The following is a 114,160-nucleotide window of genomic DNA, read 5'->3' as shown; positions in this document are numbered from 1 at the left end:
TCTCATATCACAAAATCAATATATTGATATATTGCCCATGCAGACCTATTTTGTGGGATATATACAAATAACAGTGCAATGCTTTTCGTAGGCATAGCTCTGAATGGTGTATGAGAAACAGCCTGAGCAAACAGCACTATTTGAAATGTAGTAGAATAGAAGTAAAAAGTAGCATAACATGAACATACTCTCGACAAGAGCCTCAAAACTTTCCTTAAGTACAGTAATTACTTTCCCTGTGTGGTTGTGAGGATGAAATCGTAGCTCTCTGTAAGCCTTTTTTTGTGAGTTGGAGAGTTTACTAGAGCAAAGGGCCGACACATTTGTTTAGGGGGATTTTGAGGCTGCGTATATGACAAGGCGTCCTCATATGAAAAAATCTGAATCAACTGTTCCATAAATATGAGAGGGAAAGATATTAGAAACACAATATCTCTCTTATCTGCTGTCAGACGGTTCACCAAAATCCCCCTTGTTTTTCTGCGAAAACCCCCCATTGTGTTGATTCCCTAAAACAACCCCCACTTCCCCCCCTTAATTTGCTGAAACCAAATGTTTCGCTCTCTGGGACTCATGTGATGTGAGCTATTTGTAACCTTGTACACGATCATCATTACCTGCGTGTCTAAATGAGATGTTTGTGCATAATGAAGAGCTCCGCCACACATCCTTACATAATCTTCTCCCTGTATCAGTGCCAGAAAATGGAGTGTTAATCCATTCTGTGATTTTGTGTAATTAAAGAGCAGCGAGAGCAGCTCAGTTAAAGGAGTTATTGCACAGCGGAAATCTTTTCTTTTTTGTGACTTTTTTTAGAGTTCATAGAAACCACAGTTCAAACATCTGTGCTTATTTTAGAATGCAACTGACAACAGTCTGAAAGATTTCCTCCCCACCCTATCTCTGCATCAATTAATCAACGGCTCATGCTTGCACACACACACGCACACACACACACAAACACGCACATACACGGTCATGTGGTCATATGAATAGCAGCCATTGATGCGTTTCCCTTTGAGGCCTGCTCCCAGCGTGAGTGCTGTGCTGAGCAGGTAAGTGGTGGGTAAACCGATCTACCCCTGGGCTCTGCTACACCCCACCTCCTAACCCAACCACACACACACGCACACACACACAGACAAACACACACCCACGCTGCTATTGTTCCCCCCTCCATGTTTTCCCATGTCTCCCTTCTTCCTGGGCCCCTGCACTACCTGCCGGCACATTCCTGCCCTGTCAAATCTCTTTGTGTTCGTACTCTTTGTTGCTCTGTTTCCACTGTCACTCTTTCTTTATGGCCCTCTTTTCCTGTTCCTCTCTTCCCCTTTTGCAAGTGTTATCTCTGTTTTTCGCCGTCCACCGCTGAACCCGCCACACTCAGACCAAACAAAAACACGGCACACGGTCGGGACAATGGGACGGTAGCTGTATGCGGGCTCTGATCAAATAAGGTCATTGTGGTTCATAAGACCTACATTTTAGGGCTAGAGAGGGCTTCTACAGCTTAAATCTTATTCATCTCATCTGCATTTTCCATGTGTAGCTTTAATAAATGCTCAACTTTAAATATTAGTAAAACCCTGCAATATAAATTTAAATGGCTATATATGTATAATATGGCACACCATTTCACTGTGTGCCATATTATACATATATAGCCATTTAAATTGATTGTGAATCAATCCAATCATCCTGCCGCTCAACATACTCATTAAGCACTAATCTGCAGCTGAGAAATAGTCCGAAGCTAATGCACTTTTTACATCTGTTTGAGTGAGAAAGGGTTTTAGGAAACTACTGATTTATGTCTGTAGTAACTAATAGGCAACTGACAGGGTGAGGAAGTCAGAAAGTATTGAGCGACAGATTAACACATTCCTGATTTTGGTCGTTTCATGAGATATGTTGACAATAAAATGTATAATACAACAAGCCTCATGCTTTAAATGCCAAAATCTGTTGGTGGATGTGTTTGAATGCTTTAGGCCATTGACTATATATGTTGTTACTTTACATTCATGTCACTACATTTCCAAAGCAAACATGCCTGAAAACAAATGGTAAACAACTTTTTCCAGATGATAAAGTCAGAAAACACAGATGTCGAGAAAAAGATTCGGTAGTTATTGTCTCTCAAATCTCAGATGCCCCATAACACGCTCACAACATTAATATCGGTTAAATGTGAATTACTATTGCTACAGTAATGATGTGTCGGCACAATCTGGCAGCTTTATTGGGGCGCCTTCCTGCCTGAGTGAATGCCCTGGAACTATTATTTGGTTGGTGATAAAGGAGAGATTTACAACCCAGGGACAGAATCAGTCTATCTTCACTCCATCAGTCCTACTCACTCCTGCACTAATGGTATCACTTCACCCTCTAGCACCAACCTTAATTGACTTCAATCATTAAGGTTCTTCAGCGCTCAGATTATACAGAGTGGCAAAACCACACAAAGCATGTATGACCCCACCCTCAGGTGTGGTAAAAGAGATACAAACGTCAGGACAAGCATTTTTCCCAAATATGAGTGTTTGCTGTTTTCTCTGTCTGTCCTCTGGTCATTTAGTGAAGCATTTAGTGACCCCCGACACCCATTCACAAAGTTTAAAGCCCCTTTAACCCCTCCTTCACAGTTTTTTCCCCCCATCCTCAGCTCAACCCATCCAACACCACCAAATGCATGTCTCTGATCTTCTTCTCCTTTCCTAACCCACTATAACGCTGTCCCCTGAAGTCTAAGCCCCACCCCCCTCAGCCGTCCCATCCCCAGGGGGCCCCCTTAGAGCCTGACTGGGTGGTCCCCCCCTACCACCCCCAATCCAACCCCCACTCTGGAGGGTCAGAAGTCAGAGGTGAACCCCAACAGTGTGTGGGAAACGTGCTGTGCCGTGTGCTGTGCTGGGCCAGGCAGGGAAGAGAGGAAGGAGTTCAGGCCGCCCCGTTTCCTCCCTGGACCCTACTATAGCCCCTTAATGGGGCTCCTGGGGTCAGCAGGACAGAGAAACTCAGGCGTGGTGCTGGTGTTGGTTACAGTTTTGATTTATTGAACCAATTTCTTCCCCAAACGTGAGCTTGTTTGGGTTGAGAGGGAGGCAGAGCAGACTGGCTTAGGCAGAGGGGATCAAGAGAGACGCCGTACAGGATGATGTGGCGAGATTGTGTGTGTACTTGTCTCTGTTCATGCGCTCATGTGTATAAATGTGTCTGCTGTCTGTATATGTGTGTGGCAACCGAGATCCCTTGCTGAGTGTGCGTTAGCTTGAAGCATTTATTAGTGACTGTCTAGCCAGTGCTAGTCAGAGGAGTCAAAGGAGCTTAAAGTGATTTATTTGAATGGCTAGAAGGAGCCGGTTATTTTACTGGCAAATTGCTGTGTATTTTAGAAATGGTGGCCTTGATTTTGTTCAGTGGAGGATAACAAGCCTGGCAGGCAATACCTTGGTTGCACTGGAAAATCTGTGATAATAACAGCTCCAGACAGCTAATGAAGATGATATGATCCCACCTTTCAAATATTTCTAAAAAACACAAATAGACGGACTCCAGCTGGAGGCACCCGTGTAAGGTTTAAATATCCAACCTAAACTCTATCACACACCTACCAACACTCAAATAGATAGTGTCTTATTAGGCACTTTGAGTATTGACCATGATTTTGATGAAGTTAAATTAAACATATCATTTAAATATATGATTTACATACCTGTAATGTTGAAGAGTTTATTGTTGGACAGATCCCAGTGCAGCTCTGTGTTGCTTTCAGCCACTTTTAGATCATTGCTCTGGTTCTCTGGTCCATACGGTTGACTCACTTCAGCACAGGCATGGTAAAACATTTAGTGGACCAAATGCAGCTACAACCAGTGTGAAAATCAGGCTTGTTTTTTGACATATAGTAAGAATTGGAAAGCTAACAGCATACTGATGTTACGCTAACGAACAAGCAACATTGGGCGAGTTTTTGCCAACAGATAACATAATAACTTAGTAAGTTGTTATTGTGTTAGTATGGGAGTCTACTTTCCGCCCTCCAGCAGGTAATGACACTTCAGAATACTGTCTCTCTATGTAGGTGTGTGTGCACACACTCCCTCAACAACACACACATATAAGTATACCTATGAACATATTGCACAACACATGCCATCATTGAAAATCCACATGTGCTGATAGATTTGTGTTTTGTTTCACACACACACAAACAAAAGGAGCATTTATGGCAGTGAAGCTCGACAAGTAAAAAAAAAGGAGTTGATAAGCCGGTTTGTAACCTTGTAAGGCTCTTAAGGTTTGTAACCTTGTAAGGCTCTTAAGGCCTTCAATATTCCTTTATTTCGTAGGACCAATTGTCCAGTGGAGATGAGTCAAGATAAAACCACACAGACAAACACAATCTGTGGAAGTCCGGTGTAAACTTCCTGAGTTTCTCTTCTTTGTTGAGACCCACAACAACAAAAATAGCATAATGTTATTTGTGACTCTTGGCAGCTCTCCTCAGTCTCGTGTGCAGTGTTGTTTTTGTGAGCTTGAACTATAGTAACCGCCGGAAAATGTATATTTCAAATCGCAGCTCTCTCCTTTACTCTTTCTCGCTGCGTCTTATAACATCATTACTCGCTATAAAATATAGTAAATGTTATAAATTAAGTGAATTAAATCTTTACAGCACACAATACAGACAGACAGATTTGTAGTTTTAGCTGTTTATGTGGGAAGTATGAGATGTGTGTGTGCGTGTGTGCGTGAGAATGAGAGAGAGGAAGTGACATCATGGAAAGTGAACGCTGTGCAAATAGAGGCTGCAGCCCCCAGGTGGGCTCTATGATTAAGAGATTATAGAGGAAATGAAAGAGCTCCACGCACACACACACACACACGCATACCCATGTGCACATTCAATAACTAGCCCTAGCCTTTAGTTTGTATGGATCAGTGTGTGTCTAGAAGGTAGAGGAAGTTAGGTCACAGGGGTTGGCTGTCCTGGCCGGCAGCCACTCGCAGCTCTGAGTCAAGATTGCAGGGAGCTGATTCAGCATGGTTACAGGCAAACAAACCCCAAATAAGCCTCCTCCCACCTCCATTCATCCACAAATCAACAGAGACACCGTCTCCACCGCACTTTCTCAATACTTTGATTTCATTTTTCATCCTTGACAGCTAAATTTCACCTGAGAGCTCCACCCAGATCTGCCGTTTTCCACTTGAGCGACTTTGTTCCGTCGTATGAAGATGAATTAGCTTCATGTGCTCAGTTGCTATTAGTTACACGTGTGGTGATCAAAGAGAAGAGCTTACACAGTTTCCACTGCAATCACAACATCAGAGCGATATTTGAGAAGGTAATTGTGCTTTCTTTGAAAACTTTTACAGGCAGAGAAGCAGGCATCTTGTGGGGCACGCTCCACATGTTGTCCATATGTTCTCAAATCGTGTAACGTAACCTAAAGTCACACTTTTAAGCAGAGAAACACCAAAAGGTTTTCATGCAGCTGCTGGACGCGGGAACGTAATCAGCAGCTCTGCACCGCTGAAGCCTCCTGCTGAGAGACCCCAGTGGAGGCTATTTGTTTCTGCCGTGAGGGGGGGAGGAGTGGGGAACAGGGAGTGGGGGACAGGGAGTGGGGGACAGGGAGTGGGGAACAGGGAGTGGGGAACAGGGAGTGGGGGACAGGGAGTGGGTGAGTGGGTGGTTGATCTTTGCCTAAAGGTCTGCTTTTGTCTCAAGTAATGAGCAGGTTAATCAGAAATGAGGTGTGTGAAACTCTGATTAAACAACTCTGCTCAACTTTCATCCACTTTTTTCCCATAGTGGGATTAAGTGGATTATAACAAGATGCATATTTACATGTGTGCATGTGTGTGAGAGAGCGAGAGACACAGAAGCATTGTTGCCATTGCAACTAAAGAAGGGATCGGCTAAATTGTCACTTATCCTAAGTGAGATCACCAGGACTCCTGACCCCCTTACTCATCTACAAAACTTTGGCACTTCTAGAAAAGATCAAATCTGTGCTCTTTGAATGGTTCAGCCACCATTCAGGGCCCTGGAGGCGAGCCACTCAGAGCAGCGTAGCCAGCTAATTTAACTCCAGGCCTCTAAAGGCCTACCAGGGTTTAACTCCATTAACTGAGAGTCCTAAGACAGTCAAGTCAGCCCTGACCCTTCGGGGAAACGAGTCTTTACGAAATTATTCATGAAAGAAGTGACCGAGAGGCTAAATACAGAGAGGGGGGACAGCAGGGGGGGGGTGGAAAAGTTTGGCCTTTTAATTAAGCCCAAATGACAAGTGTGTGGCTAACGTTTGCGGTGGGGACATAAGGCAGAGAGAGATACAATTAAAAGGTGGTAAAGAGAGGAGGTTCAGCAAACACACAGAGGCACAGTCTAAGAGGACATAAAGACAGAGCAGCTGGACTCCTTCAAACGAAGAGGACAAACGTATCATCACCTCCTCACAACGATAAGGTGTTTTTATCCTTAGCTGACCTCGGAGAAGTGATCAATGCTATTATATCATTTAATTTAGACGGTTTTAAATCCATACACGTATTTCTGTCCTAGTCTGAAGTCTCATTCCCTGTTAAAGAAACACTAAACAAAAACGTTTGCCTAAATGCATATTTGAGTTGATTTACATAAATAATAATTTTCAAGTCCAAGCTTTTCAAGCTGTATTATGACTTTCTGCTCATTGTTTTGGTTTTTCCGGGCCACAACTTTGCTGTGTTGGTTCACTTCTCTTCTTTTCGGCAGTCAGACGCAGTTAGCAACTAGATGGTGAACATAGTGGAGTATTTAGTGGCTAAAGAGCCAGATATTTCCTTCAGGAGTTGGCACAAAAGGAGAGTGAATATTGGGCTTACATCCATCAGGTGGCCAATAACAATGATTGTGGCTCAGTATCTGCTATTTATTTTTTACAGTATATAGACTCATACTTTTTTGCACTTTGACATCTATTCATCTGATATGTCTGCTGGGAAGAATATCATACTGTTGTCATATAACAGCTCCACAGTGCACATTCTTCTGCGTGAGAAGACAGAATAAGCGTAACATAAAGAGACCGGCAGCATGAGGCGGGGCTGAGTTTGTGTTTGGAGCTTTTTGAGGGGATGTGGGATGAGAACACAATTAGAGGAGCTTAAGGGAGGGCAGCGGGGGAAGCAGAGCTGCGGGGAGGGGATGAGGGTGAGCCACACTCACCTGCACGAGCGGTCGGACCAAAGCGCAGGTGTTGCACACCTGGGCCTTTGGATGTCCCCATTAGCCATAAAGATTAACCCGCCCAACTGAGGTCAATGACCCTCTCTCCTGTTACAACTAGAGAGGGGATTTTGAGAGGTGGAATTAGGACACATTAGCAAGTTCAGGCTGTTGACAGCACCTCTTTTAAGTTTACAGATGCATATAATACACGTAGCGCAAAATAATGTCAATCATCCCGGTTCATTTTTTGTTTTTATCCGTTTATCATGAAATCTGAAAAATAAAAATGTGAAAAATGCCCATCAAAATGGCCCAGTGTAAAGAGAGTAATGGCAGTAAACTTTTTCAAACTTTATGAGACACAGAGAGGATGTGCACAGACATCTCTTTGATTTGTAGATATAAGGGAGTTTGGTCGGTGATGTCATCCATCATGGCCTCTGACATCATCCTTAGGGAGCGACTGTTTTCTCTCACTGACACTCTGCTGCAGGGCCAGCCGAGGGCGTGCATGAACTTGCAGCAGCACACTATTGATCGCCACAACTTGGCGAAGGGCTCCTGTACGCATAAACACTTTTACAATTTGGACAGACAAGTTCCACTGACCTATTTTGGGCCTCTTGTCCTGGGCTTCATTATATTTCTACCAACTTCAGTTTGGGATCTGTTTGAGCAACATGCGTTCACTCACATTTGCAGGGATTTGTGTTTCATTTGTATCTCATACAAATGATAGTGTAGACCATTCTGATGATATCACACCTGGTACACACTTTTGATACATTTTCTAACCTTTAGTAAAAACAGTTAGCTAGCCATACACTAAAATGGGCAACGCAAGTTGTCCCTTGTAAAGAAAGTGAGAGAATAAAATAATAATTATGGGATTATATCTGTATGGAGAGGAAACGTTCTCAGGCTTTCTGACAGGTGTGAGAGGAGAGAGGAAGGGGGTAATAGGGAAGAGTTTGGCATATGTTTGTGCCTGAGGGAAGGTGGGAGATAACCTCTGAGATATAGGAGAGTTAAAGAAAACAATTCAGGGAAGGAAAAGACAACATCAGAGACACAGATTGAATAAATAATAATTAAGCTGTTTATTTTTGTATGTAAGACACTATATATCTATTCAGGAGTGAGAGATGGTTAATGAGGCTTTGTTGGCAGCAGGGATGTCCTCCTCCCTCTGCACACACCATAGACTTATAAGTGGACGTAGCCATCGTGACGTGTCCCATTGCTTTGCGGACTGCCATTTAGAAGCTTCGAGATTACAGCCGTCGCCATGTTGTTTTTTTTGCAACCGGTGAACGGAAGTTACCATATTTTGAATGAGTGACGTAGAGACACCGTATACCGCTCTGGTAGCGGCAGCAACCAATCACAGTAATGTATCCCGCCCGAAAGCATACACTGTAACAAATTTCTCTGTTAAATAACAGTAAAGTGCTGGCAGCAGAGACGCCAGCTCTTTACTGTTATTCTACAGTACTCATACCGTGAAATGGCATAACAGCATAGTACTGTAAAAGTAGAATACAGTATATTTCTGTATTTTTTCAATCTACAGTATAATACTGGCAGCAGAGATGCCAGCAATGTACTGTAATTCTACAGTATTCATACCGTGAAATACTTAACAGCCTATTACTGTAAAATTATAATACAGTGTACTCTGCTTTATGGTCTATTTTACTTAAAAAGGCACCATAATTTACTAAAAAAAACATGATGTTGTATTGAAGAAGATTTAAAACTAGCGATTGAGATCATAAACTCATGTTAACAATGTTTACTGAGGTAATAAATCAAGAGAGAAGTTTTTCTCATAGACTTCAATACAATCGCACTTCTTTTTGCAACCGGAGGACTCGCCCCCTGCTGGTCAGTAGAGAGAATTCGAGTTTCAAGACACTCAACAGAACCGGAGGTTGCCGCCTGGCACACACACACACACACACACACACATACAATGTAAAGAAAAGAGCCTTTTCTTCCCAGCAAGCATCAGCCTTTGTGTAGGTGCAGTCTGGCATGTCTCTTGATGTTTTCTGGAGGGGTCTTTTTTCACTTAAGCGTGTGTTGAAAGATGAACTGACAATCACTTTTGCAAAATACCCCTAAATTAAGAAATATGAGTTTCTTCTTATTTGCAGTGCTGGAGTTGAAAAGAGAACAGGCACTTACAGTCAGCTCCAGAGAAGCTGAGATGAGGCGCCTCTGGCTACTCATTCCCTTTTTACCTGCAAGATGATCTTCACAGCAGATCTGTATGAATTCCACACATTTTGAATGACATCATGCAAAGATTCCTTAACAAGTTACATCAAGTGAGAGCAGATAAGACCTTCCATATGTCAATGTGTGTCATAGCATGAGGCAAACGATTGATTATTGGAATGGGGCCAAAAATTTGAAAGAAACACATCAGGGCATGTTTTTTTTTCCCCCGTTATGATTTCAGTAATAACCTTTTGCTGAAGAGAGTTCAAGCTTTTACACAACTAACTGTGAACATGTGAACTTCTAAGGAGAATGCATGTTTTGAACAACAGGAACCTAGCAGTAACTGAGTAAGACATTGTTGCATTGTCTTCTTTGTGGTTGCAATTACTTCATTGTTCCCTTTCCCTCCCCCAGCAAAGAATTATCTCACCCCAACTAGAGTCTTCTACATTGCTCTTTTGAACTTTCATTATTGTGATGTGAAAACAATAGCTTTCTCCAGATATAGAATGAAAATAACAAATATATTACTACAGAAGCTTAAGGGAATGTAGCTATCATTTTTTTTATATTACACGGACTTGTGAAAATGTAATTTGTGAAAAAGGCCTATTGTTTTAGTCCAGTCTAGTTTACCCCAAAAAAAATACTTCAAGGGAAAAAAACAATTGTTGCAGTGCATAAACAAACAACGTGAAACCTTCTTTCCGGCTCCAGACAGCTGACCACAAATAACATTTGGCTGCCCTCCTTTTCTCCTTCAGGCTGTGGTGTGTGGAAAGCGGAAGAATAACTAAATTGGTGGCAAGAGGTGAAGAGAGGTGAGGTTGAACACCGGCAGTAGAAGATGTATGGAGGAGGCTGCTGGGCTTTAGATAGCAATCTGCCACTGGGGAGGTCAGCAGGATTCTTTCCGCTAACACAGCCGGTCCTCTTATCTCCCCTGACCAGTAACTCTAACTTAAATGAGCCCTTTCTCAATGAAAACTATATTTGTTGAAGAACCTGTTAAGCATACATTTTGTTTTCATATAGTCTCAAAATGACCATACAGTTAAATTAGCACCGCTTTAAAGCTGTTTCAACAATAACCAAACATATAACCTTCATGAGTGTAGGATTTATTGCAGGGCGGATGTATTGGACTGCATTAGTTTTAGTTCGGTGAACCTAATAAACTGGCAGCGTGTTGTGTGTATTTCAGAAATGTAATTATGCTCACATTTGGATGAACTGTATGTGACTGACTAAAAGGGGTCGTAAATCCTTAGTTCAGGCAGCCAACTCATACAGAACAGATTTACTATGTGAATATCAAATATGCACAGAGTTGATATTTGGCGTCTGGGCTCCGACCTCGTCACTTCCGTGAAGAATGTACAACAAGCTCAGAGGACATTTGGAGTGACAATAATTTGTGATATTGCCGCAGGCACAGAAACACCAACTGAACAGAGCCAAGAGATCTCCTCATGATACCGCTGTTAGCCCGCGTGACAAGAGCTTGTTGAAATGAATCAGTGATCCTTAACATTTCTGCAAGTGAGCAGTCACCCCAGAAACAAGCTTCCAAAAACACAGACAGAAAAACTGCTTTCAGCTACAGTTCATTGGCGATACCAAAGAGTGGGCCGAGCTTTGACAACTTAAAAAGTTTGCTTCATTGCAACAGCTGTGTTGAATATATGTCGCAGTGTGCCATGTGTGAATGTAGCAGTACAACTGGCCTGCCTGATCTAGCTTGCAGCCTTTGCTCCATTAAGTTTGAACCCTTTAGCATCACCTTGGCTCCTAGAGGTGCGGTTGAGATGGGATGCCTGGGTTGTTGCTGTTTTGGCTTTGCTTGGACCCTTGAACTCGTCGACATTCTTCTGCTCCGTTGGAACTTGGTCTCTCTTCAGTACCTCATGGCCACCTACGGAGTGAGTGTGTAGTGGTGTTCAGTATTAAATCTGAAAGATATGAATTGATGTTTTCTTGTGTGCAACTGACTAATAGTATAAGTTACATTAATCACACAACAAAAATAGCAACACTTGTTGGTGAATGTCGTTGTCTGCCAATCAGTCAGTTGAAAACCAATCAGTCTGTGGGCCTCTGGGTAGCTTGTGATGCCTTCGTTCTATTTTAGATCATCTCCTTAGAGCACCCTGTCTGCTGCGGCCTTAAAGAAAGTCCCCTTCTAGCATGTAACCTTCACGTCAGAATGACTTATTATGGGGGAAATGGTTGACTTCTGTGAACTAGGCTTCCACACTAAACCAAATTTAACTTTTGTGAACACGTCTCAGAGATGTTTTCTGTATAGAAAAATATAGAGAAGTTAGGAGAAGAAAATGTATAAAAGAAATAATAAAAACGTCAATTGGGGTTGGCTCCAACTCTCCCACGACCCTCACATATGCAGAAATGGCTGATGAATGGATGGAAACCATGCTGCCAGTATGATGTGGGACTGATAAGACAACCATGCCATTATTTTCATAGATAAAATGGCCGTAATCTATTTACAGCTGCCAGCTTTACAACTGTCTTGATAATGGAAAGATGAAAGAGACGTGAACTATAAATGAATAGCTAAAAGGAACTTGATAAGCCAGACCTTTCTCTATGTGTAACCCTCAGTATGACTTTAAGAGATGCTCTCTTATTCCTCCTACTCATTTCAAAGACTGCAGTCCCTCTTGTGTTATCATGAGGCTCCCATTCCCTTTAATTCAAATATGCTCTAGTGTGTGGCGACCTACAAGGGTATTTACTCACTGAGGCAGTACAGAGTGGACTACAGTGAGGTGGGATAGAAATCGAAGCAAACAAACAGTTGCACAAGCACTACTGTGCACTGTAGGTATGCACATAAATACACCCCCTCAGTTTGAATCAGAGCTGAACTGTTCGTTGTCCACTCCAACACATAACCGTCTGTCTGAGAGCCTCATTCAGTTTTTGTCCGTTGGGTTTTAAATCTGAGACTTTTCAAACCTCAGTTGCTGCAGTCACAGCGCCTCTATAGGTGAAATCTGTCGGCTCGAGCTGATGCAAAATTCTCGTATTTGTTTCAACTCATTAATGCATTCGTGCCTTTTGGCTATGTTTACACCACAATGTGTCTTAATAGCCCTTACTTCATAGTTTCCCTTTGTGTCTGTATATAAAACAGTGTGTCGTCAGGCATCCCTTTTACTGTATGGCCTATGACTCATGATGTGACGAACACCTTTATATTTACAGCGATGCCAGTCAACCGCAGAGCCCACCTGTCTCACTCAAATGATCCTCTGGAAAATGACTCATTGTTGGTTGTAAACATTGTGAACGTTGTAGGGTTAATGTGGGGCTTCCCCAATGTGCTCATCATAAACACATTTGTTTTGATCTTGGATTGAAACTGTCTGCAGGCGACATGAAAGATCCCCCCCTCCCTTCAAAGCCATTTTGTGCTTTACATGTTTTTTTCTAAAAGCACTTGCATCCAGCAGGCCTTTCTGCTGTTAGTCTGAACTGTTAGTGACAGAACAGAATAGTACAAAATCCCCAAACAACCCACACACAGACACACTCACAAGCACTTTGTTTGCCCTGCAGTCCAATCAAATATCTGATGATGTCACTTTCAATAGACGAGGAAGAAAGATGACAAGACAGACACAATGGACACTGAGACACCCACAAAGGTAAATAGAGCACCTAATGGAAGCAAAAGCCTCCCTCTTTTCTTCCTGCCTGCTGCACACCTTTGAGACGAGCCTTTCTTGTAGCCCACCTTAGGAAAACATCCGTGCCCCCACACGACGCTGAGCCTGGTGTTTCCTTCTGTCTTTAATCTTGGTGAAAAGAGCTTTTAACAAGGCTGGGGAGGATGAGGGGAACTGCCAAAGCAGAACAAAGGCAGGGAGGAACTGGGAGAAATAGTAGCAGAGTGGAAGGCTCTGTAATTTATCACCTGTTGCCCTTGGACGGCCCTGTACTCCATGCCCTGGGCTCTGTGTGAGTGTGTGTGTGTGTGGGTGTGTGTGTATATGTATGCAGGTATGGAGAGGTGATGAATAAATAAGTAAAGAACAGGGAAACAGACATTCCTCATTTCTCTCAAACCTCAAGAGACATTACTTTGAGCAATTATTACTTTGGAAAAGTAGTCATGTGCTTGCCAAAGACACCACATGTATGCATAGCTCCAATTACCACCGATTTTGAAACTACATGTTTGTGTAAGGATTGCTTTTTGGGTGGAATTAGTTTGTTTTTTGTTTTAAAATCATGTTGTGTCATGTCATTTTGAGGCTTCAGTATTTGACCAACTAGTCCCTTTATCTTTGCCTGCCACCTTGTGGCTTGATGTTGCATCTACAGACATATAACTAAATACAAAATCAATCACGCTTATATTTAGACTATAACAGAAATACACGAATTAAATAATTCTGAATACAGACTGCTTGGATTGACATTGAGAAATGTTGGTAATTTGGTAAAGGTAGGGAAACTTGCGTTACAATATAATGCTGCCTTCCAGTTCTCTAAGTAAGTATTTTCTTATCAGCACTGAAAAATAAAAATCATTGATCACACTTTTCACACACTCAAGGACTCAAGTGCGAATTTAATGATACATAATTAGCCAATTTGATCAGATTTTCTATTCTATCTGATCTACTGAGGCATTACCGGGATTTCCGACACATAGTCAAAACGAGAGACATGTGCGAAACACAATTATTGTTATTCAAAAGCAAACAAAACTTATTTTCCAACACTTTTTTTTTGCGTCTTGTCATGTTAGTTGTATTCAAGATTCCTACACGGACCAACAACACGTGAAGGCAACACAAGCTGTGACGACGACGAATGACGTAGCACGCTGCTGCCGTGTTTGGTTGCGGTCGAAGCGAAGACGCTCGGAAAGGATCAAGGAAACCTCTAAGCATCGTAGATAAACAGCCCCGAACAGGTGTGGAGCCAGCGGGTACAGCTGTCACAATACCAAGAGGGCATTAACAAAGACCCGAGGGAAGCCTTCGTACAGCGAGGGTCAACATGTCTGAGACATACGGTACGTTTGTCTTTAACGTTATGTACACACTGGTGTGATGAGACGGACCGCTTCTTAGCAGTGTTTGCTAGTTAGCTAGCTACATGGTTAGCTAGTGTTAGCTGCAGGCTGCCACCTCACTATACGGTGATAGTGATGGTGAACGTGTGCTGCTTGTATTTTATTCAAAGAAACTATTGTACTGTAGTTAGGGGTTACGTGTGTATTAACTGACACATCTGTCCTTCGATGGCGGAGTGCACTTGCTTCCTTAAACGACACGGGCAAACAGATTGTGACACATTTCACAGGTAAAAGTTGGGACAAACTCCAGACACGACGCTTCAGTAGCATGTCGATACATGAAGGACGTGTTGGGGGGAACCGGAGTTTATTTAAATTCAATCTGATTGGTTAAACCTCGCAAGCTGCAAGCATGTTGCATTCGGTCTGTGCATTTGTATTTGAGATGTAGCCGTTAGCTACAAGGCCTATGAGGAAGTTAGGTAGCTGTGGCAGTCATCCGGTTACCTGTAGAGCAGCAGCTGCTCTGTGTCATTGTTCTCCACCACATCCTGAAACCAGGCACTCCAGACAATCTCCATTACAAGCTAATGCGAGAAACGACAGACCACCAGTACTACAGACACAAAGTTATTTATATAATAGTTACTATTCTGCATGAATTCATTCAACATGACTGCCTGATAGTGTCAGTAGCACAGCAGACCTGACACTGACCCAGTGATTTTGAAATGGCACACTATCATCCTCTAATGTTGCACTTTCTCACACACACACACACACACACACACTCTCTCTCTCTCTCTCTCTCTCTCTCTCTCTCTCTCTCTCTCTCTCTCTCTCTCTCTCTCTCTCTACATATGTTTCTGCTTGTACCCTGTCTCCTTCATTCCTTGTATGAAACTGTATCCCGGTGGGCAGTATTTAGGTAAAAGTGCCAGCGCTAATGGTAGCTGTGATAGCTTATTGATTTCTGTCTGAGTCTTCTGTGCTGTCTCCTCTCCTGGAGGGTCGGTATTATTGGAACTGGCAAAAAGCAATAGGAACACAGAAAGTACATGGGCAGGTTGGATGGGCCCATGGGGGGGGATTCATTATGTTTTACTTCATTTGGTCTGTATGGCACTCTTCCATTAGTTTATCTTGTATTACAGAATGGGATTTGTATAAGAAAATAGTGTGATCTGTCAGTTATAAAATATCAATGCAGTATTTTTAGAGTAATTCTGAATTAGACTACTTTTTAAAAAGCAATATATACCAACATTTTGGTGTTGTTGGACAATTTTAATATTTCTATAGTCCATGTAGGCAAAATGTAAGTAGGTACTTGAGCTGCAACTATTGATCATTCCTTTTCATTAATGACTTAATCTATAAAATATCAAAATCGTGGAAAATGTCCATCCTGTATTTGGACGGAACAAACGACACTTGTGTTGCTTAGCATTGATTTTGTCCGTTACATCTGACATTTTGAGTCATATTATGTTCCTTATGAAATTAAATCTAATCTCTCCCGTTTCCATATTTTCCTTCTGTCGTGTGCACTAAGGCAAACAATTTTTATATAACCTTAAGTGCAAATTCCCTGTGCACTTTGTGCACACCAGACCCTCGGTAGACCTGGGCCTCTGTGTGTTAAGTGTTGTCACAGCGTAAGTGAATGCAGATAACAGTGTTGGTGTGTTCCCTCGAGGGCTCTTTAATATTGATGTGTAAAGAATACAACAGCCTGAGAGGCTGCTGTTGAGAGGGCAGTGCTGCATTCCTCTCTGCCCATTGCTCTGACATATTGACAGCTTGATTGTTGTATGCAGATCTCGCATGGGGATATGCGATGTCTGGGAAGACGCTGAGGCAAGCTTTTAAAACCGAGCTTTTTCGCTTTTGATTCCATCAGTTCTGTTGTCAGGACCGTTGACAGTGTGTGCTTATAAACGCTGACTGCTGGTCCAGAAGAAACCCGTAAGAGCTTGTAGGCTCCTTGTTTTGCTTTCGCCGTTCTCTTACTGTGAATATTTACCTTCTAGCTTGTGCTGCTTGAGAAAACACCCGCTTCAACAAACAAAGGTGCACCATAAACTGAGCCGGCTGAGAGCACGAGCATAAAGAGTTTAAATGCCACGCAGGAACTAAAGATCAATCTCATCGGCTCCTCCTGTTTTCTTCTGATACTCTTTCTGTTGAATACTCTCAGGATGTTCACCTTGCTGGTGATCTCAACAGTAGTCACTAATCCTTTGCCAGGCCAGCACTCCTGCCTGCAGAGCTGAAATTGCACACTGTTGTTGAATTGCAGGCTCTCAGGAGGGAAGGTGTAGAGTGCAATGGTTATTCTCTCTCACAGTCTGAGAAACGCACCACCACTCTCGGATTTCCCGTCATACTCTTACTACCCCCCCCCCCCCCCCCCCCCTATGCGTTGCGCGCAAACACAGATTCGGTTGTGGTTCTCTCGCATACACACACCTTTTAATTTCCTCTTATGACCACACTGTTATCCAGTTGGAACTGAAGCACAGCCTACGTATGTAAATGCCCGCTGGCCCGCGCTATCTTTGGTCACAGCACACAAAGGCTGTCTGTGCTGCATGGATGGGCCTTGCATGTCAGGGGGCGGAGTCAATTTGGGCTCTGGATCATATGCGTGGGTTGGGTTGTAGGGCCCACTCTCCACAACAACATCATCTGTACAGCCAGCTGGTTGTGAGCTAACCTAAGCCACGTTTACGATCTTTGCTCTATTGACATGTGTTATTAAGTGCCTTAGAGTCATTTTCCACCTCAGACAAACAAGCATATTCAATCAGAATCATAAGTAGCAGGTTATACCGACTGCTTGCGAGGCTTTGTGATTAGCAGGCTAATTGGGGGGTTGTTGGATACGCTGCTAGTTGAAGCTCAATGGGATTAGGAGTAAATCTAAGGCTCGTCTCTGGGGATGGAAGTGTCGAGAGCAGCAGGTTGAGATTCTCCCCTCACATTGATGTTGCATTGATCTCGACCTCCTTTCCTCTGCTTGCAGACTTCCTGTTTAAGTTCCTGGTGATTGGCAGCGCCGGGGCGGGAAAATCCTGCCTCCTCCACCAATTCATTGAGAACAAGTGTAAGTTTGACCTCCATTAAAGCCTATAAATCCCATCAGTTTGCATAAGAGTAAAAACATCAGTATGCTCTTACACACACACACACACACACACAGGAAGTGACACAGTCACAATTAGTGTTGCTGATTTAAATACGTTGTTTCATGCCACACACACTAAATAAACCCTTTCACTCTGCTGTGAGGTTTCACTTACCTTTCAACAAGTTCCTCCTGAAAGAGTTATATTGACACCCCCCCCCCCCCCCCCCACCCCCAATGAAGCTGTAATTCAGTGATCCAGTTACAAACAACTGGATTGAACTATCCATTGAACTTCAGAACTGTGACAACGTTGATAAGTAAGCTAGTAAGTAAGTGGACCAGTTTCCTCTCACACACATGCTCGTATTCATTTGAATGAAGACATGTTGGGACCCTGTGCTGTCCCTGGGGAGGGAAATGGAGGGCAGGTCGACGCTGTTAATCCCATCTAGACTGCTTCCAGCCTCTAATGAGGATGTGAGACGTTTGAAGATTACAGCTTAGGTCTTTTTAAACGAGCACAACACACCAACATATTCTAGATCAGAGGTAAGAGTTGCACGTGAATTTGCCAGGAACACGTACATAATTACATCACTACAAGAACTGTGCAGAAGTTGGTTGTTCTGCTGTGCTTATTGCCTCATGTCTCTTCTTTTTCACTCTCTTTTCTCTGCGTTCCTGTTGCAGTTAAGCAGGACTCCAACCACACCATCGGCGTGGAGTTTGGATCCCGAGTCGTCAATGTTGGTGGAAAGACGGTCAAACTGCAGATCTGGGACACTGCTGGGCAGGAGCGATTCCGGTAACGGCCTACAATATTTTCCCGCTACGGGTTTGGCAAACTTGTTAACATGAATTACTGAGCACACATCCAGCATCAAACAGTTCCCACTGTCTCTGAGCAGCTCCATTAAACTGATGATGCGGGTTAAAAGCGAGGGATTGTTTCTCATTCACCAGCTGATACTGATGTTGTGAATCTCTTCTTTTTAACCCAGATGTTTGCTTTCTCTCCACAGCTCTGTTACACGCAGCTACTACAGAGGAGCAGCAGGAGCGCTCCTCGTCTATGATATCACCAGGTAAAACACTTTTCTTTATTAAATGACAAAATAATCATTAAAAACTACAAAAGAAAGCTGAAAACACAACATGGCAGTGAGACTTTCACAGCAATGATATTTTGAAATGTTGAAATTGGACCTGAAATGTGAATTTCAATTTACTCGCTTTATTTTTACGAGCACCTATATTGTGGTTTTTCAGCCTGTCATGGTGTCACAACGCTATAGTGTGTCCACACCACCTCTAGAAATTGTGCAATTTTAATGACAGGAGTATCAGAACCCACACACAGGCCTGCTTTTCATACACTTTGTGCAGCGATGGAGGGGTTGTGAAATGAAGATGGAGCGAGTAACGCAGAGAGACAGGAATGTAACACAGTTGGTGTTTGTGTGAATGTATGGGCTGCTGAGGAGGGAGAGATGGAGTGCAGAGTGACAGGAGCTGTAATATAGAGGCGTCCCAGCAAGCGGGAGAGAAAAAGTCCATCACAGAAAGTGTCACCTCAGGAAAAAACAGTCCTCAGAGTGTGGGTGGTGGTGGGGGGGTGGAGGAAGGAGCATGAGGAGATAGAAAACAAGAGTCTTTGGAGTTGGAGACATGTATCACTTCTCACAGGTGAAAAGGGTAAGCAGGATAAATCTAAGACACTGATACTTAAGAGTACTTTAAAGGCCCACATGTACAACATCTGTATGTGACCTGGACCCTTGAGGTTATGCAGATGTTACAGGATGATCCTCTACACAAAACGATGAACTAGCCATTGTGCTGCACCGCGTGTCCCTCTGTCCTGTCTTACAGTCGGGAGACGTACAACGCCCTAACCAACTGGCTGACGGATGCGCGGACTCTGGCGAGCCCCAACATTGTTATTATTCTGTGTGGCAACAAGAAGGACCTGGATGCCGACAGAGAGGTGACCTTCCTGGAAGCGTCGCGCTTTGCTCAGGAGAACGGTAGCTGACGTTAAATCCACATTATCTAGATTATTTTCTGTGCTTGCTTTTCATAATTTGTTCCACCTCACCCAAGTCTTTTGTTTCTCATTCTGTCTTCCTTGTATTTTTTAACTCCGTAGAGCTGATGTTCCTGGAGACCAGTGCTCTGACAGGAGAGAATGTCGAGGAGGGTTTCCTGAAGTGCGCTCGCACCATCCTCGGCAAGATAGATTCAGGTACTCTGCTCATTTATCACTACTTGAATGCATGTCGCCCGTATATATCTGCCTTTTTAGTCTAACTGTGTAACCGGTCTTGACTTCACTCGTTACGGTTCATTCCAAAGGAGAGTTGGACCCGGAGAGGATGGGTTCAGGTATCCAGTACGGAGACGCTTCGTTGAGGCAGCTGCGACAGCCAAGAGGCACCGCCGCACAGAATAAGCAGCAGTGTAATTGCTAGGGAATCGGGGCCCCGCCCTCACCTCAGCCCACAGGCCCACACAGACAGGGCGCCCCCTACAGGTGAGCGGCAGGTCATCCATTTTTAAATAAGACATTGTACCCCTCTCTCATTTTTTACTTGATCACTTTCTCGTCTCCTCCCTCTTCCACAGCCCCAGGTGTTGTTTGGTGTGTGGGACCCTTCTCTCTGCAGCCTCACACACCTTGGATCACCTGGACGAGTGGTCACGGAGATCACTGCAACCCCTGACCTCTGACACTTTGCCCCTGTGTCTGGGCAGGGAGACCCCCTCAGTGTGAACACGCTGGGATCATAACGTAAAGTCTCCATGACGTACCAGACCAGGCAGAGTCACGGGTTGTGTGTGTATGGGCTCCCCTACTGTTGTTTTATCTCTGTGCTTCTCACTCTGGTTTTAGTGTCACCTCCACGCTTTCTACGTTTGCACATCATTGTTTGTAAATTATTATCGGTAAGCTATTTTTCTGCATATTCCCTTGTTCAAGCTATTTCAATATGATTCAAGATGAGTTTGGTCAGCGTTTTTTGAGTTGTAATATTCATAAAGGCACTCGTTGATGTTTTGCTTTTTATTATCCATTATTTGAGTTCACTGTACTTTTGCGTAATTTCAGACCTCGATGGTGACGAAGCGATGAACGGTTTTTAGAAGTCAACCTGTCCACATTTTGGTTAAGTATTCATCCAGAATATATTGAAAACCAGACACAATGTTAACGTTTGTCACAGTTTCTTCAGTAATTTGTCCGGATCCGAATGGAAGCAGCTGATCGGTGAGTTTATCCGAAGTGAAGATTCTTTTTAAAGTCACACAGGCCCAAGTGTAGAGCCCAGTTCTTCTACCCACTCTAAAATGTGTGTTATGTTGAGGCATTTGACTATTTTCTTTTCATTAAAATGCACCATTATGACATAAAGTGCTGGCCTTAGTCATATACTTGATTGTGGATCTACAGTATGTTATTCCTCATCAGCGTGTCTCTGAACTGTCGGAGGGAATAGTCCAATCACGTCACTGTACATCCACACAGGTTTGAAGCACAAAACAGAGATTTTTCTCTTTGTTTTTACTCCAAAATATCCCAAAGTCTGTAGATTTGCATAATCGGATTTAGTCCCAGTGTCTCTGGTCCCATCACAGTGTACGGTTAAGATGGTTGTCAATATTTGCAACAGTAAAAGTGTCTTCTGCTGGGCTGTTCCTCCATTTTTGTTTGACCTCCCATTTAATTTACACCGCACATTCTGTGTCGGGGGCGTCACAGGAAACCACAGTTGGTTTTGCCTCAGTGCCGTGTTTGGGGAAACTTTCTGCCCACTCGGTTCTCTCATAGAGGCTTGACACAGTTATCATGCTCAAGGTTGTAAGTGCGCCTTGATGAAAGCGGGAATGCTGTTTTTAGCCTTCCAAGTACTTCTCTTTTGTCGAGCAAAGAAGCAGCTCTGCTGCAAACCGTCATCGAGTTTGCCGAAGTCAACCCCACATGTTTTCTCCTTTAGAACAGAGCCCGTGTTGCCCCGGAGAGAAACAGGGAGTTTCCACTGTAACATGGTTTCCTTTTTCGATGCAGCACTGACGACACGGTTTCGCGGCGCTGCCAAGAGGAGAAATGAGGTTGCGAGTTGATAACAAAACATCCTGCCCTGCTGTTGAGTCAAAGGCCCTGCTGCTGTCTGAACCACTGAGAGCAGGTCGTACTGACCCAGCCGAGAGATCTTATTTCCCAGGTCTTCTCCCCGAGTGCTAGCACATGTCCTCCCAGACGAACCGTATGCGTTTTAAGCTCAAGTGAGCCAACACACTGAAGGGAAAAAGACCGAGTTGTGCAAACATCAGATCCTATCGAATATCATCAGACAGATGGTCAAAGATTATTTTTTTTTAGTTTTCATAAAATACTGGCGTTGTGTGATCATTGTCTCCTTCTGCAAGTGCACTTTTACTTTTTGAATTTTCATTTATATCCTGCAACTATAGAATTGTACATTTTATTTTACTTGAACAGTATACTGTAATAAAGATTTTAATTGTATACGTTATCATTTCTTACTCAATAACAACTGAGATCCTTAAGTTTCTGCCGTAGCGAGGAGAACTGCGTCTGTCTTAGGTCGTCTTTATCGCCCGCTGCTGATGTGGAGGTAGTGACGAGAGGACCTTCACTTCAGCAGCCATTCTGATCACAAGTTGTCTTTTATAATCAGTAAGACGTGTAAATGGTTGACTGCTGTTGAACCAGTCCGCTTGCATTCATCTGTGTGTTTATCGTACAGTTAAATCAAAATAGCCATATAAGCATCATTTTCTCACTTCCTGTCTAGATTCAATCACGTGATGAACGCAATCCGACTCAGTTATTACTTAGTAACTGTTATATAATCAACCCCAAATACTATTGTACATTTCAGGTAACCTATGCTGTAAATAAGATGTTTATTGAGCGCGAGTGTTGCTCATTGATTGTAATGAATATGCAATTCCCAGTAAACTGCTTTGTTTTTTGAGTTAATCCCTTTTACCCGTCTCCTGGATGTTCATGTCCACGTGTCTTGTCTCTGAGTGACTGCAGGTTCCTGTTAAAGTACATCAGATCATGATTATAGGTAAATCTAACTTCCTTTTTTAACTCTGCTGTGAGCAATAACTTATTACACATCAGCTGACTTAGCAGGCCCTGAAATTTAACAATAGCGTCCATGAACGTGATTCATTTTCCTGCTTTCATTGTTCAGTCATTTCTGTGAAAGGCAGTGAGGGCGAGGTTAGGATGTCAGAGGACTCGAGATGGAGAGTAAATGTCCTCTGTGTCCCGGGGTCGATGGAGAAACGGCTAGAGTGGTTTAATGTAGCTGAAGTGGATATATCGGCTGATTTATTGATCCTACACAGGCTGTCAAGATGACCTCATAACCAAATTGCTGATGTGTGACCACTAGATGGTGCTGAAATATCAGATAGAAAAATCTACAGTTCATGTACCGACAGACTGCACGTTTTAGTCAGAGTCCTGTTAAAAGCTGCAATAGTCAAATGAACATGTTTAAGGATATTTATTACCATATTTTTTTAGGACATTCTCTACATATTTAATGACAAATCAGGCAATAGAGTCTTGATGGGAAAATATCAATCTAATAAAATTTCCTTTCCATAGAGATTAATCATCAATTAGAAGCAATTGACAGTTGATATTCATGTATCACTTCATATGTTTATTAGATTATTTACATATAATGGGACGTATTGATGTGGGTAGTTAAATTGGAGACAGCAACACAAACAAACATCTTCCATCGACAAACTCACACAGGTGGACAAAAAGGGAAGCAGTACATATTTCACAATTGCCTAATCATTTAAAAAAAGAAAAATACAAAAGTTCAACAACTAACATTTGAAACCACCTTTGTGACAGGATATGGTTAACCTAGAGTATGTCATGTGGTTTTATAAACATTAAAGTCCAGCAAAGTTCATGAGGCTTGTCGGAGAAATTTAAAAGCCAATTTATTTTATGCAATGGCAAAAAAAAAGTGTTTATGGATCTTACACAAGTAAATGCTCCTCACACACAGTGAGCAAGAACCACTCCTTCTGGAATGCATGTGTCACTTTCACAATATTCAACATACGCAAGATACACTGTATGTACACACACACACACACACACACACACACACACACACGACGCAGACTGTAAAATATACTTTCTGTTGTGTGGCCAACAAGCACCATTTAATGTAATGTGTTCAAATCATCTGGATCATTAGAAATGCAATGAAAACAATTACAACACCCAGAGCGCAGCCGTCTGAGCCTCCGTAACCTCCACTGTGTATCATCATCAGCCATGAGGATGTTGCCACAGGTTGCCATAACACACCGTCAGAATGGCACTCATCCTAAGTACACTCGATTCAATTATGAACCTGCCGGGATCGGTCAATTGCTCTAAAGGGCTTTCTAGTTATAGTTTACGTGTTCTGTGATCCAGACACAAAATGAGCAAACGGTCTTTCTTTACATGGATTTATAGAAGTGGCTGTTGCAGGCGGTCACTCTTCATACGTGGTGCTTGTTATTGACAGTAGTGCCATTAAATGTAAGTTGACGGGAGGGCAGGAGGTGGGGAGGAGAGAGAGAGAGAGCAGTGTCACACTGCTGGATTTACATCAGTGTTTCCACACAGAGAGAAATGCAGACTAATTGATTACTTTATGAAATAACTCATTTCTGAAGCCTCTGGCTTTGGAAAAGTAAACTGAATATCATGTTGATTGTAACTTAGGCAGTATATGAAATGTCAACACTTTGAAATGTAGAGCCTTTCAATACTGGGAGAATTCAGAAGTATAACAAATACAGAACATTGCAACATATAGACTGCTTTGACAAACAGGTTAACTGAAGCTCCCCGTCATATATCCATATGTACACAATATTGTGCATTTCTATTTCTAAAATCACCTCCTCCTGAAGTTTCGGCAAGAGTGAAGTCTGCTCCGTAGAGGCGGGGAAAATGATTTCCAGAGTGACGGGAACGAGGAGTAGGTGAGGTTGGGTATCGGGGCAGCAGGTTCATGGGCAGGTGGTCTGTTTTCTACTCCAGCGACTGGAGCATGAGGAGCTGCTTCAGGACCTTGGTCTGACTGGTCTCCCTGATCTCTCCAGCCAGGAACATCTCGTCCACCACCGTGTACACCTTAAAGTGCAGACAAAGGCAGTGCATTAGAGGGGAAGACGTGGCCCAACAGTGTGGTGGCAGGAAATGAGAGGATTCAGGCTGGATTAACAAGGAGGACAAATCCCACGAACCACATGTGGTGTTGTTGGACCTGAAACCCAACAAACCACATGTGGTGTTGTTGGACCTGAAACCCAACAAGTGCCATTATCTCTGTCCCTACGAAAGGTGCATCATCATCATTACTCAACTCCACCTCTGTGTCATCAACATGTAGAAGTAACTGCTGGGTGACAGAGAGGAATCAGTCCTTCAATGCGTGAATGGATGAGCTTGTGAAATAGTTTTGTCCTCGGAGCAGCTGGGCAGCAGTGGATGAAATTGGAACTGCACTGTCCAAAAACATTGATTTCTCTTCTATCTGGGTGTAACATGTCAAACATAGGCGGTGCTTGGTTTAAGTACTGCATTGTGGGTGGATGTTCAGACACCTTAAGTGATTAGTAAGAGCACTAGCAGCTGTTTAGAGGCGTTTGTTGCTTAGCATTTCTCTCCATGAGAAATATACATCCATCACTAGAATGATTGAGATGAATCTCACTGAAGTTGTGGATATTATATCAATTTGACATTGACTGTAATGAAAGAAACATTCCCTCATCTGCCGTTTGTACTAAGCTGCTCCTTCTCTCTGATCAAGGCGATTATAAAATAGTCTCACAAAAGCTAAAATGATCTTGCGATGTGCTTACCTTGTAGAAGTTGAACACAAGGTCCAATTCACACACATTGTGGAAATACTCGTTCAGCACCTTACAGGAAAGAGAGGAACAGTAAAAAAAAAAAATGTTATTAATCTGATAGCAGCCAGGAGATAACCAGATAGTCTACTGTGGGAAGACGTAAGAATGTTTGGTGATTGGAGGGTGCAAGTGTTGTAAGATGGCTAACATGGCGAAGTCGAGCCGGTGGCTCACAGCTAATGGTGCTAACAGCGGTGCATAAGTGCTGACAGAGCTAATAGTGTAACCTGAGTTACAAATCGCATACTTTTTCTTTTTACCGTCAGTGTAAACTGCTGCTGTCCTTACAAAGTACAGGCTTTCCTGGCATAGTAAATAGTTTGGTAGAATAAGTTCTACAATTCTGGTTCTACTTCATTATCTGCTCAGGTAGACATTACTCCACCATATCTTTACATAGCTCATAGTTGTTTGCTGCTATATTAATGTTCAGAATATTGAATACAGCTCATTGAATGTTACGCATTACTGCAGATTATGTTGATGCTGTAGCAGCAGCAGAATCCACTTTACAACCAGGCAAGAAGGCAAATTCCACTACACCTATGTAAAATATGCCAAATCGAAATGTAAGTGGTGCTCTTCCCATCTTGTTTCCACAAGAACTCATTTTCAAGCAGTGATACAGCGTAAATCACAATGGCAGAACTACTGACCCCTTGTTAACAATTTGCTAAAGTAAATGTTGAAACGAGCACCATGAAGTCCTGCTGTGAGCTCGTCTCCTAAATAAAAAAAACATGCACTGTATTTATTTTAAATGGGTTATTTCTCCTTGGGCATGGGGTCGTGTGCAACAACACGCTTAGAAAGTGCAACTTAAGACTCGCAGGCATTTCTTCATAGTCAAACATTACATGAAATGACCTTCACTCCCGAGGGCTCCGACTACAGCTACTATTTGTCTTCTTAGCCAAAAACAAACAGTAGATCCGACCATAAACTCACAATTTCAGTTGATTTTTATTCGATTTATAAAATGTTATATTATTTGGAAAGGAAAAAAGCTGTTCACCGGTAATCAAGCAAAGTAAACAGTGACACTCGAGCAGCCCAATTCCTCCTACTACTTGTAAACTAGAAATAAAAAAAACATGATTCTGATTTGAATATTTGTAGATCTGCTGTCAAGCAACATCTGAAATGATCATCAGACGATACTGAAATGCATTTAACTTGCTGTTTTTACTGCAGTAGCACTTCATGGGCCAACCTGAGCAATGAAACTGTGCTGAAGCAGGTCATACAGTAGCTGGCACGGACATTATGCGGAAACTTCCAACGATTCTTTTTTAAATCTGACCAAAATACTTGCACATTACAAAAATAATCGGCTCCAAAATCTGAAATGACTGCATCATTGCCACTTTAGTGTGAGTCGCTATCAGACTCGGTTTGTAATCAGTGATCAATTTGTTATTTTATTGCTGGAGGCATATTTCCAGCATCACTTGACTTATTATCTAACACTGATGAAGTCAATAATGATACACCCTGAACATAAGAATGCAAGATGAACTTTATCCTCCTAATTTGTACTGAAATAGACTGTCACGGTTAAACTGTGACTCACTTGTTGTGCTAGCAACACTCTGATAATCCATATTCTGTTGAAGATTAAACCGTATGTGCTTTATATCACAGCGATTTAGATATTACATTGCACGAAATTCCCACAGAATGCAGGTTTGATATTAAGGAGCCGCAAGACAGTAGAAGGACATTTTTTTGAAGGAAATCATTAACGGACATTGTTTGATTGTTTCGACATTCCTCGAAACAATCAGGCCGTGAGAAGTAAATCATCATAGTTCACTTACTAAGTATATATATATATATATATATATATATATATATATATATATATATATATATATGAGATATTTAACATATCTCATGTGTTGTGTATGTCTGTTACCTCTACAAAGTTGTGGATCCCCTCGAGGTATGCCAAGTTGTTATCAGTCACGTCCACACAAATACAGAAGTATAGACCAGCATAACGCCGGTAAATGATCTTGAAGTTCCTGAACTGTGGGAACAAAAAAGATAAAGCCTCTTAACAACTATGTCTGTCGTATTGTGACAACAGCAGCAGCTTTGCTTGGAGGTAAGCTTCCCAGCTTTACGGTAAAACACACACAGTATGTGTCCGATTACCTTGGAACAAAATGCATAATACAACTGGTCCATAGACCAGGATTTGGTTTTTTTTTGACAGTGTATTTCTCCAGAATGCCATCCATTGGCTGAAATGGTTATTTTTCTAATTGTCATATAACTGTACATGCATGCGTGTGATACTGACTAATCCCATACCTCCACAAAGTTGGTGTGCTTGGCATCTCTGACAGTTACCACAGCATGCACTTCCTCGATCAACTTCTGTTTCTCATCATCATCAAACTGCATGTACCATTTGGCCAGTCGTGTCTTCCCTGCTCGGTTCTGGATGAGGATGAAGCGGATCTATGCGATAAAATAAAAAGAATAGAGTTTACAACAGAAATAGTCCAACGTTACTTGTCCTAGATATCTAACGTTAAGAGATATTAAACAGATAATTTATAGATAAGACAAGACTATCGAACGGTAGTGTTACTTTGTATTATCTAAAGAGTTAGCAGTATTTCTCTAGTTATTTATTCAACTGTAGCTAGTTTAAAAACTGGTAGCAATAGCTTTAGCTAACGGGTAAGCTCGCGGTAGCTAAACCACACCCATTCTGTTGACAACTAGATTGTGCAAGACCTTAGACAAAGTCAAAACGATTGCCAGGCGATCTATTTGAGCGACGTGGTAGTCGGTGTCTGTGATAAAAAAACGTCGTGACTTCAGATCTGTGGCTTTAGCCTGCTAAGGTAAGTTAGCTAACCGACTAGCTTTGCTAACGTTTTCTACTGACTGAGTGAAGCGGTTGTCCAGCTAGCGGTAAAACGCTACCACTATGAGAGGAAAACACTGTTCATATGCGATATATTTACCATTGTCTCCTAAATGTGGACCTGATAGGCTCCAGAATATCACGTTCCTGAAGAATTTTGCGAGGATATTTTCATATATACATCAGTAATTTCTTCGACCGCTCGTCCGCTACCTTCCTCGAGCTAACAGGAAGTGAGAAACCACACGAAGTTGCGTTGCATGGTGGGAAAAGTAGTTTAAGTTGCGACATTTAGCGCCAGTGGGACGTCTTATGGCACTTCAAGAACCAGCGTCCCTCCGTAGCGTCTTCAGCTGAGTCGCGCCGTGGATCACATGAGAAGATCTATTATTTTCTATTGCAGAAAAATCTTCAGATGTAGTTTCTAATGCGAATTTAAACAAACTGTTATTATAGGTAAGCATGGCAGATATTATAAAACATGTATTGTGACACTGAACATGACTTAATCAGTCGTATCTCTAATGTTTTTAAAGAAACTAAAGGTTACTTTAAAATTGTACTCATTACTATTGTCCAGCTTGACATTTTTACCACATCAAATGTAAAAAATATATATGCCATCTACGTTTTTGAAATTGTATAAATAGTATTTCAGCCATTTCTTCATAATAGTGTTTGAGTGTGTAAGTGTGTTTGAGTGTGTGTGTGTGTGTGTGTGTGTGTGTGTGTGTGTGTGTGTGTGTGTGAGAGACAGAGAGAGAGAGAGAGAGAGAGAGAGAGAGAGTGAGAGAGTGAGTATGTGTGGTTATGTGTACTACATTTGTGACACACTGCACCTCTGAATAACTTTCATACACTATATAGAAAGAAAAAGTTGCAATACCGGTATATATTTCCACCTCCGGAGGTTACACCATTTGCGGTTGTTTTCTGCAGTGTCAGGGCCCGGTGTTTGTTTACTTGTCTGGGTGTGCAGCCATTCACTGCAGAACATTGCACAGACAGCTTGGACAGCTTGCCTCTCTGGGCATTCAGGGTGTTTAGGGGGTCAGAGGGGGATGGGGGAACTGTGATTGTCAGGGATTGCAACACTGTGAGTGAAGGAATGTGCTTGCTCTTGGGACCCATAACTATTTCAGCTACAAATACAAAGAGGGTTGATAGAGAAACAATATAAAATGAAAGGGAAAACCAATGATTTAACGATAAACATAGTTTTTCCTCCATATGTGTTTGCAGCTGTGTTTTGATTCTGGTGCGTCTATGGTAAAGAAAGCACAACATGTCGTAACCTTCACATGAAAACTGAATAGCACAAATAACCTTTTGTGTCATAATTTAATAGCTAAATGAACAAGTTGTATAATAGGGTCCGGTGCATGTTGAAAAAACGGTGGTAGGAGAGAGGGATGCAGATTAATCAACAGAAACTTTGACCCCATGCTAATCTTGCTCTGTGTGATTGGGGTCATGCAAATATGACTGAGAACACAGTGACTAATGTGATTGGACAGAAGTGTGGACTCATTAAAACGGTGGGCAGTGCACCTTGAACCCTGGCTGACTGTGTATTTAATGGTGGGTCACATTTCAAACTGTCAAAGCACACATAGCGCATTGTAATTTGACAACTCATGTAGGAAAAATACAACATCTATACTTACAAATAATAATTTCTTATGTTTTGGTTGTGCCATTCAGCAGCCCAGGAGGTGGGATATTGTAACAGCTTGTACCTTGACTTTAACTTTGATGACATGCCTCTGACATGATGTCTGTATTGCTTCAATGATGCAGTGTTTCAGTCTCAACTATCTTCTAACATGTGAAATTCAATTTCAAATCAATAAATTGGGTTTTAAATCCCAATAAAGTATTTGTTTTCATATCAGACAGAGTTTAGATCATCAGATAGGAATGACTATCGGAGAGATATGAGGTTAAATTCCAGGAGAAAGTCCCAATGCAAGACACTAGACATCTGTTTGAGCTGTTACAGGCAGTTGTCTTGTACAACATTGCAGACCAAGTATGTGAAAGTAGTTGCATTGTCTTTCTGAGAAAACTACTTAAGGATCTTAAAATGTTTTATTGTGTAGTGAAATCAAAGCACAGACTTCACAGCTATAGCCTTGTGCCAAATGTATGACTCTGGTCACAACATATATAATTATGACTAACCTTTGAGATGATGTTTTTTCCCCCCCCAGAAAAAGTATTAAATATTTTCCCTCTGTGCTGTTCGATACGGTTTTAGGTAGGAGTCCTCGGGTGAACGCTCAACAAATCTATTACCCACGGAACATTAAAACCTTGGAGATGACAAATGTTTGAGTTTGTACAGGAAAACGGGGATCAGCTGTGAAAGGAAATGATATGTGAGACATGGGGCCAAGAGGGCAAATGGGCCGAAATAAAGTCAATTAATTGCAATCATGATGACATGATGTTCTTTTTTCCTGTAGCTCGGAAATAGTGTTGCAGTAGAACACAGTGCAACACAGAATAATAGTCTGATATCAGTGATGCTACACATCCAATTTGAAATGTTTTTATTCATTTGAAATTTCCTCCCCCATCTTTACCATTTTTAAAAGTCTTACGTGCCACATAAATAAAGTTATTGTGATGTATATGCGATGGCCGTCAACAATGTACTTGTTTGTTTCGACATATATATGCGAAATAATACAAATTGAAGTATTTGAAATAACAATGCATTATTTCTTAAAATAAAATGTAGTGAAAGTACAAGTACAAAGTAACAGAACAGAAATACTCATTTAGATGTGTTAACATTGTAGTTGTAGCACAGCAGCCTCCATACAGTTTAGATCATTATTATTTTTTATTACGTTTTTTGCATGTTAGTATATAGTTGTTTAGTCATTATTACAGATATTTCTGTATGTTTTTAGTTGATTCATTCGTCCACTGATAATTACATAAACAATACATGTTTACATGAAACTACAAAAAAATAAATACTAATAGGAAGAAAAAAACTGATCTGGGATCGAGAGAGAAATGTTCCGGCTTTTTGGCGAATTGTGATTATTTTTTAATGAATATGACGTGTTTAAAAATATGTATATGTGAAAAAGATCTAATAGTCACGTTTAAATCTCTTCATAAACAGAGTTGTAATTGTGTCCATGAACCGCTGGGCGAGTCTCTCTCTCTCTCTCTCTCTCTCTCTCTCTCTCTCTCTCTCTCTCTCTCTCTCTCTCTCTCTCTCTCTCTCTCTCTCTCTCTCTCTCTCTCTCTCTCCCTCATGTGAATAGGAGGCAGATGCTGGATTCGGGAGAAGGTCCGCCATTATTGTGAAGCTGGAAAAAAAAAAAAAAATAGACTTATACACACCGTCACACATTTCGGCTGTAAAGGGCTTACGATCAGAAAGGAGAATACATCGGGTTCGGACGATCTGTTGTACACTAAAAGTGGCGCTTTTGGTAAATGAAGGCAGGGCTTTTAATCGCGTTTCATACGGACTCTTTATTTTTGACACAACAAAGGAAATAATAATTGGTGAAAACAACGTGGTGGTTGAATCAAGAAGGGGAAAAAAAACACACCGAAACAGCGCTTTTTACAACGCCTCCCCCTTTTCTCCTCATTTCCAGACTGGAGTTTGAACAGCATTTCTCTTTTTTTCTTTTTTTCTTCCCCTAACGAGAATTTAGTTGTGTTTTTTTTCTCTCCTCTCTTCTCCAAAGACGGGGAGAGATACGCATCTCGTTTCTGAAAACTTCAGTCTGATGAAAACGAGCACTTAATGGGGGAAAGCAGCGGACAGATAGCCTGTTAATTAAAAAAAAAAAGAAAAAAAAAAGGCGGATCGGTGATCGGTGTCCGTGCTGGTAGGAAGTGTTTTAATCTGTTTTTTAAAGTCTTTCGCCCCGGCTGTGAGCAGAGAGGAGCAGCGACAGAAAGAAAGGAGTGGACGAGGAGCCGGAGAGAGGAATGCTATGGTATGTAGACCGCACGAGATCACTCTTCTTTTGCACCCAAATAACGCACGTGAATGGACAATTTGAAAGAAATGGTGAAAGGATATTTTTTTTTTTAGGCGTTTACCTCCTCCCTACATATGAAGTGCTGCGAATAACAAGAAACTGGGAGTCAACCCCAGTCCCCCTGAGGGCTGGGGAGATGTTGAAGCCCTCGATAGTAATACTAATGATTATTCTAATGACGATGCGTGCGTGGATGCAAATAAAACCTGTTCTAATGTCGGCTACATTCGCCCTGTGCGTTTTTAAATGGGAAGTTCACAGAGGAGAAAAGGGGGGGGGGGGGTCATGAAAATGGGTCTTGTCCAAACATTAAAATTGTTTGTACAACAACACCTGGTATGCATTGGTCTGGTCAGGCCTAGAGAAACTCGCCATGTAAGCCTTGAATATAAGGAGCAGCAAGGATTTTTAATTGGTGGAGGGGGGGGGGAATGGGGTTTAATTGCGTTGGCTGTCAAACAACTGTTAGATGCTGCGTGTTTTGTGTATTTATCAATGTTCAGATCAAATGCTGATTTTTCTTTTTTTCTTCTTTTTTTTTTAATGAGGTTTTGTGAAGTTGTAAGTTGTTTAATGTCGCTGTCTGGGCTTTTATTTGTCATGTTTAGCAATTTAGTAGCCACAAACCACGGCCCTCATCAGTTTTAGATTGTGATACACGCTCTTTACACATTGTAAATCGTTTGAGTGATTATTTTCTCTTTTGTTAAATGCCACACTAACTTTGCAAACATCAGAGCTGCATGTGCAGGGCTTCCTGGTGACACGGTTAGATAATGTGCGTACGCCCTGCCGGGAGGTAACAGTGCTCTGCTCCTGTTTAACTCTACCTGTCACACAAGTGGCTTAAATCCTCTAAGACAGGATATACATTATATGTGTGGGCCATTATATGTGTGGGCTATTTTAACCTGAATGTCTGGATGCGGCTTGTCGACCACTTCACGTTCTAAGACAAGGTACAGACTGATTAAGGTGACCGTATGATAACGATTTACACTACCTTTAATCTATTATTGTGCCAGAACTTGTCACCGGTGTGTTACAAGCTCAGTCTCACTGCCACTGCAAAGTGGTCATTGCCCTGCCAGCCACTCCCTTTTTCTCCCGAGTCCCTCCACTGGACTTCAGTACTTTTAATTTCGAAGTGGTCTTTTCTACCTGCCTCTCGAATATTGATTTAAGATCGACTGTGAAAGACTTGAGAGAAGGAGATAAGTGGGGGGAATGTTTGTGATATGGCCTTTAACACAGCGAGGGCTGTGGCCTGTACTGCTGTGTCATTGCCAGATACAGGGGACATGTTCAAAACAGGAACTTTGTCATTTAATCATGGCTTCATGATGAGGATTTGACATCCTTACCAAGCAAATAAGTTGACTCATGTCCCTGGCTGTTCTTTGACTGAGTGCTTTTTGATCTTTGATCTTAATCAGCCTTATTGGGACGACCATGCCGCGGAGGAAGTAAACACAAGCACACACACTTTCCTTGGCAAGAGAGCCTCTTTGCTCTCAGGTAAATGCATTAGCAGCTGTCGGCACTTCTGTTCTCTGCTTGATTGGGCCCTATGCAGTGCAGTCACACCTCTCCAGGAAGCCTCTTCTTCCCCTAATGGCCGTGCCATTTGCCCAGGCAGCAGGCTAGCTACCAGCGTACCCACTCACCCCTGTCTGTCTGTCTGTCTGCCTGCCTCTGGGCTGCGGATCGTGTCGTTAGTCTCTGGGCTAGAACATGTTCCTGGGATTAGAGGAGGGCAGGCTTTGTTCGTCAGGATGTAGGCAGAGATGTGGATATATCCTTTGATGTGAGATTCTGTCCTATTATGTGGACAGATAAACATAGAAAAACAAGGGAAACAGTGGAGGGACATCGAATCCTTTTATATCAAGTTTATTCTACTAGTCTTCAATATGACTTCTCAACACAGATAAAGGCAATCAGAGAGTACGTGGGCCTTAAGTGTGGAACATGTTCCGAATCAGTAAACCCAGCTGTGAGTTAATTTGACTGTAATGTCACTCAATTTGAAAACTTGAACCATGCAATGTTATTTCCATGTCAACCCGGGCTTTTTTTTTCCCAATGAAACGGTGGCCTTTCCCTCTTTTGCCGATTTCCCAGCTAGCATACTTGTCAACGCAGAGTGAGTCCGTATGCCGGGGATGGAAAAACGTCCCCGCTCATCTGAAAATGTGCCGTTCGCTAAATCTCGTCTCTCTCTTGTATGACAGGAGAGGTTTGCTTGTGAGTCAGTGTAAGCCTGTGTTTGATGGAGAAAAGAGCTAATTATAGCAGGCAGCTTTGGAGTTTGGTGGACCAGATTACAGTCACTCTCCTCTCAATGGCTGCCTTGTTCAAGTGGCCGATTATTAGGCAGAGAGAAGTGCATTCTGGGATGATTATATCTGAATTTCCATTAGAAAGTGTGCCTGCCTCAGTTGAACTGAGGTTCCCTTCTCTCCCCACTGGTTCAGCTCCCATGCTCATTACAGATTTGCAGATGGGCACAGCTTGATATAAAGGCCTCTGTAGTGAGCCCCTGTCCTGTTTTAGAGCCACTTTAACTCCATATCCTGAATGTCCGAATTATGTATGAGGGAACCCACCCCCGCTCAGCCATGGTGGTTGCGCCTTGTTTTGATTTCCTGGAATTATAAGAACATATCACTAGTATTCATATGCAGAGGCCCCTTTATAACAAATGGTTTGTAAGTCATTTTTATTTAAATCAATCGGTAATAAAGATTGCATTTGCTCTCTATCCCAAGCCCACTGTATTATGGTATTGCTTTTCCAATACAAATTCATTATTAATGGTTAATGCTAGTGGAAAGTAAGGGCTTTAGATATGATCAATGGTTTGAATGGTGGCCCTAGTGCCATGTTGGGGTAGTTTTAACTAGCCTTCATGTTTCTTCCCGAGGAAAGGAAAAAAAACAAAAAAAACAGACACTGTTTGGATTCACGGTGACCATGGAGATGAAGGACCAGGATGTAAGCCACAGAGGAATGGTGACCTCTGGACGTGAGCGGCCCCGCTTTGCTATTCCAGCTACAAATTACACAACAGAGGGGCAAGGCTAATGGGCTATGGTAATTTGGAAGAGCTGAAGAGGGGGGGAACATGGGGGGGGGGGGGGGATAAACTAGGAACAGGAAGAGAGTGACACAACAAAGCAGGTAGTCAGTTGGAGGAGAAAACAAAGCTACAAGCATGAGAGAGTAAAATAAAACGCGAGCTGCCAGTTTCTGCTTCAGGCTGTGTTCCTGGTATGTGCCCTTTCAGCCTTCTGCTTCAGGATCAACCAATCAATGACAGCCATAAGTAACCCCGCTGCTTGGCAATTGGCCACGGTTAAATTCCATGACTCAGCGTGTCTGTAGATAAAATGTTATGATTGAGTCACTGCCAATGAAATTAGTTCATTCGGTTGGACTGCTGCTGCTGATATGGCATGCAAAACGTGTGTACCACCTTAAGTTCTCCACGTTTTATGGGTTGTGAGGGGGACTGGTCTGAAAAGAGGGGCTTGTCTTACGTGAATACATATTCCATTATTTTATCACGTTAAGGGTATAATAGCCTCTCATTGTTTTCGAGTGAGTCAGTGTTTACGCTGACTGTACTGGAGACGCTGGAAGCCTCTCAGAAACAAAGAGATGTGGCCCTGAAATCCACCTACACGAGTATTAAAGGATCACTTTGAGCATGTTTTAGTCTGTGGACACTAATATACACACTCGCACGTTTCCCACCCTAACCCAACACTCGGTATTCATTTCTGTCTTAACATGTCGTGCTGACCTTCCCTCGTGTCACTGGCAAGGCTCCAGGCTTCATTGCCTAAATTGGGCCGGAGTCAGGAGGAGAAGTCCCTGTGTGTCATTGTTTGACTTTCTCTGTGGAGATTCTCCCTTGTGGCGCCCCTGGGGTTTCCTCTGGGGGGGGGGCGGAGGAGGACGAGACGAGGAGAGAGTAATTTCAAAGGTGAGGGGAAGATTCGGAGTAATAAGCCAAATGAGAAAAATATCTAAATGCCACTACCATGCTGAATGATGGCGGGTGCTGCAGGTGGCACACCTTCCGTTCACGCATTCTCATACAACTTGTTGGTTCAGTAGGAAGCTCAGCAGTCTAGTGCTCAATGCATGTCTATCCTTTCCCGTCCTTTTTACATGTAGAGAGAGGTGGAGTGCTGGATTTATTATATATTACGTATGATGCTACATCGCTCTCTTGATTACCTACTGTGGGACTTTCCATTCGGACGCCTTATGCATTCATTTTATTTAGTGCTGCAGTACATCCTTACATCCTCGTGTATCATCAGTTCATTTCATTTCGGAAAGGCTCCTGTAATGGCAACTTCGGTGCGACTGAGACGCTCTGAGGTGGGGTGTTATCTACAGAAGACTGGCTGCACTCGTAAGCTGCACCTTTGGTGTAATATCACAAGCGAGCGAGAGAGAGAGAGAAAAAAAACATGCAACCCCACCTCTGCTCCGCTCCTCTAACTGTTCTGTAAACGTTGTAATTGAAACCAATGGGTTGTGTGACAAACTACTTTTTCATTTCACTTTTACACAATCGCCATAATAAGATTAGGTGTCTTGTGAAAGATTGCGTAGGAATGCTATTAGTATTTGGCAGTTTACAACTGTGTGCAGAGGCATGGAGTGAGTCTGTGGTGATACGAATGTAAAGTCCCTCTGCTGTGAGTTGTAACTCCTTCTTTGGGTTTAGATCTGTGCCATGTCGATCTATAACTGCTGTAGGAATGTTGATGGTCATGGGTAAAGCATAATGACGAGTCAGGAACATGATGTTCTAGTTTGTGTGGTATCCCGCCATGTTGTCCAGTTATCATGATGTCTCTTACTGTACATGCTCTTTCGGCCCAGCGTTCTGACCTCACTCAACCCCAAGTTTTTCCTACTTTTCTCAAACTCCTCCTAAGCTCTATCGATTGCTCTTGTTGCCTCCCTGCTTCTTTTAATTCACCGAATATCTCCGTTGCTGTTTATTTCTGTTCCCATGGCTCCCGCCGTCGCTCAAATGTTCTGTCCTTGAGCACAGTGCCATGTTCTAGTCCGCTGTGATCGAGGACGCAGGAAGGGCACTACCTTTGTCACTAGATGTTAGTCTCAGATGCCACTTCAGGGGGATCTGGCCACCACTGTGCTGGCCTGTGGCATCTCCCCAGTGAACATGTGCTGACACTGTCTCTCTCACACACAAAAGGACACACAAACCCCTTGTATTTGGACAAGGGGCTTTTTTTTTTTTTTTATTTACAATGTTGTGATTAGGTATTCTTAACTTGGAGCTCGCCCCAGGCATTTCAACATTTCCAAATCATTATGTGGCTGTTATTGTTTAGTATTCATGGTTGGCAACTCAACTTCAAAAATTTGGAAATTTGCATTGGAAGGGGCTAACTTGTTTAGCACCGCGGTCTGAATTAATGTATGTATACTACTCTGTAACTAACACTGGCTGACCCCTCATAACACAACTGTCAGAGTGGTTCTGGCTGTGTGACAGTGGACATCATATTCTCTTTAAGGTGAGAAGATAAGGTGGCTGCATATCCATTTGTTATCATAAGCAGCGAGCCCCCCCGACACCTCCACATCCCTTATCTGGCCGTGTCCCGGTTTCATGGCCCGAGCTGGGGCTGATGAGTAAGCACTGCTCAGCCTGCGGATGGCTTGGCCTGCCGCTATCGATTGCAGCGCCATTGCCTGTCATCCAGCCACCACTTAGCTAATGATGTCCATACTATTGTCTCACGGCTGGGAAAACGGCCATAAAACAGAGAGCGGCGTCGGAGGGAAAGATGAATTTTACCGACCGAGGAGGCACACCCGGAGCAGCCTGAGCCAAATGGTACTGCCTTATGCTATCTTAAGATGGTAACACTGTCATTCTCCGTCCCAACTCCCTCTCCCGTTCCTTTCTCTTGTTGGCTGTCTTTGTTATAGTGCTGGTTGGTCCATCTGCATGAAAGAAAGACGGACCACGATTTCCGCCAGTGTGCCAGTCTCTGTGTTGGCCTGGTTTTGACCTCGTTGCTCTGATTGTTACTGTTGTTGGGCAAACAGCACATTTGCGCTAAATAAATAATCTTAGCGATGACTCACCTTGCATGCTTGAATCTAGAGGCAATTAGAAAAGGCTGCCATGAATGCCAGAAAGACGTATGTCCAGTGTGCCATTTTGGAGGTTTGTAAATGGATTTAGCTGTGAGTTGGGTTTTCTTGGGGGTGACATGGGTCATTTCTCTTCTCAGTGCCGTGATTTCCCAGGATGCAGTCGGGGGGGCCCCAAGGTCCATAGCTCTTATGTCAGAGTTCATTTCCTGTTGCAGTGCTCCAGCAGCTCCTGAGGATCCACCATTTTGTAACATTCCCGATGAGGTCTGGAGAAATGTGTCTCAATTCACTGCCCATTACTCACAAGTGTGGCTGCTTTTTAACTCTAAAAATCTCTCGTCTCAGTTAAAGAGTTGAACACTCATCATGTTGCATTCAGCCTAACGCGGAGTAAACAGTTAGCACAGCCGAGGACACGCTATGCCATAAGTAGCAGAGGTGTGATTGTGTGTCCTTATTTAAGATACTGTTCGTGAGTCACAAACATGAGGCAGTTAAATGCCTAAAAGAAGGAAGACGGCCTCACAATAGTTTTTGCTGAAGTTTCTAATCGTACTTTAAATGCATCATCTCTGGTCGCAAATCCCCATAAACCACAAACCTGAGTCTGCACAAGTCCTGCATCGTCCTTTTGTTGCTGTGCTGACTTACATGAATGTCCGAAGTCGTGACGATAAAAGTAAGGGAAACATGGGGGAAGAATGTAAACATTTCTCCGAGTTGTTTTTGGTTTGAGGGTTGTTCAGGGAGAGAGAGGACAGCCTCACCACACCACGGCTCGTATTAGTCACAGTCATCGGAGAGAAGAGAATGCAGACCTTTTTGCCCAATGAGGGAAAAGGTCGTTGCGAATGCAGTTTGTCAGGTCCAGACGAGCTGCGAGCTGGTGCCTGTTGTAGCTTTAGTCTATGTGACTGCCAGAAAGAAAACGAGAGAGGGGTGAACCTCACGTGGACTAATCTTTGGTGAAACATGAGTATGAATATGTCATCATTCTAGATGACTTAGGATGTTCATTTTTGTATCGGTTACATTGTCAATGCGGTCTTAGATTTCCACAGAGACCATCTCTCCACTGAAATGTTAGAGTTTGGATCACTTTGTGGGCGTAGTGAGGATAAAAGGGGGGGGGGGGCGCAGCCTTTTCCTCTTTACATTTGAATTAACATTTGAATTCTGCTATTTGTACAAGTCGATGTGATCTTTAAAAGTGAAATGTCTAATCTACCTTCTTAAGTAATGTCAACATGATGGGTACTCCAGCTATTTAAGTTATTAATTACCATAAATTTAGGGGACATCGAGAGACTGATTTAATAAAGAATGCTCAGAATTTGTGCAACAGCGGCACTGACTATTTGTCCTGTAGTATAGGTCAAGCTCCAAACACACTGGATCCTACATCTCCCATAATGCAACTCGGCAGTGTCCAAGCTGAGCCAGCAACTGTTTTTACAGCCTGTGTGATACTCCTCATGGCAATAAACTGACTTTTACAAGTACAAGTGCCATGAATCATGATTACACGTTATGGATTTATTAAAACTTTAATATTTCACAAACAATTATTGCATGCTAATATTGGAACGTAAAATGTATTTATGAATTGAACTGTTTTCATTTTCATGTAAAACCTGAGAAGAACACATTTAGAGCATGCCAGACATTAGTATTGTTATATCAGTGTAGTATAGTCGTATAGTGTTATTATATTGTTCAATGGCATTGAACTTGACCGTTTGATCTAAGTGGGTCCCAACCAAGAGGGAAGCTGTTCAAACAGTGTCTGTTCATGCAGACTGTTGTGTTTTCGGTCATGCAGTTACTCCTATCAGGCAAAGTAGTTCATGACTAATGGCTCTGGATGACTAATGGCGTATTTCTCCTGCAGTGATTGTGGTAAATGCTGAATAAGAATTTATTTTGTTCTCAATTGTTGATCATATCTGACCCGGTCAATGAGAAGAAATATCTTTGAACAATCAAAGAGAGAAGTTAAATAAGCTCAGAGACATCATGGTATTGTGGTTGGAACTTGTCCCTCGCGTGCATCATAGATTATGAAAAATGTTTGGCTCCATTCCTGACATCAAATTTAAGATGCATTATGCAAAAGGGATTTATTAGAGAACGGATGTGCTTTTACACTAGTAATACTTGAATCCCCAGCCCGGATCACTTACCACAGTGGCGGATAGATTGAACAAAAAGGGTTTTATCAAAAATGAAGCTTTGCCCATGTTGGAACATGTGAACTCAGGCTAGCATTCCTTGACCCGTAGACTACCTACAAGACAACACATCTTTAGTCCAATCAAGGTGGTTATTATGTCTCCGCCTCCTCCAAGAATACCCAAGTGAAGCTTTAAAACTACTACCACTAATTGTTTATTAGTGGTAGTGATTTAAAGTCACTTGAGAAGAATGAGTTGTTTGAGTTCATTGGTGGAAATCTATTCTACTTCTCGGCTCAAGTATTGTCTGAGAGTACTAAGGTAATGCTTTATCTCAACCATAAAGTATGTGTTGAATATGTTGGTGAAATACACAAGCTAAAACAAGGCATGATTGTGGTCATGTCTGGGACATGTGATTGTGTTTCCACTGTCATGGTAATCTTGGAAACACTCAGACTCCCTGTGATAGCAGTAATTGGCAATTACTGTGCCTTTTTATGAGTTTCCTGTCAAAAGTCTGCCAGAAATAACACCAAAGCTATCATTATAGGGATGTTGATCCTTCCGTTATTTCAACCACCTGCTGTGTTTAGTATATTGTGCAAGTATGTATGCACGTGTCAGAGAGATGAAGCGACTCTGAACAGCAAGAATTGTAAGATGGAAATGTCCAAAAGTATGTCTCAGCCATCAGCTTTGTTCTTGCCATAAAGATGTCGGATCATTTGAGTCATGTTGTTTTGATTGCAGGGCCCTCATGGAACCAACCGAACAAGTGTCTGAGACTAGTTTAGCCTGTCCTTGAACCACAACAAGTGTTACACACGAGCACACTGATTGTCAGACCTTGAGCAAACTCTATTTCAACACACATATTTTACAAATACCACAATATTTCAGTTTTTTGCTTCACAACTATATAAACACGTCCTATCTCTGTCCCTGTTCCCTCGGTGTTTGGCCAGAGTGGATCAGATTCTCGGAAATTGTGCAACTCTGCGGATATTGTGCTGTTGGACCACAGAGCAGGGCTTACATCGAGGGCCTTGCCTTTTCCTGTCTTTTTCCCTCTCCCTCCCTCCAGAGGTCATAGTTGACAGGAGACATGGGTGGGTGATGTCAGGCCTCTCCTCAGGGCCTCCGGGGATCCTCTGGTGTCTTGTGAGGTTGGGCAGCAGCAGCTCCAAACAGGAAGCAGTGATGGCAGAGAGAGGGGGAAAGAACAGCTCGCTGCTGTTCTACTTTGTTTTGTTTTTTTCACACGTCGGCGCCGAAGATGGAGACGCAGGACAAAGGTGGTTAGGACTGTGCGGCCAGGAAGAGCTCAGTCATGGGTGTATGTGCACATGTTTATCTATGAGCTACTGGAACCATTTGATGAGCCACACGGCCGACAGAGTTGAGTTTGAATTGTGATTCAGCTGTATTTTATTTATATATATATATATATATTTTTTTTTTTTTCACCTCCAGAATTCCCTTGTTTTTGCTACACAGTCGTCAAGAATAAGATAAATTGAGATTTGCTCTCCTGCTGTGGGCGTCCGCCACGAAAGGTTGTTTTAGTGCACGCTGGGTCGTTGACTTGTTCAGAGGGTCTATAATGTTCAACATCATGTGCGAAACACGGTCGTGAGTGCTCTTTGAGCGTGTTGGGGCGGTGCTCCCGGGGCTCCCTGATGATGTAGCATGGTAAACAGCTCCTACTGCTTGCGCAGCTGGGGCACACTAGACCGGCCTCTGCAGTGCATGGAGGGAGGGAGATTGAGAGAGGGATTGGGAGGAGGCAGACAGACAGACAAACAGAGAGGGAGGGAGGGGAAGGGGAAGGGGAGAGTGGCTGGACCCAACACAACAGAGGAATGCTGTGTGGGCCTTCAGGGCAGGATACAAACTGCAAAAAGCACAAGCGAACGCAGAGGAAACGAGCAGAAAACTGATTATAAATGACAAATCCCCAGCTCTTGCAACCAAGTAGTGTTAGCTGTATCCTAAGGGTGGGGGAAATGCAACAGTAATGGCTCCGACTCCAATCCAATCTCCTGTATGTATTCTGCGTGCGTGTGTGCGCGTGTGTGTGTGTGTGTGTGTGTGCGCGACCGTGTTTGTGTATGCGGCCTCCCTAAATTCAAGAGACGGACCGGAAATTTTGCCCCTCCCCTCCCGCGTCCTCCCTTCATCCTCTGCCCTGTGCTCGCTGCCCAGCGCTGATTGGCTGGGGGGGAAAGCGAGGGATGAGGTTTTGTCGTCTAATCTGCCAGCAGATCACCACTGATGGGCCTCTGTAGAATGGCTTTAGTAAATTACTGTTCCAGGGAAGGGCAAATCCCTTCTATCAGATAGCAGCTCTCTCTTCATCTCTCCCTCTTTTCCAAGTCCCGCACTCTCTTTCTCTTCACTACATCAGTCAGGCTTTGACTTTATCTCTTCATCACTACCTTGCTCTGCTCCTCTCCTCTCTGTAGCCGCTGGCCTCTACTTCTCCCTCTTTCTTTTCATTTGTTCTTTCTTTCAGGCTTTCCTTTTTTTTGGGGGGGGGGGGGGGGGTGGTATGTAAATACCTCATGTTGTGCACCTATTTGTGTGTCTGCAGTAGACTGGGGCCTCGCACCCGGAGTGAATGAGATGAGTTAGTGTCAGAAAGAGACGCTCTGTGGGCTGTGCTCTAAGGCCGATCGTACAACCAGCACGTTACAGTCTGCGTCTGAACAGTTTCCTCAATCCTCTGGTGTGATGGACCAGCTTTGAGGGGCGGCCATCTTGACTGTCTAAAAATCTCACAGGAGATAATACTGTACATTCTGTCTATAGCTGGAAGATAGTGTTTGTGGATTCACAAAATATAATAACTTAACCGATGCAGGAATAAAGATGATTGCGGCGTGAGATACCTGTAGATACTGAAAAAGAAGGGAGTGTCTTCCTGTTAGCCGGAGGTGAGGAATGTTGCCTGGTAGGGAAAAGCCGAGTGGAGCCAAACTCCCAGTGACCTCCTGTGTTCTGTTACAGCTACCTCCAACTTCTCCTCAGCCACGTCGCTCACCGATGACATATGGCAGCCAGGCACGTCTGATGTCACACAATTCCGTTCGATAATTAACAGGCGGTGTTTAGGACGAGGTGGAGAGGCCACACGCGCACTCTTCATGTGATGTTGGGATGAGGTGTCTCACCAAACAGGATTTCCAGTAACCCAACCCTGAAGAAATATCTGGTTTGGTGAATGTTGTTGCCGCTGCAACCGTTTCTGTAATGAGTATTTCAGCATGCAGGGCAGTATTCCAGTTTAGAGTCGTATGCCGGTTTTGATCATGTTCGAGATAAGACGTTTACAAGGAACTTGGAAAAACCTCGTTAATCATGTCCTTTGATACAGCTTATAACACGATCCAGGTTTGTGAACGCATGAGGCATGAGGAAATGGCAGTTTAGCATTAACTGGCTGTCTTGATGCTGGATCACCAGTTAAATGGAAGATGAGGGCAACGACACAATTTCATTTCAGTGTGTAAATCATTAGTAGGGCTGTAACCAACAGTTACTTTCATCATCAGTTCATGTGCTGCTTATCGTTTGGTCGAGAAAATATCCAGAACGACTGAAAATGCAGATCGTAATTTTCAAAACCCAAGTTGACATATTTAAATTTGTTCTTTTGTCCATCATTTACCTTCAGATTTTTGCTTTACCGACTAATGGTACTGCAGTTAGGACATCTGGGTTTCCCAAAGCCACGATGAGGGCTTCATCCAGGTTTATGAATGTGTAACGGATTACCAGAATCCTCCCAAAACCTGATCATAAATTGAATGCTAGTCTGCTAATGTTAACCCTCTCAATACTTTGGAGGGAACATCACTCCTCTTTTGGATTTGCACATCTGTAATTTAAGATCACCTGGTGTTAATGCTGCTGTCTGGTTGGTGATGCATTGTTACACTCCCAAATAATGAGCAGACTGTTGGGCCTTACTCCAGCTGGTGTACCAAAACCGATTAGAATGACCGGAGCTCTCGTGTTTGGTGAGCCCCACCCTTCTTTATCGACTCTCTCCCCCCCTGCAGTCTGAAGCATCTGCCTGTCCCTCTGCCTCCCCACTGCCCGCCACACATACTCTCTCCTTCTCTCTCTCTCTCTCTCTCTCTCTCTCTCTCTCTCTCTCTTCCGCCACAGCCCACACTGCTATTGCCGCGGCTGCTAGCTATCCAGCTCACGCCGATGTCGGAGCCTCTAATCTCTCTCGCATAAAGGCCATGCAAAGGGTATTTATGTTCGCCTGCCACGGGAAGAAAAGGAGAAGCGGAGAATCGTTTGAGCAGGTTGATAGATAAGGCTCTTGTGCTTTCTGTGCGGTGCTTTTTAAGCCATGTTAAGCTGCTTAATTAGACATAATCTACAGACCCCAGACTGAGGCGGAACTAATGAAGTTAAAAGACTCAAATCCCATCCCACCATCACACTCTCCTCTCCTCCACACCATCACTTGCGCCTCCTGGTCTCCTCTCTGCTGCCTACCATCACACTCTCTCCTCCTCGCGGCACACTCTGCCCTCTCTTCCTCCTTGCAATCCCACTCTTTCCTTTTAACACCATTAATGTCTTGCATCACACCCAGACGTTCTGTCCTGCCCACATTACAAGCTTCAAACATGTTGCGTATCATTAGAACAAGTGAAACCCCCCAGAAACCCACGTTATTATACGGAGAGATATTCGGTGCATGAGCACAGAAACGTTTTACAAATCGTGATCAACTGTACCCGTAGTTTACTCTGTCTGCCTATAGTGCTGGTGCTAATGAGCATTCAGGGGCACATTGTTTGAGCAGAGGAAAGCCTTCAGAAAGCCATGAATTCAGATTTATACCCGTCACTGGTAAACAAATACTAAATGCTTAAGACGGTTAAGGAAACACCTCTTGTCTCTTCAATGATTGGTACCCAGTGTGAGCTTGTGACAGAGAAGTAAAGCTACAGTTCCATGACAAAGTTCCTCAAAAATACAACAAAAAAATAACGAGGTCTTTCTGAGGCGAGGCACGAATGGCTGCTGTGATCTGAATTCAAAAGGTTGAAGCCGGACTGAGAACTGGGGGAGGAAGCGGTAAGTGTTACAACAAGTTACTTGGCAGGGTCTGCTGTACTTAAGCACGTTTTCTTCTCTGCAGCAGTTCTGCTTCCACAGTCTTCCCTGACCCTGTTCTTAAGCCTTCCTCTTCCAGCAAGAAGAGAATGTCAGAAACACACTTCCCCTGCCTAATCCCTACATGGAGCAAATCTGTGCCCTGGCCATGTGTATGAATATTTGTGGATGAGTTATTCCAACTTGTTAGCTAGCTTACAATACGCTTTATTCGTACACCGGCTCTCGATGTGGCCCCCCCCTTGTTACTTATCTCTCCTATCTCTGCATCTTGCAGGACCGGGTTCTTTTGTTGTGTTTTGAGTTTCCCCCTGAAGCTGAACAGCTTCGCGGAGGAGCTGGCTGGCATGCTAGCTTGTAAACGCTCATCCTCTGTCCAGGAGGAGATTGCAGCTGACCATTGTTGGGTTTCATCATCATCATCGTGAATGCGCTGCTTCACCGGGCATAGCCTGTCGGAGAATTTTCTTCACCCCATTATCTTTCTGCCTCTCCATCATGCCCTCCTTCAGCCCTCCTTCTTACCTCGTCTTTACCTGAAGTGGTTGTGGCCTTTTGTACTGTCAAACTCATTCTCTTCACTATTTCCATAAGCGCAAATGTAAACACAGACTGAACCGTGGGAATTTAAAATGACCTTTTAGCGCCTATCGGCTGCAGAAAACGAGGTAATATTTATTCTCTTTAAACTTTCTCAAACTCTACCTTTTTCTGTCTCGCTGCTGCCTCTCCTCCTCACGTGACAAAGCTCTCCCCTCCAGTGCGGCCCAGTATCATGGTGGTGTTGAGTGGATGTGAGGGCTGCTGCATTCTGGCCTTGCTTGATTAGCCAGTGTGTGATGCTGTGGGCAGCTTTGTTTTGTTGCTGAATGGACTGTTCCACTGAGGGCGCGGGAGACGACGAGGGGATGGAGAGGAGAAGGGTGGAGTGGAAAAGGAAAAGCAGCAGCAGCAGGAGGAGGAGGCTGGAAAAAAGGAAGATAAAAGCTAACGGGGAAAGGATATAAAAGGAGAGGTTGAGAGTAGATGAATGAGACGGGAGGAAAGGCTGGAGCAGAAGCGGGAAAGCAGAAATGTGGAGAGGATGGTGGTGCATAGGCAAAAATAAACGACCTCTCCTCCTTTTCAGAGGGAAGATAACTGTGAGTGTTAAGAAACGCTGAGGTGGACAGAAGCCATATCGTCCACCAACACAGCACCTGCTAGTCTGCCTGCCCCCTCCCATTCATTGACCGACTTTCTTGTGTGTGTGTGTGTGTGCGTGTGTGTGTGTGTGTGTGTATCTGTGCGTACACATTACCGCTAGTATACCATCTTTGTTTCAGCCCATAAGATAGCAGCCCAGATTCTGTGCTTGAAACATGTTAATACTCAGACACGACAAATCCCCGAATCACTGCACCACCTTAATACATGCATGCATTAATGGCTTTTCGTGTAAAATATGGAAGGATGTCTGTGCAGCGGTTTCTCTCTGTGTCTGCACGTACATGCATGTATCAGACTTGCTCACTGGTTCCGGCCTTTCTAGACATCTCTGGGACCAGCAGCACAGTTCTTTTAGAAGTCGAATTGTATTCTCTGAAAGTCACAATGCAGGTCCTCTCGGTAGTGGGCGTGGTTGCGGAAGAAGCAGAATAATGCTACTGTCAATAGCGCTGCACAGTAGCTGCTTTTGCTAACGTTAGCTTCATAGACGGGACAAGCGGCGTCCTTTTTAAGGTGAATGGTTAAAAATCATGATAATTATTAATATCGGATGTGTAATGTTCCAAAAAGGTTTAAAATGCAGATCTCGACAACTCACTGTACTAACTGTCCGTCATTTACACGCTACAGCTATTGTCCAAGTAACCTGCTACCTATCTAAATTGACGGGACATATTTACTCTTCATTTCTGTCAAAACAGTCTTGCTACTCTGTTGGTCTTCTGTGTATAGCAATCCAAAGATCGCCCCCCATTTTTTTTAAACAACAATTATACATAGTGGTGTTTCTTCTTCTATAAAACTGGCGGCTAGGCGTAAATAGTACGGTGCTTTTTGTTGTTTTGCTAATTCGCACAATTAACAATAATTGGCCACAGCTGAGGAAATGTGCCGGTGACAGTTGTCTTTGTAGTTGGTGAAATAGCTGGCTTAAACATTTACTTGCTTGTTGTTATAAGACAGTGTTAATCATGTCGGTGCTAATTAAAGTGCTGGCTCTTGCTACAGGAAAATCACACTCTTTCAGTTTGTGATTTCAATACAAAATCAATTAATCATTTGGCCCTTCCATATCGTCTCTATAGGTCGCTGTATTTTAGTACGAAAAATACTATTTTTTGTGCGGTTCATGCCTTTCCTCCAGAGATGTTTTTGTAAATGTGTAATTCTGTATGCCTGCGCCAGCGTGTGTGTTATGTTTTCTGGAAGCAGGCTGCGTTGTAGATGGAATAAAGTGAAGCCCACTGCGAGTGTTGACAGCGTTGGCTTGTTGGCGCTGATGGGGTGGATGAATGCTGAGTACTGTGGGCTAGAATGGGAAGGCAAATCTGCCGTGTTTCCTTGTACCGGATGTGTCTGAATTCTGCAAATCTCTCTTGATAAATTCAAGGTTGTGCACTAAAATGAAAATATGACAATGATAAGCCCCCTTGAGCTCCTTCTTTGCCATCTCCGAACCTCACTTCCTCTTTCATTGCCTTTCATTTTCTATTTCTGTTCCTATAAGTGATTCCTCATTTTCTGGCTCCTTGTATTTTTCCTCATCCTTGAAACCCTCTTGCTTTCTCTATTGGTATCTCTGTACGTTTCCACTCCCCTTTTTTAACAAATTGTCTGTTTTTAAAAGACGATTGGAAGAACACACCCAAGCACACATTCATTCACATACAAGACTGAAATAAAGAAGCCCCTTATCTCTCCTACCAGAGACACTTGGTTCATGTGCTCACATGCAGATGAATAATATATGTGGATACAAGCGCGTACTCGCACACAACACAAGTAATTGGTGGTGGTGATGCTGACACGGGGCCGTTGTATGCTGTGCTTTTTGTAACAGTGTGTGTGTGTGTGTGTGTGTGTGAGCGCTCTGCTGACTGCTGTCACTGTGGAGGGATGTAGAGTCTCCAAGGGCATGGTGATGAATGGGAGTGTTGTCACCAGTCAGGTCCAGCTGCCTTTATTCTGTCTTTATGCTGCATGTTCTCCTATTATACCACAAGCGCTGTGTGTGTGTGTGTGTGTGTGGTGAATCTGCACGCAGAGTGAGCGTGGGTGGGTTTTGTGTTAATGCAGCTTGAATGAAACAATTCTTGTGTGTGTGTGTGTGTGTGTGTGTGTGTGTGTGTGTGTGTGTGTGTGTGTGTGTGTGTGTGTGTGTGTGTGTGTGTGTGTGTGTGTGTGTGTGTGTGTGTGTGTGTGTGTGTGTGTGTGTGTGTGTGTGTGTGTGTGTGTGTGTGTGTGTGTGTGTGTGTGTGTGTGTGTGTGTGTGTGTGTGTGTGTGTGAGTGAGTGAGACCGAGGTGTTAACGCAAAGGACTTTTGACTGACGTTTGTAAGCCACGTGTCCTCATCTTTGTCTGCAACATGACATGCACCTGTGTGGCCGTCACACCAGACACACATCCCCTGCATCAGATAAACCAGCTTAATTTGCAAGTATGCGTTTGTAATCGTGTGTATTTGGCTTGCAGTCGTTGAGAGAGGGCGAGTCCTGTGCCAGCACGTAGATATGTCCGTGTGTGAGCAGTGGGCTCCGAGAAAATGCTGTCAAAGCAGAAGCTGAATAATTTGCCTACAGACACATTCATGATACGGTGACGTGTGCGCATAAATTTGCCTTCCAGTAGACTTGGCTGTATGGTTTACAGATCGTGTGTAATATCAGAAAACCCATACCTGAGTGGGAAGGTCTTTGTTCATGAATATTTGGTCCCTCTGGGATCTCTTGTAGCAGTCGAGGAGAGTATGCACACTACACACCGCATGACACACGCTTGTATGTGGAGAGTTGTAGAGAATGTATGCCTGCCTCTTTGCTTTATGAAGATGAATCGGCTTGTGATTTATGTTCAGTGGGTGTGGAAGCAGGTAGTTCTGGGATGCAAAAAGATGAATGCAGAGCCTGAGGAGTAATGTGGCTCTATTTTGACCAAACGCTTATGGTGGCAGGTGTGACTGAGGTTTAACTCGAAGCATATATTGTACCCATTTTTACACATTCACTCTAGCTTTCAAGTCAGTTTTACTGATGGTATACTCTCAAAAAGGAGCTCCAGGAATACTCTCTGCTCTAATACAATATGTCGAGGCTAGATTCAATGTATGAGCTTAAAATATACTCTACTCGTGCTTCATTGTGGAATCCAAAAACTGCAAAAAAAAATAACTACGTCAACTGTCGGACACAAAAACCATGGCTAACCACGAGGGACAATCAAAGAATGATTTAGTTGTTGGTTAAGTTTGACTGATTAAGCAATCTTTGCTTTATTGGCCACAGTTTGGACAGTCTAATCCGGGATGGCATTATAAATACAGTTGTCTGTAAAACCACTGACAACATTTTATATGGAAGCTCAAAAAGGGAACTGTGTCCTGGCAATGTGCTCTGTTTAGAGCCAATGAGAGTATAGCATGACGGTGCATTAATGGTTGGGTTTTATGAGTGTGTTTTTAATGATGCTGTGTAGAGTTTAAACTCTGTATCGAAGTAGATTCATGCCCCATGGAGGTATTCTCACGGAGTTTGCCAGCCATTTTCTGCAAAGCATTCACTTTCTGGCCTTCTTGATGGAGATGTAAGTGAGCGGTGTAGAGCTTGGAAAATGTAGGAGTTCTTTAAAAACAAGAATGCAGAGCCTCCTAACTGTGGCGGAGTTGACGTCTCTTTTCTGGTGCATGATGTATAGAAAATCTGTGCCTCCGCCTACAGTACAAACTGCCTCTGGAAATCAGGTGGGCCTTAACTGTGTTAGATACTGAAGGGGCAAACAGAGTGGACTTGCAGCCATTGCAACACCAAATCCCAAGATTGTGTGCGCTGCTCACTGTGCTCCTGGTGGTTCTTCACCGTGCTGTTAATGTCCTTGGATTTGAATATACTAGTGTCCTCGCTGCAGGCGAAGGAAAGCGCGATACATAATTAGCGTGTTTTACATGGTAGCCGGCGTTAAGGCCCCACACCTACCCGACACATTTTTTGTAAATTTCCAAGGATGATACTCTGGTGAGGAGAAAGACGTCACACTAAACCAACTCATTTAGCAACGCGGGTGAAATAACAGCAAGGCTTTCTGTTATTGTTGCACACATAGACAAACGCACGCTCTCACCTCCCTGCGCTTCTTCAGGGATCTAAATGGGAATCTGACTGGCGGTAAACATGTCATTGTGTTCAGCGGGCCAGCAAACAGACAGCCTGGCAGGCCAGTTAATAGGGAGATGAAGGGATAGAGTTTAATAGGCATTGGAGGAAGAAAAGTAGATTTATTTAAACGGGGCAATATTTACCCGTCTGGACCATGTCAGATTGTGTTTAAATTGGCCTCCCAGTTTCCCGGTGTGTCATTTATCTTTAAATTGTTCTTATTTAATCCCGGCTCATTCATTATCATACTCCTCGGTTGTGCCAATTGTTTGATTTAGCGTCTATCATGGGTTGTTTCTACTGAGGCAAGAGCCTCACTTAAAAACCCTAAACATCAGAGTGGATTGTGGGATGGGAGCCAGGAGCAGTCGGTTGCTATACTGCCACTGAAGGATTTTTAAAGACGATTGGATATTGAGAGCTAATATGTAGGTACATTGTTTTTAAATCAATTAGTTTATAAATGGAAAAGTTTCTGGCTATACCGTAACAAAGTTGCGAATAGGTGTAGCAGCAGGTTTCAGTGTGTGACTCAGCTTGCCTCTTTCTTTCACTTCCAAGAGCTTTCTAAAGCTCTCTCTCTCTCTTCCCCTCTCCCCTTTTCACCGCCATGACAGCAAGTCTCCAGAGTGCAACAGGAACAAGGCTTTATCTGGCTTAATTCGTTTATTCCCCCCTTCTCACCCAGTAGATTTTATCCCGGTTTCTTGTTTGGTTGTTGCTACGTAGGTTGGCTTTATGAATGAGCCCACTCAGGGTCGTACGGTCACCGTGTGCCTGTCAAGGCTTTGCACAAGACGCTCACACTTTATCTCTTGATAATGAAAAAAATGACAGGAGAGAAAGAAAAGGCAGCAAAGTGAGCTGGAGAGTTTATAAGAGCAAGATAACAAGAGAGAAAGAGAGAGAACCTTAGGTCCCCTGATGTGTGTTGGGCGGACGCCGGCAAAAATAATCCCTTTTTTACCTTCACACGACAATCACAGTAATGACCTTAGCCGGCGCTCACCAATAGACAGACTTGCATCTTCATAGAGACAGGTGGGGTGTGTGTGTGTGTGTGTGTGTGTGTGTGTGTGAGAGAGTGTGTGAGAAGCCCCCTCCTTCGTCTGAGATCAAGGATTAGAAAGGCTTAAAGATGGTACGCCTAGCTTGGGTGTGTGTCTTTGTGGGGTTGGCATTATCTGAGATGACGTCAGCACTTCAAGAGGCTGGGGTTGCATTCGAAACATTCTCCAGTGCCGAGGCTGCAGTAACATTGGTCCCGTGATGTGGATTCAGAGACAGAAACATAATGTTTGGCGTCTGCAAGTCACAATAGTCTCATGGGTTCATCATCAAAGCTCTTAAAACAGTTTTTTTTTTATTCATAAATAAGCAACACTTAACTTTAACAGCCCTATTTAGCATTTGCGAGCGATAAATAATCACTTTATAATTTCATATCACACTATAATGTGGTTTTTCAGCAGATATCAGTTATTTTTCTCTTACGAAGCATCTGTTACTAGTGTATAAACAATTAATGAATGATTGACAGTGTAACATAATCGTCATCTTAGTCAATGATTATTATGCTCTTAAACCAATCCTCACACTGCATTATATAACAGATTTGTTTTATTGTTCACACACTTGTACAAATCATTCACGACTGAGTTAAAACTGTCAAAACTCACGAAGACGTGTTGAGCTTGACCTTAAAGAGAGTCATTTGATATGGTGTCATGTTGTCCTTCATTGTCTAGTTATGTGTTGTCAAATACATTAATAGACACTTAGAAATGTCCCCATCTGCTTACAGCTGCATTGCAGTTTGTCATAAACCATTTACTAACAGTCAATAGGCAAGTTTAGTTTAAAACACGTATCCATGTATTTTAGAAAAGAGACAAAAAGCGGCATGCAGGGGTACACAACGTTTAGTTTTACTAAGGCAAGGATCCTTGTTTTGCCCTTCTCTGGCCAGTGAAGGAAGGGAATAGAGTAAATACGATTCGGCATCATGGCTAAGTAGAGAGATTAATTTGATAGTGTGTGTGTGTGTGTGCGCGTGTGTTCAAGGGGTGGGAGGGTTCACACATGGATCAGGGCCAGGAAAACTGCTTTAACATCCAACGTGGTTCCTTTCCTGTTTCGGCAGAGAGAATGGTCTAATTCTCACCCACTGCTTTTTCCTGACACATTTTCTTCCTCTGGGCCTTGAGAGGGAACATGGCCAGCACGGCAGAGAAACTAGTTTCAGGAAGAAAACATACTATAGTGCATGTGTAACTTTTAGAAATGAGGAGGAGGAGGAGGTCAACTGGTCAAGATCGATTATTTTCTCCCCTGTGTGGCAGCATCTGTGTTTGTGGTCTGCCATTATATATTTTCACATTCTAAGCTTCAGACTTCTCATCTAGTCTGCAGCTTCTCGGGCTTCAATGTGCTCCACAGCCTCTTAACGGATCCATAGTACGAGTCCAGACTGTTTGTGGCCGCGGCTGGCCTCCTGCTGCCACTCTCAACACACCCTCTCTAGCCCAGGAAGAAATAATGGTCGACTCAAGGCTGGACCGACTGTGTTCATGTTAGCTAGTTTTATCACAGGACTATATAGCATTACTGTGGCGTAACAATAGTCTTCAGAATCATAGTTATCCATTCATTATCTGGAACCTGACAGGCATGGGAGGAAGCTGGAGAGAACCCACGCAGACAAAGGGAGAACATGTGAATTTCACACGGAAGGGCCAGCGGGTTTGGCTGACTACACCAACTACACCACGGTGCCACCAATGGTGGATATATGTTAGGGGGATACCCTTATTCACTTTCTTGCCAAGACTTAGATGGCAAGATCGATGCCGCTCAAATATCTGTGTGCTATTTATGGAGCTGTAGTCAGGGGGTGGTTAGCTTCAATTTCACAAGTTCAAAAATATGCTCACTGGCACCTCTAAAAGTGAGCGATTAACATATTGTTTCTTGTTTGTTTAAGCTGTATGCAAATAGGAATGTAAAATCCATAAGTTATTTTTAGCAGGCTCGCTGTTTTTCTATGCTTCCAGTCTGATATTAAAACGGTTCTTTGGTTAACTAGAACACAAAACTATGAAAAAATGCTAAATAACCACACATACTTTTTAGACTGCAGGAAATTGCATCGTGTGTTTTTTTTTAAAGTGGTGAAAGGACAAGTTTGATCTGATGTCTTCCTTTTTCATTGCTATCTTCCACTCAGTGCTCAGATGCAACCCCTCATTGCCATATCATGCGTTACTGCATTAACACCCATTGCGATGACATGAATCCATTGGCGGTGTGATAAGCACTGTGTTTTATTGTACATCAATTGTCTTACCCCTTCTTTTTCGTAAACACTAGTACAACAAGACAGATTAAAGAAGCCGTTTTGTGGTTGTACAAGCACAAGGACACAGCTACAAAATATCCTGCACCCTGTAAAGTATTTATCTCGCTGTGGTAAAAGCTTGACTCTTGCCCTGCAAGGCTGCATTCCTCTCACTGCGATGCGGACGGGACCAACAGGGCAGTGGACACCACCATGTGAGCCTCGGCAGGCAATGCTCGGCCTTGGGCGCTAATACTGCTGCAGCTGCAGGCGGAACGCTGCAGAGGAGCAACGTTTTGAGCTGTAATGGCGCTCCAGTGTCTGTCTGGAGATTGATTTAAAATGGATGACCAAGCACAAGCTCTGTAACCTCTGGACAAGCTTCCTCCACTCAGCCTGCAGAAGGAGCTCAGAGGGGACACTCCCACATGTGCGCACTGCTTTAAGAGTGTTAAAAGGTGATTTGTTTACATATGCACACTCTGTAGGCGCTTACCAGCTACATTAGACTGTGGGAGATGTACTGTATTTGAGTCTACTTTTCCATCTTATTTAATCGTCTGTGATCCGGAATCTGGTTCATTTCTGTCACTACCTGATCCGTCCCAGCGGTTTGATCTTTTCCCCAGCTGCTTGCCTACCCAGAGTGACTTGCGGCAAGACCCGACCCGACTCTGCCTGAGATTGGCTACTTGCTGCTAAATGCTAAAGTTAGCCTGGCTTTGATGCTAGCCTGGGCATCGAACTCAACCGATCGGGGAGGAGCTACTCAGCTGTTAATAATATTAATAATAAGTATTCTTATTTTATTTCATCTTCACATATTTTCACATTTGTGAGAGGCTGCCATACTAACATGGATTATTATACAAACTTTCACAAAACTGCCAATACTTGAATTGATCAGCATTGAATTTAATGACGAAAAAATATACGTAAAAGTAAATCAGACCGGGTAGCCTACCATGGGACTATAGGGGGAAAAAATGTGTGAGCTACCCCGGCTGAGCCGCTCCTTCCAGGCCTGTCTAGCTCGAAACACTGGTTAGCATCGTAGCTAACATTAGCGTTTAGTAGCCTGTAGCCAATCAGAGGCAGAGTAGGGGCAAGGCATGCTGGGTAGGCGGATTGGGCAGCTGGAACTGCTCAAGTACTGACTGAGACAAAGCAAAGACTATTTTAGTTGGGGGTTGTTAAGCATGGAAATGGCTTATTTGTTTGGCTTTCTATGTCCTCTGTATGACTTGCACTCTGGTGGAGCTCACGGCAGGGCAGACAGAGCGAAGCTCTTGGGGGGGAAAAAATGAAAGCTACATAGGAAGCAGGGGAAGGGAGGGGAGGAACGTGTGTGTGTGTGTGTGTGTGTGGCTGGCTGGCTGGCTGGCTTTGCGGCCGTCTGCTTTTGTGCCAACAGTTGGTTACTGTGGCAACCAGTAAAAAGTCATTATCTTTAATTTACACTGTGGCAGGTTCAGGTGTTTCCAATTGTCTCTCTGCAGTGACTCACCCATAGTTGGCAGCGGTCCTCTGCTTCATTCTGGGGCTCTTCATTCCTTTTTTCTCCGCGTCATCCTTTCTTTTAGTGTGCTGTGTACCTCTTTATTCTCTGTAAGGTTATCCTGCTCCTATAGGGCATGATGCAACTGTGCGATATGAGATGAGAGAAATGAGAGAACAATTTAAAGAGAAGACCAACAGGAGCATAATAACAATTGAATGGCAGCAGAGACGACCGTGGGAAAGGTGAACGGCAAAGAGGAAGAGAAAGTGGTTGTCTAGCCTTCTTAACAGCGGCTTATTTCTTTCATGTTGAGGCTTGTCAGGGCGGCAGCAGCAAGAAGTGCGGATGAGCAATCGTAAAGTAGCCCTGTCTGTGTACCATTAGCCGGCCGCAAGTGCTAAGCACTTACCAGAAGCGGCTTGTGTTAACCTCCTCCCCCAGATGCTAACTGGGGGAGAATCTCCTTCTCCCCTTCTTACCTTACTTTGCTCAAAACTCTTCTTGTCCTCTCATAGTACCTTTCAGTTCCTCATGCATGATACCAGACGCTCGCCCTCGCAATACATCTGCATCCAACAGACTTTTGTTCTTTTCTTTCGGTTATTTAATTTCACTCTTTTATAGGTTGGGACACCCGAGTTCTTGAAAAATTGCATTTACTGTTGGAAAATAATTTCTTTCTCTTTGTGCCGCTCAAAATAAAAAAACACAATTTGCTCCGGTGTCTACAAACGCATACATGCCTTCAAAAAACATTTGTAGTTTTCGAATCCACTTTATAATAACGAGCTGTGTTTTGCCAACATCGCTAGATGGGTCGATCGGTTTGTGGGTACAATTCAATGACAAAATAATTACACAAACAAAGCCAGTGATTGTTTAGTCTACCGCTCTTGTTTGAATCAGGTTTGTGCTTTTAACTACCAGAGAGCCTGTCAAAAGCAGCTGGCAGTGCAGTGTCCAGGCGCACCTTTTATTACTGTTTTATTAGCCTTCCGCAGGGCAGTGAAGGATTGAGGGGATTGACTTGAGATGCAAGTGGACGCGGCACCTATTGACTAGCTTGTCTAGTTTGTGCGACTGGCAGGGTGTGATGATGCCATAAGGATACTGCCGCTCAGACCGGCCCATTAGCACGTAGGCTCCACACAGGAGAACATGACGAGAACAGGCCACATCCAACGCGGCGTTCACAGCCTCGCAGTGATCCACAGTGGCTCCTGGAAGACGGCGTTTTCACACTGTTTCTGAGCTTCGGTAGGAATTGGTTTATATCATTTTTGCATTTCCCATTTGGCCCAATGTTGTCCCTTAATTTCTGTCATTTTCTGATTTAATTGGTCTCAAGATTCAGCGGTGCCTGAACATCTCTCCCGGCATGGAAGAGACAAAAACACTTTCTCTGTTTAAGCAGAGAGCAGGCGAGTTAGAAGGAGTGTGTATGTGAGAGATGAGAACGTGCCGTATCTACGGTGGAGCAACTGATGTAGGTGTTGGGTGTGAGTGTTTGTGTGTGTGTGTGAGATGACCATCTGTCACCTAGTAACAGTTTGTGTGATCTCTGGACTGGTAGATCTCCCTGTTGGGATCATAACGTCTGATTATATACAAAGCCTCGGGGTTACAAGCCCAGATGGAAAAACTTTAAGCAATATTATCCTTCAGAGATATAAATATTCAAATTGCGAAGTCTTTCTGAATCCCGTGTATTTAGTATAATATATCTTGGCTGATGAGTTTCAGCAGATGGTGCAGGATATTAAAGGCTCTCTATTTGATATACAACATTGTGTGCCTACGTTTAACGTGCAAGATCAAAGATTGGGAATATTTCGATTGCCTCGCGACAGCTCGTCGTGTCAACGGCGATATATGAGAGCAGTGCAGAGCAGCGGCCGTTAGCTAACCAGTGGGGCAGGCTAACCTAACCCACGCGAAAAGCATACGCGGCTATGTCAACAAAGCAAGGAGAAGCTTGTATAAAAACACACACAGAGGCAAAGGGACTTCATTCTCTGCTCAGGTAGACATTACTACACTATGTATTTACATAGCTAATTGTTTTTTGCTGCTATATTAATGTTCAGAATGTTAAATAAAGCTCCTTTTATGCTTTTGGCTAATCGTGCTTAATCATGATTTGATTTATTGTGGGAGTCTAGTCAGGTAAAAGGCCAAATAGAGAATTTTTCTAGCTAGTGGGGTACCGCCACTTTTAAATGGGTGCAAATGAAATATGGTCGTGTATACATTTTGCATGATTCATTCTACCCCATCTTTCCACCACTCCTCTAAAGCACGGGATGCAAAAGATAGAGCTGTCCTCGACCAAAGACATTCTTAGTCGACTTAACTCTCATACCACAAAGAATCGCACAAAAGCACCACTTTATGTTCTCAAAAGTATCTTGGAAATGAGTCATTCGGCATGAAATAATGCAGCAAATATAACTGATCGATTAAAGAAACCTTAGTTGACCAAGACCAACGATGAGTCGACTAATCGAGCAAGAGGGGGGAGCCCTAGCAGAACACATGAGTGAACGCAGCCCATATGCTGTGCGATGGAAACCTGTCATTGTAAGACAAGACAATGAAAGCTGTGCGGCTGCAATCAAGTTATTGTTGCAATCAAGACTGTGCCGTGAGTTTAGTCCATCACAACCCTCCCTCCCAGCAGTAGATCACAGATAACACATCTATTAGACAGAAACCCACTCGAGCACATGATGAGCACTCCACTAAAAATAGTTTGATAATGATAATTAAATTAAAGGTAATGCCCGCAATCGTTCTGTCCCTCACAAATCATAGTGTTTTATGTGGATGGCTTTGTCTGCCTGGGAGTGGAATTGAGGCTTTGAGTAAGTGCGAGTCACTTTGTCGAGTTATTGGAAATTTATGAAATATGGAGTTATGTTTTATCAAGACACTCTGTGACCGCATGAAGCCTTTCCACTCAGAGGTCAGAGTGCAGATGTATCTGCAGTAGTTAAGTTTCTGTTCAGCAACTTTTCTGCTGTAATATCCCTTCAGCAGTATGAGAGCACGACTCCCTTTCTGGTTTACAGGCTCTTTTTTATAGAGGAAATCTATTATGCACAGTCTAATCTTATTTGTAAACGGAGAGAATGTGCTCTACGCAATGTTCACTTCACACTAATGCACCAAGACATGAACACGTATATTAACACAGACGAATATAGAATTTTTTTGTTTGAAAAACAAGCATAGATATGAAAATAATCATCAAACGATATGATGGGAGTCCCCAGTTCTTTAAAGACACAAACACACACACACACACGCACACACACACACACACACACACACACACCATTGCTGTCAAACCAATTACAATAGTATCTACAATCGGAGGCTCACTCAGGTGGAAGATTTAGCAGCTGGGTTTGAAGACCCGCCCCCGAATCCCTCTCCTCTAGGAAGAGAGCAAAATGCCGTCATATTTAACCACACAACTGTTGAGCGCATTGGACATATTTGCGTACGGTCTATATCTTTCTGTGTTGTAGCTGTTTGTTTGTGCTGTTGCATCGAGTTTGGCTGGGAGGACGGGGACAGCTGTATTGGATGTCTGAATGTGTGTATACAGTTGTGCTGATGCTGACAGGCAGGGGAGCAGGGATCAGATGTATGCTAATAACACCGGCAGCACACGGTCTGCTATAGTCTGACAAGGGGCTGGGCCACGAGGTTGGGTGCTACTGCTGAGAGAGAGAGACGGCGCACAGCAGAGACATGGTAAGACGGAGGAAGACGGGAAATATAGGCAGAATTAGACGAGGGCCAGGGGGCATCGAAATAAATGAGTAAGGCAGTTCATGCCCGGCAGAGGGAATTAAGTGGGAGGGAGAGCAGAGGCCCACAGATGAGCTTTTGTGCCAAAGGAAAACACAGGCTTGTCTGTCTTTCTGAGCGTGCATATAAAGCAACACTTGTTGTTGTTGTTTAGGTTGTGTAGCCTGTTGAACAGGGAGTTTCTGGAGCAAATGTTTCCATCTACCAGTGTTTGGTTCCCCATATCCCATGCAGCTTTGCTATCGAACGTTTTTTTTGTTTTTTAATTTTAAACGAGATCATCAAAGAGTTTCCCAAACCAAAGATGCTCTCTTCCTTGCTTGTTTCGTCGGACCAACAGTCCAAAACCCAAAGTTATTAAATTTACAATTACCGTATTTTCCGCACTATAAGGCGCACTTAAAAGCCTTTAATTTTCTCAAAAAACGACAGTGCGCCTTGTAATCCGGAGCGCCTTATATATGGATCAATTGGTTAATTGGTTGATCCATACTGGTTGTACACGGCGCTCTGTCAAAATGTTTCAGTACGACTGGTAAACTACAAAGCCGCACCGCGGTAAACACCGGTACTGTGCTTACTCCTAGTCCAACACCACTTGTGTGTATAAAGACCCCAAAATGGCACCTTTCAAGAGACACGCTTACGACGCTATTCTATTCTATGCGCCTTATAATCCGGTGCGCCCTATATATAAAAACAGTTCTAACATAGGCCATTCATTGAAGGTGCGCCTTATAATCCGGTGCGCTTTATAGTGCGGAAAATACGGTATATAAAACCTCAAAGCCTCACATTTGAGAAGCGGAGATGTTCAGCTCATCTTGTCTGATAAATGAATTCAACAATGAACCAATTCAATTTTCTATTATTCAACAAAAACAATCAATCCACCGATGATTCAGGCTCCGTCTGCATCAAAGAGAAAATTCAACATCCGGTGAAAGTGAACAGATTAAAGCTATAGTGACGGAAATCAAACAAAGCGGCACGTGAAGGTCGGAGAACTGGTGTTAGTTGCAGCTGCAGAAACACTGTGACCTCTCACTTTATTGGTGCTAGTACCAAATGTATAACTGTCATTGTCGATGTGTCCTGCACATTATATTTAGCTGTGCTATCAGTGAGGCCTTCTGGTACAATTGAAGAGGTTTCACCACAGTGACGCACTCCTCCTCTGCCCTTACCGCTCTCTCTCGCCACTCTCTAAATAGGCTGCCCATTCTTTCAAGATCCTTTCTTTATCTGACTTAAACCTTGCTCTTTCGTCCGTCTCCGCTCCGTGAACTCTTCAGTCTTGAATTTCATCTTCTCTGCCCTCTTCCTTTTGTCTCATTCCTGATATGCTGCATTCTCCGTTGTTGACTGAATGTTTGTTTGCAGTCTTTGTCCCTCGCATCCTTTTTTTTCCTGCTCTTATCCTGCATCCTTCCTTCCTCCCTCTGTCTGTCTGTCCATCTTTCTCCTCGGGGGGGCCCGTCGGTAACTGTCCCTCTATCTCTGCAGTGCCAGGCACTGCAGAGATGTGGAAGTAGCTACATGGCAGCTTCACTTTAGGTTACTATAAACTATAATACACTGAAGACGTAGGCCGCAGCAGACAGGTGTGGAATACATAACATAAACTGTATGTCAAATGAATTTTATTAGAAGATATGGAATAGCTAATTGTTCACTTCATGCACACGTGTGTGTTTCTGTGCCAGTGGGTCTGTGTGCACACTTTGTCAGTGGTGTGATAGAGCGGCCGTAAGGGGGATTTGTTATCTGCATATGGTTATATCACCGTGCCATCAGATCATGCTAATGCTCAGACTGCAAATGGAAAGATGGGAATAGCGGCAGGTAATCCATGGTGCCCATCATCCCAGTCACAACTGACTAGCTCTCCTGGATCAGGACCTAATATCTCTGTGTGTTTGTGGGCAGATATGTATTTTGTGTGACGCAAAACATGCTGAAGGGACATAGGTTCAGGCTGTGCTGAGCTTTTGTGGTACTTCAAAGTATTTTCTTCTCATAAGAATAATTCATTACTGTTGGATTTGCTTGGTCATGGTGAATACTGTCCATCAACCAAAGTTAACAGGCGCAGCATGCACCGAGGGTTTGTTTTACGTCACTGAAAACATGGCGGAGGGTCAATGACAGCGCTCTGATTAAGGTATTGATAAGTGTGTAGTGCTGCTAATTTTATTTTTTCCAATATAAAACTTGGTGAAATGATTTCAGTGTTTATTCAGTACTATTTGAATGTTTCAGCACATTTGAAACATTACGGCGATAATACTGAAAACGATTTTCTTTTGGTCATTATGACACTGATATGAAATTTTCATACCGTTTCATCTCTAATGGAAACACGGAGGATATTTGTATTTCCTGTTTGGTGAGTGCTAGATTGATGTGCTGCATTTGCGGAAGAGACAAATTACTTCTGTTTTAGCGAATACACCGAGTCACACTGCACCACAGAGCACTTCATGTAAAGCGTGTTAAATGTGGTGTAGAGCCAGACTCTTACATATATATTCTTTGATTAATTTTTGATGGTTGTGTGTGCACCAGCCTTTATGTGCTATATATCTTCATTACGTTGTTTTGGACTCATCGGCCGTGTTTTATTCTGTACATTCATTTGTGTGTTTATACCCTTGTGAAGTGAGGGAGCACAGTCTGACCACCCCAACCCAGCCACAGCCCAATCCCCTGCCCACGACCCTCGTTTTTTACTAATGGACAACAAGTCTCCAGAGGAGGAGCATAAGGGGGGGGAGGGTGTGGGATAGAGTGTTGGAGACGGGGAAGAGTTGGAATGAAAAAAATCTTGACAGATGGCGATGGGAAATCTATATGATGAGGGTAATGTTTGTGGCTGAGCACAAGAGAGACAGAAAAATAATAATTAGGTGGAGGAGAGAGGAAGACTGGTTGCAGACTTACATCGTGCAGAAGGAGTGAGAAGGGGGAGGGAAAACGTGTTTTGGACTGCAGCAAAGGGAGGGCTAGCCAGTCCCAAGCCTTAGAGAATAAGGGAGAGAGAGTTTTCCCCTCGCTGCCGCTCTGTCATCATCATCACCGTCACACTGCTTCATGACTATTTCATGACCGTTGTTTCTGTCAACTCCCAGCCTTCCTGAGTATATAATACTGTACAACCAGAGGGCTTGCTGGGAAGCCATGCAGGCGATCTTCTGCGTTTATTTAGGATGTTCCTCTTACTCCGTATGAGATCCAGCTTACCCTCATGGTTATCTCATTCAGTCCATGTGCACTCATTTAGGCTAATACGTCAAAGCAATAAGGATTTATTTTGCCATGTCAAAACAGGCCTGACTGACAATTACTCCCGGGCTGACTCTTCCTTCTTGCTCTGCTATGAAAGGAATGCAGCCACCCAGTGAAGGCTACATGGTCTCTCCTCATGAGCAGTGAACACAGCCTCTTCCCTGCTGCCCTTTGTAGCACGTGTTATGGTGAACTTCACGCCCTGCCGCCCTAGCATTAGCTTCAGGCTGCACTCCCAACACCCTACAGATGCATCCTATCTTCCTTGGCTTCTCTTGTCCGTGAGACAAGTCGGTGACCTAGAAATGGCTGGTTCAGCCAGGCCGAGATTGGCTGTCTTAACTGTGTTTTGACTGTTTTCAACCAATAGATTTGTAAATGCTTGTCGGGGAAAGGAAGGAGAAAAGGCAACGGGGAAATGGACATGCGGTATTTGGGTATGTCCTCCCTGTAGTGCTGTTTGTGAATAGGCAGGGGGAGAGAGAGATGTTAAGGGTCAGACCCTGACCCTTAACTCACGCAGGCCTCACCACGCCCTCCCCCCCTCTTCCCTGAGGGGATTCCAATGTGCAGCTCACATGACCCAGGCCACTGACTCCTCTCCCCTTCCCCTCATACCCATTCTTCTCTATACCCCCATCCTCTCCATGTGCCCTAACTTCCCGCCCTCAGTCTCCTCCCCCCCCCCCCCCCCCCCAACTCCTTCCACTCCTTCCTGCATCTCTTTTACCTCCTCAAACTCTCTCATTCTCATATTCTGCTTGCCCTAATGTTTCAGGGTCAGAGGCAGATGCAACGCAGGCCCTAACCTATCTCTGCCTCAGCCCTAAACTGCCCTGGGCCTCGAGACAGTGGTATGTTGCTGGACATGCGCACCAGGCGCCAGGCCTCGGGGTGAACTGGGAGACTTGCTGTCTGAGTGCTCTACAACTGGACTGCTTCACTAACGCTAGTTTAGCTCAGGCAGTGGTGTTATTATAGGTCTGCGGAAAGAGTAAATGTATTCCCTAAATGACCAGATCTGTTGTGTGTGAAATGCTGCACTTCGACTGCCAGTACACAGGCTGTTGAAACAAGCCGAGTTGTGCAGTTGTAACTTCACATATATTCAATGTTTCTGTCCGTTGGGCTTGGGCACGGCAGCCAGTCTCATGAGAGATTATCTGCTGCTGTTATGAGTTTAAACCACTGCATCCTCACATCACTTGAAACTGAATTCTGAGCTGTATGTTTGCTACTCGCACTGACATGTCCCTCGGACAGACCAGGGACAAAATCAGAACTGCATTATTTCTCTTTTGTTTGACATTCCTTTTGTGGAAATTGCATAAAAAAACAACAAAAAACAGCTCTTTCGCCCTCACGCACACACGCCTAACCTGCACTCTACCGCAGTGAGTATGTTAGTTAACCGTCACAAAATGTTTACGAACTTGTAGATTGACATGCATGGTACATACATTGGAACATTCCTAGAAAATGATAGGTGGGGTCAGTGAAGCAGATGTTAGCAATGCATCTGTGAGAATGTTGAGCCTGGCTAGCCTCCAGGTCCGTAGGGACATTAGGAGTGCTTGACTTTATTTAATCCAGACACGCTCACAACTGGTCACAAACATGACCTATTTCACACAAGAGACGCTCATTTTTTGTGTAAACTCATATAGGCCATTTGCGCTAATGTGGGTCTCCATACTTATCTGTATGTAACACCCTCTGTCAGCTGAGTAGGCGGCTACTTCGAGCATGTCACAACGGTTCAGTCTGTGCAGAGATGCAGATCACAGCAACCTTTTGCAATAGCAGAGCCCTTTTGGTTGACTTCCAAAAGTAACTATATACAATTTAGAACATAGTTAATGATAACACAAAATGATAAAAAGTTATACATTCTTCTAGATGTCAGAGGTATCTATTGTATGAATTTCACATCATAACTGAATGCCTATGAACCTGCTCAGTGTGTAGCACAGGTATCATGTAGATACAGGATATACAAATGATGATTAACAGGCTGGATACATGTTCTCTTTAGCCAATATATAATATAACAATATCCAGGGGCAGCAAGTCATGTTTCTTTTGTTTAGGCTATCTGCTCTGTATTGTGAGCATGACTATGTCAGGACACAGGTGTGCTTTTAACCTGCGGACTCCAGCTCTGTAGATACGACACCTGCAGTTCTTCTCATCTAGTCAAGGCTGTATATACTGCACTGTTTTCCAACTGGATGTTGGTGCACACACACACACACACACACACACACACATAGATGAGGAAATACACATGTATGCAGTAAACTTACTAACTTACAAGAGAGTCTGGAAAGACACGATTTTGAATTAACCATAATTCCAAGGTCATATACCTACTTGAAAAATATAGACCAGCAAGTCTGGCCGAGCACAACACACAGCACCATCCCTTATTATTAACACAGAGACCGAGTCCCTCTGTGGGGGCCTTGATCCAGTTTTCATGCATTTTTCCTCTGCAAATATCAAAACGCAAGACTTTCTTTTTGATATTGATTCCTTTTTGTGCTGGCACTTGGTTATACACCTGGTGCGGCACTTGGGATGTCTTGCTTCTTTAATGTTAATTCACAGTCTGATCGGAATTTGCTTTAGTGAAACTCAGGTTTTCAAGGCCATAACTGTCGGCTTTGAACTTCAATTAGTGGCTCAGCTTTCAAGTAAAACCAAAAAATGTACAGTATATGCAGGAGTAGTCAGTACACCGCAGGTGTGAGGCTGCTTTTTATCTACAGTGTGTTCCACTGTAGTGAGTTTAGTGAGTTTCTTACTCCTCCTTTCTTTTCCTTTTTATTGTCTCGCCCTCTGGTGTAGCAGCGTTGGGCTTTGAAGTTCATCTTTGCGCATCCACAGTTCTGTGTTGTCTGACAAACTCGATTCAGCAGCAGTGAAGGCTTTGTCTGCTTTTGTGCTCTCTGTCAAAAGAGCTATTCATGATTAATAGTGGTTTTAATGTCTGTTTTACTACATTAACGCCTCAGTTATGACATGGAGGGGTGGTCTTGTACTGCAAGTCTGTTTGCTGGCTGTCTTGAAAGATTTGTATTCCTTTACAAATTGTGCTGTCAAAGAGGGCCATTCCATGAAGAGCATTCCCCACCCCTCGTCCTTTCTCTTGTTATTTTTCTACTGATGGAATAAATTAAACTGTGATTGGCCAGTCTACTAAACCTCTTAAGTATCTTTCTATGTACTATTGTTTTCATTTCTTTTTTTAAATATTTGTGTCCAACAGTCTGTCAAAACATGAAGATTGCAATACATTTTTAGGACATTTTCATATTGTTAACACCCTATGTCTTCATGACTAACTAATAATGCAAACAATATTGATACCAAGCAGCACTACAGTAAAAAAAAAAAAAGGGAGGTTCATCAGCATACCTTTTAAAATAGGCTTTCTTATGGCTGTGCATGATGAAAGATCAGTTCTGGATATTGTCTGTTGTTGATGCGGTCCAGAATTTGGCTCCATATTTTCCTTCATCTACTGTAGGTAAATATGTTGAGACATTAGTGATGGTGCATCAGGCAAGTCTGATTTGCTTGCAGAGTGCTGTATAGTGAGAAACATAGGAAAACATGTTTTTGATGGAGACGAGTCAGCCAACAGGCAGTGCAGCCTTTTAAAATGCAGATGGCTTTCCCTAGTTGGCCAATTAGTAACTTTAGCTCTGGAACACTTATCTGCTTTCATCTTCTTGTGTGTGTGTCTTTCATTTTGGGTGCAGGGAGCTTAGTGAGCCGGTTTTCACAAGTGTGTGGTGGTGGTGCATGTGTTTGTGTGCACATTATTAATATGTCTGTTTCTGCAATATCGAAAACTCCACCCAACTTTATTCTACCGCTACTGGCAGTGAGACGACTAACCATAGTGTTAGATGTTGGATAATACGCCAAAACACATACAGAGTCTCAACGAACATAGGAATGAAATGTGGAAGGCACCATTGTTAGCAGTGCAGTCCTGGCAGTATAAAAATGAAATGAGGTAAATGATGAAAAATTGCCTTTTACTGAGCTACAGCTGGGTTAAGTAATGTGCAGTTTTGCCACTGACCTCAATCTTTTCAGGAAACATTCAGTAGAGAAATAGGATCACAGATTAAACATTATTAACAGGACATAGGTGCGCAGAAGGAATTTAGATGAGTGACACAATAGCTCTCTAATAATAAAGCCTGTCATTGGAATGTGTTTTTCTTCTGTATTTCTGTTGATTAATTATATCTCTCCATTTTTCTCTCTCTATCTATCATGCAGGGCCAGACACCAGCCCAGTGAGATACTCTTGCATGGAAACCCCTTTTTCCCTGGCAGTCCTTTCCTCTCCCTAGAGCTACTGGCCAGCATGGCAGGATGAGCCTCTGCCAGCATTGATGATGGCCAAAAAGCAAGATGTGCGGACACCCACCTACAACCTGGTCGTGATTGGGCTGTCCGGCACGGAGAAGGAGAAAGGCCAATGTGGTGTGGGCAAGTCTTGCCTGTGTAACCGCTTTGTCCGGCCAAGTGCAGATGACTTCTACCTAGACCACACCTCTGTTCTCAGCACCAGTGACTTTGGAGGCCGTGTGGTGAACAATGACCACTTCCTGTTTTGGGGAGAGGCCGGGCGGATTTTGGAGGAGGGGCCCGAATGCCGTATGAATGTGGTGGAGCAGACAGAGTTCATTGATGATCAGACGTTCCAGCCGCACCGAAGCACGGCGCTCCAGCCTTACATCAAGAGGGCAGCTTCCACCAAGCTGGCTTCGGCTGAGAAGCTGATGTACTTTTGCACAGATCAGCTGGGGCTGGAGCAGGACTTTGAGCAGAAACAGATGCCTGAAGGCAAGCTTATGGTGGATGGCTTCTTACTCTGTGTGGATGTTAGCAGGGGTATGAACCGTAGCTTTGAGGACCAGATGAAGTTTGTTACCAACCTGTACAACCAGCTAGCCAAAACGAAGAAACCTGTTGTACTGGTCCTCACCAAATGTGATGAAGGAGTTGAGCGCTATATTAAAGACTCACATACCTTTGCCCTAGCCAAGAAGAACCTACAGGTGGTGGAAACATCAGCACGATCTAATGTCAATGTTGAACTTGCCTTTCTTACACTGATTCAGCTACTAGACAAGGGTAGGGGAAAGCCCAAAATCATTCCCTACTTTGAGGCACTGAAACAGCAGAGTCAACAGATTGCCTCAGCTAAAGACCGCTATGAGTGGCTGGTCAACCGAATCGTGAAGAACCACAATGAGGCATGGCTCACAGTCAGTCGTCGCATGCAGTCTGCCCCTGAGTACAAGGACTACGTTTTTCTTGAGGGGACAGCTAAAGCCAAGAAGCTCTTCCAGCAGCATGTGCATAGACTTAAACAAGACCACATAGAGAAACGTAGGAAGGCCTATCTTAGTACTCTACCACAGGCCCTGTCTATACTGTTACCAGAGTTGGATGTGATAGACCACCTCAGCTGGTCTGGAGTTCAGAAAGTCCTGGAGACAAAGAGAGATTTCATCCAATGGTTTATAGTGCTAGATGACACCCCTTGGGAGACCACGACACACATTGATAAAATGGAGGATGATCGAATCCCCCAGGACCTCCTGGAGACGCCCGCAGCTGAAGCTATCTATGAGACCCACCTGGAGATGCTAAGGAATGAGCGCAAGCGGGCTGAGATGAGATGGGAGTTCAAGGAGAAGCTAAGCGTCTCTCCTTTCATCACACCAGGGAAACCCTGGGAGGAGGCCCGAAGCTTCATCATGAATGAAGACTTCTACCAGTGGCTGGATGAGGCTGAATATCTGGATATCTACAACAAACACCAGAAGGAAATTATTGACCGAGCCAAAGAGGACTTTCAGGAACTACTTCTTGAATACTCTGAGCTCTTTTATGAGCTGGAAGTGGATGCAAAGCCAAGTAAAGAGAAAATGGGAGCCATTCAGGAGGTGTTGGGTGAGGAGCAAAGGTTTAAAGCCCTGCAGAAGCTGCAGGCAGAAAGGGATGCTCTGGTATTAAAACATATCCACTTTGTCTACCACCCTACAAAGGACACCTGTCCCAACAATCCCCACTGTGTGGACAGTAAGATAGAGCAGATACTGGCCAACAGATTCCCTACCCGCTACCCATCATCAGATAGTTCAAGACTGGATTTGGGGAGGGCTGAAAGGATAAATCTTGTCATCCTCGGTAAAGATGGGCTAGCCAGAGAGATGGCAAATGAGATAAGGGCCATGTGCACCAGTGACGACCGGTACGTGTTAGATGGCAAGATGTATGAGTTAGCCCTTCGTCCCATAGAGGGCAACGTACGTCTGCCAGTCAATTCATTCCACACACCAACCTTTACACCTCATGGTTGCCTGTGTTTGTACAACTCAAAGGAATCCCTCTCTTATGTTGTCGAGAGTTTAGAGAAGATTAGGGAGTCAACTATAAGCAGAAGGGAAAGGGAAAACAGCTTAGCTCAACCCCCGCTGTCCCTCCTTCTGGTCACCAAGCGGGGAGTGGGGTCCATTGGAGATATTGGGGGGGAGACAGCTCAGACTCTTATCCAACAAGGGCAGCAGGTGGCTGGAAAGCTGCAGTGTGCCTACTTAGACCCCGCCTCTCCAGGCGTGGGCTACGGTCGCAATGTCAATGAGAGGCAGATCAACCAGATGCTGAAGGGCCTCTTAGAATCACGGAGAAGCATAGGGACCAGCTCCCCTCCCTTACCCCCTCCATCCTCTGCCTTCAGAGACTCTCAGTCCCAGCCAGTGGTAGAGGCAGACCTGAGGATAGTCATGTGCCTGATGTGTGGAGACACGTACGACATAGACCAGCTGCTTGCTCCTTTCCTATTGCCCCAGCATTGTCGTCCTGCTGCTAACCTCAGCACTGGCACCTCGGTTTTGCTGGATCTTAGTATAGGAGGTCAGAGGCTGAATATTGAGCTGTCGCTACTCTCCTTTCATTCCTCATTCTCGCTCCGCAAGACCAAGCTGGTCCACGGCTACATTGCAGTTTACTCTGCTCGCCGCAAGGCCTCTATGGAGACATTATGTGCTTTCCTGTGTGAGGTCCAAGACATCATCCCAGTCCAGTTGCTGGCAGTTGGGGAGAGCCAGATGGAGCTGTCAGACTCGGAGTCAGCTAAGGAGCAGGTCAGTCAAGGAGAGGAACTAGCCCATGAAATAGAGGCCAGGTTCAACACAGTGATATGTGGACATGGTGGGGTAGTAGGGGGGCTTCATAAGATAGACCTTTTCCAATCCTTTCTCAAAGAGGCAGTAGAGAAGTGCACTATTGTTGAGGCCACACACATGTATGATAATGTGGCTGAGGCATGTACCAATGAGAGCATCAGCCCTCGCTGTGGCTCTCCTAGTCCAGTTAGTATTCTTATGGACTCAGAGGACGATATTGATCCATCACCACCTTACCCTACCCTCAGGGAGGATGGCAGCCTCAGTTCCCACTTGGGAAGCTTCAAGCTGCCAGATCTGGATTCAAGTGACACCTTCTCTGTTATTTCTGAGCTTAGCACTTTTGAGAGCAAGCTGAACAACAAGGTTCCTCCACAAGTGAAGCCCAAGCCTGTCCGTAAGGTGAACCTCGGCCCCTACATGGACCAGCAGGGTGGCACCAACCGCCGCTCTTTGCCCCAAGCTGTCACTTGGGCTCCAGGTAGCGATGGTGGCTATGACCCCTCAGATTACGCTGAGCCCATGGATGCTGTGAGCAAACCTCGACCCACAGAAGAGGAGAATATTTACTCCGTCCCTCATGACAGCACACAAGGAAAGATTATCACTATCCGCAATGCCAACAAAGGTCACTCCAACGGGAGTGCTGGGGGGAATGGGTCAGACAGTGAGGCCGATAGCAGTTCGCTGGAGCGAAGGAGAAAGTTGTCCGCCATTGGGGTAAAGCCCATGCTTTACAGAGACAGATCCAAACGGCTTGGCAAGTTCAGCAGCTTTAGGACGAGCTTCTCCATAGGCAGTGATGATGAGATAGGTCCACCCAAGGTTAACCAGGATGAGGGAGGAGCCCAAAAAGACAACTCCATCGAGGAGAGTGAGGACCCCAAAAGAAGAAATATTCTTAAGAGCCTGCGCAGAAATACGAAGGTTAGTGTTTGTGCATCCATCTGTTTCTGTGAGATATGATTGATGTTTGAGTCTCAAAGCTGTTACTAAAATACTGTTAAATCTTAAATTTCATTTTCAACATTTCATTTTAATTGGTTGATTTAACTATTCCCAAAGACATAAATTGTAACTTATGACTGACTGGATGTTGGATGCTCGCCTATACAAATTTGTCTGCAGTGTATAAATACACATGTATTGGTTTAAGGACAGAATGGATTAATTGTCCATAATCCTTAGTACAAATAGTTGGTTGAGATTCAACACCTGTTTGCTTTGGTGGATAACTGTTAATTACTAAAGTGGAGGAATGATTTCAGTATACTCTTTCTACTCTCTGTAGTTACATCAGTGAAAACAAGCCATACCGTAGGAGTTTGCCTGAAAGCATGTCTGCTATTTTTGACCCGGACGACTGTGTGAGAGCTCTTTAAACTAGCCAAATAATCAGAGGAAAAAGAGACAAGCTCCAGTCGCTAAACTTTCATACTAGAAGGCAGAAACTCTTAATGAATAGGGACAGAACCAGAGTAGCACACTGTGTGGTTTTATCTGTTTGTGCTTGTGTGCATGTCTGCTTGGTTAGCATCATGTTTCCCATTATACGAGAGCTGACAAAATGATGTTTGATATTTATTTTAGCAAGATTTTGAAAGCATCAACATCCATCTTACAATTCTTGCTGTAGCGATACATGAAGAGAAATAAAAACTAATGTTATACCCTCAGCAAATTAGCTGTAAACACCCCTGCTGTTCAGCAAACAAACTAAATGTGTGAGAATCGCAGCCATGTAGTCCTTCACTCCTTAATTATAATTTACAGTACCACATTGTGCAGTCACCTTGCTTCAAGCCTCGCTAGTAGTACGACTACGCATTGTTTACAACTCGGTTGCCAACGGTGCAGCGTGTTTGCCGTTAATGATCTAGTGATTGACATCAGTGTCGTCAGGTTAAGGCAGTGTTGTTTACTGTTCAGTGTTGTGGTACTGCAGGGAAGTATGTGCCAAGGCTGGTCAGCTTGTTCTTTAGACGCCAAAATTCTCCCCTGTCTTGGCTTTCTTTTCTTCCTTCCTTTCATTCTCTCATATTAACACTGTTTTCTTCTCTTCTTGCTGATTCATACTTTCTACTCTGTCTCCCCCCCCCCCCCCATTATGTGGTCCTCATATCTCTCTATCGTCAGTCTCTGTCTACCCCTGTCCTGTTTCTTTCTATGCTTGTCTCCCACACGTGTGACGATAGTTTTGACCTTACTCTGTTAGGCTTATCGGCCTGGAATGCTGTTCACTCACACACATGGCGTGTTACAGAAGTGTCAGCTGAATAAGAGTTACAGCTTTGTATGTTGTGCGTCTGTGATAATTACCATGGCTGTCAGTTGGGTGGAACAGGAGGCGGGATGATTAATGTTATCACACACACTCAGCTGTGATGTCCAAGTACCTGCATGAAGGCTGTCTTCTCACATAGCTCCTTACTGCCGAAACCACGTTATTTCCTTTATGCACTAACTGACTTGGCACATAGTGTGCTCTGGGCCATTTGTCCTTCTGAAAGAAGTGTGCAAGGACAGGCTACCGATGAATTGGACAGCCCAGTTCAAGCCCTCTTGTTGGCAGGTAAACAAGCTCCTTTAGCGCTGACTTTTACCTGACCCTGTGCTCTGACCTCCTGGGGGCAAGGGGGATCAATAAAGTATCACATGACACATTATTAGGCTCGTTTCAAAACAAATCCACAAGAAAATTGAAGCCAGCTGAATTTAGATCAGTTTCTTGTAATTAGTGCCTCTAAATTTTGCCCTACAGTAGGTCTGGAATCTGGATATCCGTGTTAAAGGCCATAATGGCTTAATTGTGGTTGTATCAAGTTCCATCGCCGATTTTCTAAGCAGCTGTCTCAAAGATAAGTCAATTTTCAATATGCTGTAGTCTAAAATCCCTTTAGGATAGCTGGCATGTTCTTGAGTTATTTGGTCATCTCGGGTAGACGTGTTGCAGCAGTAACTCAAGGTTGGTATAGAAACAGCCGTTCCTGTTATAGTGCCTTGCAAGGGTTAAACAAGACAGTTGGGTTTAGGGTGACGGTTTGGGTTCATGCACTGTAAAGACTTTCCTAGTCAGAGCCTTAGGGAGCCCGTCTACCACTCCCGAGTCATGACGGGTAGGAACAAATAATTGAAAGTAGATTTAGAGTCTGTTTTAACACCCCCTTCACCTCGGGCAATGACCAACTGTGTCTCTGTCCCGCCCGCCCTCCCTCAGCGAGAGGCCGGAAACATTTCCTCTCTCTCTCTCTCCTGCAGCTTTTTTTCAAACCTCCTCAGCCAGCAAGAGGGATGCTTTAAATTCCTCAGTCACCTAGTTCCAGTCTAGTGTCCTCAAACAAAAAAATAAGAGGGAGGGAGACAATCAAAAGAAAAACAGAAAACACGACGACGGAAAGAAAATGAAATGGAGCCGGGGAGAAATAAGAGTTATGATAGAACTGTTTCTTTTTGATTGCGGCTTTGTGTTTCAGCAGCCTACAGTGCATGTAAACGCTCACCATGGTGTCTGTATGTTATTATTAAGGATGTGTTTTGTTTGTATTTCGCAGTAGAGGTCTCAGCGCTGGCAACATATCCTGTCTCAGTCAGCAACTAAAAGGATTGTCCAGAAGGCAGAACTGCAGGGGGATAAGACAGTGAGAGAGAAAAGTGGGTGGAAGAGAGGAGAAGGGGGGGGGGTATAGAGACAGTCTGCTAAACTGAGATAGGGCACATATATATACAACACAGTCAGTGTGATAGGACACAAATAAATTATGAGCTGCTACATGGAGCTACAAACCAAACTGGCAGTGAGTTATGACAGCACAGCTCTCTACCACCACAGAGGCTGTTGTCTTGTAGTGTCACATCTATTATTACTACCCCTGTAATCCAATTAAAGCCTCATGTGAGTGTTTTGTGCACGTGTGGATACACACTGCACATTTATGTATGCGCAGATGTTCAGCTAATAGCCACAAGTATAAGGGATGTCTGTACGTTGAGAAAGGGAGCGTCAAAGAGGGGATCGGGCAGGGCCGCAGGGGAGTTAGCCGGGAGTGATGAGTGAAGGAATTCCAGTTAGGAGTCTGCTCATGTTGGGTCTCATAGAAAGATATACTGGATAACATTTGTTGATTTGCTGGGAAAGTCAGCCGTTATTTACCCTAGATGTGTTTCAGCGCAGAGCCTTCATCAGCAGCTCAGGGGCCTCGCTGACTGAAGTGCAGACTCTTAAGCCAGTCGGCGTTATCGAGTTATCGTTGACATTTTGTTTTTCCTGACACTTGGCACCCAGTTGACGGGTGAAGTAGCGACTCTGCCCCCTTTTTCTACAGTTTATCATTAAACACTCATCAATCATGGATGATACTGGATCTTTGAGGCCAATACTGATGTCAATACTGTAGAATACAATGACAGCTGACCAAAACAGTAAATATAACGGTACAATTTGGACGTTCAACATTAAAATATAAGTTATTTTGAATTTTAACTTAAAATGACGCATTAATAATGCTACAAATGTAATAAAATATAATACATTTTAAGTTGGGAAAATGTATATACATTGGAATGCCACCAATACAACATGTATTGCTTTAATTTACTCTTCCATCTCTTATATGTATCTCCAAACATAGTAACTGGTAATGTTTTATCTGTAATAATCACGTATCGGCTAATAATATTTGCTCGTTTAAGCGAAAGCCAGCTGAAAGGTAACGCACACTAACAACAGAATAAATTCACTAAATGTTCGAACAAAAAAAAAAAAAAAAAAAGTCCAGGTGAGTCTGTTAATCTGCTCAGTATTAATTAGTGTTTCCCTGCTTGTTTCCTTGAATACCGCTGTGAGTGAGTGTGTGTATATATGTGCTATCGAAAATGTTTGCTGGAGTGCAGTGAGGCCAGTATCTGGAGCAGAGGGCACGCCGTGCTCCTTCTCTCTAATGAGCACTCCTCTGCTCCTTTCCTGTGTCTGTGTCTGTCAGGCCTGCACTGCTCCCACTCTCTGTGTGCCCAGCCAACCGTGCATCCCTGCCTCACCACCCTGCCTGCCAGAGCAGAGCCTCCGGGGGGCTGACAGACTTACTAGAGATCCAGGCCTCAGGGGCCTTCAAAACATTCCCGCTGAACACCATTAAAGTGCAGTACAATTACTGCTGATGCCTCAGCCTTACGGAGGCAGGCAGAGAATGTTGCAGGAGTGCATTAGCGGTCTGAGTCTTAACAGGAGAATAACAGGAGTTACAAAGTAATTAAACAATGAATAAGAGAGTTTGATTATCTGAGAGCTGCAATGCAGAAAGAGAAGCACAGAACTCTGAAGGAAGGAGGATAACGATGAAGAGATAAGAGTGATGGAGGAACTGATGTGTATCTCATTTATGCACAGAACAGGGTTCAAGTCAGGAATGTTTGATTACTTATCAGTTTAAGATACTAAAGTGTGTGTGCGTGCGTGCGCGCGCGTCTTCATATTTTTGCTCAAGCAGATACTAACATAAACAGTTATTAAATACGGTCCTTTCCATCTATATCGACTCATTTCAAGAACAATTCCTCTAGGCTTAGTGTCGTTTTGGAAATGTGTGTCAGCAGCTCAAATAATGTTAGATTTAGTCTCCGAGTGCTCCTACCAATCTTCTCTTTCCTCTCGATCATATCTTTGCAGAAACCACGACCCAAACCCAGGCATTCCATCTCCAAACCCATCGAGAGCAACTACTTTGGTATCCCACTGGCCACCGTGGTCTCTCCTGAGAGGCCGATCCCAGTCTTCATTGAGAAGTGCATCCGTTTCATTGAAACAACAGGTAAGAATCTGTTTCACTTTACATAACAAGGAGTACAGACGCTTAATGGAGTCCAATCAGGCTGTTGTTTTCAGTCATTTAAGTGTTTTGAAATGATTTCAAAGGATCCATTCTGCCTCTGTGTGTGCTATACCGCTCTCATTTCAGCTCTTTTTTTCCTCATTACCCTACATTTCCTTATCTTAATCCTCATCCCTCCCTGGTGGGATTCTTACGTACTGTGGTCTTCGTCGCAATGATGATTCTCTGGTCCTCCTTAAATCACAGCCTTTGTGTCAACGTGCACATGCGTCTGTGCTTTCTTTTGTGTCTCCGTTCCTCTTTGTTCAGGCTTGACAACAATGCTAGTGCTTTGCTGAGCTGTAGACTTTATAGGTGGGCACCTCCAGGGACACGAACCAGGTTGGGGTTGCTATTTTACTTTTTTGATAACCTAAATAGTCGTCTCATAAAAGTAAAGCAAAGCGAGGTGCGATAAGATCCACGGGTGAAGCCGGTTCCTTATTTGTATATGCATAGTACAAGTTTTGCAAGTATTATTTGTGTGGCAACTCCCAAACTGGTTCAAGTAAAAACATCAAGCCGATCATGCTGGCTTCTGTGGGTTACAGTCAGTGTTTTGTGCTAACTTTAAAAAGAGTCATCGGAGCCTCATTCAGATCAATGTTATGATGAGAAAAACCAAGGGGGAATTCAAGCAACAAATATATTTGTCATGGAGTATGACATTAAAATGGCTCCACGTATTTGAACTAAAATGCTCTCATCTTCTTAGATTTACCTTGAACTTTGTGTGGATTAGAGTCTGTGCTCAATTGTGTTTAACAGGTTTTCAGGCTGTCGCCACCAGTCATCCACACCCCCCCGTACCTCCTCTCCTCTCCTCCCTGGGAGTACTGAGAGCACGGATGTGATTGGATAGCTTCTCCTAACCTTGCCACCCCCTGCCAGGCTGTGCTGGTGTCCCACTGCCCCAGGACTGCCAGCTTGTCTCTCAGTCTGCCACCAGCTGTTAAACTAAACCAGGGGCGACTTAGTTTAGGGTCCACGAGTGTGTGTAGATATTTGAACACGTCTTACTTTATTCTTCGCTGGGCTGTAACCAGGATTTTTAGATACTGAAATCATGAGTCGGTTTTTCACCCCTCTACTGCCAAACATCTTTTTATTGATTAGTTGGCTGTTTTATTGTGTTTTCTACAAGTTTTATTTAAACTGAGCATCTGTACATATTCGAAAAATCCACAAGAGCTAATAAACGCAACACAGCTTAACATCTAGCCTCAGGAACCATCTCTGAATCCGTCTATTTTACCTTAAATTACCGGGTCTAAGAATACTGAAGTTTTTAATGATTCACAGTTGCTTAAGTTGTCTTTTCATTACCTTCCATGAAGTGAGTTGCATGCGCGTTTGCCGAAACCTTTGCTGTCTGCTTACTGACGTGCCACTGCATTCCGCTGTGATCTGTGTCCTGATTACAGACTCTGTATTTGTGGATTACTGTGGCGGCCTTACAAAACATCCACCGCCTTCCTCTGTGTAGGAGTATAGGGGCGAAGCGCTAGATAACAAGGCATCACGTTAGATTTCACCTCCCCCTGTTCAGGTGCTAACTGGAGCAGACTCGGCGGTACTTAGTTCTGGATGAAGGAGAAAAAACTGGTTGAATATGCGTTAATATACACACACGCACACACACACACACACACACACACACACACACACTTGTGTGCATACACCTCTTACCCTCACTCACTCCTTTAGTATTTCGCCTAATCCCCTTGTTTCCTCCTGTGCCCTTGTTTCTCTGCTGCTTTCTCCCGATCCAGTCATCCTGCTCCTTCTGTCTCCACGAGTACCTTCACTTGTCAGATTTGATTTCTTTCATCTTCTTCCTAACCCATATTTCTGTTTCTCCCCGTCTTATCGTCACCTCTCTCAATTCACAGTTTTTTTTTCCTGCTATTCTCCCCCCCCCCCCCGCTTTTTCATATCTGCCTCTCCTTCCTCTTGTCAGCATACTGTGTGTGTGTGTGTGTCAGGGTGTGTTTTCGCCAGGAGGTAGCAAGGTAATGTTCTGCCCCATAGCTCCCTCTGTCCGATCGATATCACAAGGTGGGAAATTGGAAGAATGTTTGGGCTCAGCTCTTTTCTGTGTGTGTTCAGCTTGCTCCTGAGTTCTTTGTGTGTGTGTGTGTGTGTGTGTGTGTGTGTGTGTGTGTGTGTGTGTGTGTGTGTGTGTGTGTGTGTGTGTGTGTGTGTGTGTGTGTGTGTGTGTGTGTGTGTGTGTGTGTGTGTGTGTGTGTGTGTGTGTGTGTGTGTGTGTGTGTGTGTGTGTGTGTGTGTGTGAAGTGTAGCCTCACACGTCACACGGTCGGAACTAAGAAGAGTGCGCACATAAAATGCTTTGTTTACATACTAACACATGCAGTACAGAATGGCACACCCAGACAGACAATTACTGCGACTGCAAGGGGAAATGAGTTACAATGTGCTATTTAGTTTCAATTGTAGTCGCTGTAAGTCAGACTTTACTTGTACAATATCTGTGTCTACAATCTGTGGGTATAATGGCACTCACCGGAAATTGCCATTCAGTGCAGACACTGTTTGTCACTACAGAGTGAGCTCATAATGAGTGACCTCGAGAGGCTGACCCTGGACCTGCAGCTTTGACAGACATCCTTCCCCCTTACCTCCTGCCTTTATTCTTAACTTACTAAATATCACAATCCTCTTACAGTCTCGTGTTCATATACCGATGAAGATGTTGGTCTATGTGATGGAAATTTTTGTTTGCCCTCAGACGAAGCCAAATTGTTGATTTACTAGTCACAAAACATTGAATTTATGGATTTTCTTATTTTGTTATATGTTTTAGAGGCAACACAGAAGAGCCACTGAAGTAAAACTTGTTTTCTGTTTTTATGTTTCTATTCAAAAGTCTTATTTCTTTGTTGGATCTCTTAATTGTGCTTCCCAGCTCACTCCCTTTGTCCCTGAGAATAATAGCAGTAGATGTGGTATTTCTGTGTTATTTTCATGCATTCTGAGCTTGTAGAGAAGCAGCGTTATAAAATCAATCCATTGTGACTGCTCTTATCTCTCAGCTCTGGCTTTCTCTCTTGGCTGTGTGTGTGTGTGTGTGTGTGTGTGTGTGTGTGTGTGTGTGTGTGTGTGTGTGTGTGTGTGTGTGTGTGTGTGTGTGTGTGTGTGTGTGTGTGTGTGTGTGTGTGTGTGTGTGTGTGTGTGTGTGTGTGTGTGTGTGTGTGTGTGTGTGTGTGTGTTGGCGGTAGGAGCCTCCATAGCGACGTAAAGGGCAGCACCCAGCCATGATGAACTATGAAATCAGCCGCTGGGGCCTGGGCTGATTTGGGATCAGCTGGAGTGTTGTCAGATAGTAACACGCTGGAGAAGCACAGCCGCTAACTGCAGGGGCATTTATCGCCCTCTCGGGGTTTGTGCGATTGCAGGTTCACAGGTGTGTTTTTGCGCACTTGAGTGCTGCCGGAAGCTGTGAAGGCACCATTGATGGTTTTAATGTTCGGCTTCTGCTGGTATGAGCTCGAGAAGCAGATGAAAGTAATGATAGTAGTATAGATTAAAAGAATGGAAAAGGTATTAGTTGATTAGTTGTTACATTTTCTAACGAAATTCTTAGATGATGTAGAAGAAAACCTTTGTTTGCCACAAGAAGAAATCCTATTTACGTTGACCCCAGAGGAAGAGGATGCTGTTGTTTGTTTTGGAGAGCTCACCTGTCATCATTTCTATCATTGTAAAAGTCTTCTATTCGTCAGCCATTCACTCCCCCCCCCACCCTCCCAATGCTTTGTGGCTCCTCTTCCATTATTTTCATTCTCCTGCAACCTCCATCTTTGATATGCTGCGTTGTTTCAAACACATTCTATAGATCCCTCCTTATCTTAATCCCTTTATTATTTATCATTCTCTCTTTCATCAGTCCTGACCCTCACTCCTATGCATCCTCACCCCCCCCCCCCCCCCACTATCTTTCTCATACTTGGGTGCTTGTCCCGTTTTGCCCCTATCGCTCACACTCTCTCCCCACCACTGCTACACTACTCTCCTATCTCTCCTCCCATCCCTGTTTTCCTAGTGTCTCTGGCTAGAAAAGCTTTTGTGGATAATTGATTGGTAGAAGGAGGCGATCGATGCTGTATGCTTTGACTGAGAGCTCTCTCATTTCCTCCCTGCCTCTCTATCTCGCCCTCTTTTTCTGCCACTCCTTATCTCCTTCACTCCCTCTGGATTGCTCTTTGTCTCCCTGAATCTCCACCAAAATGTGAACGAAGAGAGAATTTCAAGGGCGGGAGTTGGAACCTTATCTTTCCATAAACTGGGAAAAGAATTAAGTAGAATGAAGTGAGCTTTCATTCCCACCAGCTATCCGTGTGCCTTTCACTGTTGTGTTTTCCATTTCTGAGAACATGGATGTATTGCGAAAAAATACTTAAGAGGTTAAGCCTTCTGCAAACCACCACCGCTACTCAATTCAGGGAGTATTTAGTAAGTCTCATATGTGTGATATGATATGCAAAATAAGAACCGACGCTGGGCCGTAGAAGACGTGCTTTCTGCTGCTGAACTTAAAATATTTTGAAGGGTCGACAGTTTTTAAACTTCTATTGTGCTTTATTCTTTCGCATAAAATGAAATTATGCAGCATGAGACTACAGTACATATTAGCTTAGTCGGTGGTTGTCAGCTCAACAAAAAGATCTCAGAATTAATTAAAAAGGCCTTCAAGAGCGAAGAAAAATCAATGCGGGAGATTTTAGTTCGCTGTTAAAACTTTGAAACTGTTGACGATATTAGATTATTAGAGTATAACGGGATGAATTATTGCTGTAAACACTAATAATAATAAAATCCAACAGGCCTCTTTAACAAGTATTTAACAACCAGTACTCCACTGCTGCGGGTGTGAGCCATTAAAAGTATTGAAAAATACATATTTAATCAAGAGGCGAGAGAAACGGGAAGGCAGCATTTGTATGAAAAGTAGCAGACTGTTGGATTCCCGCTCTTTTGTCTTGTATCGTTATAGTGATGAATGGAGAGCTCTTGTTAAGTCACCTTTTTAAATGCATCTTTTAATTTGCTGCAGTATTATTTATTGCAGCCACTTAAATGTTTTTGTTGTCTGAACTATTAGATGGTTGTCTGTAACCCTCTTAATGTGCCGGTAGTCTCCTTATGCGTGTGTCGGATAAAACGGTGCTTTATGGGTTTAATAAATAGAGCTAATAGTGTGTCTAGATGGAAGAGGACATAGGGAGAGGCCATTAGAGCAGTTCTACTTTTTTAGGCCTTCAGAGTGCATCTATAAGTAGCATAGTGATACATCAAATAGTTATTGGTGGTGATTGACCAGCGACTATAAATATTTGATATTTGCAAATTAGACTCATGAAAAGAACACTGTGATAATGACATTCCTCTCTCTCTCTCTCTCTCTCTACTAGGGTTGAGCACAGAAGGCCTCTACAGGGTCAGCGGGAACAAGGCAGAGATGGAGAGCATGCAGCGGCAATTTGACCAAGGTACGTTACTTTCAACCTACAGTACAAGTGTACACCTGCTCATCCTCGCTTCAGCTGTGGCGAAAAGGCCACAAAGACGTGCGTATGTATGGCTGCTTCTATCTATAACAAACCTCGGCCCCCTTCATTAACCGGGGAGCATTAATTCTACAGAGCGAATTGGCCTTCACTTCCTTTTAGACTGCGGAGCTTGCCTCCTCTATCTTGTACCTGCTCCTGCGTGCGTACACATTTTCACACGTGTGCATGTCGTGTGCGACTCCATGCATGTGTCTACCTGCTGTGGGCAGTTAATTACCTCCAGATTGGTTTGGTTAATGAAGCGTGTCGCTGCCGAGATAGATAGCAGAGCAACGTGGCCTGTGTATGAGTGAGTGTGTATGAGTGAGTGTGTGTGTGTGTGTGTGTGTACGCGTGCATCCACGCCTGGTTGAGCCTAAAATCCAACTCAGGTAATCAGAGTTGAAGCCCTGCGTTGAATCATTCTGAGCCTCCGGCCGATGGGACAAGACATTCCAGGTGAAACTACAGCGAAGGTGTCTCATAGCCATACTGAAGATGGCACTTCAACAGCCCCGTGAAGATTCAGATACCTCATTACAGGACAAAGCGGCATCAGGAGCCGCGCACTTTGGGAACTCTCAAAATGGGATCTCTCCTCGGACTGTTCAAGAACTCACTAACCGTATCTCTATTACTTTTTTCAGCCTCTCATCTTTCTACACACACTACCTTTTGTAAAGTAGAAAGTTATCAGAAAATTACTTTTTTTAATTAAGTCTCTTGTGCGCACACACACACACACACACGCACGCGCGCTTGAGGGCCTCTTTAGTGGTGTTGCTGCCTGACCGGTCTCTCTCGGCTTAAATCTACTTCATAAGAGTCTGCGGTTCACTCTCTCTATTAAACTAAAGGATCATATGGTATCACCGAAGATGCTGTATGCTTTCTATTCATATTGATTAAATGTTGAATTGAACAGACCAGGCTTGTCTACAAGTTGTGTGCACAATCAAAAACAACCACAAACGGTGAATAATTCCGTAAGTAGGCTTTATGGATAAAACCCTGAAACGCAACCAGACCGAAATGTCAGTTTTTGATCCAGAAAATGTAATAACCGACTAAATGACATTCATGCAAAACTCATATAAAAGTCTATTATTTCCATAAAACACTCCTGTTCATCGATTTGTCAAGCCACCATGCTGTCTTAATAATAATAAAATTGTTATTATTATCGTTATTATTGAAGCCACCTCTCTTATTTACTGTATGCATGTAAAATGATGATATGTGTATATACACAGTGTGTGTGTTTTGTACTTTAAATGTCTTCTCTCCATTTCAACCCTTTTTCCAGACCACAACCTGGACCTGGTGGAGAAAGACTTCACCATGAACACAGTAGCCGGAGCCATGAAGGCCTTCTTCTCCGAGCTGCCTGAGCCTCTGGTGCCCTACAACATGCAGGGAGAGCTGGTGGAGGCCTTCAGTAAGTCCTTCGGCTCTGCTTTAAGGGGACTTGGGGGCTCAGGGATGTGGGGGCAGAGTTCTGCACGAAAACCTGAAGTGTATTGGATTTGACCTTAAATCCTTTTCTGTAACTTTTCTTTAACCTAACCAGCAAAACTCTTGCAATCCAAAACCATCCATGAGAATTAGATTTGCCACTCCGTGAGGAAATGGGGATCGGAGGAGAGAATATTTAAGGCTTGTGTGAGGAGAATTTTGGGATGATTGCACATGTTGAAGGGATAGCGGGGTCCGGATGAAGTCATGAGAAAACAGTCATATGTGAGATAAACGAGGGTGCTCCTGAGCTCTCCACGGCCTCTCTTTTTCTCTTTGTGTCCTGTAATCTGTTGGAATGGAGATTTAAGGCGTAGCTTAGTCTTGCATCGCGCCACAGAGATTTACACCCGGGCCGCAAGGCTGCTGTCACTCACTGAGCTCTGTGTGTATGTGTGTGTGTGTGTTTTTTAACGGCCATGGCGAGCTTCTTCAGCCGTGACAGAGACCTGATAAAGCTCCTGCAGTCTGTGCCACAGTAGAGGAAAAGAAGAGAGAGTGAAAACAAGTTTAGAGACGAGAAAGACTTCATTCGGTTGAAAATTGCAAATTGTGCCGGGCATTTTCTTACTGTCAGGCGTGAGAGGTGGAGAAAAAGAAGGGGTGCGAAAAAAGCTGGGCGGGTGGATTTTTAGTGCACATGGTCATGGTGACGTTACTTTAAATAAGCTGTAGGAAGTTATGTTTTGAGGACCGATGATGGACGTACAGCAGGAGGAGCTGGGGCTGTGTTAAGTCATTGGGCATGAAATGTGTTTTTGATCCACACTGACCTCATTGTGGGAATACAAACTCAAATTCTCCGATTGTAAATCATGTTTTTCAAAGTGTACGAGAACATCTGCTGTTCCCACTGCGGCTCTCTGCCTCGCTCACATACACACAGGATGGACTGTGTTAGCCGGTGACGTCAGCTTTTCTGACTCACTCCTCCTCGCTGCCATCAGGCTTAACACACCCAGTGTGTGTTTGTGTGTGTGAGTTGCTGTAATCTATGACATTGTGATGGGTGTACTTTTCTCTTCTGGAATGTGTGTGTGGTCTTTGTCTGGTGAACATTTTTTTTTTTTTTTTTGTACTGCAACTGTAGTCCTTTTTGAATGTGTGTGTTTTCATGACTTAAATGTGTGAAACTCGTACTGCTGTGTTCTGCACGTATTTTTTGAGAGCCGTTGTACTGCCCCCTCCCCAGCCCCCCTCATCTTAACTCTCACTCCCCCGACATCTTTGCCATAGATTCCCTTAATCATTCCTTTCAGCCGCTTTCCTCCCTCCTCTAACCTCTATCGTCTCTCTCTCTGCCACCATTCAGAGATCAATGATAGGGAGCAGCGCTTCCAGACGATGAAGGACATCCTGCGCCGCTTCCCCAAGGAGAATTACGAGGTCTTCAAATATGTCGCCAGCCACTTGAACAAGTGAGTGAGTGACGGGGTTAGAGTCTGCCTCTGACAGCCGTGCTGACTAGCCCTGCCGGTCATCCAGTCAAGTGACCTAGCAGTGACATCACCGAAAGTAGCTTACTGACAGAATAGAGGTCGCTTTACTCGGGTTGAGTCATTATCTGTGTTATTGCAGCGTTATCTCTATGTGTGTGTTGATGAATACTCTGCTCCATAAATGCTAGGAAAACTTTGTAGTCAAAACTGTTTACATCAGTGGTTCCCAACCAGTGGGTCAGGACCCCCAAGAGGTCCCAAGAAAAATCTGAGTTGTCACAAGATGATTAAAAGAATAAGAGAAAAAACGAATCTGGCACACAAAAATATAAAATACTTTTACCTCCTTCAAATGAAGCTATTTAGGAATAATAATATGTAATTGAACTGTGGGGATTTGAGGCCAATTCATTTCTCTTTTTGGTGTCTTTGTGTTGCGCAGGGTGAACCAGAACAACAAGTTGAACCTAATGACCAGTGAGAACCTGTCCATCTGTTTCTGGCCCACACTGATGAGACCAGACTTTACCACTATGGACGCCCTGACTGCCACCCGCACCTACCAGACAATCATCGAGAGCTTCATCCACCAGTGCTTCTTCTTCTTCTACAATCAGCCGCTGGCCGACGGCCTCCCCGGCTCCCCCACCTCTTCGCTCTCCTCCGGGGGAGGAACTTCGGCCTACTCCTGCATGGCTGGAGGCTACCAAGCCTCGCCGACTCCGTCCCCGACTCCCTATGTCCTCCCAGCCACCCCTCCAGTCATTCCGCACTACGGCCCTCCTATCCACCACCACCACCACCACCTCCACCACCTCCATCAACATCAGTCCCCACCCCACTCCCCACCTCCTACTCCCCAGTCCCCCATCCCAGCCCTGCTGCCGCCCTCCCTACACCCCCATCACCCCCCTACGGAACAACACACGCTGTGAACCAGGGATCAAGGGAAAGAGGGAAAAAAAAAAACGAAGAAGACGGCTAACGAGATTCAGAGAGATTTAAGGGTTTAGAATAAGAGATTTGGAAGTTTGGGAAGGAATTGAAGAAGACAAATTTAAATAGGAATCAGAGGTAGGAAGACAAGTTGGGAGAGATTGAGTGAGATGCAGTATGTACAGGGAGAAACCTACGTGTTTGGGAGAAGAAGGGGGCGTTTGAGCCTCTGCTAATTTTAGAAAAACGGACACACACACACATAAGGCAGAAAAGGGGAACACTGAAGAGCCTCTGAACTGGCAGTATGATCTTTCTACCCCCCTCGCCACTTCATCCCTTTGTCTCTGTGTCACTTCACCTAGACCTGCCCTCCTTGCCTTATAGAGAACCTACACACAAACACACTAATGAGTGCGATGTTGCCAGTAACTGTTAAAGGGACTCAGGGAGGGACTCGGAAGTAAAGTGGAAAGGGGAATGTGAACTCTGCTATGTTGGGATTGCTTCACCACACACACACACACACAAACACCCAGTGGCCAGTGTGCCTCCGACAACCATTCTCCTCAATCCCTAAGCCTCTAGCTGTCCTGGGAGTTTTTGTGGCCAGCGCACGTTTTTTTGCAATCCGCCCACACACTGTACCTACCTGGGAGGCTGTGGCTGGGACAAGGTGTAGCAGAGAGCGAGTCCTTAACACATGTTTGTTTATTTGGCCACTGTACAGAGGACTTAGGCAAGAAACACGTGTTACTGCTCACCCGACAGGATGTTCTGTCCTCTGCGACGCACACACACATTCTTATCTATCAACCCCTCACACAGATACACAAACACGCACACAGACAAAATCAGTTTCATTTGAGGCAATATGCCAAGCACAGGAAAAAATCTCAACAGACCGGATCGGCTAGGCAGCAAATTGGAGCAAAGGATTATGGGAACTCAAACACCCTTTGCATTCTGGGAAGGCTCCTCCCAGTCTCCTCTTTGGTTTCTCGCTCTCTTGGTTTGAACTTCAACCTCATGCACTTTGTGAACACATGAAGAAAACAGTTGGATATATTCATCGGTCTAAATCTTGATTCTACATTCCCGCTGTCCCGACGCGTGTTTTATTTTGTCCTTCATTTGACAGAATCGTGGGAAGGGGCACGTCACTCAATGCGTGGCCTTGTGTGTAAGTGTCTGTGTGAGAGTCTACCAGTCTGTGTGTGCATATATATCCATGCCTTTTTTCGTTTTACCTGAACCTTCCCTGTATTAGGCAGATAGTGGGAATAATTCCAGTGTCGGACCTTCACCTGTCATGTTGCTTCTTTCACGCTGTGGTGGTTTTACGAGCGAGTCGGTTCTGCAGTTTCCACAGCAAGGACCTTGTTCAAAAAGCACTTTTCTGAGCACTTTGAAGGCACATTTTAAATTGGAGCTGCCATGACATGACAGCCACCGTTCACTTTATTGTCAGTCCACCCTACTTTCTCTCACTCTGGGAGCACACCACTGACATCTATAGGAAGAAATGGGTATTGCAGCCAGAACCTGACTTCCACTACTGCATGGGCGGAGCACCATTTTCCTCTGTGGTTTGTGTGTGGTGTCAGATTCTCTTATTAGGTGCAATTGTTAAGATTTTTCATCACTGCATGTCGGGTCAAATTAACTTTAGAGCTCATAAAGTGTAAGAGTAAAACAGCAGTTTTAAATCAGATTCAAATCAATTGAGATTATATAGATTCAGGCTCTGCTCTTGCAGTTGATTAGATATGCAGTGAATAAAATGTCCTCTTGAGGCTTTTTATTGTTGGAAGTAATTGGTTAGCACTGTTCCAGGCGTCAGCATGCTGTCCCTCTTAGGACGCCGCATCATACCTCTGAAAGGAAGACTCAAACTTGCTCTCTGTGCACTCAAAAAATATAATTTTGCAAGAGTTGTGACCACGACACCAGTCTGCCCCTGCTGTCACTGTTATGCCACCACATCCTCTAGTCATTCCTAGTCCAAGAGAGACACTTGGGTCTGGCAGAGACAGCAGACAGAACAGACAGTCCATTCATCCGTCTGCATGACTGCAACCGAGCATCGCAGAATTCCTCGGCCCGGCCTGCTGTCACCGTAGAAACCAGTGAGATGGGGCTCGAGGATAATTGCCGAGTGAGTCCTGATCGAAGCAGCTTATGAAGTGTGTGTGTGTGTGTGTGTGTTTCTGTGAGCTCGAGAAAGTGTGCACGCATGTGAACTTATGCGTGTTAATGTTAAGCAGATGCTCACCAGGGTCACTTATTCTGTCTGACACCTGAGTTGCATCTCTGCACGTCTCCCCAGACTGTCCTCTGCCCAAAGGGAGGGAAAAACAACACACTTTTAACCAATCACTGAACTCTTAAAGGAGCTTTTATAAGTCAACACTACCTATTTACCGTGTGTGTGTGTGTGTGTATGTGTGTGATTAGGGGATAGAGGAGTTAAGAACGTGTGTTTGGTCGGGTGGGTTTGAGCGAACATGCTAGCAAGCTGTGCTTGGCAGACGGCCAGACACCCGTGTGATCCAAATAAACGTGAAGGAGAGGAATGCAGTTCTCCTTGCGGTCATTACCCCGCTGTGTAAACCCTGTTAGCTGGTCCAGATTACACACACTGATCCTCAGAGAGAGTGTGGAGGAGAGATTGGGGAGGGTTAGAGGGAGGGAAGACAGGCAGCAAACGGGTGAATGGGATCATTATTTGGGAGACGGAGGGAGGAAGGAGGGGTGACCACTGGTACTTGTGTGTGTGTGTGTGTGTGAACGCCGGCCAGTGGCGTTCCCTGTGTATATCAATGTGTTAATACTGAACTGACTGTGAGGCAGCCAAAGACTGTGGAAAAAAAGGGTCGAGGGAGAGATAGGAAGCAAAGTGACAGTTTAGAAGAACAATTGAATTTAAAAAAATGTGACTTTGGTTCAGCGATATGTGGCTGCATTGCTTTTCTTTTTCTTTTCTTTTTTTTGCAACAATGGTGACAGATGTCTGTTAAGTTAAAATGAGAAACAAGCAAAACTATATTCAAATGGTTGTTTATTGGTATGTTAGGGGGTTTAACACGTTGCCCTTTAGTCAGTGGTGATAGAAAAAAAAAAAAAAAAAACTTTCTTTTTGTTTTATTTTAATAATTAAAAAATACAAAGCATTTTTTTTTTTTTTTTTTTTAACAATTTCTTTGTGAACGATTGAGAGAGCAGCCCAGTATAGTGCATGATTTCTTCCCAACCAAGGAAGAGGGCTCCACCACTCTCACTATTTAAGAGATGATAAAAAAATATAAAGAAATAATGGGGGAGGGGAGGGGGGGGGGGGGGGTTGAAAATAATAAAAAAAGAAATGAAGTACTGTAAAGTGAAAAGATAACATCAAACAAAAAAACTGTCATTATTTGCTGAGTATGGTAATTTGTCTCAATGGGAATGGTGTATACAGCAAGGCCTTATGTGATCTGTATCATAGTTAATAAATCAAATCTTGTAAAACTTCTGCTTCTTGTCTCTTTTCTTTTTTACACATAAGTGATTAGTGACACATTGAACCGATGAGGAAATCCTGAGCAGTCTGCAGTTAATGTAATTCAGTCTTAATCAACTTTTAAATCTCAATTAACCTCAGACGAGCTCTGGAAAAGCTAGAAAGGGGAACTTGAGTTCAGTTTTTTTTTTTTTTTTTCTTGTTGTCAAACTACTGCTTATACATTGCTATTTATCAGCGTTATATGACGGCTCTGATCACTTCTCCTGTGAGGCAACACATCCAAATTCCAAAACCCACTTAGTAAAATCAGAAGTGTGCATTGAGGGCAGGTACAGTAATGGTCTACATGTGGTTCCCAACCTGTTCTGGCTTGTGTCAGCATAAAGCAGAGAGACGTCTGCTTGCAACCCGTCCGCGGCGGCCACATACGTCTACCGTTTGTGACCGGTTCTACCAAAAGTGTGAGTTTGTCCTTGTTTTGTTGTTTTACTTTTTAAAAAGGTTTAGAGACTCAAAAGAGGTAAAATGATCTCTTTAAGGAAAATAAAGATTCATTTAAATTCTCATCAAATAAAATGTGTAACAAGTAGACTATATTTACCCTGTTAATCATCTTACAACCCTTCGGATTCATCTTGCAGCCCCCTGTGGCTTGGAACCACCTACAGGATAACTGGAAAAAGTTTAATAGTAAGAGGTTTGATGGCAAGAATTGCTGAAAAGAAAAATCATATGAAACCGTATAATCAGTATATATATATATATATTTTTTTTTAATTGAGACATTCCATATGTTATACAGTGGATTGTGATTTTGTAAACTAATTAGCTTGATAAATTAGAAGTCTGTTCCTGCGCACATCAAACACAGGCAGATTCTATCGTCACCTGAACTCCTTGCTAAGTCCCTTATTAAGATGCGTGACATTCATTTTGCAGATGTTTTGTCCAAAGTGAGAGCAGTCTGGTGCTCCGTGTCGTAACACTTCGTGTGGACGGGAGGAATCTGGTACAAACCTTACAATTAATGGCCACTCTGCCCTATCAACAGAGGTACAGCTGCTTTGGAGGAGCAAAACAACTCTGACCTATTACAGAGACGGGCCTACTCACACACACACTTACTAAATACATCACTGTACAAGAAAAGTGGGTAAAGAGCAATTTCCATAAACTCTTGTCTGTCATTTTATCAGTTTGTGGAACACTGTTGCCAGTTAAGTAGCAGTTATAAGACGCGTGTACATTCATTTATAAGTCTTCCAAAGTTTAGTTTCACACAGAATGCTTTCATCTTTCCACCACAGTTTTTTGTCTCCGTTTTCTCTGCACACTGTTGAAGGGCCACTAAAGCCACCCAGGGGACCAGATGGGATCACAGCGGCCCACGGGACCCTCCTGTGCCATTTTCAGGGACGATGTAGCCTAAGGACTCGGGTCCCTGTGAGGGCGATGTGAAGGCCTCACTGCCATTTCATGGTGCCCTCATCTGACCTTTTCATTGAGTCAAAGCAAAGGAAATCCATGTCCATGACCTTTGTGGTCCATCTCTCCATTCTGGCTCAGGAAGAAAAAAAAAAAAAAAAAAAAGAATGACGAGAGAACGGCTGATTGGGAATGAAAAGGGCAGGCCCGTGTGCACACAGGACACACAACCCTTGAACTCTAACCTTTAAGAAGTGTCATGAGGGAGAGAGTGGTGTGGGATTTGATTGGAAGTCAAATAGTCAACATTTACTTTACTGGCCAGTGTAGGGACGAAGCCACTCAGGGTTGACAGGAATGCCATAATTAGTAGCTAATTTGAGGGGAAATAACAAAATGAGACAAAAGAATAAAGCTTTTAGAGCTTGTTCCCATTTCAGCCACTTAACTAAATCACAATTATCTCATATTCCCTTTTTATTCTTAAATCAAATGTCTTCACATGCATTTTGCTGCTTTTCCTTGTGCTTACACAAAGACACCACTGGGAGGCTGCCTTGTCCCACACTACCCATCCACCAGCGCGCTGCTGTACCCGGGTAACGGATGGTAACCGCGGGAGGAGCGTGGACCTAATTGCTTGGGTTTAAGGTTTTGGACGTCAACAGTGGGACGAGGCTTTAATCCAGCGCTCACAGTCAGATGAATGCGTGAGACGAGCGTCTGAAGACGTTTCTCATTGATGTCGAGCTCCACTTCCCCTCTCTCACAGTTTGAAGTTGGAGGAGGAAATAGGTTTGACTAAACTCCAGAGATCGTGTGGGGAGAGAGAGGAGGAGGAGGAGGAGGAGGAGGAGGAGGAGGTGGTGGTGGTGGTGGTGCACGGCGAAGTAAGCCGCGGAATAAAGACAAAGAACTTAATTTCAAGCTATTGTTGCTCTGTATTAGAGGCGTGATGTGGTTATTTAGTGCGAGGCACGACCACAAAAAAACAGAAAAAAAAGAAAAAGTTCTGAGGTAGACAGAGAGGAGGAGGAGGAGGAAGGGGACATATATGGAGAAAAAGAGACTGGTCTTATGATGAGTCGAGGCACGTATCTCCGCTCAACCGTGTCTTTCTGGGCTTCGAGCTTCGCAGCTGCGGCGGCGGGTATTGAATTCAGATGCGGCCTGCCTCCCCGGCTCTGCGCCGCTACAGGTGGAAATGCTCTTATCAATACGGACTGTCCGAGCCTGACTGCGGGCCGATCCGTCTCATTGATGATTTTAGGTGCCCCTGCCCTCCCTCGTCTCCCCGAGGAGCCCATTGATTAATGTCTGGGTCACAGTGGTATTTCCATATTGATGGCTCGATTGATGACGGCGCTCCAGGAACAAGCCGTATTGACCAGCTGGGAAGTGATACGTTTCAAACTATTTGGCGGATGTATTTATGCATAATGGGCATAACGAGGGTTAGTTAGATACATGCGGCGGCGGCACAGGAGAACTAGGTGAAAGACGAAGTGCATGTCATGATGGAGGCTGCAACACATATTCTACGTGCAAATTCAGCAATGCTCTGTATTCTGTGATCAATATTCCTATAATAACAACAAGCTGTTATACTACCATCAATACTTATGTAGACAATAGCAGGACTACAAATTATAACTGGGTACAATATAGTGTGCCAATTTTGTGCTTTATAGCTTTCTTTATTTGTATAAGATGATCAAATAAGATCAAACTTTATTGATCACCAGGAGGAAAATCAAGTATTACAGACAACATCCGAGCCACAAGCTTAAATAATAGATCAAAGTTAGAAAGCTATAGCCTATGGTGTGCATGCTTGTAATATACTCTATGTGCAATGTTTCTTCAAATTTAACTGAATGTAAACTTTTTGTCCTTAAGGTCAGTTGGTCCAAGCAGAGGAGACGGGACCCCCTGGTGTATCAAACCGAGGGGTCGTGAGATGATCAAGGAGGTAGGGAAAAAATAAACACAACTCACACAATTATGCTTATTTCTCCTTTTCCACAGATCTATGCTTATTTATTTTTACCATCTCCAGGAGTCCAAACACCATTAAAATCAATCTGAGTGGGGAATAACGCAATCTGCTCATGTTGTAGCTCATAGACATCTGCACCATGTGACGAGGGTTGCTGGGGATGTTGAAGGGGTTTAATAATGGTGCGTTAAGGTTGCAAAATTTGAGTAACAACTTTTTTTTAACATACCACATGAAAAAAGGATTTCAAGTAACTAAATCATTATGAAACACACGGCAGCATTTGTCAGCGACAAATTCGAGACTGTAAAAAAAACCGACCTGGCATTCACTACTTTGGTAAAGGAGTTTTCAAAGCAACATGACACAGCTAACAAAGTTTGAAATAAGTCAAATGATCTGTGCCAAACCTGCAGGTGCATCGTGAGGACCAGTGTTGAAAGTCATTACAACTATATACCAAAGTCAGAAAAAAAAAACAACTCATGAGGATACAGTATGATGAACTTGCAGTAGTGTGCAGGGGTTTTCCAAGGGCTGCTAATTGGCGTGCAACCTAATGTGACCTCTGTAGCCGTGTTTGCAATGGTGATTTACTTATTTTAAAGTTGTTTTGTGAGGTGTTTACATGGTTTTGCCAGCCCCTTACTGCTATGTGATCATATTGCTGTAATATTTCCACGCTATCTTTCTAAAAGTGGCTAGTTTTTTGCTTCATCAGGTCAAGTGCGCACACTGCATAATGCAGAACAACTCCACAGAGAGCAGAGTTGTGAACCCAATTTTGCAGACACCCTAATTTAAAGGACAGGGAGACAACAACATGATTCGGTGGGACTTGTTCTGCTTGTTGTGGAGATTACTTTGGAGGCAGAGGGCATTGTGTGGAGATGATAGTCAGTGAGAAAAAACTAAAGCGTTGGAACAGAGCTGATCCCACTTTACGCTTTTAGGGTCAGTGGTCTAAATGGGCGCTCGGCCTCCAGGTCCCCGTGACATGGATCAGGGGCCCCAACGTATATCTGCTGATTACATCTCCTGAAGTGGAAAAAATGCAAATAATAAATGTATGAGCAACGTGCTTGTTTTTTTGCTTGATTAATTATGCCGTTTAATTCCAGATCCACCACGCCGCTCCACCGTATAATTTCCCAGTGGTCTTGGCTGTTTCTTCTCTCACATGCGCTCTCTTCTTTTTTTTTTTTCTTTTCCTCATTGCAAAATGAATCATGGATCCAACCGCCTGTACCCGGGGGAAAGCGGCGAGCTGGCGAACGGGCTGACCAATCATGAGCATCAGAGGCAGACTCGCAGACGGAGGGAGCCTTTTGTTGTGTGCTGCAATCATCAAGTTAGAAGACAACTACCGATTTGGTCTGAAGAAAAAAAAAAAAAAAAATGGAGCGTAAGGAGGCAAAATAACCAACTTCATCTGTGTTTATCAGTCTGTTTTCTCTCTTGTGTTACATACAATCTCTTTGCTCCGCAGCTTATCCAATGAGACTGGCCAGTGTTTGTCTGAGTGGGTGGCTGAGCCTCAGCGTCATTCATAATTTCAACTGGGACCATGACAGCTCCTCTATTCCCAGCCTGACCAACCCTCTCTCAGCCTCCTGACAGTTCCAGGTTAGCCTCTCTCTTCCTCTCCCCTGGTCCTCCTCTTTTCTCTCCTCCAGCTTTCCTCTCCGGCTCTCTCAGGGGCCCCACTGAGAATACTGCTCAGATCCAGGCCTCTGAGCCCCAAAGCCGGTCCTAATCCTCTGCATCGATCGTCCTGAGAATTTCCTCCCCAGCACAGCAGGCCCCGCTCACTCTCCGCGACCCTGAACAGCCAGCACTTCTGTTAGAGCCGGAGAAAATAGGGTCAGGCACATTACCTGTGTCTTCCCATCAGATGGGGCTTTCTGATGTGATAATATATTATATGTCTTTTATTGGGTGCTTATAGCAGGCTGCACGAAGGCTGATGTTGTTGCCTCTCCAAATTCAGGTAGACTTGGCTGTGATCGGCTTGATGAACATCTCTCAGTGTTTCAAACTGATCGATTTATACAGTCGTTTTCGAACACAGTGACAAAACTATCCTAGATCTCTTTGCCATTGTATTCCTCTGCTCTTTGTAGATGAGTTTGAGACGTACAGTTCATTGTTAAAGGGCTAAAACATAGATCTCCTGGCATAAGGATAGGCCGCATTTTTCATCCATCATGCTGATGAAGATGGAGTAATGGAAGTTGCTGTATGGTACAAAACTCTGCTGGAAGATGAGAAAACATCTTCGCTAGAGTCCTCCTGGGAAAGCTCCCAACCAAGTATATCCCGTGTAACATACTTGTTCATAATTTATTTACGTGGCAAGCTTCCTCTGGACTCCGCTGTGTGTGTTTTACTGCTAGTGTCGAGGTATTTTTTTTCTTTACATCCTGAACAACACCAGCACGGCTATGTATCCATTACAATAGTGGATGATTAAACCTCACACTTTATCAACACATTTGCTGTGTGGTCAACCCAATCATGAACCAGAGGGAGGGGGGGGGAAGTCTGGAACATTTGGCCCCGTCAAAATGCTACTCTCTGGACCAGTTAGAGCATCTCTGTCAATACTGGCATTTAAGAGCCAGTACAGATGGTAATGTATCAAAACTCTGTTTAAACAGGGCTCCGAGCCACATTTCTTAATCAGCCCCGGAGATATGGTTGGCAAAATCCGTTTCCAGTCCTTCTTGGGTAAATTTACAAATTTGGTTGACTTGCGGTTCGGTGCATTGTCACAATGTCCTGCGGATGCATCTTTTATCTGCACTTGGAATTGAATACTAGGGATGAATTCAATACGTATGTACCTTTTACTCTCCTCTGCGCATCTTCCTGCTTTCTGTACTTTTCCGCACACCCGTAGCCTTCTCACTCACAAAAGCACAGACTATTTTTGCAGCTCTCCCCTCCATCTCCTCACTCCCAGCCCTCTATACTTCAGTGTGTCGCTCTTTCCTCTCACGCCTTTCGTTCCCTGCCCTTTCCTCATGCCTGCTTCCTTCCTCCCTCTCCTCATTCTCTCTTCCTGTTATACCCTTGCTCTGCCTGCTCTCCTCTTGTCCGCTCCCTCCCTCCTACTCTCCCCTCTCCCCTCTCCCCTCTTTCTCTTTATTAATTTATTGGGTTGTTATTCTCCTTGCCTGGCTCTGCTAACGAAGGCAGGATGCAGATGAGGGCGAAGGTCTTCTCCGTAGCGATCGACCCCACCGCCCCGCAGTATGGCACTCTGACTGGCACAGGTCAGTGGCAGCTGTCAATCAAAACACACACACACATTCACATGCACGTACACGCATGCACTCACACACCATCACTAAAATATATTTATACACAAAGATATGAGCTATTACAATTATCAATTCATAATTAGCCGTACAAATTCAGATGCTTCGGAGCACAAACTTTGACAGTTTCTTGTAGCGGTTTTGGTTTATAACCCCTTATAATGAAGCAGGCAGTAACATGCGACCCCTCTTCATAGTTTGTGCATGTCTGTGAGATTGTGAGCAGCTTGATTTTTCCCTCTCAGATTTTCGCATACTCGCAAAACTGCCAAGAATTTAACAAGAAAAAAAACAAAGATTAATTAGTTGAATTCTAAAAAAATGAATTGAATTAGTTTGAATTTAGTTTATTAGGTAAACCTATCACGGTGGACAGTGAGACAGTGTGCTATAAGACACATGGGATGAACGATATAAACGTTAATACAATTCAAAAACACCACCACAAACTAAAGCCCCAAATATTATCATAAAGTTGACACAATCAACAGTTCTCAAAAAAGATTGAAAGTATTATTTATTGCATGGTTTTTGGACTGCGATAGTTTTAACTAATAGAATATTGACTGAAAGTATTAATGTTCTGTGAGCTGGTCGGTTGGTTGGTCCACATTATTTTAGACTTTGGTGAACGTTTGTGGTTTTGAGGGAAATACACATTGTCTTGTCTGCAATTGTATTTGGTTCAGACATTCATGTACCTTTCAGGATGAATTGTAATCACTTTGGTGATCTGCTGGCTTATCTAGCACCATCATCAGGTACAAATGGGTCCAATAATTGTATTTATAACTATTGACATTCCCATCAGCCTCAGCTAATTTATGTTTGGTGCTAATTAGCAACTGTTAGCATGTTTACACAATAAAGTAAGATGAGGAACCTGGTAAATATGATACCTGATTAACTTGTCATTGTGAGCATGTCAGCATGCTGACGTTAGCAAGTAGCTCAAAGCTAAGCACCTCCTCAATGAGCCACTAAGCATAGCTTGTTTGTTTCTTTTTATGGTTAATCATAATGTGACCCTTTCGGGGGTCCTAACCCCCAAGATGGGAACCACTGCCATACAGAACATCAAATGTGTCCAACAGACACATAGACTCTTAAATACACTGTTTCATTTAACACACATTACACATTTGCGTGTCCACAGGTTGAAGTGTTATCGCAAAGTGTCTGACCCCTGACCCTGTCGATCATTGGCCTCGACATGGTGAAGACCTCTGAATTGCTTCTCCCTGCGTCCTGTATCCCACTTCTTGTAGCATTTACAACCTCTGCTCTTCATCACAGCATGTCAAGAGATTGTGTGCGTGTGTGTGTGTGTGTGTGTGTGTGTGTGTGTGTGTGTGTGTGTGTGTGTGTGTGTGTGTGTGTGTGTGTGTGTGTGTGTGTGTGTGTGTGTGTGTGTGTGTGTGTGTGTGTGTGTGTGTGTGTGTTTGTTTGTAAGTGCACTCTGCTACAGACATCCTGTATGCATGTCGAATTTCTTCATGGTTATTGTTGTGGGTTTATTTGTGGGCTCAGCCATGTTTTTGAGTGAGTTCACCTGCGTCTGTTAATGTGCATGAGTACACACACACACACACACACACACATATCTCTATTAGCGGTATGGTAGTGTTAACAGTGTTATGCCATGCGTGAACCTCCCCACCTTTCCCTCATATCTATGCAAAGCTGGGGTCCTGTCAATCAGTCACCTTGGTGACATAGAGCCCCACCTCCCCAATTAGAGCTGACAGGGCAGGATTAGGAGGGGGGCGGGCCCCCGCCGACCTGCCTACGTGTCAATCACGCGCCGGGCATCCACACGCCTGTTTACTGTCAGATCCCATCTCCGTCTGTCAGACTGCACGGCAACCGTCGCCCAGGGAGGAGAGGAGGGGGGTGGGGGGAGAGGCGGGGAGGGGGGAGGAGGAGATCTGATCAGAATTAACTATGCTTCTCCCCACAGACCGGCCGTGCTTTTAATTCATGAAAGGGATGAGAGGAAAGTGGGAAGAGAGAGTGATAGAGGGAGGAGAGCATTTAAAACCCAGAGCAGGGCCTTCTTTAGAAGTTTTCAGAGTGATGTTTCTTCTCTCCCTGACAATCACTTTTCTTCTCTCACTGACTCTCCCTCCTGTTTATCTCTCTCTCTCTCTCTTTCTCTTTCTCTCACTTCTTTCGAAGGTGTGATTCATGCCGCCTTAAAGCTGCTGCGATTTATCAACAACCTTCTTCTTTCTCTCTGAAGTTGTTATTTGACCCTGGTTTTTTAAAGTCGCACAAATGTGTATTAGTGTTTTTTTGAGTTCGAGAGTTAAGGTCAATTTATTTAGTTCTGCACATGCTCATGCAAATTTGTGTCTCTGTTGCGGTACGTGTCTGGGTGCTGCCTACACATCTACAGTATGTGAATACATAATGCTGTTACGCTCCTCAGACTGTGTGTGCTATGAAGCAGTGTTATGTGTACAGTGTACGCAATGCTAATGTGTGTGTGTGTGTGTGTGTGTGTGTGTGCGTGTGTAATCGTGGCTCTATGGTGCCTGGTGTGTGTGCATTTCTTCTTTTTTAGGGTCTCTGGTGGTGGCCTCACTTTGACCCCAGTGCCCTCACTCTAATCCTTTAGCAAATGAGGGCTGTGTGGGGCTGAAGGGGGGTGTTCGGGGGTCTGCGCCAAGCCACAGTTATAGTGTTAGAGGACCAGAGTGAAGGTCCTGGGGTTATGAGGGATGAAGAAAATGAAAACAATAGATTGTATTGGAACAAAAGAAAAGGATATTGTCAGCATTATGTTGGCCACCAGCGGTCATACGCATTGTCTCATTACCTATAAGCCTTGAACACATCGAATTGCAACCACATTTAGATCAAATGTGAACATCTAAACTCCAAGATGGCGGCGCTACAGGAAATAATACATTTAATTTTCCATAACTCCCTGGTCGTGAGTCTTACTTGGCAAAATTCATTATTTTTATAAAACCATAACATTCTCATACAGAATGCTATTCACTCTCATTTAGCTGTTTATGAGCTCTATCAACTCCTGAGGAACGTATGTGGCTTCTTAGAAGCTTAATGTGTCACTATATTCACCAGCTAGTTACTAACTCAGCTGACTTTTCTCGCCAAAAATGACGCTATGAGAGCAGTGAGGGTGAACCAAAACAGTAAATTTGCGGTGGGGGGGGGGGGGCACTTAAACAAAGAGCTGAAACTTACTATGAAGACCTTTTAAAGCCGAGGGGAGCTTGAAATTCAGGTGATAATTCTCCGTAATTTTGTGCGACACCTTTCTCACTTGATGTCATTTGATGCATTATCATAAATTAGTAATAACCGCTTTAATAAAGGAAAGATGTTTCTCAGAATGTCTTATTTAGTTCAGATCCAGATGCACATTAAAAAAGCGTTTCGTGTTATTAAGATAAAATATTTGGGGCATTTTGTGAAGCCTTGGCGGAGGTATGAGCTCCCTGAGTTTCTTGTTGTCTCTTCTTTGCTTCCACATTGTCTCTTTAATAAATCTTTTTCGCATTTCGTCTGCATGATTGTCAACGTGAATTGATTAATGTCAATAAATAGTTTCTCAGCCTTCATGCAACATTGCTGCTGACAGGTATACATGTACCATGGCATTTCTGCTGATGGCTGTATGTTCCCAGTATTTGTTGGTACCAGACATATGTGAGTTTAGCATGTTATTATGTGTGTGTGTGTGTGTGTGTGTGGGTGTTAGCATTAGAGATGCGTTGCAGGGTTGTGTCTGAGACGCAGCTCAGGTGTCTGTTGAACGACCTCGCTGCAGGGAACAGGCTATCAGGCTTAGAGGGAGGCTATCATGTTAATTACTTTACACACACCCCGCCAACCAAGCGTGCAACACAACTGCTGAGCTCACACACACGCACACAAACACACTCATGCATGCACCTTGGCGCAAACACTGTCGTTTTTCTGTCTCGCTGTTTGAAGGCCTTGGACATCAATTCCCTTTTGCTTTCAAGAAAGATTGTTTTATATTCTAATCAATTCAAGTTCGTCCTGTGAAATTAATTGACATTCATTCAATGATTTCAAATTCCTTCGAGGCTGTTCTTTTGTTTCAGCCTGTCAGCGAGCTGCAAGTGAGATCGGGCTAAATGTTTTGTCATCTCACACTCCAGGGTAAGCCTGCTCCAAAGCGTGAGCCTGAGGTCAGCTTAACCTCCTCACAATCTCGTCTCTTGTCGTCTTTACTGCTTGTAAAAGAGGGGGGGGGGGGGGGGGCAAATACAGATTCATGATCAGAAACTCGGGTGAAGCTCATTCTTCTGTGGCAACCCTCATATGTCTCCTCAGGAGGATTTTTTTTTCAGAATCATGTCAGTGGTTTTGAACGGCGAGTCCGGCGCTCTCAGGCCGGGGAAACAGAGGAGTGGTATTGGCTGGGGCAGGTTGATGCCTTTAGTTAAATGATGCTGGCACGCAGAGGGATTGCTTTGGGAAGTTGTCATCCATCATGATTTTAGAATGACTCAAAGCAGCACTCTGCTTTTGGGGTTAGGGTCTGGGATCCAAGATTGATGTGAAGTGGATGTGTGTGTATGTTGGAGGGAGGAGTGAAAAAAGAGACTGTGCGTATATTTGTGTGCTAAAAATAAGTAAAGACTAGTTAAACTGCTCCTCTGGAGAAGTGTTTCGTTAGGGAAGTTATTGGAAGCTCCACTGATTAATAATGATCAATGTAACATTTTGTGAATCCTACCATGTGGCAAACAAGACATTTATCTTTGATGGAGCTCTGAGTCCTTGCATGTCTTTTCCCCGTTTTGTACGTGAGCGCCCGTGCATGCGCCTGAATGCACCCTCGTGTGTGCGCTATTGTGTTTCTTTAAGCTGAAGCATTTTGTCTGTCTTTGCCTTTCCTCCCTCTTCCTTTTTTTCCAGGTTCAAGTCTCACTGAAGTTAATTCTTCAATTAGTGTGATCCCGATTTTCAGGAGAGATCATGGAGGGAAGCCCTGCAAATCGATGTCCAATTAGTAAAGGCTCTCTTGCCCAGAGAAGAGGGGGGCGTCCGCTGTGGTCATCGTCTGAGAACAGGAGGTCGGGGTGGGGTCTGGAGTTGAAGGTAGAGGTTTAAAAGGAGAAAAGATAAAAAAAAAACTAAAAAAAACGAAAGGAGGCAAGGAGAGGAAGCATGAAAGAGAGATGAGAAGAAAGCATTCGAGGTCTGTAGGTGGGTGGAGGTGAGGAGGGAGCACCGGGGTCTGAGGAGGTGGGGTGTAGATGTTAGATGCTCAATCAAGCAGTGTGAGGACAGTGTAATTAATCCATTGAAGATGTCTGATTGCAGATGACTTTGGGAATACCAGAGTGGTGGCCGGGCCTCGGGGAAAGGGGGAGGGCAGGAACAAGATGGATGCAGGGAAGCGGGGAGTGGAAATGCGGAAGGGCAAACAGAGGGAGAGAGTGAGATTAATTGAGACAAGGGAGATACAGTACCTTTTAAATGAGAAGGATGAGTTTTAGTGACAATGTAAGATAAGAAGAAAAAAAAAAAGAATTGATCACGTCGGGGTTAGGTCGAACCATCAGTCACAGCACTGTAGGGATAAAGACCTCCACCAGATGTCACATGTATGTAAAGAAAGAATCACGAGGCTCGCTAACTCATCCCTCAGATTCTCACTACTAAAACAGTCTCTCATGAGACAAATGAGTGTCTATCCTGTTCTAATGCTAATATGCTTTTAAGGCACTATTGGCCGCCAGAGTTTTGCTTTTATTTAATGGACTATTAATTTGTTTCAATGCATTTTGTCTCGGTGGCTACACTACAGAGTTTGCTTGGCTTAAGCTCAGCTCCTGAACGACACATGATTTACTTACCCGCAGCTATTTGGAGGCTGAGCCTTTATAACCTAATTGAATTTGATAAAGTACAGAATAATCATCAGAGTATAATGGCGAGTACTTGTCATACTAATATGGTAATTTAGTTCTATCGTGATTGAATGTTTTCATAAAGTGTATTTTCTTACATTCATGTCTGAATGTGTTTTAGGCCGCATTCACTTTGTTGCGGTATACGCGGTTGATAGCGGAGCAAATGTGCGTTGTATTCAGGGAGAGGATGACAGTAAACTATGCTGGATATTCACAAGGCGCTGCCTTTCACGCATGTAGGTAGAAAATGCTGACAAAAGTTGAATTCTCTTAAGTGTTTCACTTCTTTCATGGAAAGAGAACACAGACTGGATCTTGACAAGTCGAAAAGCACTTGACAATTCAAGTCAAATCGGTGCAAACGCCTGTACAAACAGTGCAGTCTGACTCTGCACAGGTTTTATTTTCTATTTTCTATTTTCATTCTTATGTTGTGTTGGTTCTATGTGTGCTTAACTATTGTTGTTAAGCACATTGTGACTTCTGCTCAAGAAGGTGCTGTTTTGAACTTACTTTCTTTCATTTATTTAGTCGGGCTGCCTCATTGAGATTAAGATCTTGTTTCCAAGAGAGACTTGAGAACCAGAAAGCTTTAGCAATTTGGAAACAATTACTCTGAAGCTGCCTTTAACTTTAATCTGAGTGTTTACATTCATATCAGATATATCGTGTAGCAATTGTAGCCCTGTATATATACGCAGTTGCCGAATACAGTACATATAATATAGATATAATCCTCTTATTGGCATTTGGTGCCCAAGCCTTTGCAGTCAATAACAACCCATAGACCTCAGCAGATACATGGTATCGTCCTTGGTGCTACACTACCAGATCTGTACTGAAACCAGCTTCACTTTGTGTTTGTGTCAGGGGTTCCTGCAGGTGACTAACTGGGCTAGTCAATAATATTCCACTGTTTGCTCCTCAAACTCCTAGGTTGACTTGTCTGTATATTTATATTCCTTGTCCTGCTGTATTGTCATAAAAACGGTAATGATTCCTAGACTGTTCACATGAACGTAAACACCACTGAAAGCTAAAACATGTTTTTTCTTCAGATCGTTGTACAGCCTGAGAGAAGAAATTGAAATTTCCTGTTTTGGTTTGGCTCCATTTTCCTTCTAGTATTCATTTACAGAAGGACTTATATTTAATAATTAATGCAAAAATGCAACCTTTAATACATTCAATGAATAATTGAAAAAAAAAGAACATGATACTATTTAATGGTTTGCTCTTCATGTATCTGTATGCGTGGAATGGTCAAGGCTTGTGTTTATTAAAACCACCATGGCATCAAAGAGGGGGGGGGGGGGGGGGGGGGGTTTGCATTTAGCACGTAGCTGACCGCCTGAGACAAAAGCTGCTTGTTTGTGCAGGAGTGAATATGTATTTATTTACTTTATCTCTGCCGTTATTCATTGATAAATCTATTATGTTGCTTAAGAAAAAGTGCACACTCATACCTGCCAACATCACGAGACACCATGTAACCTCGTGAGCCCGTTTTGTCAATAGTGAACTGGGTAATTTCTAGGTGAGACTGTGAGGGGCACGTGAGGTCCTGAATGAAAGCAATGTGAAGAGAAAGAGGGCAAAAAAATATAAATTAGTGGAGAGAAAGACAAACAGAAAGATGACAGCCTGAGATAGACTGATAGGGAGATACAGGAAGACTGCAGAGAAAATTGTCCAGAGTGTAGAAAAACAGTGACAGGCAGTGGCAGAGTGGAGGGAGAAATGTAGCAGACAGACTCGGGGAGAGCGAGGGAGAGAGAGACAGGCAGAGACAGACAGAGCGAGAGATAGACAGTGACAGAGGGAGAGATAGACGAGCTGTGTGAGGATGCAGAGAGTGTCCCCCTCTCTCGGCTGCTGCCAGAGGCAAACAGACAGCCTCTCTGCTGGTGGAATGCTAATGCAACAAGCTGCTCCTTTCTTGTCTTCCCTCCCTACCTTTCTTCTTCTTTAACTATCCTCTGTGCAGAAAGTTTAGACACTATAGACACAAGCGTGGACTTTGATAATGGAGACCCTGGCACTTTTATATTATTTTGCACTCTGCAGTCTCCGCATGTTGGTCCTGCATGTTCGGCCGCAGTGAGCATCTTCTCGTCGGAAACTAAGGATCTTAATGGGAGATTAGTTGTGTGTGAATGTGTGTGTTGACGGGAATATTAGACGAGTTATTATTTGACCACTCTCCTGCAACCCCCCCCCCCCCCCCCCCATCACCCCCTCCCCCAACCAACAACCTTATACTGACATCATGTTTGTCTGCAGCTCAGTAGCCATGGTTACTGCGGTGTCAGTGGGGGGGGGGGCCGTGTCAGGGGCCAATAGCAGGTCAGTCAGTCGACCTCTCTGTCTGTGTCACAGGCCTCTGACCTCTGACCCCCGGCCCAGAAGAGACACAAAGCAGTTGTTCGGGGAGGATAAATGTCTCCTGGCTTTATCGTCCGGGCAGGTTGTTAACTTCCATCATTTAAGACACTCGCATCACATCACGTAGAGAAATGTCCGCAAGTAAAGACAACGGTAGTTTTTCCTCTGGAACGCCGTCACATTTTCCTGCTGTGGCGACAGTCATCAGTTCTCAACTTCAGGCAGGACATAACCTTGAGTGGAGTCTCCCCACCCCCACCCAGTGTCTGTCTGTCTGTCTGTCTGTCTGTCTGCACAGAGATGGCAGCTTCTGAGAAATGGCGGCACACTCTGAAGTGTGATCCATTTAGATTGTGGGGAGGTTCTCTCTGTGCACACACGCACACATACACACTTAGGCTAAACACACGCCACGCAACAAACAAACACGGGTGTGCTCGCTAACACGCAAACCTGTGTGCACGCTGACACAAAGAAACAGATCTTTCTTCTCACACGCGCACACACACACACACACACACACACACACACACACACACACACACACACACACACACACACACACACACAGACACACACACACACTCAGACACAAGGCAGTCTCTTGACATACACTTGCTTGGTTGACAAGTCATCTCAGATAAGCTTGAGTGACAGGTAGGGAGTGTTGACTGCTAGTGTGTGTAGAACACTCTGGCAGATATCGCCACCTTATGATTATTGTATTATACAGTATTTACTTAATCAGATTTGTATTATTTATCTCTAAAATAACAGGAATCCATTTATAACAGATGCAGGCCAGATTATTTTTTTCAATTTTGCTCCCTCAGTAGAGTTCATCTCGTACCTGGTGTATGTGTATATTTATAGATATTTTTAAGACGCTTTCATTTCGGTTGTTAATTTTCCTGCCACCTTTTTCTATCTCTGTTCAAATGTATTGCACTGCCTCCGTCATCTAGAGAGAATCTTGTCACTTTTTTGGCAGCGGATGTATGTTCAAGCTATATTTTGAGGATTCAGGCCTTGTACACCCGCTCGCTTACACTCCCTCCCTCTTCTCCCTCTATATCCCCAGGCCTCCCCGTGCTCCATTCCTCTATTTTCTTATCTACTTTCTTCTCCTACTTGCTCCTCTATGTCATTGCCAAATCTCTCCTGTCTGCTCTTCTCTGTCTTCTCTCCCTCCCTCCTACCTCTCTCTATTTCTTTTACACACCCTCTTCTCTCTCTATCAGTCTCTCTATTCTGTGACTGCTTTGGCTGGTCCCCCTGTGGCACACCGTGTCGTGTCCCTAATTTATTTATAATTAGTGCTCTTTGTCGGGATGCGCGGGGAATGTTAAAGTACAAGCCACCTCGCTCTGGGTACAAATGGGCTGGTGTTGCCACCATCCTCCCCGCCCGCCCCACTGCCCAACCGACACGGCCACTGGGATGGACAGACCTTACATCCCAAACCCAGGCTCTTAAAATTATAACGACTCCACAGAGAAGAACGATGTGCTCTGCAAGAAATCTCCATCTTATCAAGTCTATAACTGAGTCCTAAAACACTTATTTTGTTAGTGTAAATCATTCTGTAATGATTTCTGTAATAATTTGTGCCTGCGAGTGCCTGTATCGGGGAAGGGGAAGGTAGTTTTCTGCACTAGAATCAAGAAAAATGCAACTTGATTATGGAGAATAGTTGAAACAAAAAAAGAAATCTTCCTCCACTTGCAGATTTTTTTCACCTGCTTAAAAAAACAACAAGGCTTTATCACAAAAATGACTTAGTAATGAGGAGAGTTTACACCCTGACTGACACCTGCTGAGATACAGATACACATTGTCAGTGTGCTCACCTGTGCAATGCCAGAATGCAAAACAGAATAACAAGATGGGACAACATGTAATCTGAAAGTGTAATTTATTAAACATCCTGTTGAATTTTAATGGCCATCACTTGTAAAGTTGAGTTGTTTTGGGAGTTCGAGCCGCAGGAAAAAAATGCTATTTTTTTTTATCACACCACATTAATGTCAACGCTGTCTTTACACATAACGTACATGACCAGGAATGACGGCGCTGACAGGACTCGCTGAGTGTGTGTGTGATCAGCCAGGAAGAGCTTTTGTCCTTGGGCTGAGAGGGCACCTGGCTCCTCTTCCCTTACTTGTGATCTCTCTGTTCCCTCTCTCTCGTGCCGCTCTATCCCCACTCTATCTGTCTCTTCCTCTCTTCTCTCAGCTCCGATCCCTTCATCCCCCCATCCCGCGCTCTCCCTCTCCTCTGCCCAAGGCGATGCCGTCCTGCAGGCTTTGATCAGGGGGCCAGGGAGGAGAGAGGAAGTGGGTCAGAAAGTTGTGCTGGAGACTGCAGGAGAACAAGGCTGGAATATCGAGTAGGTGAGGCTGGGAGAGAGGGAGAGATGGGGTAATCTAGTGAGAAAGTGATAGAGAGAGGGTGAGATAGTAGGGGGGGGGGGGGGGGGAAAGGGAGGGAGTAAGTAAAGAGGAAGGGGGGGGGGGGGAGAATGGGGCTACCGTGAGAGATGGGGGGGGGGGGGCGCCTGAACTAAAAGAGCAGAAGGAGATAAAAAGAAAATGAAGAGAACAACAGGAGGAGATAGAGGAGAAGGACGTGGGAAAGGAGAGGTGTCTTCATTTACTGAGAGGAGAAAAAAGACAACACATTTGTCTTGAACGTGATGCTCAGCATTTAAACAGCAGGTTGGAGGATAAGGCCCTGTTTTAACTAATCTACACAGTGCAGATAGTTCAGCTCAGTGTGTGTGTGTGTGTGTGTGTTTGCATCGGCCTTTCTGTGTGTGTGTGTGTGGGTGGGTGTAGGTGTATGTGTGTGTATGCTGGCAGTATAGCGCTCGGCTGTGGCTCTTTGTTTTTTTTGAAGATCATTAAGATGCATGGTTTATTAATATTCAGATCAAACCATTAATATTCGTAGAGTGTTGCTGCTCTCCTTGTGTCGTCAGCTCACCTGGGACTGGGGAGGGCAGAGGGGGGAAGAATGGTGGGGGGAGATATGAGAGGGAGGGGGGCAAACGATGGAGTGATTTAGAGGGACTACTGGAGACAAGGGGAGCAGAAGGTACAGTAGAGGTGGTGGAGGTCCTTTGAGGGGTCGGGTGTATTGTGATGGACAATCTGGCCGCATGGGGATGCAGGGCAGGGGTTTGGAAGGTTGGGGGTGTTTGGGGGGTCCACCGCTGGGACTGTGAGGTGAGAGGGGTGAGGGATTTTAGGGGGGAGCAGGGAAGCAGAGGGGGTTTGGTTCTGGAGTAATTGGGCCAATGGGAGGCTAACTATACACACACACACACACATACACACACATTAAACAATACAGAACCACACATGTTCATATGCACTTTTAAGTACACATGTGTACAAATTAATATGCACAGACACACAAATATACATTTTTATGTGTGTAAGTCAATAGCAAACTTGCACACACATCTTCCTTGTATTTATGCAAAAGGTAGTGAACAAACACTCATTGTACACACACATCCTTCATATATTCACATTTTGGGCTGCAACTAATGATTGTTTTCATTTTTGTTTAATAAGGTTTTGTCTGACCAACAATAACCTAAAAAGATATTTAATTTATACATGTGTAAGTGAGAGAACTTGAACATTTGAGATGCTGCAGCCGGTGACTGCTTTTACAACAATTAATCGATTATAATTTTGTCTATCTAATAATTTATCAACTCATTGTTTCAGTCATTGATTCATTGTTGCATTGTACATACACTTCATTGCTTCTTGTATGCATACATGTACGCCCACCCTAACACACACACACACACACACACACACACACACACACACACACACACACACACACACACACACACACACTCACAGCAAGCTCTCCAGCCAGCTACAAATACACTCAGGCATGCACAAAAGCGGACAGCAAATTAAAGTGGTAATTACTTTTAAGCCCAGAAAGGTGAAGGATTGTATGGCAGGGAGCAATGGGTCACTGTTGAATAGAGAATAGCGGAGCAGGCAGACAGTGTGAAAGGCAGATATGCATCTCAATGAAATATGGAGGAGCATACTCAACAAAAGGCGAAATAGCTTCTTAATGGCCACATGCCCTCAAAGAATTATTGTCTGATAGATTTGGAATATTATCTACTCTATGGCAGTTATCTTTAAACACCCTTTTATACTTATCATTCGTGTGAGCTGCTGAGGGGAAGGTGAAGAAAACGTTGTGAACTGCTATGCAAAAAATTGTCATAGTCATAATCTACGCTGACAGCTACGGAAGCAAGTATTTCATCTCCCGACAGATACGGATGTCAGGGGGAAAAAATCATTATTTTCAATGTTGCAGAGATGACTGCATCATATCAATGCCATCAGTCATCTTTTAAGACAAACGTTATTTTAAACAGGTTTGTATCAAGGTTAAGTGTCCCTCTGATTTAAGCATATTCCAGCAGTTGGTCCTATAGCTTTTGCTTCCTGTTACAAGTCAAGCTAAAACAATGCTGGATCCTACTCCTCACATATTGCAACCTGATGGTGTCTTTTCAGTCTAACAAGTACCTCCCAAAACTACTCAAATTATCGGACATCCCCTTGAAGTTGCCTTTGTGAAAATACACCAATTACTAGTTGAATATTAGGAACAAACCATCTCTTAATTATTCAGGAGTTAGAATAATATTGGGGACAATTAGCCAACTTGATGATGGGAAAAGATGTGATGAGAACATAGTTTCATGTTGTAGATCTCTTTTTTTTCAGCATCAACTTCTGAATGCTATCCAAAGAAATAGCATTATCAAAAAGAGAAACACTATCTATTTGCTGTATGTTGACATCAATATGTATAGGTCTAACCTGGTCTATTTTGGGAAGTATTTCAACAGAGCAACTTCATTTTTATTCACTGCACAAACAGTGTGTTTTAGCTGTTACGAGTCTGCCAGTTTTCACCGTGTTTACTTCCTGCGGAAACAGAAAGCAGTATTGGTATATAGTTCAAAAGACACATAGTAAATCTGATCAATCTTTAACATTAAACTGCTACTTTTGTTCTCCTGTTGACCTCCTCATTTTCTCAGCTCTCTCTCTTTTTTTTGCATATGAGTAAATGTTAGTCACTGAACACTGAAAAAGCTTTACATTTATTTGACAAAAAAAGAACCTTAACTCAAAAGTGAACCTACATTACAAATCAACACATTACAGAGTAAAACAAAACTTCACACATTAACAGAAGAGGGTAAATAGACACAGAGAGTGCATGATACATATAGACAAAGGCAATAAGACATGACAAAGGTGTTGTTCATTGACGTAGTTTTTTATTAAACTTCAAACTGCTGTTTCTAATATTAAAAATGAACATTTATGCTCAATCTCCATTCATAAAGCTGAAGCTCAATAGCATTCTTTGCCAACTTCCAGAGATGGAGTAAGTGCATTATCTGTTTAAGTACTACTTAGAAGTACTTGTACTTAACTTCTGTAAATCCATTTTATGCTACTTCTTATTCCACAACATTTCAGATTGTAATCGATTTTATCATCTAAGATATATTATTTGTACGATAAAGATTTAATACCCAACAGTAGTAGTTGAAGTTAGCTTTACCTCGTTCAGCTTCAATTAATCAATAATAATTGAAAGGATGAGCACTTTTACTTTTAAGCATATTTAGCTGGGACTACTTAAATGTTTACCTCTATAAGCTTTGAAATGGTGCACTTGTATTTGATTATTTCCCATGTGGTATTGCTACTTAATTGAGGTAAAGGATCTGAGTATTGCTTTCATCACTGGCCTCTTTGAGCTGCGTTTCTGAAAAAGGCAGTTTTCTGTCACTACATCGAACCGACCACAGCCGATAGGATGTGTAGACAGGCGGAGAAACAAGGCCAGACATGGGTGTGACTGTCTCGCTGACTGCAACAGTCGTCACACGCTATTCCACATGCATGTGCAGACACACACACACACACACACACACACACACACACACACAAACAAACTGATTTTTACTCTTATCAACCCTCATTTCAATTACATTTCTCAATACGTCAGGCCGGGTTAATTCTCCAGCCTGAGGTTGTTGTTTTTGTTACTTCTAGGAGCTCCCTGATTTGTGAAGGGAACACCTGTAATACTGCTCCGCGAGCCAAGCCTCCGGTACTAAACTAAGCTTGTGAGGGCTCAAACACACTGAAACACACACACTGACACACACACACACACACACACACACACACACACACACACACACACACACACACAGAGAGAGTCAGATATTCCCTGCAAGTCTCCTTCAAGGACGCCTGGGGAAGACTTGGAGGACAAAATCACACACTCCCTCTCCCAGTGTCTCAGACGCGCTGCACTTCTAATGCAGACAGAAAGCCTCCTCCAAAGAGACTATAGGCACACACAAACCCTCTCCCGAGCAGACACACACTTAAACACACAAATACCCGTAAAGGCCCTTCCACCTTCCCATCCATAGGAGAAAAGCAGGACAATTTCTGTCTGTGTTGTTTCTGTCATTGTTGCTGTCTCCTGCTCTCAGCTGTTTCAAGCTGTTGAGTGTGTGCGTGTGCGTGTGTGTGTGTATGTGTGTGTGTGTGTGTGTGTGTGTATGTGAAGTGGAGGGGGCTCACTGGGACTCTTTGACGACCTCATTCACTCCCTTCTTCTCCCCCTCGGCCACAGCATAGCCGACATGCCCAACAATGAGGCGGGAGGGTGGGAGTTGGACAAAAAAACACTGAATGCGTCTTCATTTGCCTGAACTTTTCACACGTCTTTTTCCCTTTTGTTGCCGGCCGCCCGTTCACTACCGTGCAGCGAGCCGCTCGGCCAGTTTCCGCTGGAAAGACAGCCAAGCAAAGGAGCACATCCCCCCCCCCCCCCCCCCCCCCCCCCCCCCGCCCCCTCCTCTGTCACCCCTCTCCCCTCCTTTCCACAATGTTAAGCCCATTTTTAGCTTGACATAATCTGAAATGGTACTTAAGTGAATTTATGTCTACCTCAGTGCATTAACTTCTGCTATTTCCTCCTTTATGTTGCTGTTTTTTTGCAGTGGGTGCAGCGACTGGAGGGAGCAAGAGGGAGGGAGAGATTTGAAACTCAGACCACGGAGTAGACAGCCTATCAGTATTCAGTAGAGAAAGTGAGTGATGGAGGGAGAGAGAGAGACGGAGAGAGAGAGAGAGAAAGGAGGAGGGGGTGATGTATCAATATTCTGAGTAGTGTTTGAGGGCAAGGGGAACGAACAGAGGAGAGGGGGAAGGGGGGAGGGAGGTAGATTGGTGGGAGAGAGAGTACTTGAGTGAGTCTCTGAGTGTGATTATTTGTTCACGTATATGCTGTGTGTGTGTGTGTGTGTGTGTGTGTGTGTGTGTGTGTGTGTGAGTGCGTGCATCTGCGATCGTGAGTGTGTATGTGGTTGTGGGTCTGAGCACATGTTGACTATAGGTTGCACATACAGTCAGTGGCAGTGATGTAACTAAACACATTTATTCAAGCATTGTACTCCAGTACAATTTTGAGGTACTTGTACTTTACATCGAGTATTTCCATTCTACGTCACTTTATAGACTATTTCAGAGTGTGAAGGCAGAATAATTCAAACGTTTGGTAGCAGAGCCCATGTTAAATGTGTTTGATCGTTTATGTGATACTCCTACCCTCCTTCACTAAGAGAGGTCAACGTGTTTTTAATTCTCAAGAGCAGCACCCTTTTCAAATGTTTTCCCCCAAATTATCCAACGTTTTTGTAGGATTAAAGAGGACCAATCAGGCTTCATTAAAGGCTTCAACTCATGTATTAAGATTACTCAATGTTTCAGGTGTGTTTGCAACAAGCAGTGGGACATTATGTGCTCACATCAAATGACTGCATGTGGGCCCCGTTTCCGAAAAGCCTCTAAGACCGTAGCCTATAGACATACAATAGGACTAGAATCGTCGTAGAGGTGCCCTGTGGAGTTTTTTTTGTGAACAAACAAAAGTTGTGTCTTCGTTCAGTGTCATTCAACACAATGCATTGTGTGTATCTAGGAGCTCAGACAAATGTGTTGAAAGCATCTCGTCGCTCATAAAAGAAAAAGCATAAAAAATACAAGATAAAAAAATATATATATTTTAAATCCTCCATTGTTTACATCCATGTTTACTAGCTTGCAGTCTTCTTCTTCTCTGCCTTTGTTGCCGCATTGATGCATATCTTGACATGTTACATACACCTGTGGATTAGCGGAATAGTGCGAAACCATTGGCAGGAGTGTGCGTGCATGTGCACGGACGAGACAAACAAAATGACCCGCTCATAGAAAAAAGCTCCGTAGCGCTATAGAGGTCAACAGCTCCACAGGGGACCTTAAAGGTGCTTTTGAGAAAAAGGAGCACTGTTTTTACTTGCGAGCAACTTGGTTTGAACGGTAAATTCATTAAGATATTAAAGGCCAACCAGTGGTGTTGGTTATGGATCCTGTAGGTCCAGAAACATTCCACTGTCTCCACTGCTGTTTTCACCGGCAATCAGACCGATAACCGGAGTAATGATTTCATCTTTGTCTGCCTCAGAAGCAAAGGCAAAAGTAGTGTGACATTGTTCTAGATTATGGATGGATGGGTCAATAAATTGTATGACTATGACACAAAAGCCCGACAGTCACATCCTGTTCCCTACTGGTAGCCAACATTGCTTTTTTTTTTTTTCATCAATCTTTCTATAAATCCTTTCTTAACCGAGCAGCTGTTGTACCTGAATCTAACCAATCCTTAACAATAGTTGTGGCAGCATTGGTTGATCTGGATGGGAGAACTGTAATTTCCATCTTTTATGAGTGAATGAATTTAACCTTGAACAGTTTTAGGTTGACTGACTAACGATATCAGGCTTCTGATAAGGGCATCACATATATTAGTTATTTTGGAGGACAAACACAAATGTTGGGTTTTCCGTCTCATTTGCCGGACTTGTTGGCCAAAAATATGATACCCAAAATGTAAAACATTAACTTTCTATGATCAAAACTTGTTTTTGGTTAGCGTAAATCTCAAGGAATTAATGTAAGTCGACGTCAAGCCCTCCTTAGTGACAAAAACAAGTTTCTGTGTGTGTGTGCGGCACAGGAGTCACAGTTTACAATACGTGTGGATGTGATGGAATCTCCCACTTGTTTCAGTCATCCCTTCTCTCTCTCTGTCTCTCTCTCTCTCTCTCTCTTACTCTGACTGCTAATCAGCATTTGAAAGGCAGCTTTGACAGTGAGAAAGAAAGTGAGGGGGGCACAGGGAGGTGGGGGTAAACGAAAGCATGAGACACAGCGAGTTAGGGAGCGAGAGCCAGAGAGAGAGACTTAGGAGAGAGGCTGTACAAGCATGCCTTTTATATTTACTAGTGACTGAGAGAGAGGGAGAGAGGGAGCAGCTGAAGGCAGAGACAACTGGTGTGCACGGCTTTCCCAAGAGGAAATGAAAAGAAAGAAGCTCAGCGAGGAGAGTGAATGAGTGAGCGCGAGAGAGGAAGGGTGGGAGGGAGCATGCCGGCTGGAGAGAGGGAGAGAGAGAGAGACGTAGTGAGGGAGAGAGAGCGAAAAAGAGATTCTCACACTGGCTGTGTCCTAATCCGAGTCCATCTCCAAGAAGCAGCGGAGCAGAGTGTTGGTGAAGTGAGTCTGAGAGCCAAGGAGAGCTGCATCAGCTAGCTCCATTCACACACACA

The 114,160-nt window shown here is 43.8% G+C and overlaps 3 protein-coding genes and 1 long non-coding RNA gene across 5 annotated transcripts; 2 read left to right on the top strand and 2 right to left on the bottom strand.

The window, feature by feature from the left end:
• Positions 1–14,307: 14,307 nt before the first annotated feature.
• Positions 14,308–22,654, top strand: rab4b (RAB4B, member RAS oncogene family). Its single transcript, XM_076099917.1, has 8 exons — positions 14,308–14,504; positions 17,536–17,616; positions 18,331–18,445; positions 18,663–18,725; positions 19,513–19,667; positions 19,790–19,885; positions 19,996–20,173; positions 20,266–22,654. The coding sequence occupies exons 1-7, from the start codon at positions 14,489–14,491 to the stop codon at positions 20,109–20,111; spliced, it is 642 nt and encodes a 213-aa protein (XP_075956032.1). The 5' UTR covers positions 14,308–14,488; the 3' UTR covers positions 20,112–20,173; positions 20,266–22,654.
• Positions 22,655–23,327: 673 nt separating this feature from the next.
• Positions 23,328–28,768, bottom strand: ap2s1 (adaptor related protein complex 2 subunit sigma 1). Its single transcript, XM_076099918.1, has 5 exons — positions 28,608–28,768; positions 27,943–28,092; positions 27,542–27,655; positions 25,573–25,632; positions 23,328–24,838 (listed from the first exon to the last, which is right to left on the bottom strand). Exons 1-5 carry the CDS (start codon positions 28,608–28,610, stop codon positions 24,737–24,739), a joined length of 429 nt encoding a protein of 142 aa, XP_075956033.1. The 5' UTR covers positions 28,611–28,768; the 3' UTR covers positions 23,328–24,736.
• Positions 28,356–89,364, top strand: arhgap35a (Rho GTPase activating protein 35a). 2 transcript variants are annotated; one of them, XM_076099915.1, is made up of 8 exons: positions 28,356–28,484; positions 30,768–32,484; positions 67,610–71,457; positions 76,193–76,334; positions 81,827–81,904; positions 83,271–83,402; positions 84,792–84,897; positions 85,361–89,364. In XM_076099915.1, exons 3-8 carry the CDS (start codon positions 67,726–67,728, stop codon positions 85,851–85,853), a joined length of 4,683 nt encoding a protein of 1,560 aa, XP_075956030.1. In that variant the 5' UTR covers positions 28,356–28,484; positions 30,768–32,484; positions 67,610–67,725; the 3' UTR covers positions 85,854–89,364. The 2 variants fall into 2 exon arrangements, with proteins under 2 accessions (XP_075956030.1, XP_075956031.1); XM_076099916.1 differs by lacking the exons at positions 28,356–28,484; positions 76,193–76,334; positions 81,827–81,904; ... (1 more) ...; positions 84,792–84,897; positions 85,361–89,364 and adding an exon at positions 75,510–76,183 and having other exon boundaries at positions 29,577–32,484.
• Positions 31,335–73,025, bottom strand: LOC142958902 (uncharacterized). Its single transcript, XR_012956174.1, has 4 exons — positions 72,850–73,025; positions 56,210–56,345; positions 34,197–34,349; positions 31,335–31,839 (listed from the first exon to the last, which is right to left on the bottom strand). It is a non-coding gene; the product is annotated as an uncharacterized LOC142958902 (long non-coding RNA).
• Positions 89,365–114,160: the final 24,796 nt, after the last annotated feature.

The sequence above is a fragment of the Anarhichas minor genome, unplaced genomic scaffold, assembly GCF_050575085.1.
Source record: "Anarhichas minor isolate MPS153535 unplaced genomic scaffold, ASM5057508v1 ptg000026l, whole genome shotgun sequence".
Taxonomy (NCBI): domain Eukaryota; kingdom Metazoa; phylum Chordata; class Actinopteri; order Perciformes; family Anarhichadidae; genus Anarhichas; species Anarhichas minor.
The sequence above is the reverse complement of the archived record's forward strand: the minus strand, read 5'-3'. Positions and strand labels throughout refer to the sequence as shown.

What these genes read in the sequence shown, in the direction of transcription:
- arhgap35a (XM_076099915.1), top strand. Translation starts at nt 67,726, where the DNA reads ATGATGGCCAAAAAGCAAGATGTGCGGACACCCACCTACAACCTGGTC. An exon ending in GCAGCGGCAATTTGACCAAG is followed by an intron (nt 81,905 to 83,270) that starts GTACGTTACTTT and finishes CCCTTTTTCCAG; the next exon opens with ACCACAACCTGGACCTGGTG. An exon ending in GTCGCCAGCCACTTGAACAA is followed by an intron (nt 84,898 to 85,360) that starts GTGAGTGAGTGA and finishes TGTGTTGCGCAG; the next exon opens with GGTGAACCAGAACAACAAGT.
- rab4b (XM_076099917.1), top strand. An exon ending in GCGCTTTGCTCAGGAGAACG is followed by an intron (nt 19,668 to 19,789) that starts GTAGCTGACGTT and finishes TTAACTCCGTAG; the next exon opens with AGCTGATGTTCCTGGAGACC. An exon ending in CCTCGGCAAGATAGATTCAG is followed by an intron (nt 19,886 to 19,995) that starts GTACTCTGCTCA and finishes TTCATTCCAAAG; the next exon opens with GAGAGTTGGACCCGGAGAGG.
- ap2s1 (XM_076099918.1), bottom strand. An exon ending in GGATCCACAACTTTGTAGAG is followed by an intron (nt 25,633 to 27,541) that starts GTAACAGACATA and finishes CTTTCCTGTAAG; the next exon opens with GTGCTGAACGAGTATTTCCA. An exon ending in TTGTGTTCAACTTCTACAAG is followed by an intron (nt 24,839 to 25,572) that starts GTAAGCACATCG and finishes CTGCACTTTAAG; the next exon opens with GTGTACACGGTGGTGGACGA.